General features: G+C 51.3%; 3 protein-coding genes across 4 annotated transcripts; 2 read left to right on the forward strand and 1 right to left on the reverse strand.

Annotated features, from left to right (window-relative positions):
- Positions 1-27,271: 27,271 nt before the first annotated feature.
- On the reverse strand, positions 27,272-67,861 carry FAM114A1 (family with sequence similarity 114 member A1). The gene is made up of 10 exons (XM_048508715.1): positions 67,667-67,861; positions 62,199-62,534; positions 59,017-59,104; positions 51,456-51,566; positions 51,220-51,329; positions 47,994-48,128; positions 46,493-46,673; positions 30,179-30,239; positions 28,950-29,091; positions 27,272-27,656 (listed from the first exon to the last, which is right to left on the reverse strand). Exons 1-10 carry the CDS (start codon positions 67,829-67,831, stop codon positions 27,555-27,557), a joined length of 1,431 nt encoding a protein of 476 aa, XP_048364672.1. The 5' UTR covers positions 67,832-67,861; the 3' UTR covers positions 27,272-27,554.
- Positions 67,642-72,528, forward strand: LOC125439788 (toll-like receptor 6). 2 transcript variants are annotated; one of them, XM_048509006.1, is made up of 2 exons: positions 67,642-67,911; positions 70,050-72,528. In XM_048509006.1, the coding sequence occupies exon 2, from the start codon at positions 70,114-70,116 to the stop codon at positions 72,481-72,483; it is 2,370 nt and encodes a 789-aa protein (XP_048364963.1). In that variant the 5' UTR covers positions 67,642-67,911; positions 70,050-70,113; the 3' UTR covers positions 72,484-72,528. The 2 variants fall into 2 exon arrangements, with proteins under 2 accessions (XP_048364963.1, XP_048364964.1); XM_048509007.1 differs by having other exon boundaries at positions 70,055-72,528.
- A 670-nt stretch (positions 72,529-73,198) lies between these two features.
- On the forward strand, positions 73,199-90,124 carry LOC125439787 (toll-like receptor 6). Its single transcript, XM_048509005.1, is given in 4 exon segments — positions 73,199-74,615; positions 84,914-85,070; positions 87,588-89,732; positions 89,735-90,124. Coding segments are annotated over 2 exon segments (2,385 nt in total). The 5' UTR covers positions 73,199-74,615; positions 84,914-85,070; positions 87,588-87,638; the 3' UTR covers positions 90,026-90,124.
- Positions 90,125-104,971: the final 14,847 nt, after the last annotated feature.

Here is a 104,971-nt window from a genome sequence, read left to right on the forward strand (position 1 = left end):
CAGGTACTGTTACTGTTACTGCTGGAGAGCACCAGCAGTGCATGATAGCATCGACAGGGTGAGATGACTCGGGTAGAGCAGTGGCAGAGGTGGGACTTGAAGGCCAAGGGCGGGCAGGGCATTCCAGCGGGGGGGCTTCAAGTGCTCTCTCGGCCTCCACCTACCTCTGAGCACCAGTTATGATTTCAGGCCAACCAGTCAGGTAAAATGAGTGATTATGATTCTTGTAGAGATTTAGAATATTCTTGGATTGTTGCCTTTGGTAATACTGTCTGGTAGTCATTTTTTACTTAAAGAGGACAAATATAGTATAAACTATATCATACTGTTCTTTCAAAAAGCAATGACAACATTTTTAAAGTCAGTTTTTCAGTATCCCCCAGGCTTTTATTTTTGTGCCAGCGTTTTTTTGTTCGTGCATGATTGCAAAATGAGGTGTGGGGATGGGGGTGGACTTTCAGGAACAACTAGAGCCATCTTAGCCCTGAGAACATTGGTATTCCCTAAATCCTTTCAGTGTAAGAAACTCTTATATCTCCAGATGTTAAGGACTACACTTTTGATTGCCAATTATAAATTCAAGGGCAGATGGGAACTTACACACAATTATGTTTTGCTTGGCTAATATTGAGACTAGAGTTTTTAGTGTTTATTAAGCACAGTTCAATAAATGTTCATGTTACTAATATTTTAGTATCACAGCCTTTTCTGAGATGTTGAAGGAGCTATAAGATAACTTGTAATTGAGTAAACTCCAGTCCCTCAACATATAGCTTGAAGGAATAGACTGAGGGATCAATCACAAGCTGCTTGTACTATGGCAGAAGCTGAACTCTGCAGATGCTGGAGACCAGTGCCTAATTAAAGCACTCCAGGCCTCACCTTAGAGGCTAGCAGTCCTACATGCCACACAGTGTTGGCTATTAGCTGACTCAATTCATTGCTGTTCCCTGTTTACTCACCAGCCACGCCCCCGTCGTGCCCCACCCAACCCTCATGACTAGAGGAAGATGGAATAGTGTTTTAAACAAAATTGAGTAAAGTCAAGGATAATGGCACTATGCCACAGTTTGAATCCCACCACCATGGGAACCTGTTACTAAAATTTTTGGATTCCACCACTGTACCATGGCCAGAAGCCCCCTAGATTTTGAAGCCCTAGACTTCAGCCTGCCAAGTCGAAAGGTAAATCCAACCCTGATGCCGCATACACTTTTCACTTGAAACTCAGGGAAGTTTCATAAGCAGTTTGTGATATGGAATGGGGATTACCTTTCCAAAGAAAGAACTACGAAATTCCCCAGGGCTAATGCAAGCCTCTTGTGTGATTCTAAATCGTTTTTTGAATCCTAGCTGCAATTTCTCAATCTGTCATCTACACAAAACACATTTTACACCCCAAACCCAATACACGACAGTTCTTTTCAGTATTCATGAAATGATTTTTTTAAAATGGATTCCCTGCTGTTTTTGTGGATGAATGGAAGTGTAAGTAGTAAATTATAGTCTTTCTTGCTGAAGAAAGATAAGGTTGTATTTAATGCTTCCTATTCACTCTTAGTTTTAAATGTTTATTAGAACAAAGGCAGGGCTTTATTTCATTCCATCAACATTTTGATATCGCTGTAACTAATCAAAATGAAAATAATAAGGGGTATAGGGGGAAAGTACTCAGTGGATATCCACACTGGAAATTCTGCAACCAGCAGAGAGAACTTAAAGAAGAAGAAAACATGAATCACAGGTTTATAAGAAAGTAATGATGGAAGACCAAAATAACCGTATCAGTATTCCACAGCAGTTAGAGGCTCGTGCTGCAAGCAAGTTATGAAAGGGAAAATCAGATGGGAAATCAAACTTGGAAATAATATCAAACTTGCACTAAGGAATTTGCTGCCTTAAGCAACCATTTCAAAGTATTCCCCAAGGAGCTGGTAAAATTTCAATCACGTTGCAGAGAAATACGGCTGCTGCCAGGCAATTGATGCTTGCTGGTTCCTGGGATAATCAGTTAAAGGCAGTTTCCTTGTGTGTTTTGTAGAGGCAAATGAAAAGAGGAGAAAAAGAGACAGGCCGCCACAACGCTCTGTTCATTTTTGGTGCTTGCCTCTAATGGATAGTTTCTAGCTGCCGGTTCCTGTTCAGTGATTCATTGTCTTGTTTTTCATTCAGTTGGTGCCATTTTCTTGCTCGCTCGCTTGCTTTGATGCTTTCTTTCTTTCTTGGACCATTGGCAGGCAAAAGTTTTATTTCAGTGGACTGCAGGCTTCAGAGAACTATTTCCACTTTGATCTGACAGCTGAAAAATCGCTGCCCTTTCCTGCCTTCCCCCAACAGTCCAATTTTGCCTCGCTGATAGAAATCCGTTCCTTCTTATGTAAAGACATCTTCAGGGTGAAGTTACTGGCTTAGGTTTTTGGTTTAATTTACAGTGACCAACATCTCCGAGTTTGGCAAGGAAAAACAATATTTCTGTTAAAAACATCATGTGCCTCTGCTTTGAAACAGCTTCTTTGTTATTTCAGAAGGGGGCAAAACGGTGGCTATCTATGAGCAGGAACAAGTTCCCTTCCTACTTTGGAGAATACTTTCCCAGTCTTCTTTAGATGTCAGTTAGAGCACATCAAGGAGCTTTGGCTGGGAGCTGCAGCTAACCACAAGGACTGTTTTTGTCTTCTTTGCTACTAAGCCAGCACAGTTTATCATGTGGAGCTTTCGGATCACAGTGAAGTTCAACTGTTAGCAAGCTTTGCTTTCGCCTGAAAGGGTGAGCTTGCAATGGGGGCAGGGATATCAGCAAAATGTCTGGGCCATTTACAGGCTTGATCCTCACAATGTGTAAGGCAGGGGTGGGCAATTATTTTTTCCATAAATGCATAAGAAACAGAAAATATTGTGGAGGGCCGGGCCAAAAGGCTGAACTCAATTCTGCATAATAGGGGCTGATAAGTGACAGACAGGTGCACAGATCAACTTGGAATCAGTGGCAACAGTTCTGCATACAACACTATTTGGCACAAAGAATCACAGGGTTAACCTACCTGCATAGTTGTCCACTGTGACAATCAAGCAAGTGGGGAGACTTAAGCCCTTTGACCTACTTTTTTTCATCGACTGGAGTGAGCCCCGCAGAAGCAGGCAGCCAAGGCAACCGGGCTTCGCGGGCTTTCAGTAGAGGGGAATGCTATTATAGCCACTGTGCGAGGGGAGGGCTCTTTCAGAAGCCCTTCCTCAAGCAGTGGCAAGGTGAGGGGAAGGGGAGGGTTAGTGGAAGAATGAGCAGCGTGGTTCTAAACAGGTCCTCTTAGGCCAGGGCCAGGTCTGTCATACGGGCCAGTCAGGGTCATCCGGCAGGCCGGATGTGGCCCACAGTCAGAGGCACGCTCCAGGTCTGGTGTAAGGCATTCAGATATCACAGGAGATGGCATTGCCCGACAGATAGATGAAACTGGGAAATTAATTTCCTGCTTTGTCACATCTGCATTTTTACAATATAATCCACTGTCCATATTGAAGGTTGTGTGGCTTCTTTGTGTGTGAGTGAGCTAACAGTAAGATCTGTTCTTATGTTTTACGTGAAAACAAAAACCTACTATTGGCAGTAATATAAGGCTTCAGAGCAGATTTTAAAACAGGTTTAAATGTTCACTAAAGGAAGAGATTTTAATTCAACTATTCGGGTTGGATCCTACCAACCACATCGCTTCATTTCACCCAATTCTCCACTTCATTAGAGTTCCTGCCCTATGCGACTCTTGTCATGCACGTTCCATGATCCACAGCACAGCCTTTTTTTGATGGTCAAGGCCTTGTTTCACAAAAATAGATTGGCACAGAGTACTGTTATTCAGAGGCGTACCAAGGCAAACTGGAGCCCTGGGCAAAACCTGAGTTTGATGCCCCCCCACGGGGCATCAAGTTTAAACAAGTGATGCTGGAATCCACCCCCAAACAGCATCATTTTCAATGGTGTTTAAACTAGGGAGCCCAGATTCTCCTTTTAAATTCACCTTAAAGGGAGAGTCTGGGGTTTCCAGTTTAAACAACATTGAAAGTGATGCTATTTTGGGGTGGATTCTCCCCCAACCTGAAACAGCATCCCTTTCAATGTTAAAACTGGGGACCTCAGATTCTCCCTTTAAATCCATGCCGAAGGGGATGGATTTAACAACAACAACAACAACAACAACAACCTTTATTAGGCATTGAGAGAATAAAAGAAAGAAAGCAAACAAACATTGGCAGGAAGGGAGAGAATCTGGGGAAATGTAGGGTGTGCCCGTTGTCAGGGGTGCAATTATTAAAATAGCAGCACCAAAATTTCAGAGTATCTTCATGAGACCCTACTGATGATATCAACCAGGTTTGGTGAAGTTTGGTTCCGGAGGTCCAAAGTTATGGACCCTCAAAGGTGTAGCCTCCATCTCCTATTAACTCCCATTGGAAACAATGGGGGATGGGGCACTCCCTTTGGGAGCCCATAACTTTGGACTCCCTGAACCAAACCTCACCAAACCCAGGTCATATAATCAGGGGAGTCTCCCAAAAAATACCTGAAATTTTGGTGCTGCTAGCCTAAAATCTGCGCCCCCTGAAGGCTAAAAACAGAAAAAACACTGAAAATACAAAATCCCCCACAAATGAACCTGCAATTTTGTCGCCCACCACAAGGTGGCGCCCTGGGCAGCTGCCCACTTTGCCCAATGGGAGGAACGCCTCTGCTGTTATCAACCACAATTTCCAGTGTTCTCCATCTTGGCTTCTGAGTCAGATCCTCTGCAATGAACCTGAAGTGTAATGACCTTATCCTAACAAGGTTTAACATCGGAAGTGTTATGGGATCATTATTTATGGGATCATTATTTTAAACACCCAAGGAAGGAATCCATTTCTCAACCCGTTATTGTTAGTAGCCCCAGCTAATACTGGAGGTTGGCCGTATTATCACTGAGCTCATAATAACATTTTTTTGTTATTATGTGTGAAAAGACTCCATTGATATTAGGAGATTTGAGAATCATAGCAAAGTCACCAGGAAAAGAAGCAGAAAGAAATGGCTACGCCCATTATACATTTATGGGACTCCCACTGCAGTTTATTAATTTTACTAATGTGTTTCTTATTTTCTAAAGGTCCTTTAGAGTGGCTTGGGATTGTGGCGGAATGGGTTTGCTTTGCCTGGAAGGCCCTATTCCGCTCCCCAAGCCACTCCTGGGGTTGCCAACTTCTCCTGGGGAGGGCTAGCTTTCTCTCTGGGTATACCGCTGCCACCACCTGACCATTTGAGGACTGCCCGCTGGGGAAGATGAGGGTTCTTCAGATTCCTTTTCAACCATGAGGCCGTGCCTCAGTTTCCCTTGGTTCTCTTCTCCTGGGTTCCACAGGGCAGATTAGAGGTCCTGGAGGAAAAGCTGGTTGCCAGCTTCCAGCCTTCCTCCCCCCTCCTAGCTTAATAGCACATCCAAAACAGTGGGGCATTCATGGTACAGAAAACTGTTCTCCACATCTAAGGTTTAAACAGTATTTATTAAACAAAATGATCCACAAGTCTATTTTAGCACAGACTGAGCAAGGGTTTCCAAAGCCAAGGAGATATAAACGCAAGTCCCCTGCCCCCATCTCTTAACATACCCTAGCTAGCAGTTGTTGAAAATAGAGTAGGCATGTAAAGCTTAGAAGGTTGCAATTCTCAAAGGGTTCTCATTACCTGGCAGGCTGGGTATGCTCCCTGGATGAGCACATGGTTCAAAAATGGCGGCTCCCTTTCCAGCCCTGGCCAGAGGTCTTCTCCCTTCTGTGTCCCAGTGAGAAATAGACCTCGCCCTTCTCCTCTCAGCAATTTATCAGATCCCAGACCCCACCCTCCTTTGACCTGGTCAGGCTGGGTCAAGTTATCTTTACCCCCTAAGTCAGGAAGCTCTTCCTGATGTCTCTCTGTCATTGTTTAAGTCCTCCAAATCTATGATACTTGATTGGAGAGGAAGAGAAGGAAAAAAAGAAAAGGGAGGGGGGAAGGAGCCATTTCTCCACAGGGACCATAGTGGGATTGATCCATGCCTAACAAATGCAGATTCCACCTAGATTCCATCTACTGAAGTCCTGCACCAAAAAAACAAACAAATAACCCTGCCTTTAATGTATTGTGGTTTGCCATGTGCTTGATGGCTTCCATTGCAATCCCAGGTAGGCAACCAATACAGGAGACACATAGGGACAATACTGTACACAACTGGTGGGCTTGTTCCAGTTAGAAGGCCATGTGGTAGACATAAGCAGACCAGATGGTCACCCCTTTGTGATCCGATGGGGAAGGCGGCTGCATTTATGTTAAGATAAAGGCTAAGAACTACAGGAGTGCATTCACCTCTGGGCTTACGCTTGCCTCTGTCACAGGGCGGAAATGGCAAGCCCCAGGAAGGCCGCGGCGCCCTGCGGCTGGGAGGCTGCCGCACTGCCCATGCCTCCCCCAGAAGGCGCGCAGCCTCCCAAAAATCGGGACAATTTGAAGAACCCATGGGATGTGGGACAAATTGTTTAAATGCGGGACTGTCCCGCCGAAAGCAGGACGTCTGGTCAGCCTAGTATTGGCTCATGAAGTGCCCATTGGTCCTTATTTAAGGAAGACTCATTATAGTGACCTATAGTTATTTTTCTTTAAGCTATGGGATCAGGATATGACCTTCTCAAAACACCTCAGATAGGTTGACCTTGCTTCTTGGCTGAACCGGCTGCCCTGTCAAAAGGGATCAAGCCGAGCTTTTCCAAGATAATCACTGCCTTTTCTGCATTTAATGAAAAGCATGCCTCCTTGTCTCCCTGAGCAGTATTGATATCACCGCGAGAGGCAAACTCTTTAATAAATCCCAGGTAATGTGATTTCACTGAAGAATCCTTATCTGTTTTTATAGATTACCATGAACTTGAACATCTAAGCAATAGCTTAAAATGGAAAAAAAAACCCACAAAAAAACAAAAACCCAATTACCAAGTCAGCAAACAGGAAAGTAGTTTTTAACCTGCCCAGGCTTGGCTGGCTCTCGGACAGCCTTTGCCGTGTCAATTTCTATGGGAGCTGCGAGCTTCCCAATAACTCCTCTCTACAACTCAGTAACTTGTGGCATTTCAATCTTAGCTGCGAGAGGAGTCAATAGCTTCCTGTCTGGCTGAGCACTCCTGGGAACACAATTTATGCTCGCAAGTCTGAGAGTGCTGGCTAACAGCGGAAGATGTATTTATGAGATCATTATTTTCATCCCCGAGGTAGGAATCCGTCTCTCCCTGCAATCCTTTGTCTTTTTAATCGCCCCTGCTAATAATGACGTTGGTTTATCACTGGACTCATAACAGTTTTGCTGGTGTGCATTCAAAGTCCCTTTTGATGCCCCAGATTTATGAAAATCACGGTGAAGCACTGGAAAGAAAAAAAGCGGGAAAAATAGCCACTCTTTTCATTATGCATTTATGGGCTGCTTGCTTTGGTTTATTCATTTGACTGCTCAGTTCCTTATTTATCAAAATGGCTCCTTTGGACAATATGGGCATGTTTAGCCTCATCTGACACCGTCACGACGCTATCGATTTTAGCAGAGCTATTTCTGTTTAACAAATGAGGCAGGGGCTGGGCAGGCAGGGAGCGAAAATCACGGCTCCCTTTCCGTTTGTTCATCCTCCTGACACATGTGAAATAAATCCAGTTTACATTCCGCTTGCACCCAGATAGATGCTTCTTCCTAGTTGAGACTGGAAGCATCTTCTTCAAAATCTGGTCCGGATGTGTGAAAAAGAAAACAGAACTCCCAAACCTCAGTTCTACGCTGCTTTCAGCTTGGTTTGCTCTGGAGAGCTATTATGTCAGTCTAATAAGTTTTATTCCCGTCTTACTCCAGTGAGGTCATATACAGTTCTCCCTCCTCCGTTTTATTCTCACAGCAATTCTGGCAGATAGATTAGTCTGACATAGGATCCCCTGGACTGTTCAGGAAAAGCACTTCTGTTTGGACAATAGTCTTTCTTCAGAAACAGTGGCTCAGGTAAAATAGGCCGCCAAACATTTATTGGCAGAACTGGAAAATCTCTGCCAAAACTAGTCTACAAATACAGGAGGCAAATGACTAACCCCTCACTCCAAACCATATACCCCCTTACCAGAGAAACCCGATTCTTACACTCTCAGCTAGAAAGGAATGTGGTGTGGGCCCCTTCCGCACATGCAGAATAATGCACTTTCAATCCATTTTCAGTGCACTTTGCAGCTGGGTGGAATAGCAAAATCTACTTGCAAGAAAGGGCATTATTCTGCATGTGTGGAAGGGGCTGTGGACTTCTGATCTTCACCTCAGGTGGCTAACAGCAACAACAGAATGTGGATTCCCAGGACTGCCTGGGAAGCGGAGGGTGGGGGGAAGAGCAGGGGCATGGGGTATCCTATGTCCCCGAGCGCCACCCATTTGATCACATGGGGGGCACAAAATCACACCCCCACATGATCAAGCTGCTGGGACCCCCCACCTCTATTGGGGTTGCGAGCAGGCATGGCCTCCAATAGAAGTGGGGGTCCAGCAGCAGCTGGAGCCAGGCTGGACACCTGCTGCGAGCAAGGCCTTGTTTTTTGCGCTTCCCCACCTCTATTGGGTGGGGCGTTGGGGTGGGGGGTGAGTGCAAAAACAAGGCCTTGCCCTGAGCGCCATTTCATGCCCTTACACCTCTGGGGAAGAGACACTTGACCGTACCCACCTCCTGTCAGGAGAACTATGGTCAGGCCCAGTAAAAAAAAACCTGGGCATTACACCTAAGAAGATATGTTCACTTTAGGTCAGTGATAAACAGTGGTGGGATCCAAAAATTTTAGTAACAGGTTCCCATGGTGGTGGGATTCAAACAGTGGCGTAGCGCCAATGGGGCTGGGTGGGGCACCATGTGGGCGTGGCCGGGCATTCTGGGGGAGGGACATTAATAATTTCCCTGTTACTGTAAAAAACTCTTACTGTAAAGAAAAGTTCCTAATTTCCAGCTGGTATCTTTCTGTCCATAATTTAAACTCATTATAGCAAGTCCTATCGTCTACTGCCAACAGAAACAACTACTTCTCCTCTAATTGACTGCCTGTCAAATACTTAATACTTTCAAATACTTAATTTTGTTTCTAGAAATCAAAAGAAGGATACTTTCCTTAAACAAGGAACTTTACCATATTTCTAAAACATGTTTTTAAAACTGCCCAGCAGGGAGAATTATCCTGTTTTCTACCTTCGCTAACCAGCCACATAGGAAACAACAGGACTTTATGATTTTTGGACCTAATGGAATTTCTAACGGAAAAGCAGACCCAATTAGTAACCCTCTCTCGGCACACACAAATAATTAGTAACCCACTCTCGGGAACTGGTGAGAACCTGCTGGATCCTCTGGTGATAAAGAACGAACTGTGTTTGGGAAAGCTGGTCTTTCACTACTGATTCTCAAACTGAGGAGCCCTGGAAAAACTGAGAAAACTGTACACAATTTGAAGGTCTCTGATACCCTCAGAAGACACTCAAAAGACTTCTTCCACCCTACAAAAATCTGCAAGAAAACACACTTGATTGATTCTAAACAGTCATTAAGGGATGCGTTCAATGGGGCCTCGTATCTATGAAATGAAGTGCAGAGGTTCATTCGAGCTAGGATGAGAAAATGGAGCTGTCTTATACTTTGGGGTATAATTTATAGCACATATGCTCCTGGACTTGTACTGTACATAAAGATAAAGGAGTTAGATGATTTAGTATGTCTTTAAGCCTATAAATGTCTGATCTTGTTTTCATCTGAAATGGTAAATTACTCTGATAAATTTCTCTGGCTACTTAAAAAAACACACTCTTCTTTCTCTTATCCAGTGGAGCAGCTGTAGAATAAAGATTTGGACTTGGAGGTCTCAGATCTGGTACAAGGAATCCATTCATCCATCTTCTTTGGATTGAAGCCGTTTCAGTAACATCACCTTTCTCTCACCTCCAGGCTAGATCACCCTTCATGCTACTACAATGCTTCTGTATACCACAGAAACGCCCTGCTCACAGACTTGTTTAGAAGTCAATTCTCTGATCTCATGCTTACTGATATCTGGGTCTAATCTAGGTTTGCCTGTAGAAGAAGAAGAAGAAGAAGAAGAAGAAGAAGAAGAAGAAGAAGAAGAAGAAGAAGAAGAAGAAGAAGAAGAAGAAGAAGAAGAAGAAGAAGAAGAAGAAGAAGAAGAAGAAGAAGAAGAAGAAGAGTAGTTTTGGATTTATATCCCCCCTTTCTCTCCTGTAGGAGACTTAAAGGGGCTTACAATCTCCTTGCCCTTCCCCCCTCACAACAAACACCCTGTGAGGTGTGGGGGGCTGAGAGAGCTCCGAGAAGCTGTGACTAGCCCAAGGTCACCCAACTGGCGTGTGTGGGAGTGTACAGGCTAATCTGAATTCCCCAGATTAGCCTCCACAACTCAAGCGGCAGAGCTGGACAGAATTAAGACCCTTATTGGACAGAATTAAGACCCTTATTCTGAAGAAGCAGCCTTAACATTGCTAGGAATCTTGGGATGGCATCTGTGTGATGAAAGACTGATCCACAGGTACATACTGAGCAACTTTTGATCCCTTCATGTAAGTCCCCAGTGACAAGAGACCAGTGGCAGCTAAGGTGTGGGGGGTGGGGGTGGGGGGCGGGAATGTAGACCTGCTACCAGCAAATTGCTTTACCTCATTTCCAGGGAAAACTTGGAAGAGAAATCACTGTGGTCTAGGAATCACCAGACATTCTTAGATTCCTAGAGAAGAATGACTTTACTTCTGGGTTTCCCCTGGAAGTGATGTCATATTGTCACACTGACTGTAATTATAAAAATTCTCTCACTGGCAACAGGAGAAGCAGAAGTGATAAGAGCTGGGGTTAGGGGATCCCCCCCCCCCCCGTGGGTATATGGCACCCCTACTCTAAGCTTTCTGATGAAAGGAGGAAATGCAACATTGGACCAATAAATTAAATTCTTCTTTGTTGGGTAATCTGGTCTGAGAATATCTGCAGTTCAGCTCAGGTTGAGATACTCTGCTATCGAGACAATTTGCAACAATGAAATATAGTGATTTTTTTTAAAAAAAACCAAGATTTAAAATACAGATTTAAAGTATTTATTTTAAACTGAGAAACTCCAACCTCAGAGCTGCCAAGAGCCACTACAAATACAAAGATTTTGTCTGCACCCATGCTTACTCTAGATACTATATGAAAATAAATCCTATAACGACTGCCCTTCCCCCATATTCCTCTGGGTCTTCCAGTCCTTCCCATTAAGCCATCCTAATTTTTCAGACCAGTAACGAAAGCACTTTCCCCCTTCCACGGGTAGCCTTTTCACCATAATGAATCATCCCAAACACATAAAAAAAACCTTTAACCTGAGCAATGACAGTCATTTAATCATTTGTCATTAAAATGGACGACTTAAGCCTGTACGTTTTGTATCCAAAGCATCTAGTACCTGCCTTCTAGCCAAGGGAATGGGGGTAATTAACTTGAAAATATGTCTCAGGAGCAGTTAAATGGGAAGAAAATACAATCAATATTGTTCCAGGGCAGTAAGACTGATCAATAAACTCATCTTTGAGTCTGTTAAACCTGAAATACTTGCCCCCCCACCAAATACTGCAGCCTGACCTGAATGTCAGTATCTTGCTGACAACTATTTTTTTGACAAGAGATGAGCTCCCAGGAGGAAAAGAATGGGTAGGATCAGGTAATGATTTGAAATGCAAATAATTTGTTGATGGGACGTCCTCTGGAAGAAAATCCAGCATGTATTTGTGGCAGGGCAGTGATGGCCGTATCGAATGAGTGACACGAATAGAAATATTTTTAATGGAGCTAATATAATTTCAGATGTTCTGGCCCAAAGGCACATGTGACTTGGGTCCTAGAACCTAGTAGTGTTTGTTTACCAGGCTGGAGAGGAAAAAATATCTTTAACAGAGACTTAATAGGTAAAAATGTGCAGTTGAACCTTTTCATGATATGCAGGTAACACCCTCCCTTTTTGCCATCAAGGTATAGTCGAGTTATGCGACCCTGTAGGGATGGAGATGTTTGGAGATGTTTGGAGGTGGTTTGCCATTGCCTGCCTCCATGCCACACCCCTGGTATTCCCTGGGGATTCCCCATCCAAATACTTGCCAGAGTCAGGGCTGAGAGTAAGGCTGAGAGTGTGTGACAGGGCCAACGTCACTCAGCAACCTTCCATGGTGTGAATGGGAACTTGAACCCAGGTTTCCCAGGCCCCAGTGCAACACCTTAACCACTACACCATACTGGCTCCCATCCAGTGGTGGGATCCAAAAATTTTAGTAACAGGTTCCCATGGTGGTGGGATTCAAACAGTGGCGTGGCGCCAATGGGACTGGGCGGGGCATGACGGGGACGTGGCCGGGCATTCCGGGGGCGGGGCATGAATAATTTCTCTGTTACTGTTAAAAACTCTTACTGTAAAAAAAAGTTCCTAATTTCCAGCTGGTATCTTTCTGTCCATAATTTAAACTCATTGTAGCAAGTCCTATCGTCTACTGCCAACAGAAACAATTACTTCTCCTCTAATTGACTGCCTGTCAAATACTTACTACTTTCAAATACTTACTTTTGTTTCTAGAAATCAAAAGAAGGATACTTTCCTTAAACAAGGAACTTTACCATATTTCTAAAACATGTTTTTAAAACAGCCCAACAGGGAGAATTATCCCGTTTTTCCACGCCTCTCGCTAACCAGCCACATAGGAAACAACAGGACTTTATGATTTTTGGACCTAATGGAATTTCTAACGGAAAAGCAGACCCAATTAGTAACCCCCTCTCGGCACACACAAATAATTAGTAACCCACTCCGGGAACTGGTGAGAACCTGCTAGATCCCACCTCTGCTCCCATCCCATGATGCCTCTGTTAAAGTCAGGGGGCGAAGCCCGGTTCTAAAGTTAGGGGGAACAAGCACCTAAAAAAGGCGTCCTGACACACATCAAGTAGTGCCATGGCCCAGAGCCTGGGGAGAAGAGGCTGGCCCCAGGGGCGGGGCTTGGGTTGGAAGTGGGGAGGAATTTTGAAAAGGCGCCATGACACATATCAAGTAGCAACGAGGGCCAGAGCTCGGGAAGGAAGAGGCCAGGCCCGGGGGTGGGGCTTGGGCTGGAAGCAGAGCGCGGGGGGGGGGGGATGTCTTCAACCCAAGGTGGGGAAAAAACGATCTCTAGTTTAGGTAAATTTCACCCAACAGAAATAAAATATCTGGATGTTTTAAAAATCTTTTGGGGGAAGAAGTTCGCACAGCTCTCCCCCCCCCAAATGTCTCCAGAACGTTCTCTTTCTCTCAACTTGGGTTTGTTGCAAGTTGCTAACCTAATAATCTTTTCCCCCCAACCCAGGTTGAAGACGTTTCCTGCCTGCTGAGCAAACAAGTGCAGGTAGGAAACACTTTATTTCTCCCGCCCAAACCTTTAATTTTTGCCATTTTGTGTGCTGCAGCAGAGATTCTCTGAAGATTCCCCATGGAGGTTTCCTCTGCTTGCAGTTCATCCGCACACAATTTCTGTGTAAAGAGTAGATGAATAAAGTTTGTTTTGCCTAGTGATCCCGCACTCGTGTCATTTTTCCTCTCTCTTTTTGTTTTGTTTTGAGAGGTATGTCTGCAAAACTGGATAAAGTAACATGGAAACTAGAGTATAGATATGCATTGTACACTGGTCTTCCTCAAAACCAATTTGGAAATTCCAACTGTTACAGAATTCCATGGCATAGCTATTATCGGCAGCTAAACAGAGCATGCATAATACTCCCATTCTGCCACCACTACACTGGCTACCCATTTGCTACCGGGCTCAATTTAAGGTGTTGATTATCCCACACAAAGAGCTTCATGGCTTTGGTCCTTCTTGTCTACCGGGCCACCTCTCCACCTACGATCCATCACAGCAGCTTTACTCATATAAGCAGCGGTTTCTTTGGGTGCCAACTGGGTTAAATCAACAACTGTCCATACGCATGCTTTCCTTATTGTGGCTTCCACCTTATGGATTGTCCTGCCTGAGGAGGTCAGAGGATGGCTTCTCTCTCCTGACTTTCCACAAACTATGCAAAATTGAATTATTCAAGACAGCTTCTCTGCACTGATAATAGCATTGCACTAGGGGCGTACTGCCCATGGGGACATGGGGTCACGTGGGGGCATCATGTGGGGGGCACGCTAGGTGCCGGCTGGATCTCCGTGCTTGGTCCCTTCCACGGCGTGGCAACCCAGCCGGCACACAGCAGTTCCCCCCCATGCTGAGGTGCAGCACGCAGGCCGAGCTGCTCCCTGTGGCCACAGGCTAGCTCCTGCCCCCCACAGGGAGGCCAGAGTGTGCAGGAGCTGTGCTGCTGCTGCAGTGCCTGTGTGGGCCAACAAGCCCTGCTCCCCGCCTTCCCTGGGGAGGGCAGGAGGCCTGCAGGGATGTCGGGGGTGGGGCCCTGGCAGGCTCCATCGAGCCCCACCCCTCTGTCCTCTTTGCAGGTTGGCTTCTGCCCTCCCCAGGGCCTGGGGAGGGCAGGAGCTGGTCTACAGGGAGGCCTGGGGAGATGGGGTTCAGTGGTGGGTGCTGCCGCAGTAGGTTGGCCCAGGAGCCAGCCTGCTGCTGCTGCACCTGTCTGAGCCACCACTGAGCCCCGCCTTCCCTGCTGGCTCCTATAAGTGGAGTGCGGGGAGCCAGTCATGCCCCCAGGCGCCATTTAGGCCCGGGACGCCACTTGATTGCAATGCACCAAATATTTTACAGCCTTACTTGGATAAATCATTAGTGACTGTAGTGTATACTGTGCATAGCTTACTGAAGGTAGGATTCTATTTTATAACTTTTGTAGTGATTTCTTTGGCAGGGGAATTCCGGGGCATTCCGGGGGTGTTCTGGGGTGGGGGCAGACAAGGGCATGGCAAGGGTTCAGGGCGTGCGCATGCCCCAGGCGCAGTTCCCCCTCGCTCCGCCCCTGCGCCGACCACAAATTCTTTGTTCGTGATCCAAACAAGTCACTATCGAACCAACCTGGCTCCGAGGGTTACTTTCTGCAAATCGGTGCCATGTTTCAGTTCAGAGAGAGTGGAATAGAGAAAGATTTTCCTATAACTTGTATTACAGTGAAATCAAGTTTCATTGGTAAAAAATTATCAGGAGGAATAAGCACAGGGAAATGTGCCATTAAAACAGGAGTCATTTTTGGTGTGGAAATATAAAATGTCAGACGCTGCAGAGATTGGGTAATGGTACTGTATGTAGTCATTGCCGTCCGCGGCGAAGCGTTACTTTTACAAATTGGATGTGTCAGTCAGTTGGCTTTGCAGCCACTCAGCCTTTCCCAGTTTTCTAGGTTGCCCTTAAACCCGCATCTGCAACATCATTTGGCATGGATTAGTTTTGCGTATGACCCTGTAGACTATAATTAAGACATTACAGGGAAACCAGTAGCATGGCTATTTTTCCTAATGTCAGCATACCGAAGTCTCTGGTCCTGATGTTAGATATAACTATAAATGTAGGCCAGTTTACAACAGAAGATACTAAATTTCAATTGAAGGTACTGAGACCAGATTGGAGTTACAGGCCAGAGTCTCTATCCTGGAGAGCCAGTTTTTATATGGCAGAGCAAAAACGAACCTTAAGGGTTTTTTGTAGCCTTTCTGGCAAAGGATTTTTTGGAAAATTACAAGATAACGGGCCACTGTGAAGGTTTCACTAAGTCATTCAACTACCAGGGAATGACAGCCCATCGTCAATGTTAATTTGTTGTTGTGAGCCCTTTGTAGAGGGATTATTTGGTTTAAGTTTCTTTGTGTAAATTATCACACAGTAATAAGCCTGTGTAGATATTGTTTATGTTGTTCAGTTTAATATAGTATACAAGCTCATTTATAATTGTTTAAGTGTTTATTGAATATTAGAGACACTGGTACGATAATACCATTAGCCATACAGGTGCTTGCTTGGATTGTGAACCCTTGAGCAACCCACCCCAACATCAATATGGTTGAATCACCTTGAGTTTGGCAACCCTAGTTGGAACAATTCATCCCTGAATCCCTGATGATGAAGTCTGGGGGAAGTAGAGCGGGACATACTAGAAATTGACAAGAGATTCAAGAAACATTGGGGAACAACGGCAGAAAGTTTACTGCTCTGGCTCCTGGGGGGAGGGAGGAGAACCAATGAGACATGGGGAGGGGGTTGAGGGGCAGACAGAGGCAAGAGCTAGATAGCGCTGACAATGGCAGAGACTGGCACCCTCCCAATCTTCAATGAGGAATGCAGCAACATACAACAAACACAATATGACATATATGGACTATAACCAACCCTATTGTTGTATGTAGAAAGGCAAAGCATATATTGTGATGTAACTTTCAAAAAAATTCTGTAATATATATTCTTAGAAACAACTATAAATGTCAACCTCGCCGGGTTGTTGTATTGGGAAAATGAGAATACATAATAGTAAATATGGTATCTATTCCAGTATTTATCACAATATAATAAATCACACTTATCATCATCATATAAGAAACAATGCTTATCAAATATGGAATGTCAAAGTGCTACATCCAACTAGGGAAGAAAAAACAGATTCATAAATGTAATTACTCATGAGAAGCGCTGTAAATAGTGATTTCCACCAGTCAATGAAACAATCCTAACCCTAACCCTAACCCTCCCAATCTGCCACCCGAGACCATCACCTCACCTTTATGGCGGCAGCCCTACAAAGAGGCTTGGTTTCCTCTTACTTTTGGTTTTCTAAACGTTCTGCTGTGATCTTTCGTAGTAGCAGCGGCTGTTGTGGTTGGGTTTTTGTATCGAACATTCTTTTTAATCATAAAAAGGGCAGTTTATCTACATTGTAAACTCAAGATTTAGAACCTGGCCTACATCCCCCCCGCCCACCCCCACCTTCGGGGTGGCTCCACAGTATAGAAAATTAAATTGAGAACATTTTTCATTGAGACAGTTAAAAATCAATAATCAGGAATGAGTGAAGTAAAGAGTCATGACCCTGCGCTTAAGAAAACATGCCTGTTCTGTAATTCCAAACTGCTTCCTCTTAAAATTATCAATATTTTTCCGGCATCCAAAAGAAATTGTTTGCTACTCTGTTCACTTATGCTTAATGAGGTCTCGGCGGCACTCCTTGATTTATCACAATAGACAATGCAGATTCTGGAAAAGAATTCATAGATTTCTTCTGCAGTGGTCTTTGCTTCAAACAATACAAACGAGAGTAATGATGATCCAAACTTAGATATAATAAATGAGGCAAGAGTTTACAACCTTCCTCTTAACTACTACTCAGTGTTCCGGGGTTATGTGAACTGTTACACATGAGTAGTAAGTAGCCCCCTCTAGCTCAACGTCCAAGTTGCTTTCTGGTTGAAATTAATCAAAGCTCCTGGTTCACGGCAGGATATGTGACCCCATAAAAAGGGGCATGTTGATCTTGCAGAGGTGGGTGTAGTTCAGAATTCACTGTCACCATGCAGTGTCTTGAGAATGTGAGCAACGTTATGATCAAGACCTCCAGGCTAAACTAGCCTGGGATCTCTTGCCTGGCCATTGAAGCCATGTTTGTGGGTTCAGCATGTATGTGTGTATGAAGTGCTGTTAAGTTGCAGCAAGTTACGGTGACCCCAGCCAGCAGTTTTCATGGGGTGTGAGAAGCAGAGGTGGTTTGTCATTACCAGGGGTCGGGAACCTTTCCCCCTCAAAGAGCCATTTGGCTCACCCTCCCCCGCTCACCCTCCCACCCACTCGCATGCCCCCCCTCCGCTCCCCTGCCCACTTGCTCGCTCACGCCCCATGCCCGCTCCTTGGCCTGCAGGGCAGGCAAAGATGGGCCCGGCGGCTCGGCCTGGCCAGCCACCAGAAGAGCACCCACCTCGCAACCAGCGGGGCGGGCAGGAGGCAAAGCCTGCGGCGCCGACCTGGCCGACCACAGGCGGCGAAGGATGCGCGCCCGCCTCTGCCGCTATGCGAGAGGCCGCGGGCAAAGATGGGTCTGGCGGCTCGGCCTGGCCGGCCTCCGGGAAAGCACCTGCCTTGCAAACAGCAAGGCGGGCAGGAGGCTGGGCCCACGGCGCAGCCTGGCTGGCTGCGGGTGAGGGATGCGCCCGCCCTGCTGCTTGCTGGGCGGGTGAAGATGGGCCCGGTGGCTCGGCTCATGGAGCCGCAGAACAGCGGTGGAAGAGCCGCATGCGGCTTGCGAGCCGCGGGTTCCCAACCCCTGGTCATTACCTTCCTCTGCTTGATCTTCCTTGGTTGACTCCCTTCCAAGTACTGACCCTGCTTAGTTTCTGAGATCTGATGAGATCAAACTATTCCAGCGATGGCGAACCTTTGGCACAGGTGCCAGAGGTGGCACTTAGATCCCTTTCTGTGGGCATGCGTGCACAGAGTTCATCACTCTACCCCCCCACACACACACATCTAGGCTGGCCTGGGCACGATCCTTTACCTGGGAGTAAGCTTGGTTGCTGTCAATGGGGCTTGCTTCTGAGGAAACCTCCTAGGGTTGTGATTCACCCTTTGAAGCGTTGCACAGTTGCTTCACCAAGCTTACTCCTGAGTAATGCGCACCTCGGAGCCAACCGTTTTTTCTAAACAAAAACCTCAGTATTCAGGTTAAATTGCCGTGTTGGCACTTTGCGATAAATAAGTGGGTTTTGGGTTGCAATTTGGGCACTCTGTCTCGAAAAGGTTCACCATCACTGAACTACACCATGTGTCTTTCACTTCCTGGCTCAGGATAACCTCCCTAAATCAATAACTCTTCCACTAACCTCTGATCAATGGCGTACCACTAATGGGAACATGGGGTATCCCATGACTCCGGGCGCACCCACTCTGAGCGGTGGGGTAGGAGGTGGGGGGCGCCCAGAGCAGGTGTTGCCCTGCTCCCTGATATGCCATTTTCCCCTGGTACGCCTCTGCCTCTGATGTTGATGATCTTATAGATCATTTCACAAATAAATGTTTAGTAACAGCAAATGTCACAGCCAAGATGACAGCCAAGGGCATAGGGAAGGAAATGGTCCTTCAAAAACACAGGTCCCATATTGTGTAGGGCTTTAAACCAGCATCCAGAATTGAACTCCGAAACAGATTGGCAACCAGTATACAGTGTTTCTGCACTGTATTCAGGGACCATTAAGGTGACTTGATCAGGTGCTAACCTTGCATGCTATTGAGGGAGCCGAAGCAAGGTAAATAAAGCTGGTGGTCATATACATGATGAAGTTCACAGTATGCTGTTGTTGAAACTATACACTGATGGTGCACTTAGGAGCAGCAGTGGCGTAGGAGGTTAAGAGCTCGTGTATCTAATCTGGAGGAACCGGGTTTGATTCCCAGCTCTGCCCCCTGAGCTGTGGAGGCTTATCTGGGGAATTCAGATTAGCCTGTACACTCCCACACACGCCAGCTGGGTGATCTTGGGCTAGTGCTAGTCACAGCTTCTCAGAGCTCTCTCAGCCCCACCTACCTCACAGGGTGTTTGTTGTGAGGGGGGAAGGGCAAGGAGATTGTAAGCCCCTTTGAGTCTCCTGCAGGAGAGAAAGGGTGGTTAGAAATCCAAACTCTTCTTCTTCTTCTTCTTCTTCATCTGTAACCCACCTTTCTCCCCAATGGAGACTCAACGTCTTTTATATGGTTCTCCTCTCCTCTCTTCCACCGTTTCCTTACAAAAAACCCTATGAGATAAGCTAGGCTGTAAGTGTGTGACTGACTCAAGGACACCCATCAAGCTTCAAAGGCAGAGCGGGGTTTTGAATCTGGGTCTCTCCCAGGTTGTAGTGTGGCATTTTAACCACTACCAAGCTGGTTCTCATGTATGTTATCCTAATCCTATCGGGTTTTGACAATGGCCAAACCAACGTTCTATTATATCCTTCAACAGTGATAAATTATATATGCATCTCAATTTAATTAATTCAGCATTTGCATATCTTAAATCTTATGAGGAATTATCCTTGCTGAAAGTTCTTTATGTGTTCAAAAGACATGCTGTGTTTTGATTAATTTAAATGGCGTGGCTTAATTTAAACGTGACAGTTGTGATGGGGAAAAAACTATGTATCTGGATATGCAAATCAGATATGTTTAATTGGGCCACATTAATAGGATTGTTGACATTAATATTAGTTTATCTATTATCTAGTACCTCCATGAACAGCTTATGTCCTTTTACTTGGAAGTTTCACAAAGTTGATTTCAGATGTGCTGTTCCTCTCTAGATGACCGCGCCACGAAACTGTGCCTTGCAATTGTTACGAGCCCTCGTCCAAACAATATACTTACCATATTCTTAGCTTGTGATGTGATATCTAGCAAGAGACCTCAGCATGTATATTGATTGTTGCAAATGTTAATCAGCATTCCATGTTACAAATTGAAAAAAAAAATTCACAGGAGCTTTGGAAATTTCTTAAACCATAAGCCATTGCAAGGCCCTTAAAGGAAGTTGCAGATGTCAGTACTTTGAAAGAATCATGGAGACAGATGGTTAAAATAGCCCATTTCCTTTCAAATAGTTTGGAATCAAAACTCTATGGCCAGCCAATAGTGAATACCTTCTTCCCTGGTCATATAATACTAACATTCAGAATCTGGCTATCAGCCAAAGGATCATGGGAAACCATCATGGAATTATTGAGGTGGATTCCTGAGATAGCAAACAACTAAATCAACATGCTAAAGTCTTGTAAGCAGACAAATATATAATAATGAAAACAGAGTTTGCTCCGATGGTTGAATTATCTAGAGTAGGAGTCTTCAATGTGGTGCCTGACACTTGGCATCCACCAAGTATGTTTAGAAAGTGGGCAAGTCCAGGTGTGGTTTTTACCTGTTGGGGGATGCTACCTAGGTGATTGAGATACATTCCCAGAATCGTGCAACTGCTTAAAATAATAAATTGCTGCTGCTAGAAAGATATATGTAACCAGTCTGGTGTATGTATCCGCTGCCATCTGTGCATTCTTTCCTTGATCTTTATGGCTTCACATGCTTGTAGACAACTAGGCTTCCCCTGGTACTCCTGTCCCATGGGAACTGTGTTACATCCATTATCTCGTAGGGCAGGAAGCCAGGTGGCTTTGGGCGAGGCCCCACGGTCAATATATCGCGTGATACGTTAAAAAATCATGGTTTAAGCAAGGACTCCCCACTGCTTAAGTGCCAAACACGGATTCATCCCGGTTCTGGCATGGGCTCTCCCCCCTATCACGCGTATTACAATGTAGTCCCGAAAGAATATGAGCATTATCATTCATTTTTACGTGCTGCCTTTGTCAAAATCATTATTTTGTGCATTATTGAACATGGTACTTTGATACAAGAGCCTTTATCGTTCATTGCATTTTTCCTTTCAAACAGATGGGACAGAAGGACTAGGTAGGCATTAGGACCCATATGGAGCATTCTACAACAAAGATGGTCTGGCATGTTGAGTTTTGTGGCGGAGGAACATACAACCCCACTATCATCATTTTCTGAGATGGACTACAACGCCTGCAGTTTGCTGCACTGCGTGAGGATCTCTGGATGGGACTCAAGGTGAGGCATGGCCAACTCATCTGGAGAGGGAGTGTAGCTCAGTGGAAGGTCCCAATTCCAGTTCCTGAAATCTGCAGTAATAGGGTGTCGATTGAGAAAGACCATTCTCATCTGAGAACTGTGACCAGTTGCTAGATAATGCTGTTCTAGACAGAACAATGGCCCGGCTCAATATAAGGAAACTTCATATGGCTATTCGCCTTTCCACATTTGAACTGTTGCATGCAGATCTTAGAACGTTGCGGTAAAATGCAGCACTACACCAATTTAGCTCTAAAACTACAAAAATCTTAATTTTGCTTTTTTAAAAGAAAGCTCCTTAGAGACACCAAATGGATTTGGTAATGCCTGATAAATTGCAATCCTATTTTTACACTCGCTGAAGCCATTAGTATTCAAACTCATTATCTCAACTGCAACTTTCCCTCGCTTTCGATTCATTACTGCTCCTGAGTACATAATGGAGCTGTTTGGGCAGAGCCGGGTCCCAAATTCATTCTGTGCTGACACATTATTTGTGGATACATTTTCACCATAAATTACCAGCAGCAGACAGCAATTGCCGAGCCCGGGTTTCAGACTCCCCTGTGCTAAATCCATCAGGACGAACAGATTGTAAACTGCCCATTCCAAATTTGATATGTAGCAATTTAGCATCCTGTTAATACTTCATAACATCAGTCCCTTCCATTTATACGGCTTTTCCTTCCAGCTTTGGCAATCGCTTCGCTCGTTCCTGTAGATTCCATCTCCATCCATTTAACATTTCATAAGGAACATGGTGAACATTCAGTTTTTAGAAAGGTTTTAACATATTCATTAAATCTAGGGGAAAGTTTCGATGGCAGTTTCTGCATTTTAATTTTCTTACGAGAACAGTGGGAAAGCTTTTGGATAGCGCTGTTATGTTTGGTTACTGGCCACAGGTGAAAAAGCCTAAGGGTGCACTTGTAAATTTTCCATGCGTACCTCAGGAATTAGATCCATACAACTTCTTTGTTCTATGTTGGATAGCTTACTTCTTTACTACAGTTGTGGCGCCTCCCCTGACCGCTCGTCCCCCTGAGACGAGTGTGCCGTCCCACCTCCCTTTTCCTGGGGGCTGTCCTCCCCAGACGATGTTTTAAATAGGGGGGAAGGGCAAGGAGATTGTAAGCCCCTTTGAGTCTCCTGCAGGAGAGAAAGGGGGGATATAAATCCAAACTCCTCCTCCTCTTCTTCTTCCTCTTCCTACAAGGGTCAGTGCTATCAGTCACAGGGTCAGTGCTATCAGTCACAGACTAGGAAAGGGATTTAGGCGTCTTAGTTGATAGTTCCATGGGAATGTCAACTCAATGCATGGCAGCTGTGAAAAAGGCAAACTCTATGCTGGGGATCATTAGGAAAGGAATTGATAATAAAACTGCAAAGATTGTCATGCCCTTATATAAAGCAGTGGTGCGACCACACTTGGAGTACTGTGTGCAGTTCTGAAATTAAGCGCAGCATCTCAAAAAAAAGGATATTGAGGAGATAGAAAAAGTGCAGAGAAGGGCAACAAGGATGATTGAGGGACTGGAGCACCTTCCCTATGAGGAGAGGCTGCAGCGTTTGGGACTCTTTAGTTTGGAGAGGAGACGTCTGAGGGGGGATATGATTGAAGTCTATAAAATTATGCATGGGGTAGAAAATGTTGACAGAGAGCTTTTTCTCTCTTTCTCTAATACTAGAAACAGGGGGCATTCATTGAAAGTGCTGTGAAAAAGAATTAGGACTAATAAAAGTAAACACTTCTTCACGCAACGTGTGATTGGTGTTTGGAATATGCTGCCACAGGAGGTGGTGATGGCCACTAACCTGGATAGCTTTAAAAAGGGCTTGGACAGATTTATGGAGGAGAAGTCGATTTATGGCTACCAATCTTGATCCTCTTTGATCTGAGATTGCAAATGCCTTAACAGACCAGGTGATCGGGAGCAACAGCAGCAGAAGGCCATTGCTTTCACATCCTGCATGTGAGCTCCCAAAGGCACCTCCTCCTTCTGCTTCTTCTTCTTCTTCAATGACAGCCAGGTGGCATTATTTAACATTAAGGCCAGCCCCACAATTCCTGTACATTTGCAAGTATCCGTTAATATTTTTTTTCTTTATGTGGAGAGCAATGTGTCAAATGAGCAAAGTGAACCAAGGACATTGATATGTTTTCTTTATGTGGAGAGCAGTGCGTTAAAAGAGCAAAGCGAACAAAACAAACATCTATATAAGTGAAAAAGAGATTCTGAACCTTGCAAGTAGGAAAAGCAAGATCCGAAACAAAAAGTTAATAAGCAAAAACTTGGTTTCCTCATGAAACAAGTTCAAAATGTCTTTCATGAAGGAAGATTTTTTAAATAAAATAGTTGAGGCAAGGTGAGAAAATGAGTAGAGATTGTCTTCCAAAAAACTGCATTGGGGATAGTAAGGAAAAACAGAATTATTCTTCCACTAAACAATTCTTCATGCAAATTTTAGTAATCACCTTAAAGCTGAATGCCTGGTACCTATCAGCCAAGTGATACCTTTGACTCAGTCCAGCCATAAGAGTCAGGGGACTCTGGGGATCTACAGTGGGTGGTGGGTTTGAGGCTTCCTTTTTCCAAGCACAGTTTCTTGTAACTTGTCAAACCAGGCCTTCGTCCACATATCATTGGACATGGCTCCTCTGTTGTGTGTTGGCTGGTCAGCACAATAGACCAATTGTGAATGGCCGCTATAGTGCCCCAAAAGCACTAATGAGTGGCTGATTTCAATATATATCCATTATCTAGACCAGTGATGGCGAACCTTTTTGAGACCGAGTGCCCAAATTGTAACCCAAAACCCACTTATATATTGCAAAGTGCCAACACGGCAATTTAACTTGAATACTGAGGTTTTAGTTTAGAAAAACCAGTTGGCTCCAAGGCGTGCGTTACTCAGGAGTAAGCTTGGTGGCTTTGCTTTGAAGCAACCGTGCAACTCTTCCAACGGGTGAATCATGACCCTAGGAGGGTTTACTCAGAAGCAAGCCCCATTGCCAGCAACCGAGCTTACTCCCAGGTAAAGGATCGCGCTTTAGTTCTTCACATGAAAATCAGTGGGATTTAACAGCGCTTAGCAGGGTTACCTACACTGCTTCCCCAAAATTAGGTCTTAAGTTTAATGCTAATAATTGAGCCCAGCGGCCCAGGCCAGCCTAGATGGGGGGGGTGGGATCTGTTTCTGCGTGCCCACAGAGAGGGCTCTGAGTGCCACCTCTGGCACCCGTGCCATAGGTTCGCCACCACTGATCTAGACTGGTCACTAAATAACAGAAATTACGTTTTAGGTGTCAAATGGTGAGAGAATTTGCTCTGCATTTTGTTTAGTCGCAGCTTACTTACACATTTCCCTCAAGGATAAAGCAGGAGACTATTACATGCATAATTTAAACCATTTTGGCAAAATTTGCAGTAAGGACTGCGCGAGGTAAGCAATCCACTGTTTTAAACGATTCTCTTACCACCGCTTTAAAATACGCCCCAAGGCTTACAACATATTCCCGCAAAACTTTTAGTTAAAAGATTGCCTCTATTAATCCGTTTTCTTCCCCTCTTCTGGTAAGTTCTATGCACAAGGAGCTCAAGATCATATGGGATTATTTCCCAGGCCACGGGCAATCTGAGTAATTTCGTAGCAAAAGCCTGCTTGTGATACCTTCACGTACAATTCTATTTGATACTTTAAATTGTAGTTCTTATTGAATCCAATTAATGGAAGGCTCAATATGATATGCCTTGCAAGCATTTCATTTTCTGGATGATCTCTTCCTGAAAATATAGCTATGGCTTTTGGGGATAACTAAATGATTTGGCAAAATACTACTTTTAAAGAGAGCGGAGGGTAGCATTACACTAAAGGCAACATACACCCTTAAGAACATAAGAACTAGCCTGCTGGATCAGGCCGGAGTCCATCTAGTCCAGCATTCTGCTACTCGCAATGGCCCACCAGGTGCCTTTGGGAGCTCACATGCAGGATGTGAAAGCAATGGCCTTCTGCTGCTGCTCCTCCTGAGCACCTGGTCTGCTAAGGCATTTGCAATCTGAGATCAAGGAGGATCAAGATTGGTAGCCATAGAATTGACTTCTCCTCCATAAATCTGTCCAAGCCCTTTTTAAAGCTATCCAGGTTAGTGGCCATCGCCACCTCCTGTGGCAGCATATTCCAAACACCAATCACACGTTGCGTGAAGAAGTGTTTCCTTTTATTAGTCCTCATTCTTCCCCCCAGCATTTTCAATGAATGCCCCCTGGTTCTAGTATTGTGAGAAAGAGAGAAAAATTTCTCTCTGTCAACATTTTCTACCCCATGCATAATTTGCTGTGTCTACGCCAGTGTTTCCCACATCAAATTCCTGAAATGGACTATAGCCGTGGAAGTATGTGTGGGGATTAGTGGGGTGTGTCTCTTCGTAGTTACTTACATATTGTTGATTGCCATTAGCGCAAGTTTGAACCAAACCAGGAAGTGCTGATGCCACTGTGGTACACTTGCATTGGCCCTCAGAGATTAGTGGGGGTGGCATGACCCAATGACACCACAGATTTATGCTAGTCTCTGGATAGCATAAATAATTCATGGCTTTTCCTTGCAGACAGGTATCTACTAAAGAAGCACTGCAATTATTCATGACATTGTTAAGACAAAGATACTGTTCGGTTATATCAACCTTACATTTTGTGTAGGGCCATAGTTTAGGGCTGTGGTGGTGAACCTATGGCACTCCAGATGTTCATGGACTACAAGTCCCAATTGGCCATGCTGGCAGCGGCTGATGGGAATTGTAGTCCAAGAACATCTGGAGTGCCATAGGTTCACCACCACTGGTTTAGGGGGTGGCAAAACATCTGCTTAGTATGCCTAAGGTCCCCAGTACAATCTCTGGCATCTTCAGGTAACAGGATCAGGCAGCAGGTGATGGGAAAGATTGTACCTAAGAGAACACAATAGTGACCTTGGTTTTTAGTGATCAGTGGTTTTTATAGTGATCCCTACGGGAGTTTCCTTTGTTCAAGCTGATGTGAAAATATATTTAGGTCTAAAAAGAAGGAATAGTGCTTTTTTCTCAGGGGAAAAAAAATCCAGTTCCCTGCAATATTCTCACCTGTGGACATACATTTCTGCATGCAGAAGACAGATAAAACTGCCCCACTTGGTTTTTAAAGTTGTCTTGCTCTGCCACTTCCTCAGTCTCTGCCAGCAAGAAGACAATGGGGTGTTATGTATGTGTGGCTGGCATCTTCAAGGCGAAACGTCAGGAGAAAATGATATTGGAACACGGTCATACAATCCGGAAAATCCACAACATCCTAGTGCCGTGGTGGCGAACCTTTGGCACTCCAGATGTTATGGACTACAATTCCCATCAGCCCCTGCCAGAATGGCCAATTGGCCATGCTGGCAGGGGCTGATAGGAATTGTAGTCCATAACATCTGGAGTGCCAAAGGTTTGCCACCACTGTAGTGATTCCAGCTGTTAAAGCCTTCAACGATATGTAAGAGGACAATGCTTCACGTGAACTGTAATCAACTACGGGCCAGGGTGTATTGCTGATTCTGCCCCAGGAGATATCTTTCTGGCGCTGCAGGCTAACAGGCCAGGGCAAATGTTCAGATCAAAATGTAAGTTATTTATTACAGCAACAAGTAAATACACAACTGAAATAAAAACGATTTTACATTAAATTAATGCAAGGAATAGGAGGAAAAAAATGTAGTAATAATACATTTTAAAAGTTCCAGCTAAATACAAAAGTGTTATCTGGTATTCCAGGTGCAAAACGGCATTTGGTGTTCCTAAATAGCTCCTTGATGGCCTATCGGCTTTATTGTTGTACTACAAACGCAATCAAGAGATCAAGCCGATGGTTCTTTTAAACGGGAAATGGTCAGTCACTGTTGTAATTTTAAACAGTTAGTCTGGATATGGGACATTTGGAGAACTGGAAGCAATAACTGGAAAGCATCTTGAATGTAAGTGGTACTGTTGCAGCCCTAAGGGGAAAAGAAAATACATGTCAGCAACATGTTATTAGCGTCATCCTCATCTCATTAATGGTCTTAGGTTACTACTCTTGACATATATGGAGCCTGCTTTCAAATTAAGGTAGCACCACTCAATTAAAATTATTGCGATAAACACACAGAAACCCAGATCCCATTTTATATTAGCTTGCAATTAAAAAATATAGGAGAACAAAAGGAAATATAGTTAATCAATAAAATGTGAAGGTAAAACTAAATCCAAAAACATTTCTTAAAAGGTAACAATATTTAGTTTTAAAGTGCAATGCAACCAAGCTAGCCATCAGTTTTAAGCAGTGGTGGGATCCAAAAATTTTAGTAACAGGTTCCCATGGTGGTGGGATTCAAACTGTGGCGTAGCGCCAATGGGGCTGGGCGGGGCACGACGGGGGCAGGGGCGGGGCATTCCTGGGCGGGGCTGTAAGTAAGGACGAAAGCCGCTGCTTCGGGTTCCTTGGATCGGAACACCCAGAAAGTGGCATGCAGGCGCAGGCTGCCATGCACGCCGGTGCACCTCCTGCTACACTGCTTCAAGTTCTGCGCGCTATTGCTGAGAGAAGGGGCGTAACTAAGCCAAAAATCATGTGGCAAAATCACCAATTAGTAACCCCCTCTCGGCACATACAAATAATTAGTAACCTACTCTCGGGAACCTGTGAGAACCTGCTGGATCCCACCTCTGGTTTTAAGTACACAAAAATTAAGCCACAAAAATTTGCCACCTGCTTTGTGATGTTTGGATTTTCATTGGCTAACAATTTTTCTAAAGGAACGTTGTTGTCTGAACAAGCTGGAAACTTGTTAAGGAGGGGGAATTGTTAACTGTCAATTGTTAATTCACCCCACTCATGTATTGTAAATAGCTGAGCAGATGCATTTACATTTTAAATCGTAAACAATGTAAATTTACATAGTAATCTCTACATGAAATCGTTGTGAATCAGAAAGTTTACGCTGCGGTGGTATATGCATATGTCATACTTTTCGGGTAATTGAAATAATTTTTTTTTAAAAAAAGACACATTTCACTTCTATTTCAGAAACATTCTTTAAAAGACTCAGAAAGTGTAACAAGAGCATTATGACTAAACTTTTGCAGATGGCTGACAGAAGTACGAAGCAACACTATTTATGAAAAAGCACAGAATTACTCTGACATAACCATTTGGTTTTATGGCACTTTATAGACACATAAATGCATGTATAGCCTCATTTGAAAATGACTGCAAAGTGATTCCTCATATAAAGTAGCTACGTGCTTACCTCTAATAGTACACTGTTGACCACTGGGTTGAGGACCTCAGCTTTTTCGTTGCTCTGTTCAAAATGAAAACACAGACAAGGTTTAATCCTGTGCTGAGAAAATAATAATGTGCTGGCTTGGACTACTGATGATCTGAAGGCACTGCAGCAATAAAACACTCATGTTCAAGGTGAAACATAAAATACACTTTTTATTAGTACAATAAACAAAAGTACAATAAACTTGACAGGCTCTTTCAAAAAGAACTGTTGTCTAAGAATGGTGTGGGTGGGTAAAGTGATTTCTAACTCACTGGGCTCAGTCTGGATTGAAATGTGGATGGGACATATTTCGCTTGCAATCTATAAGAAGCATAGCAATAGCTAGTAAGAAGAAGAGTCAGGATTTATAATTCTCTCCTGCAGGGAGACTCCAGCAAGGGAAGCTTACAATCTCCTTGCCCTTCCCCCCTCACAACAAATATCCTGTGAGGTGGGTGGGGCCAGGAGAGAGTCTTCGGTGAAGCTGTGATTCAGCATTCCAAGGTCATCTAGCTGGCGTGTAGAGTAGTATATGCTTTTCAATCTGAATTCCCCAGATAAGCCTCCACAGCTCAGGTGGCAGAGCTGGGAATCAAACCCGGTTCCTCCAGATTAGATACACGAGGTCTTAACCTCCTATGTCACTGCTGCTCCTAAAGTTCCATCGATGTCAGCAGATACAATAGTTTTCAACAGAACCAACAATCTTTCCCCACTTTTGAGCTGCTGGGTACAACCAAAGGCTAAAGTTAGATTTAAATTCCGTGAATACTTCTGGATTGTGAACGTTATTGTATGATTCCTCTCCCATTACTGCAGGCACTCAGCTATCTGCATATGCAGAATAATGCACTTTCAATCCACTTTCAATGCGCTTTGCAGCTGGATTTTACTGTGCGAAAAAGCAAAATCCACTTCTAAAATAACTGTGTAGAAAAGTGGATCGAAAGTGCAGCATTCTTCTGCATGCGTAGGAGTGGTTTATGGCCTCCTCTTCCTTATTCTTCCGCGCCTATGACCTGCAGTCCATTGTTGTGGTGGCTGTCCTAGAAATGCTGTCGCTTCTTTTGTTGTTTCCGCCTGCCTGGCTTCAGTTAATCCTGACCTCAGGTCTTGGCTCATTTTCTCTGCTTTCCCCGTGCATTGGAGCTTGGTCCTGGGAAAAGAATCAATTTCAAACTATATCTTCACTTCATCTTATCCTGTACCATACGGATCTAAATCTCTCCTGCAGTTGTGGGCTATTCAGGGAGTCATAAAAATGGAATGCTTCATGCGAGAAATTGGCATATAGGAAGAGGATTGAAGGCTCTTTTCCAGATGGTCCTCAGTTAAAGTGGAATCCTAAATCTGAAACCCCACACCTGAGAACTGAGGAGAATCTATAGGAAGCTCTTCCGCATTACCTACAAAATAAATGCAAGTTTTCTGTCCAATTTCAAGCAACTGTTTGCAAGTGGATTTATATATTCCAAGCATATGTCATAAAGAGCAATTGAAAGCAGTTTTAAAGGGCATTTGCCCTGGGTATGTGCGGAATGAGCCCTGTAAATCGAAGTGTCTGATCGTTAGCTATATGGATGTAAAGCTACGCAGAACCATACTACAGGGAACTCTTACAAATATTCTCCAGGCAGAAGTGCTTGCCAATATGTGGGGATGTCTTTCAAATGTGCACAACCAATCAGATCTCTGGGGGTCAATCGGAAACCCTGTTGGGCAAAAGTCCCACCCCCCAGTCCCGCCTACTACTTCTAAAAATAATTTTAGCAGGTTACAGGAATAGGTACCCGTGGAGCGCCGCGAGGAGAATCTGGGACTCACAACTGAGGACATCTGCTGTAATGTGTAAAGAAGCCACATACACACTGTACCTTGTAATTGAACTGATGCACATTCCTCCTCTGTTTATGCTCTCCTCGTCCCTCTAATTCAGTGGTTCCCAAACTTATCTGGCCTACCGCCCCCTTTCCAGAAAAAATATTACTTAGCGCCCCCTGGAATTTTTTTTTTAATTTTAATAGCAATTAAACAGAAAGATATATGTATTAATGTTTCTACCTGTGGCCATCACCGCCCCCCTGGATCGCTGCAGCACCCACCAGGGGGCGGTGGCGCCCACTTTGGGAAACACTGCTCTAATTCTTCTTGTTTCTTATAACTCCCCCCCCCCTCTCCTGTCTGATAAGGATCTGGTCCTCACCAGCTCAGTTGCTACATTTCTGTCACAGATACTAAACACGAAGTCTTGTCAAAATAAGAAAATGGTGGAGCTGTTTAAACACAAATTTTATTTCCCTTTACAACCTTTTAATTTTAATGCTTAATAATCTTAACTTATATATACATGCGCGTGTTTTTTTTTATGTCAATAAAGGTATCGTATCTACATCTATTTCAGTGGTGGCGAACCTATGGCACTGGGGGGGGGGGTGGGGGGGGGGGGGGGTGGGGGGGGGGGGGGGTGGGGGGGGGGGGGGGTGGGGGGGGGGGGGGGTGGGGGGGGGGGGGGGTGGGGGGGGGGGGGGGTGGGGGGGGGGGGGGGTGGGGGGGGGGGGGGGTGGGGGGGGGGGGGGGTGGGGGGGGGGGGGGGTGGGGGGGGGGGGGGGTGGGGGGGGGGGGGGGTGGGGGGGGGGGGGGGTGGGGGGGGGGGGGGGTGGGGGGGGGGGGGGGTGGGGGGGGGGGGGGGTGGGGGGGGGGGGGGGTGGGGGGGGGGGGGGGTGGGGGGGGGGGGGGGTGGGGGGGGGGGGGGGTGGGGGGGGGGGGGGGTGGGGGGGGGGGGGGGTGGGGGGGGGGGGGGGTGGGGGGGGGGGGGGGTGGGGGGGGGGGGGGGTGGGGGGGGGGGGGGGTGGGGGGGGGGGGGGGTGGGGGGGGGGGGGGGTGGGGGGGGGGGGGGGTGGGGGGGGGGGGGGGTGGGGGGGGGGGGGGGTGGGGGGGGGGGGGGGTGGGGGGGGGGGGGGGTGGGGGGGGGGGGGGGTGGGGGGGGGGGGGGGTGGGGGGGGGGGGGGGTGGGGGGGGGGGGGGGTGGGGGGGGGGGGGGGTGGGGGGGGGGGGGGGTGGGGGGGGGGGGGGGTGGGGGGGGGGGGGGGTGGGGGGGGGGGGGGGTGGGGGGGGGGGGGGGTGGGGGGGGGGGGGGGTGGGGGGGGGGGGGGGTGGGGGGGGGGGGGGGTGGGGGGGGGGGGGGGTGGGGGGGGGGGGGGGTGGGGGGGGGGGGGGGTGGGGGGGGGGGGGGGTGGGGGGGGGGGGGGGTGGGGGGGGGGGGGGGTGGGGGGGGGGGGGGGTGGGGGGGGGGGGGGGTGGGGGGGGGGGGGGGTGGGGGGGGGGGGGGGTGGGGGGGGGGGGGGGTGGGGGGGGGGGGGGGTGGGGGGGGGGGGGGGTGGGGGGGGGGGGGGGTGGGGGGGGGGGGGGGTGGGGGGGGGGGGGGGTGGGGGGGGGGGGGGGTGGGGGGGGGGGGGGGTGGGGGGGGGGGGGGGTGGGGGGGGGGGGGGGTGGGGGGGGGGGGGGGTGGGGGGGGGGGGGGGTGGGGGGGGGGGGGGGTGGGGGGGGGGGGGGGTGGGGGGGGGGGGGGGTGGGGGGGGGGGGGGGTGGGGGGGGGGGGGGGTGGGGGGGGGGGGGGGTGGGGGGGGGGGGGGGTGGGGGGGGGGGGGGGTGGGGGGGGGGGGGGGTGGGGGGGGGGGGGGGTGGGGGGGGGGGGGGGTGGGGGGGGGGGGGGGTGGGGGGGGGGGGGGGTGGGGGGGGGGGGGGGTGGGGGGGGGGGGGGGTGGGGGGGGGGGGGGGTGGGGGGGGGGGGGGGTGGGGGGGGGGGGGGGTGGGGGGGGGGGGGGGTGGGGGGGGGGGGGGGTGGGGGGGGGGGGGGGTGGGGGGGGGGGGGGGTGGGGGGGGGGGGGGGTGGGGGGGGGGGGGGGTGGGGGGGGGGGGGGGTGGGGGGGGGGGGGGGTGGGGGGGGGGGGGGGTGGGGGGGGGGGGGGGTGGGGGGGGGGGGGGGTGGGGGGGGGGGGGGGTGGGGGGGGGGGGGGGTGGGGGGGGGGGGGGGTGGGGGGGGGGGGGGGTGGGGGGGGGGGGGGGTGGGGGGGGGGGGGGGTGGGGGGGGGGGGGGGTGGGGGGGGGGGGGGGTGGGGGGGGGGGGGGGTGGGGGGGGGGGGGGGTGGGGGGGGGGGGGGGTGGGGGGGGGGGGGGGTGGGGGGGGGGGGGGGTGGGGGGGGGGGGGGGTGGGGGGGGGGGGGGGTGGGGGGGGGGGGGGGTGGGGGGGGGGGGGGGTGGGGGGGGGGGGGGGTGGGGGGGGGGGGGGGTGGGGGGGGGGGGGGGTGGGGGGGGGGGGGGGTGGGGGGGGGGGGGGGTGGGGGGGGGGGGGGGTGGGGGGGGGGGGGGGTGGGGGGGGGGGGGGGTGGGGGGGGGGGGGGGTGGGGGGGGGGGGGGGTGGGGGGGGGGGGGGGTGGGGGGGGGGGGGGGTGGGGGGGGGGGGGGGTGGGGGGGGGGGGGGGTGGGGGGGGGGGGGGGTGGGGGGGGGGGGGGGTGGGGGGGGGGGGGGGTGGGGGGGGGGGGGGGTGGGGGGGGGGGGGGGTGGGGGGGGGGGGGGGTGGGGGGGGGGGGGGGTGGGGGGGGGGGGGGGTGGGGGGGGGGGGGGGTGGGGGGGGGGGGGGGTGGGGGGGGGGGGGGGTGGGGGGGGGGGGGGGTGGGGGGGGGGGGGGGTGGGGGGGGGGGGGGGTGGGGGGGGGGGGGGGTGGGGGGGGGGGGGGGTGGGGGGGGGGGGGGGTGGGGGGGGGGGGGGGTGGGGGGGGGGGGGGGTGGGGGGGGGGGGGGGTGGGGGGGGGGGGGGGTGGGGGGGGGGGGGGGTGGGGGGGGGGGGGGGTGGGGGGGGGGGGGGGTGGGGGGGGGGGGGGGTGGGGGGGGGGGGGGGTGGGGGGGGGGGGGGGTGGGGGGGGGGGGGGGTGGGGGGGGGGGGGGGTGGGGGGGGGGGGGGGTGGGGGGGGGGGGGGGTGGGGGGGGGGGGGGGTGGGGGGGGGGGGGGGTGGGGGGGGGGGGGGGTGGGGGGGGGGGGGGGTGGGGGGGGGGGGGGGTGGGGGGGGGGGGGGGTGGGGGGGGGGGGGGGTGGGGGGGGGGGGGGGTGGGGGGGGGGGGGGGTGGGGGGGGGGGGGGGTGGGGGGGGGGGGGGGTGGGGGGGGGGGGGGGTGGGGGGGGGGGGGGGTGGGGGGGGGGGGGGGTGGGGGGGGGGGGGGGTGGGGGGGGGGGGGGGTGGGGGGGGGGGGGGGTGGGGGGGGGGGGGGGTGGGGGGGGGGGGGGGTGGGGGGGGGGGGGGGTGGGGGGGGGGGGGGGTGGGGGGGGGGGGGGGTGGGGGGGGGGGGGGGTGGGGGGGGGGGGGGGTGGGGGGGGGGGGGGGTGGGGGGGGGGGGGGGTGGGGGGGGGGGGGGGTGGGGGGGGGGGGGGGTGGGGGGGGGGGGGGGTGGGGGGGGGGGGGGGTGGGGGGGGGGGGGGGTGGGGGGGGGGGGGGGTGGGGGGGGGGGGGGGTGGGGGGGGGGGGGGGTGGGGGGGGGGGGGGGTGGGGGGGGGGGGGGGTGGGGGGGGGGGGGGGTGGGGGGGGGGGGGGGTGGGGGGGGGGGGGGGTGGGGGGGGGGGGGGGTGGGGGGGGGGGGGGGTGGGGGGGGGGGGGGGTGGGGGGGGGGGGGGGTGGGGGGGGGGGGGGGTGGGGGGGGGGGGGGGTGGGGGGGGGGGGGGGTGGGGGGGGGGGGGGGTGGGGGGGGGGGGGGGTGGGGGGGGGGGGGGGTGGGGGGGGGGGGGGGTGGGGGGGGGGGGGGGTGGGGGGGGGGGGGGGTGGGGGGGGGGGGGGGTGGGGGGGGGGGGGGGTGGGGGGGGGGGGGGGTGGGGGGGGGGGGGGGTGGGGGGGGGGGGGGGTGGGGGGGGGGGGGGGTGGGGGGGGGGGGGGGTGGGGGGGGGGGGGGGTGGGGGGGGGGGGGGGTGGGGGGGGGGGGGGGTGGGGGGGGGGGGGGGTGGGGGGGGGGGGGGGTGGGGGGGGGGGGGGGTGGGGGGGGGGGGGGGTGGGGGGGGGGGGGGGTGGGGGGGGGGGGGGGTGGGGGGGGGGGGGGGTGGGGGGGGGGGGGGGTGGGGGGGGGGGGGGGTGGGGGGGGGGGGGGGTGGGGGGGGGGGGGGGTGGGGGGGGGGGGGGGTGGGGGGGGGGGGGGGTGGGGGGGGGGGGGGGTGGGGGGGGGGGGGGGTGGGGGGGGGGGGGGGTGGGGGGGGGGGGGGGTGGGGGGGGGGGGGGGTGGGGGGGGGGGGGGGTGGGGGGGGGGGGGGGTGGGGGGGGGGGGGGGTGGGGGGGGGGGGGGGTGGGGGGGGGGGGGGGTGGGGGGGGGGGGGGGTGGGGGGGGGGGGGGGTGGGGGGGGGGGGGGGTGGGGGGGGGGGGGGGTGGGGGGGGGGGGGGGTGGGGGGGGGGGGGGGTGGGGGGGGGGGGGGGTGGGGGGGGGGGGGGGTGGGGGGGGGGGGGGGTGGGGGGGGGGGGGGGTGGGGGGGGGGGGGGGTGGGGGGGGGGGGGGGTGGGGGGGGGGGGGGGTGGGGGGGGGGGGGGGTGGGGGGGGGGGGGGGTGGGGGGGGGGGGGGGTGGGGGGGGGGGGGGGTGGGGGGGGGGGGGGGTGGGGGGGGGGGGGGGTGGGGGGGGGGGGGGGTGGGGGGGGGGGGGGGTGGGGGGGGGGGGGGGTGGGGGGGGGGGGGGGTGGGGGGGGGGGGGGGTGGGGGGGGGGGGGGGTGGGGGGGGGGGGGGGTGGGGGGGGGGGGGGGTGGGGGGGGGGGGGGGTGGGGGGGGGGGGGGGTGGGGGGGGGGGGGGGTGGGGGGGGGGGGGGGTGGGGGGGGGGGGGGGTGGGGGGGGGGGGGGGTGGGGGGGGGGGGGGGTGGGGGGGGGGGGGGGTGGGGGGGGGGGGGGGTGGGGGGGGGGGGGGGTGGGGGGGGGGGGGGGTGGGGGGGGGGGGGGGTGGGGGGGGGGGGGGGTGGGGGGGGGGGGGGGTGGGGGGGGGGGGGGGTGGGGGGGGGGGGGGGTGGGGGGGGGGGGGGGTGGGGGGGGGGGGGGGTGGGGGGGGGGGGGGGTGGGGGGGGGGGGGGGTGGGGGGGGGGGGGGGTGGGGGGGGGGGGGGGTGGGGGGGGGGGGGGGTGGGGGGGGGGGGGGGTGGGGGGGGGGGGGGGTGGGGGGGGGGGGGGGTGGGGGGGGGGGGGGGTGGGGGGGGGGGGGGGTGGGGGGGGGGGGGGGTGGGGGGGGGGGGGGGTGGGGGGGGGGGGGGGTGGGGGGGGGGGGGGGTGGGGGGGGGGGGGGGTGGGGGGGGGGGGGGGTGGGGGGGGGGGGGGGTGGGGGGGGGGGGGGGTGGGGGGGGGGGGGGGTGGGGGGGGGGGGGGGTGGGGGGGGGGGGGGGTGGGGGGGGGGGGGGGTGGGGGGGGGGGGGGGTGGGGGGGGGGGGGGGTGGGGGGGGGGGGGGGTGGGGGGGGGGGGGGGTGGGGGGGGGGGGGGGTGGGGGGGGGGGGGGGTGGGGGGGGGGGGGGGTGGGGGGGGGGGGGGGTGGGGGGGGGGGGGGGTGGGGGGGGGGGGGGGTGGGGGGGGGGGGGGGTGGGGGGGGGGGGGGGTGGGGGGGGGGGGGGGTGGGGGGGGGGGGGGGTGGGGGGGGGGGGGGGTGGGGGGGGGGGGGGGTGGGGGGGGGGGGGGGTGGGGGGGGGGGGGGGTGGGGGGGGGGGGGGGTGGGGGGGGGGGGGGGTGGGGGGGGGGGGGGGTGGGGGGGGGGGGGGGTGGGGGGGGGGGGGGGTGGGGGGGGGGGGGGGTGGGGGGGGGGGGGGGTGGGGGGGGGGGGGGGTGGGGGGGGGGGGGGGTGGGGGGGGGGGGGGGTGGGGGGGGGGGGGGGTGGGGGGGGGGGGGGGTGGGGGGGGGGGGGGGTGGGGGGGGGGGGGGGTGGGGGGGGGGGGGGGTGGGGGGGGGGGGGGGTGGGGGGGGGGGGGGGTGGGGGGGGGGGGGGGTGGGGGGGGGGGGGGGTGGGGGGGGGGGGGGGTGGGGGGGGGGGGGGGTGGGGGGGGGGGGGGGTGGGGGGGGGGGGGGGTGGGGGGGGGGGGGGGTGGGGGGGGGGGGGGGTGGGGGGGGGGGGGGGTGGGGGGGGGGGGGGGTGGGGGGGGGGGGGGGTGGGGGGGGGGGGGGGTGGGGGGGGGGGGGGGTGGGGGGGGGGGGGGGTGGGGGGGGGGGGGGGTGGGGGGGGGGGGGGGTGGGGGGGGGGGGGGGTGGGGGGGGGGGGGGGTGGGGGGGGGGGGGGGTGGGGGGGGGGGGGGGTGGGGGGGGGGGGGGGTGGGGGGGGGGGGGGGTGGGGGGGGGGGGGGGTGGGGGGGGGGGGGGGTGGGGGGGGGGGGGGGTGGGGGGGGGGGGGGGTGGGGGGGGGGGGGGGTGGGGGGGGGGGGGGGTGGGGGGGGGGGGGGGTGGGGGGGGGGGGGGGTGGGGGGGGGGGGGGGTGGGGGGGGGGGGGGGTGGGGGGGGGGGGGGGTGGGGGGGGGGGGGGGTGGGGGGGGGGGGGGGTGGGGGGGGGGGGGGGTGGGGGGGGGGGGGGGTGGGGGGGGGGGGGGGTGGGGGGGGGGGGGGGTGGGGGGGGGGGGGGGTGGGGGGGGGGGGGGGTGGGGGGGGGGGGGGGTGGGGGGGGGGGGGGGTGGGGGGGGGGGGGGGTGGGGGGGGGGGGGGGTGGGGGGGGGGGGGGGTGGGGGGGGGGGGGGGTGGGGGGGGGGGGGGGTGGGGGGGGGGGGGGGTGGGGGGGGGGGGGGGTGGGGGGGGGGGGGGGTGGGGGGGGGGGGGGGTGGGGGGGGGGGGGGGTGGGGGGGGGGGGGGGTGGGGGGGGGGGGGGGTGGGGGGGGGGGGGGGTGGGGGGGGGGGGGGGTGGGGGGGGGGGGGGGTGGGGGGGGGGGGGGGTGGGGGGGGGGGGGGGTGGGGGGGGGGGGGGGTGGGGGGGGGGGGGGGTGGGGGGGGGGGGGGGTGGGGGGGGGGGGGGGTGGGGGGGGGGGGGGGTGGGGGGGGGGGGGGGTGGGGGGGGGGGGGGGTGGGGGGGGGGGGGGGTGGGGGGGGGGGGGGGTGGGGGGGGGGGGGGGTGGGGGGGGGGGGGGGTGGGGGGGGGGGGGGGTGGGGGGGGGGGGGGGTGGGGGGGGGGGGGGGTGGGGGGGGGGGGGGGTGGGGGGGGGGGGGGGTGGGGGGGGGGGGGGGTGGGGGGGGGGGGGGGTGGGGGGGGGGGGGGGTGGGGGGGGGGGGGGGTGGGGGGGGGGGGGGGTGGGGGGGGGGGGGGGTGGGGGGGGGGGGGGGTGGGGGGGGGGGGGGGTGGGGGGGGGGGGGGGTGGGGGGGGGGGGGGGTGGGGGGGGGGGGGGGTGGGGGGGGGGGGGGGTGGGGGGGGGGGGGGGTGGGGGGGGGGGGGGGTGGGGGGGGGGGGGGGTGGGGGGGGGGGGGGGTGGGGGGGGGGGGGGGTGGGGGGGGGGGGGGGTGGGGGGGGGGGGGGGTGGGGGGGGGGGGGGGTGGGGGGGGGGGGGGGTGGGGGGGGGGGGGGGTGGGGGGGGGGGGGGGTGGGGGGGGGGGGGGGTGGGGGGGGGGGGGGGTGGGGGGGGGGGGGGGTGGGGGGGGGGGGGGGTGGGGGGGGGGGGGGGTGGGGGGGGGGGGGGGTGGGGGGGGGGGGGGGTGGGGGGGGGGGGGGGTGGGGGGGGGGGGGGGTGGGGGGGGGGGGGGGTGGGGGGGGGGGGGGGTGGGGGGGGGGGGGGGTGGGGGGGGGGGGGGGTGGGGGGGGGGGGGGGTGGGGGGGGGGGGGGGTGGGGGGGGGGGGGGGTGGGGGGGGGGGGGGGTGGGGGGGGGGGGGGGTGGGGGGGGGGGGGGGTGGGGGGGGGGGGGGGTGGGGGGGGGGGGGGGTGGGGGGGGGGGGGGGTGGGGGGGGGGGGGGGTGGGGGGGGGGGGGGGTGGGGGGGGGGGGGGGTGGGGGGGGGGGGGGGTGGGGGGGGGGGGGGGTGGGGGGGGGGGGGGGTGGGGGGGGGGGGGGGTGGGGGGGGGGGGGGGTGGGGGGGGGGGGGGGTGGGGGGGGGGGGGGGTGGGGGGGGGGGGGGGTGGGGGGGGGGGGGGGTGGGGGGGGGGGGGGGTGGGGGGGGGGGGGGGTGGGGGGGGGGGGGGGTGGGGGGGGGGGGGGGTGGGGGGGGGGGGGGGTGGGGGGGGGGGGGGGTGGGGGGGGGGGGGGGTGGGGGGGGGGGGGGGTGGGGGGGGGGGGGGGTGGGGGGGGGGGGGGGTGGGGGGGGGGGGGGGTGGGGGGGGGGGGGGGTGGGGGGGGGGGGGGGTGGGGGGGGGGGGGGGTGGGGGGGGGGGGGGGTGGGGGGGGGGGGGGGTGGGGGGGGGGGGGGGTGGGGGGGGGGGGGGGTGGGGGGGGGGGGGGGTGGGGGGGGGGGGGGGTGGGGGGGGGGGGGGGTGGGGGGGGGGGGGGGTGGGGGGGGGGGGGGGTGGGGGGGGGGGGGGGTGGGGGGGGGGGGGGGTGGGGGGGGGGGGGGGTGGGGGGGGGGGGGGGTGGGGGGGGGGGGGGGTGGGGGGGGGGGGGGGTGGGGGGGGGGGGGGGTGGGGGGGGGGGGGGGTGGGGGGGGGGGGGGGTGGGGGGGGGGGGGGGTGGGGGGGGGGGGGGGTGGGGGGGGGGGGGGGTGGGGGGGGGGGGGGGTGGGGGGGGGGGGGGGTGGGGGGGGGGGGGGGTGGGGGGGGGGGGGGGTGGGGGGGGGGGGGGGTGGGGGGGGGGGGGGGTGGGGGGGGGGGGGGGTGGGGGGGGGGGGGGGTGGGGGGGGGGGGGGGTGGGGGGGGGGGGGGGTGGGGGGGGGGGGGGGTGGGGGGGGGGGGGGGTGGGGGGGGGGGGGGGTGGGGGGGGGGGGGGGTGGGGGGGGGGGGGGGTGGGGGGGGGGGGGGGTGGGGGGGGGGGGGGGTGGGGGGGGGGGGGGGTGGGGGGGGGGGGGGGTGGGGGGGGGGGGGGGTGGGGGGGGGGGGGGGTGGGGGGGGGGGGGGGTGGGGGGGGGGGGGGGTGGGGGGGGGGGGGGGTGGGGGGGGGGGGGGGTGGGGGGGGGGGGGGGTGGGGGGGGGGGGGGGTGGGGGGGGGGGGGGGTGGGGGGGGGGGGGGGTGGGGGGGGGGGGGGGTGGGGGGGGGGGGGGGTGGGGGGGGGGGGGGGTGGGGGGGGGGGGGGGTGGGGGGGGGGGGGGGTGGGGGGGGGGGGGGGTGGGGGGGGGGGGGGGTGGGGGGGGGGGGGGGTGGGGGGGGGGGGGGGTGGGGGGGGGGGGGGGTGGGGGGGGGGGGGGGTGGGGGGGGGGGGGGGTGGGGGGGGGGGGGGGTGGGGGGGGGGGGGGGTGGGGGGGGGGGGGGGTGGGGGGGGGGGGGGGTGGGGGGGGGGGGGGGTGGGGGGGGGGGGGGGTGGGGGGGGGGGGGGGTGGGGGGGGGGGGGGGTGGGGGGGGGGGGGGGTGGGGGGGGGGGGGGGTGGGGGGGGGGGGGGGTGGGGGGGGGGGGGGGTGGGGGGGGGGGGGGGTGGGGGGGGGGGGGGGTGGGGGGGGGGGGGGGTGGGGGGGGGGGGGGGTGGGGGGGGGGGGGGGTGGGGGGGGGGGGGGGTGGGGGGGGGGGGGGGTGGGGGGGGGGGGGGGTGGGGGGGGGGGGGGGTGGGGGGGGGGGGGGGTGGGGGGGGGGGGGGGTGGGGGGGGGGGGGGGTGGGGGGGGGGGGGGGTGGGGGGGGGGGGGGGTGGGGGGGGGGGGGGGTGGGGGGGGGGGGGGGTGGGGGGGGGGGGGGGTGGGGGGGGGGGGGGGTGGGGGGGGGGGGGGGTGGGGGGGGGGGGGGGTGGGGGGGGGGGGGGGTGGGGGGGGGGGGGGGTGGGGGGGGGGGGGGGTGGGGGGGGGGGGGGGTGGGGGGGGGGGGGGGTGGGGGGGGGGGGGGGTGGGGGGGGGGGGGGGTGGGGGGGGGGGGGGGTGGGGGGGGGGGGGGGTGGGGGGGGGGGGGGGTGGGGGGGGGGGGGGGTGGGGGGGGGGGGGGGTGGGGGGGGGGGGGGGTGGGGGGGGGGGGGGGTGGGGGGGGGGGGGGGTGGGGGGGGGGGGGGGTGGGGGGGGGGGGGGGTGGGGGGGGGGGGGGGTGGGGGGGGGGGGGGGTGGGGGGGGGGGGGGGTGGGGGGGGGGGGGGGTGGGGGGGGGGGGGGGTGGGGGGGGGGGGGGGTGGGGGGGGGGGGGGGTGGGGGGGGGGGGGGGTGGGGGGGGGGGGGGGTGGGGGGGGGGGGGGGTGGGGGGGGGGGGGGGTGGGGGGGGGGGGGGGTGGGGGGGGGGGGGGGTGGGGGGGGGGGGGGGTGGGGGGGGGGGGGGGTGGGGGGGGGGGGGGGTGGGGGGGGGGGGGGGTGGGGGGGGGGGGGGGTGGGGGGGGGGGGGGGTGGGGGGGGGGGGGGGTGGGGGGGGGGGGGGGTGGGGGGGGGGGGGGGTGGGGGGGGGGGGGGGTGGGGGGGGGGGGGGGTGGGGGGGGGGGGGGGTGGGGGGGGGGGGGGGTGGGGGGGGGGGGGGGTGGGGGGGGGGGGGGGTGGGGGGGGGGGGGGGTGGGGGGGGGGGGGGGTGGGGGGGGGGGGGGGTGGGGGGGGGGGGGGGTGGGGGGGGGGGGGGGTGGGGGGGGGGGGGGGTGGGGGGGGGGGGGGGTGGGGGGGGGGGGGGGTGGGGGGGGGGGGGGGTGGGGGGGGGGGGGGGTGGGGGGGGGGGGGGGTGGGGGGGGGGGGGGGTGGGGGGGGGGGGGGGTGGGGGGGGGGGGGGGTGGGGGGGGGGGGGGGTGGGGGGGGGGGGGGGTGGGGGGGGGGGGGGGTGGGGGGGGGGGGGGGTGGGGGGGGGGGGGGGTGGGGGGGGGGGGGGGTGGGGGGGGGGGGGGGTGGGGGGGGGGGGGGGTGGGGGGGGGGGGGGGTGGGGGGGGGGGGGGGTGGGGGGGGGGGGGGGTGGGGGGGGGGGGGGGTGGGGGGGGGGGGGGGTGGGGGGGGGGGGGGGTGGGGGGGGGGGGGGGTGGGGGGGGGGGGGGGTGGGGGGGGGGGGGGGTGGGGGGGGGGGGGGGTGGGGGGGGGGGGGGGTGGGGGGGGGGGGGGGTGGGGGGGGGGGGGGGTGGGGGGGGGGGGGGGTGGGGGGGGGGGGGGGTGGGGGGGGGGGGGGGTGGGGGGGGGGGGGGGTGGGGGGGGGGGGGGGTGGGGGGGGGGGGGGGTGGGGGGGGGGGGGGGTGGGGGGGGGGGGGGGTGGGGGGGGGGGGGGGTGGGGGGGGGGGGGGGTGGGGGGGGGGGGGGGTGGGGGGGGGGGGGGGTGGGGGGGGGGGGGGGTGGGGGGGGGGGGGGGTGGGGGGGGGGGGGGGTGGGGGGGGGGGGGGGTGGGGGGGGGGGGGGGTGGGGGGGGGGGGGGGTGGGGGGGGGGGGGGGTGGGGGGGGGGGGGGGTGGGGGGGGGGGGGGGTGGGGGGGGGGGGGGGTGGGGGGGGGGGGGGGTGGGGGGGGGGGGGGGTGGGGGGGGGGGGGGGTGGGGGGGGGGGGGGGTGGGGGGGGGGGGGGGTGGGGGGGGGGGGGGGTGGGGGGGGGGGGGGGTGGGGGGGGGGGGGGGTGGGGGGGGGGGGGGGTGGGGGGGGGGGGGGGTGGGGGGGGGGGGGGGTGGGGGGGGGGGGGGGTGGGGGGGGGGGGGGGTGGGGGGGGGGGGGGGTGGGGGGGGGGGGGGGTGGGGGGGGGGGGGGGTGGGGGGGGGGGGGGGTGGGGGGGGGGGGGGGTGGGGGGGGGGGGGGGTGGGGGGGGGGGGGGGTGGGGGGGGGGGGGGGTGGGGGGGGGGGGGGGTGGGGGGGGGGGGGGGTGGGGGGGGGGGGGGGTGGGGGGGGGGGGGGGTGGGGGGGGGGGGGGGTGGGGGGGGGGGGGGGTGGGGGGGGGGGGGGGTGGGGGGGGGGGGGGGTGGGGGGGGGGGGGGGTGGGGGGGGGGGGGGGTGGGGGGGGGGGGGGGTGGGGGGGGGGGGGGGTGGGGGGGGGGGGGGGTGGGGGGGGGGGGGGGTGGGGGGGGGGGGGGGTGGGGGGGGGGGGGGGTGGGGGGGGGGGGGGGTGGGGGGGGGGGGGGGTGGGGGGGGGGGGGGGTGGGGGGGGGGGGGGGTGGGGGGGGGGGGGGGTGGGGGGGGGGGGGGGTGGGGGGGGGGGGGGGTGGGGGGGGGGGGGGGTGGGGGGGGGGGGGGGTGGGGGGGGGGGGGGGTGGGGGGGGGGGGGGGTGGGGGGGGGGGGGGGTGGGGGGGGGGGGGGGTGGGGGGGGGGGGGGGTGGGGGGGGGGGGGGGTGGGGGGGGGGGGGGGTGGGGGGGGGGGGGGGTGGGGGGGGGGGGGGGTGGGGGGGGGGGGGGGTGGGGGGGGGGGGGGGTGGGGGGGGGGGGGGGTGGGGGGGGGGGGGGGTGGGGGGGGGGGGGGGTGGGGGGGGGGGGGGGTGGGGGGGGGGGGGGGTGGGGGGGGGGGGGGGTGGGGGGGGGGGGGGGTGGGGGGGGGGGGGGGTGGGGGGGGGGGGGGGTGGGGGGGGGGGGGGGTGGGGGGGGGGGGGGGTGGGGGGGGGGGGGGGTGGGGGGGGGGGGGGGTGGGGGGGGGGGGGGGTGGGGGGGGGGGGGGGTGGGGGGGGGGGGGGGTGGGGGGGGGGGGGGGTGGGGGGGGGGGGGGGTGGGGGGGGGGGGGGGTGGGGGGGGGGGGGGGTGGGGGGGGGGGGGGGTGGGGGGGGGGGGGGGTGGGGGGGGGGGGGGGTGGGGGGGGGGGGGGGTGGGGGGGGGGGGGGGTGGGGGGGGGGGGGGGTGGGGGGGGGGGGGGGTGGGGGGGGGGGGGGGTGGGGGGGGGGGGGGGTGGGGGGGGGGGGGGGTGGGGGGGGGGGGGGGTGGGGGGGGGGGGGGGTGGGGGGGGGGGGGGGTGGGGGGGGGGGGGGGTGGGGGGGGGGGGGGGTGGGGGGGGGGGGGGGTGGGGGGGGGGGGGGGTGGGGGGGGGGGGGGGTGGGGGGGGGGGGGGGTGGGGGGGGGGGGGGGTGGGGGGGGGGGGGGGTGGGGGGGGGGGGGGGTGGGGGGGGGGGGGGGTGGGGGGGGGGGGGGGTGGGGGGGGGGGGGGGTGGGGGGGGGGGGGGGTGGGGGGGGGGGGGGGTGGGGGGGGGGGGGGGTGGGGGGGGGGGGGGGTGGGGGGGGGGGGGGGTGGGGGGGGGGGGGGGTGGGGGGGGGGGGGGGTGGGGGGGGGGGGGGGTGGGGGGGGGGGGGGGTGGGGGGGGGGGGGGGTGGGGGGGGGGGGGGGTGGGGGGGGGGGGGGGTGGGGGGGGGGGGGGGTGGGGGGGGGGGGGGGTGGGGGGGGGGGGGGGTGGGGGGGGGGGGGGGTGGGGGGGGGGGGGGGTGGGGGGGGGGGGGGGTGGGGGGGGGGGGGGGTGGGGGGGGGGGGGGGTGGGGGGGGGGGGGGGTGGGGGGGGGGGGGGGTGGGGGGGGGGGGGGGTGGGGGGGGGGGGGGGTGGGGGGGGGGGGGGGTGGGGGGGGGGGGGGGTGGGGGGGGGGGGGGGTGGGGGGGGGGGGGGGTGGGGGGGGGGGGGGGTGGGGGGGGGGGGGGGTGGGGGGGGGGGGGGGTGGGGGGGGGGGGGGGTGGGGGGGGGGGGGGGTGGGGGGGGGGGGGGGTGGGGGGGGGGGGGGGTGGGGGGGGGGGGGGGTGGGGGGGGGGGGGGGTGGGGGGGGGGGGGGGTGGGGGGGGGGGGGGGTGGGGGGGGGGGGGGGTGGGGGGGGGGGGGGGTGGGGGGGGGGGGGGGTGGGGGGGGGGGGGGGTGGGGGGGGGGGGGGGTGGGGGGGGGGGGGGGTGGGGGGGGGGGGGGGTGGGGGGGGGGGGGGGTGGGGGGGGGGGGGGGTGGGGGGGGGGGGGGGTGGGGGGGGGGGGGGGTGGGGGGGGGGGGGGGTGGGGGGGGGGGGGGGTGGGGGGGGGGGGGGGTGGGGGGGGGGGGGGGTGGGGGGGGGGGGGGGTGGGGGGGGGGGGGGGTGGGGGGGGGGGGGGGTGGGGGGGGGGGGGGGTGGGGGGGGGGGGGGGTGGGGGGGGGGGGGGGTGGGGGGGGGGGGGGGTGGGGGGGGGGGGGGGTGGGGGGGGGGGGGGGTGGGGGGGGGGGGGGGTGGGGGGGGGGGGGGGTGGGGGGGGGGGGGGGTGGGGGGGGGGGGGGGTGGGGGGGGGGGGGGGTGGGGGGGGGGGGGGGTGGGGGGGGGGGGGGGTGGGGGGGGGGGGGGGTGGGGGGGGGGGGGGGTGGGGGGGGGGGGGGGTGGGGGGGGGGGGGGGTGGGGGGGGGGGGGGGTGGGGGGGGGGGGGGGTGGGGGGGGGGGGGGGTGGGGGGGGGGGGGGGTGGGGGGGGGGGGGGGTGGGGGGGGGGGGGGGTGGGGGGGGGGGGGGGTGGGGGGGGGGGGGGGTGGGGGGGGGGGGGGGTGGGGGGGGGGGGGGGTGGGGGGGGGGGGGGGTGGGGGGGGGGGGGGGTGGGGGGGGGGGGGGGTGGGGGGGGGGGGGGGTGGGGGGGGGGGGGGGTGGGGGGGGGGGGGGGTGGGGGGGGGGGGGGGTGGGGGGGGGGGGGGGTGGGGGGGGGGGGGGGTGGGGGGGGGGGGGGGTGGGGGGGGGGGGGGGTGGGGGGGGGGGGGGGTGGGGGGGGGGGGGGGTGGGGGGGGGGGGGGGTGGGGGGGGGGGGGGGTGGGGGGGGGGGGGGGTGGGGGGGGGGGGGGGTGGGGGGGGGGGGGGGTGGGGGGGGGGGGGGGTGGGGGGGGGGGGGGGTGGGGGGGGGGGGGGGTGGGGGGGGGGGGGGGTGGGGGGGGGGGGGGGTGGGGGGGGGGGGGGGTGGGGGGGGGGGGGGGTGGGGGGGGGGGGGGGTGGGGGGGGGGGGGGGTGGGGGGGGGGGGGGGTGGGGGGGGGGGGGGGTGGGGGGGGGGGGGGGTGGGGGGGGGGGGGGGTGGGGGGGGGGGGGGGTGGGGGGGGGGGGGGGTGGGGGGGGGGGGGGGTGGGGGGGGGGGGGGGTGGGGGGGGGGGGGGGTGGGGGGGGGGGGGGGTGGGGGGGGGGGGGGGTGGGGGGGGGGGGGGGTGGGGGGGGGGGGGGGTGGGGGGGGGGGGGGGTGGGGGGGGGGGGGGGTGGGGGGGGGGGGGGGTGGGGGGGGGGGGGGGTGGGGGGGGGGGGGGGTGGGGGGGGGGGGGGGTGGGGGGGGGGGGGGGTGGGGGGGGGGGGGGGTGGGGGGGGGGGGGGGTGGGGGGGGGGGGGGGTGGGGGGGGGGGGGGGGGGGGGGGGGGGGGGGCGGGGGGGGGGGGGGGTGGGGGGGGGGGGGGGCGGGGGGGGGGGGGGGTGGGGGGGGGGGGGGGTGGCGGGGGGGGGGGGGGTGGGGGGGTGGGGGGGTGGGGGGGGGGGGGTGGGGGGGGGAAGGGGGGTGGGGGGGGGGGGGGGTGGGGGGGGGGGGGGAATTGTAGTCCATAACATCTGGAGTGCCAAAGGTTCGCCACCACGGATATAGGGAGCAATCTTGGAAAAATACATTCCAGTGATCTTTCTTGTTACATAGAGTAATGCAGTCTGTATACTGTACCTTGGCTTCACTTTCATTAGACAGAATTTCCAGAGCTTCCAGGTGAGACAGACCCTGAAACTCATCAAAAAGCAGCCCGTAGTGCGCCGTCCGCTCAAATGTGACTTGCTGGGCCAGTCTCTGCTTCTCTTTCTCTTTTGCTTCCCGCAACAGCTGCAGAAACATATATCACGGTTGCTGGTTTATTGGCTGCACAGCAGATTTGACAGATTTTATAACCATCAGACTTGGCTCCTCTAGGCAATAATAATAAAATTGGGGAGGGTGGCTCATACCAGCAGAGGGGAAAATGCTTCATCATTTTTTGCTAAAACAGTTCCAGTAACGTATTTTAAGATGGATTCTCTGTATGGTTTTCCTCCACAGGGTTGACTATATAAGCTGGCTTTTTTGTAAATTCAAATTCAACATTAGGAATAGGCTGCAAATTTAAACTAGCTACAAGGAGAAAAAAGTATTGAATGCATGATTATAAGGGTATACATTTTCACTTTACCCCATACATTACAATTATGTTTGGATAGGAGATCTTTTTCCTTTTGAAACACAGATTATGAACAGTCACATCATCATACCATGGCCTCCATATTGGCTGTGAAGGTGAACCCGCCCCACTACAGAGCTCTGACTACCCCTCATGCCAGTCTCTGTCCCCCAGGAGTAGAATTCTGGGGCAGGAGAATTCTGGCGTAGTGGGAGGGAGAAGCAAAAAGAAGCTGCTCTTCACTCATGGACATCCTTCTTTCAGGAAACAATGTTTGATAGCATCCAAGACGAGGGTTCCTGTCTCTGCCTGCTCACTCCTTAATTCAGAGGAACAGCTGAACCATAGCAAATTGAGAATTACCGTGTTTCCCCGAATATAAGACAGTGTCTTATATTAATTTTTGCTCCCAAAGATGCACTATTTCTTATTTTCAGGGGATGTCTTATTTTTCCTGTGTTCTGTTCGTCAGGCATGCTTCCAAACAAAAACTTTGCTATGTCTTACTTTCGGGGGATGCCTTATATTTCGCACTTCAGCAAAACCTCTACTATGTCTTATTTTTCGGGGATGTCTTATATTAGGGGAAACAGGGTAGGTTCTTTCTGCTGTATACATTGGTCCACCTTCTCCACGGAGATTTGCTTTGCTCCTTTTTTAGAAGGTTGGTCCATTTCAAAAGATTCGTTCTGGAGAGCGGCATCTCTGCTGTTACCGCAGCTACAAGGTTGACACATTCTGCTTACTGCTGGCCCATTCCCAGAATGATTTGCACCTTTGCCATTAAAAAGGGGACTCGCTAGGAAAAAAATTCTTCTGCACATCTTATATAAGTTGCCTTATACTGATCGGACTACTGACCCATCAAGCTCAGCGCTGTCTACTCAGAATGGCAGTGGCTGTCCAGGGTGTCAAGCTGAGATCTTTTATATCACCCAGGGCCTTGTTATTTTAACTGGAGATGCTGGGAACTATGTCTGCACTGTCACCTGAGATAAGGAAACTGTTCTTTCCATCAGCGTTTTGGTCTTCTTAAACCCAGGATCGCTTTCTGCCAGGACAATCATCGTTTTCTTGCCAATGAATTCCAAAGCACCAAGTCCACCAGTTAAGACACTCTTACCCTGTACAAAACGGGAATAACATTCTTAGTAATTAGCATCACAACCTCGAATACATTCACATGACAGTACGTAAAATCCCATTTGTTTTTCAACTTGTTTCGATCTCTCTGTGCCAAGCCACAGCAAAGCATGCATCGTAAGAGAGTGTAGTGAGAAGATATTCATTTCTTTAAAAAGTGCATTCAGGATCTCTTCAAGTTGAAACTTGCAGAAAGCCATGAAAAGTTTGAGAGGGCGACACCGTTGCCACCTTTGAAACTGGCTCACTGGCGCAGCATGAAGTAAATCTTCAAGGTGTGGGTTTTGACCTTTAAGGCCTTACGCGGCCTGGGACCCTCGTACCTGAGAGACCGCATTACCCCATATGCCCCTACTCGGCCTCTGCGGTCGGCAGAGGCAAATTTGCTGGTGGTTCCTGGCCCCTCAATGATGCGGCTGGCCTCCACACGGGCCAGGACCTTAACGGCTCTGGCCCCAGCCTGGTGGAACACTCTTCCTCCAGCTGTCCGGGCCCTGTGGGACCTTGGGGAGTTCCGCAGGGCCTGTAAGACCGAGTTGTTCCGCCGGGCCTTTGGAGTGTCCAGTCGCTGAGTGCCCCCCCCCCCCCCCCGCCTCATGCTTTATGCATTCTTTTACCATCTGAATTTTGGTTATCTATGTACCCTCCTAGAGAGGAGTCTGGCCTCTCCTTCTTTTTGGGGAGATTTTAATGAATCGGGCTATAGGACTGCCTGTCATTGATGTGTCAACCGCTGTCTTAATAGTTTTTAATGGATTTTAGTTATATACTGATTGTTGTGTGGTCACTATTGTGAACCTTATTTAATTGTATATATATTAATGTTGTGCACCGCCCAGAGCCCCTTGGGGATGGGGCGGTTTATAAATCGAATGAATGAATGAATGTTGTGATAACAGTCATAGCTGGTTTGGGAGAAATCGGTGGACAGGCACTTGCCCTGTACAACAAACTGCTTGTATTGCCCTTCGGTGGCAAGGATGGTTGCTCACCTGCCTTGCATACGTATAATGTCACAAGGTGCTCTACAAGCGTCTGAATTACTGCCAGACCTGACAGCTTGTATTGCTGCTCCCAGGCTTTGGGAGTTCATGAATCTCTGGGTGAGCCTGAAGCATTTATAACACATAATCAATCACAATGAGCTCCGCCAGCGGTTGCTTGGTATAAGAGAGCCAGATCAGGCTGAATGCAGCTTTACTCCAAAACTGACCGTAAAGTAGGTTTGAGTCACTGTGCTCCAAAGCTGTCACTTCCTAACCAAAAACCCCCCACATGGTATCATAACAACAAACCGCTTCTACAAACACTGATTTTTGCTGCTGTAAATGACACTGCTTCTTTAGTTATTTATTTATATCCCACTACTCTCTCCAGCAGGGACTCAAAATAGCTTATCACATTTTTATCTTCTCCATTTTATTCTGAAAACAACCCTGTACAGAAGGTTAGGCAGAGAGTGTGGATTAGCCTAAAATAGTTCAGCAAATAGTTCAGGAGCAGCAGTGGCGTAGGAGGTTAAGAGCTCGTGTATCTAATCTGGAGGAACCAGGTTTGATTCCCAGCTCTGCCGCCTGAGCTGTGGAGGCTTATCTGGGGAATTCAGATTAGCCTGTACACTCCCACACACGCCAGCTGGGTGACCTTGGGCTAGTCACAGCTTTTCGGAGCTCTCTCAGCCCCACCCACCTCACAGGGTGTTTGTTGTGAGGGGGGAAGGGTAAGGAGATTGTAAGCCCCTTTGAGTCTCCTGCAGGACAGAAAGGGGGGATATAAATCCAAACTCTTCTTCTTCTTCTTCAAACTTTTATGGCAGAGTGGGGATCTGAACTTGGATCTCCCAGATCCTCATTTGACATTCTAGCAGGGTCTGCAATCTGCGGCTCTCCAGATGTTCAACATGGTGGCAGGGGCTGATGGGAATTGTAGTCCATGAACATCTGGAGGGCCACAGGTTGCAGACCCCCATGTAATTCATGCTGTTTCTTAATCACATCTGCAGGTATGATCTTGCAAAATATGAGGAAATCCTTGGATTAAATGGATGCTTTTTATTAAGATACCATATTGAACGTCAGTATAGTATGACAGGTTTCCATTTTGTATGAAAAAGCTCTGCCAGTTCTTCATTAGATATTGTCTGTAATCTATTACAGAACCTTACAAGAACACTATCTTAGATTACAATGATATCAACTATCATTGTAAAAGTTTTCATTTTAGGAATTTGCTTTAAAATGTGAACTTTTTCATTACTTCTTCTCAATTAAGTAGTACAGTTTATAAAGAGTAAGACTGGATGATGTAAATGGAAGATGAATAAATCAAAATATAAAACATATTAAACACTAGCTGATATTCTGAATTGTTCCCTGATAATTTTCTTGCCACATTATACATTTGTCAGCTTCCAATACCAAAACAACTTTCTTCACTTGATTAATATGATTCCCCCAAATTTCCTGAGCTCTGGAAAAGTAGAGATGTCTGACTGTACTCTGTTCGACACAAATAGTGCAGTCGGTTGAGGTACAGTGGTTGAGAAAATTGTGTGCTTCTGCATTAGAATATAATCCCAAACAAAAATGAGAATTATCATTCATTTTTACACACTGCCTTTATCAAAACCATACTTTTGTGCATTATTGAACATGGTGTTTTGATACAAAAGCATTTATACTTCATCAAACAACTATCATCAATACTTGTCTTTTGCAAACTGTGTCATACTTTTTTTTGGCAAAACGGCGGATGGGGTAGGAGTAGGCGCTTCTACTTCTGGAGAGAACCCTCCTCACTGTTACAGTTGTTCCTTCCACATTGCCAAAGCACCCCCCAGTACATGCCCCACACATCAGACTGTGGAGTAGTTCCAATACAGGCTTTATTTTTTGGCTCAGTTTACTTTTTTCTCTCTCCAGAAACCATCTGGGGCTTGGTTAGGCAGCCATGACAGACTCTCATAGACCCAGCTAATCTGTTCATATTGTTTGATTAAAACTCAGCTCCCTTTTGAACACTTCTTTGCATTTTCCTGGGTATACTGCCCTACCTTCAATTTGAACTACTTACAGTATTCTGCACTGCACTAGAAAGGGTAGAAAACACTCCACGTGATCCCGAAGGAGACGAAGACAAAGGTGCGCTGTCTAAAGAGGTTTCCTGAATAATCTCTTCAGAATCTTAAAGGCAAAACAAACAACAACTAAGTCAAATGCAAAAATGCATTAAATTAATATACCAGGACAAAGCAACAAATCTCATGTCGGCAACCGTGACTGTGAAGTCTCTAATGCACCACATGCTACCTGTGACAGAGCTTTCATCTGTGTCAAGAGGAGGATCATCTGACGGGTCAGGAGAAGGGCCATGAAGTCCGAGGGTAGCTGCTTTTTCCTTAACTGCTGTAAATCCTTGCCCTGCAATAGAATGATGTAACCAATAATTCCACATACATTTCTTAAGAGAAAACGAGACAAAGAAAACAGGTGATGTGATATCTGTTATTTAGGAGGCATTTCTTATTGCAGCTGTGATATTACTATCTTGGTTAGCTGTTTTTGTACTGTGCTGATTCTTCATTAGATGCTGTTTGTAATCTGCTTTAAAGTCCTCTTTGACGGTGGAAAGGATATTGATATTTTAAACAGAACTTTTCTGATTAAACTTTTCTGTCCAGGGATAGAACTTCCCTGTTCTCAATATGCTGCCTGAGAGTTAAGCTGAGGGGGGATATGATTGAAGTCTATAAAATTATGCATGGGGTAGAAAATGTTGACAGAGAGAAATTTTTCTCTCTTTCTCACAATACTAGAACCAGGGGGCATTCATTGAAAATGCTGGGGGGAAGAATGAGGACTAATAAAAGGAAACACTTCTTCACGCAACGTGTGATTGGTGTTTGGAATATGCTGCCACAGGAGGTGGTGATGGCCACTAACCTGGATAGCTTTAAAAGGGGCTTGGACAGATTTATGGAGAAGTCGATTTATGGCTACCAATCTTGAACTTTTTGATCTGAGATTGCAAATGCCTTAACAGACCAGGTGCTCGGGAGCAGCAGCAGCAGAAGGCCGTTCCTTTCACATCCTGCAGGTGAGCTCCCAAAGGCACCTGGTGGGCCACTGCGAGTAGCAGAGAGCTGGACTAGATGGACTCTGGTCTGATCCAGCAGGCCTGTTCTTATGTTCTTATGTGAGGCAGGCAGAGACCAGAAACACGACTTTTTTTTGTAATGGGACCTTGTCTCTGTAATTTGCTGCCCCCGCCCCGGCAAAAGTTTGCCAGCTGAAAACTTTTCTTTTTACGCAGAGTAAAGCTGAGGAGCACTATCTATTGAGGAACATTTGAGCAACAGCCTTTAAACATGCTGAACATTTCTGTTTTTCGGCCTCCGACTTGTTTTATGAAGTGGAGTTTTTAAAATGGGTTGCTGCTTGATTTTCTCCATCACACAGCATATTCATCAAATGGGGTGACCAACATTTGAAAAGACCTAGAAGTCATGATCTCTGTTCATAGATATCTTCATAAAGCACTGTGTTTATGCATTCCTTGACGGGTTGATACTTGGCATTATTGACCAGTGAGTCACATTATCAGGGGTGAAGCAGCTAAGGGGACATTACCAATACCACGCTTACCAATTGTTCATATATTGTACGTCTCAATAAGAAAATGAGAGCTAAGCCTGACTTTGGCTAGATCACACTCTTCATGGTTATCACCAAGATGTAGTGACCTGAAGGGAGCTTATAAATCAAAATAGAAATAAGTATTTTATGAATTACTGCCACTGTGGTTATTACCTGGAACAAACTATTTATATTTTTATCCTTCGGGGGGTATCAAATTAGAGCAAGAGACAAACAAAGGACTTTGGATAAGAAGGAAAATTCCATTTCAAGGTTCCGTGATTGCTAGCTAAAGTACTTGTGAGATACTCTATGAATTCAATAATAACAATTTGCCAGGGACCATAAAGCTACATAAGGTGTCCCAGTAGAGTGAAACAGCACTGCTGAGAAATTACATGGAAGAGCAGAAATGCATCTCGAGGAAAAACAAAAAGCAGCCAAGTCGAGAAGTCTCTGGACAGGCAGTCTCATAAACTGCTCAAGGCCTGAAATTAATGGGCTGCTTCACTGGCACGACGATCCTGCCCCTGAACTTGGCATGACAGGGCAGGGACAGAATCACTACTACATTCATTTGCAGCAAGAGCAGCTAAACAGGAGTAGGGTATTTATGCCAGCAGTGTGCCACCCTTGCAACTGGTAGTACGTATGGCAGGCACGATGCCAGGACTCATGGAGACAGTGTGACCACAAGGGAAAAAAATATAGGCAGGTTTGGTTGTGGGGATCTCAGGGCAGAAGAGTCTTCCCCAGCCCTGTGTAGGGGTGAGCCAGCAAACCCAGCAGAGCTTCAGACAGAGCACAGGAATGCCTGCGCCATCTATTGCCTTCTGGGCACACACGTTCACCTGTCACAAGACCCCATGACTCACGGGTCACAAGATGTCCTGGACAAATGGACAAAAGGTGCATACCCCCAGGTATGGATTAGGCCAGACAGGAACGTTTCCTCCCGCACGTACGCAGCCCCTATGATTCATGTATTGCGCAACATTCTCCCGCTCTCCCGCCTTCCCAAAAACCCTAATAAAAGGTGCCAGGGACCCCAGCTCGGCAGATTAGCCAGATCCATCGATCACGCTACATCGCCACTGGCTTCTCTCCACCGGATATTGCTGCGTCTCGCCTATTCCTTGCGTCGACCGTAACAACTTCAGCCCTGAAATTTAAGACTCTTTTAACTGGAGAAATTGAATTCAATACCTTTTAAATACAAAGTCTGTGATCTGCCACTGAAATACGCCTCTTCCCCAAAGGGCATTCCCTGCTCTCTTGTCTTATGAGATCCTTTTGAATTCCATCAGAATCTGTTTAACATTTAATTATCGTGAAATGTTTTCTATCTTCTGCAAAAGATGCCATTTCACTTCTTCTAGATCTTCGGGGTAGTCTTTGAGGGGTTTAATTGCTTCTAATTAACCTTGGAAAATTCATAACCACTTTTATTGCTTGCATTGACCTGCTTTGCGCGTCTTAATTGAGCTGGCAGATTGTTCCGAGCTCGTAATTTCATATCCGCTGCTCACATTTTGCATTTTTGGATATGCTTTGGAAAGATAATCTAATAGCAATTTCAATTACTTGTTTCCACTGAGCCGTACCCTTTCCTAAAAAATGTTTGAGATTCTGACAACGTATTATAGACCAATCAATATGTAATTAGAAAAATCACAAAGCCTTAATTAATTATAGGACTCATACACACACACTTACTCACTGCTGATACAACTTTGGATTTCCTATACAACAGACTTCAAGCTGCAAATATGGTGTACTCTCCAGGGCAAAAACAAAAGCCATCCAAAATGCTATATGAGGCAGGCCTTTTCACAAAGGGTTTCATTCCAGAAAAAAAATGGATCTTTCCAACCTCCACCTTCTGTGATCACAGGTTTTTTATTTCTAACTTTCTAAGCATGCTTATATTTTCAAGGAAAATATGTACTGTATATATGTAGGGGTGCATCAGCGGACCCAGTAGAGCCTCAGAAAGTGCACAGGAATGCCTGCGCCATTTGTCCCCTCCTGGGCTCACACGTACGCACATCACGAGATCTCCCAGACACCCAGGTCACAAGATACTTTAATGTGGATTCGACCCAGACAGGAATGTTTCTCCCTGCACCTACGCAACCCTCCGCTGAGTCATGAATTGCGCAACTCTCTCCCGCCTTCCCCAAACCCTTAATAAAGGTGCCAGGGAACCCAGCTGGCCTCTCTCCACCAGCTTCCTGATATTGCTGCGTCTTGTCTCATTCATTGCGTTGCCGTAACAACTTCATATATACTCATGTATAAGTCAACCTGAATATAAGTCGAGGCACCTAATTTTACCACAAAAAACTGGGAAAACCTATTGACTTGAGTATAAGTCTAGGGTGGGAAATGCAGCAGCTACAGGTAAATTTCAAAAATAAAAATAGATATGGTCGGGTGCTATTTGAGGGTCTATGCCACTGACCCCCCATCTCACCAATCCCAAGGTCTCTGCCACCAACCTCTCCATCCCGCAGCTTGTCCAGCTCACCCAGGTCAACTGGCTGTCACCCGCTGAGAGCCAGGGGCCGGCCGCCACCGAGAAGAAGGCAGAAGCAGAGAAAGTGGCTGAAAGGGGGAAGGCAGAGAAGAAGGCAGAGGAGAGCGAAGCAGAGAAGGAGGCTGAGAAAGCGGCTGAAATTGAGGAGGCAGAGAAGAAGGCAGAGGAGAGCGAAGCAGAGAAGGAGGCTGAGAAAGCAGCTGAAAGGGGGGAGGCAGAGAAGAAGGCAGAGGAGATTGAAGCAGAGGCAGAGAAAGCGGCTGAAAGGAGGAAGGCAAAGAAGGCAAGAGAGAGCGAAGACGGGAGAGGGGGGAATGCCACACAAGAATTAAGTGGGACCCTCACTTGCTTATAAGTCGAGGGGGGCTTTTTCAGCACAAAAAAGTGCTGAAAAAGTAGACTTACACACGAGTATATAAGGTATGTACGCGCATATTTGCTTGTAAATTGATTATCCACAGATATGTGTTAATGATACATCATGCCCTCCAGCAATTTCACAAGCATGTATCTAAATCTGTAAGACAATATTGTAGAAAAATTCCCCACTCCTCTACCTAGAAAGAGTAATTTGTTTGCTGTGCAAAATATTTCAGTAGGGAAAGATAATTACAAGAATACAAATAATTGGGATAGATCTCACTGACAGTTTTGGCTGCCATGTGGATTTCTGTCAACAGAACGCAACGGGCTTGCTTCCCGAGGTTGCGGCTAGGGCAACTAAAATGCGTGTAGGGCTGTAGTGCCTCTGGCATGTCAGCTGATCTCTGAACTACAGAAATCAGTTCTCCGGGAGAAGTTTTAGACAACGGCCTCTATGGCGTGTCCAGACAGCTTTAATATTTCATGGGGATGTTGAATGATATAGTATAGCTTGATCTCATCATATCTGAGAAGCTACGGAAGGTCAGTTCTTGGAGCAGAGGCCCCCAAGGAAGATTCTGCTGAGGCAGGCAATCACTTTGCTTGAAAATCCCTTGCTGGGGTTGCTGTATGTCGGCTGTGATGATGGCACTGTAGACACCCACCACTTTACAATGGCATACTGCCTACTGGATCAGGTTGTGTTTACAGTAGATGGCTGTGACACTATGGCGGAGTCCGCAGGGGCCAAAAAAAGTGGTGTGGAAACGGTGTAAAATGGTTTAAAACGATGTAAAAGGACTTACACCATTTTCACACCGCTGTTTTTGGCCCACCATTTTCATGCCGCTGTTTTTGGCCCACACCGCTGTTTTTGGCCTATGTCAGTTAAGAACTTTGCAACAGAACAAACATGACGTGGCCCTGTGATTCTTCGTGACTGTTAAGGCTTCATGCTGCTGGAAGAACCTACCTAAATCTCTTTCTCTTTCATGCATAGGATTGCAATGTCAAATGAATAACTACACTGCAGATTAAGAACTACAGACCTGGAATCATCATCATCATCATCATCATCATCATCATCATCATCATCATCATCATCATCATCATCATCATCATCATCATCATCATCATCATCACCATCATCATCGACAAAAACAACACATTGTATCACAACCGCCAGATCACTGGTTGGAGTTGGCTTTCTATCTGCTCCGAGTTCCACCCTGGAAATTAGGAAGATGTGATGTATCAGCGTAAAATGTTTGCAGAGCCGAGTAGAGCAGCTTTCTGCATTTGGCAGACAGTGATTTTATTGATATTAAGTTGATTATTATTATTATTGACTATCATCATCATCATCATCACCATCATCATCTATTTATTTATTTACTTGATAGACCACCCACCTCTGGAGGGCTCTGGGCAGTATTCATTAGTTAAAACACGATAAAACACAATAAAATCAAAACAGTAATAATTTAAAACAATATAATTACATGATCTCCACAACAAGAAGGTAAATAGTTATGGCTGCCCAGAAAAATCCACTTTTGGGGGACGACAGGCACAACACATTTGTGGCCAAAGATGGTATCAAGGGAGGGGGGGCGACAACGTGGGTAGGTGGAAAGAAGTGGCAATCAGCAGCTGGCTCTCCCAAAGGCCCGGTGGAACAACCCTGTTTTACAGACCCTGCAGAACTGCTGAAGGTCCCGCAGGGCCCTAGTAGATGGAGGAAGAGTGTTCCATCAGGCAGGGGCTAGGGCAGAAAAGGCCCTGGGCTGGGTAGAAGCCAGCCGCACCATAAAGGGGCAGGGGACCACCAACAGATTTGCCTCTAGAACGCATTATCTAGAACACATGCTCTTCAACAGAAGTAGTTCACACATTTTAGATAAAAGTCACCAAGTGGTACATTAATGACTCATGTACATCACACCAGTGTAGCATAGAGAAGTGGTCAGAGTAGCTGACTAGGATCTGGGTTTCAATCCTTACTCTATAATAGAAGCTTGTAACATGACCTTGGGCCAGTCACCTATTCTCACCCTAAACTACATAACAGGTTTGAGAATAAAATGGAGGTATGGAGAACAATGCAAACCATTTTTGGTACCCACTGGGGAGAAAGGTGGTGTCTGCAGTGTGTTCACTGCAAAGCATCTTTGGAAATGGGGGATTTACAGCAGAGAAGGAGTTGGGTGGGGGAGAAAGGAGAGACATTTAACCCTTTCCTAACCTCCCACTCCCTCTCCATCCAAAGCTCCCTCTATATTACCAGAACAGCATTTACTTTGCAAATATTGATTTGGAACCCTATAGGGGGAAAAGCAGGCTGGAAGGGGGAGTCTGAAAGATAAATATTACACAGGGCTACATTGTGGCATTTAAGGGAAGGGCCAAGGATTGGGGCAGAGCATCTGCATTGCATCCAAAAGATCCCAGGTTCAATTCCCAGCATCTCCATTTAAAAAGAAGGATCAGATAGTAGATAAAGTAACATTTCCAGTCAGAATGGACAGTACTAACCTTGGTAGACCAATAGCCTAATGGTTTATAAGGCAGCTTTATGTATTCAGAGACCAAACCAAACCTGAGAACTTGCTTATAGGAATTTCCCTAGTTTTTTAAAAAGTTAATTTGTAGTTCCAGATGGCTGCTTTGAAGGAGGAGAGGTGATTTAACCCTATCCTCTTATTCTTCTTCCAGGATTTAAAATACCTTTCCAAAGGTGCAGCTGCTCTCCTGGGATAGTACACGGATTCAGGCTCCCAGGTGATGCATTCTCCTAGAAGTGCCAACTGCAGCAGCTTTGGAGAAGCATTTAAATCATAGAAGAGGTTATGGTTTAGACACCCCCTCCTCTATGATTCTCCATCATCAAAGCAGCCAACTTAAATTAGACATGTAACGCAACCTCCCCCCCCCAAAAAAAGTGTCTTTCAAACAGTCTACTTTGGCCATTAGCTTGCCAGACAAGGAATGGGATTAGCGCACAGCACCACACGTGTGGCTCAGGATCCTCTGAACCCAGCGTTTGTTCATACCCGGGGTCTGTAACCTGTGGCTCTCCAGATGTTCTTGGACTACAATTCCCATCAGCTGAGAATAAAATGGAGGTATGGAGAACAATGCAAATTGTTTTTGGTATCCAAAACTACAGCCAACTTGAAACAGCAGGCCTCCATAACCTCAGCTGATGGGAACTGTAGTCCGTGAACATCTGGAGAGCCACAGGTTGCAGACCCCTGGTTCATACCATGCAGAAGTCAAAGCATTTATTTTCAACAATGTTCATATATCATCTTTACTGGTCTGGATACTTAACAACTGTGGCAGATGCTGTTGAAAGGAGGGATTTGCCCCACGATCCCCAGCCGGTCCATCTACTCCCTTTAGGCGGTGAATCCACATCCTACAGGAAAAGATATTCAGTCAAATCACATTATTCAGATAATGACTACTGACATCTGGAGAAATATGTCAGTTTTAAAGCATTATGCTTAAGAAATTATATATGATATACATATATGATAAACACAGCCACTGTATTGGGTTAAAAAATTCTGCTGCCTTTTTCAACCTTCATCTATTTTATGAATCCAGATATACATCTATGGTATTTTGTCCTAAAAAGAAGTCAGCGCACTAGAAAAGAATTAATTATTTATGTATATGACCCTCTTTATCTGCAGTCACAAGGACAGAATAAATCATTTCCCTTTCCAGTTAGTGTCCCAGATCTCCTTTGCCTGAAGTCAATCAGACATCTTGCATTCTAACATGAAGTATTACTGGAAATGTATTTCATTTTGCTGACTGGGAAAAAGCTGCCACTGATAGTATGGTTTTATTATTTATTATGGGCACAACCAATGATGATGTTATCAGATATATGCTTTCATCTGGGGCCAAATTCAAAGTCTTATGGAACTTTTAACACCAAAGCCAATCGAATCATCTTACAAAGCAAAGTCTTGCCGCTCATTTTTAGGCTGCTCTCAGTTTAAATGGTATACCAAACACCTGCTTTCTGTGGGACACATATAGTTATATACCAAGCAAAAGCACTTTGCAGAGCGGCACAAGCAATAAATGTTTGTGCACAGAGAAATGCACCAGTTCCACCAAAAATAATGGCAGGCCTCCATAACCTTTTATGCCTGACTTGCCTGCTCAGATCACAGCAACAAAGGTAAGGAGAACTGCACCCATATACCACAGAATATTGTGCTACTGTTAGCTTTAGCAATCATTCACAACTCATGAATCATTCCATTATTGGACAAGGAATTATTATGGAAATATTGGACAATATATACCCCACTAAAACATTCCCTTCTCACTGGACACAGTGTGTAACAGACTTCCCTCTGTGATACACCTCTGAAGATGCCAGCCACAGATGCTGGTGAAACGTTAGGAACAAGATCTACCAGACCATGGCCACGCAACCCAGAAAACCCACAACAACCAGATCAACAGTACATTCCTAAGCAGCATTACACCCTTCTAAACCTTTTATTAAAACCACTCAAAATAAAAGTGTGTTCTTTTGTTTGCTCTTGGCTTTTGCTTAGGATGAACCTGTCTTTCTGCAACCCAAATGATAATAGAATCTGTTCATATTATAATATCTGGTGGTAATATCTCTAGTTTTTTTTGGGAATGCATTCCTGGGTAGTTCCCAAAGGCTCCTTGAATTCTGCACTCATGTGACAATGAATACAAAAAAGGGCAGTTTTTGATGTATTACCCACTCATTCTTAACAAAGCATTACTTGAATGCTGACAGGAAAAAATAGCAGCTATTGCATACACCCAAACATTTGTTCCTACTTAGAAACCAAAAGCATACAAAACCCCACACTTAGAAGAATGCAATAGTATGTGAACACATATTGTAAGAACAAAAGCATAGTTTGTTTCCATTTGAACTTTTTAAAAAAATAATGCTGCTCTCGCTAAAAGATAGCATTACACATTCCTTTAACATGCTATATAGTTCTGTTCCCTTCTGCCCGAAAGATGTGGGCGTGCAGGCATCAAAAAAAAAGGTCAGGGGAGGAGGCTGTAACATATTCCAAATGCATAATCATAAGTGTAATCATGTTAAGATATCAGAAAATCCAAGGGGTCTGTGGTATTGTAAAGACTAACAGATTTACTGTGGCATAAGAATATATGGCCAAGAGCCCATTTAATCAGGAACTCTGATAATTGTATGCACACCTGTCAATATTCTGAGAGCATCAGGCAAAGAAGGACGTGGGCAGGCATTGATACGTTATAAGAGTGGAATTACATATGAAGATACTCCCAGGAAAAAGAAAGCCAATGACAAATTCTCTCCCTCTGTAATGTATACGGGTTAAAACTCAACACAGTGCCATCACTTTAAGGAATATGTAGACATACCCTATTTAAAATATAATTTTGACTACAATATAGAAGAGACTAAAAGTAAAGCCCATTTTACGTTAAAACAAAATGGACTTTTAGAAAGGGGTGGGGGTTAGGATGACACACATGACTAACCCAGGAAATAGAAAACACAACCTCTGAGAAGGTTTTAACAATCCCAGCAAGGAGTTTGCGGTGCTTGGGCCGCAGTGCCTGGAGACATCGCGGAGCCTGCCCGGCTCCTTGCCTTGGGGCGGGGAGAGGTCAGGGCTGGCGGGTGGGTCCAGTTCCAGGCTCGGGAACTCTGCCGCTGCAGAGGGGAAGAAAGCCGGGAGATGGGGGAAGCTGTTGTGGCCACCCAAACTTGGAGCAGCTGTGGCTGGCAGGCGGGGCAGCTTTGTGCCGGTCGCCTTGCCAGCACTTGGCTGCACAATGAGGGCAGGGTGGTGGTGGCAACATTCCTCTTCCCAGGTGCAAAGAGAAGCCTCGGAGTGGGGAAACCTTGGGGTGGGGGGAGTGTGGCCCGGGGAGGCTGGGGTGGTCCTGGAGGGATCACCTAACTGTTTGGGGGATTAGACTGGGCAGGCAGGTGAATGAGGGGGGCTTCTTCTGGGCCTGCGGGACCTGGCATGGTGAAGGCTGCACTGGATAAGAGAAGGGCCAGGTGCGGGAGGCACAGGAGCTGAAGAGAGCAGGAGGGTCTTGTGACCGTCCCGCTCCCTCCTCCAAGTCCAGATGCCTCGGGCACAGCCTGTCAGCTCGCCCAACTGCTGCCACTTGTCAGTTCTGCTCCTCTCCCTCTTCAACCTCCATTTCCAGCAATGGAGACTGTGGCTTGCCCAGGTGCTACCTCTCGCTTGCTTGTTGTTTTGGCCTTTGCTCCTCTCCTTTCTCAGCCTCCATTTCCCATGACAGCAGCGGCTTCCCTGCCGAAATGGAGCAGACTGTTTTGCACGTGAGGATGAATCCTGAACCAATGGGTGTGCGGAGGACAGTCCGGCGTTCCCATTGGCTGAGGATTCGTCGTTGTGACAAAAGACATATAGGTTAAGATATATAATTAACAGTGAAAATCTTTTTGAAAGAAAAGGAAGTGTGTTTCTTACTGGGCTACTCTGTTCATTCAGTATTTCAGATTCAGGTTCTGGTTTGAGGCTCACAGTCTCATTGCATTCACCAGGAACAATCTCAGATAGGTCTCCGCTAGAAAGTTCCTCATTCAAAGGGTGACCCGATGTGGCCAGATCCCTTTCTTGTCCGTGGACTGAGCAGTCAGAAACTTTCTTCTCATGCTGTGATGGTACAAGTTCTACCGGTTCATTGCATGTTTCACTGTGTATCTCTGTGACAGAGGCTGCAACATTACTTCTTGGTTCTAGTATTTCTCTTTTTTCTTCTTCAACGATCACGTCATGGGTGTCTCCAGACATTTTTTGTAAATTCTGCATACAAACAAGAAGATAATGTAATATGCAACTGTTAATGAATGAAAATAAGAACATAAGAACGTAAGAACTAGCCTGCTGGATCAGACCAGAGTCCATCTAGTCCAGCTCTCTGCTACTCGCAGTGGCCCACCAGGTGCCTTTGGGAGCTTACGTGAAGGATGTGAAAGCAATGGCCTTTGGCTGCTGCTCCTGAGCACCTGGTCTGCTAAGGCATTTGCAATCTGAGATCAAGGAGGATCAAGATTGGTAGCCATAGATCGGCTTCTCCTCCATAAATCTGTCCAAGCCCTTTTTAAAGCTATCCAGGTTAGTGGCCATCACCACCTCCTGTGGCAGCATATTCCAAACACCAATCACACGTCATGTGAAGAAGTGTTTCCTTTTATTAGTTCTAATTCTTCCCCCCAGCATTTTCAATGTACGCCCCCTGGTTCTAGTATTGTGAGAAAGAGAGAAAAATTTCTCTCTGTCAACATTTTCTACTCCATGCATAATTTTATAGACTTCAATCATATCCCCCCTCAGACGTCTCCTCTCCAAACTAAAGAGTCCCAAACGCTGCAGCCTCTTCTCATAAGGAAGGTGCTCCAATCCTTCAATCATCCTCGTTGCCCTTCTCTGCACTTTTTCTATCTCTTCGATATCCTTTTTGAGATGTGGCGACCAGAACTGAACACAGTACTCCAAGTGCGGTCGCACCACGGCTTTATATAAGGGCATGACAAAATGACACCCCCCCCCACACACACACATGATTGAATGTTACTGGAGCCTACTTTGAACGTGACTACCTCAGACTAAAAGAGAACATTTCCAAAATCATACAAACCCTTTTAACTTGTTATGATTTTGCTGCTTCTTCCTTGCTTACCAGGAGAGCGTGCTACATACAATCCTCAAGATGTACACTGACCATTTTGAGCGAACAGAGGCAGCTAGTATATTTCCAGCTTCAGAACATATGAATGTACACCTCAATAAGATGGATTTCTGCATGTGCTGAAGCTGAAAAATACACACATTGCCTTATTCACACAAAGTGGCAAATATGGTTAGCAACTGAATTGTTTGGTATGTGAGGCAGGAGTGGCAAAACTTTAACAGGAGTTTCCAATGTTATAATCATAGGTCAGTGATGGCGAACCTTTTTGAGACCGCGTGCCCAAATTGCAACCCAAAACCCACTTATTTATCGCAAAGTGCCAAATGCGGCAATTTAACCTGAATAACCCCCTCGAGCAGGGGCCAGCCTGCTGTAGCCTCCAGCAAGTCCCACATGCGCCGCTCTGAGCCTCCCTAGCATCTCTGCCGCCTCTGCACCCCCTCCCCCCTGGGCAGCAGCCACCTGGAGCACAGGCACCAGGCCTGCCAGCCGAGTCCTCCCTGCTCACTGAGGTGCACGAACATCAAGGCCAGTCTAGATGTGTGTGTGTGTGTGTGGGGGGGGCAATTTCGAACTCTGTGCGTGCGTGCCTGCAGAGAGGGCTCTGAGTGCCACCTCTGGCACCCGTGCCATAGGTTCGCCACCACTGTCATAGGTGCTATGATGCCCACCTTTTCTGGTGCTCACCAAGTGTTTTTAGTAAGTGGGTGGGGCTAGGTAGGATTTTTGCCCAGCAAGGCTTCTGATTGACTACTGGAGGTTTGATTGACTGCAGGTTTTTTTAAAAAATGATACTTTGGCAGCAGCGGTTACCACAGCACAAGGATCTACACTGTGCTACTGAAGTTAAGCTTTGTCAACTATTTTGTGACAGCCATTTTGTTGCTGCACCCACCCTGTCGTATCAGAACCTCGAATTAGCCCACAAGCTCAAATAGATGTGGGACCCCTGGAAAAACATCTTCTGCGCAGAATGGAATGTTGGGAACTGCCTATCTGTTTGTCACACTCTGATCTTTTGTCAAGCTCAGTACTGGAACAGCAAGTAAGCCGTGGGACTAAAGTACAGAGTTCTTACTGCATTGTTTTCAAGTTGTGATCTGCCCTCAGTGAGAAAGGGACCTATAAATGAAGTAAATAAACACATAAAATAAGAGCGAAGAGATTGGAACAGCCAATGTTCCTCACACTGGAAGTACGCTTCTCTTTTATACCCCCCCCCCCCCCCCACAAAAGTCAAGAGTATTGTAAATCACAACTGGAAATCTCAGAGAATTTGGTCATGCCTCTATCACAGTGGTGGCGAACCTATGGCACGGATGCCAGAGGTGGCACTCAGAGCCCTCTCTGTGGGCATGCGCGCACAGAGTTCGTCATGTAGGGGGAGTGGAAAATCACCCCCTCACACACTCATATATCTAGGCTGGCCTTGCTTCTGAGTAAACCCTAGGGTCGTGATTCACCCATTCGAAGCGTTGCACGGTTGCTTCACCAAGCTTACTCCCGAATAACGTAAACCTCAGAGCAAACCGTTTTTTTCTAAACTAAAACCTCAATATTCAGGTTAAATTGCCATGTTGGCACTTTGCGATAAATAAGTGGGTTTTGGGTTGCAATTTGGGCACTCGGTCTCGAAAAGGTTCGCCATCACTGCTCTATCAGTACCAATTTAATGATCCAATTATATCTCCAGCACCAAGGAAGGCGGATTAGAAGGGGGCGATGCCAGAGCATTGAATTGTGAATTGTTACTGTCAGTCTCTTTGTTGGATTAGTGTTCAGAGGAATCATTTATTATTTATTTTCAGCCTGTAAGGGAGGATCTATTCAACTAATATAACACAAAATTATGAGAGTATATCTGGATAAAGGGTAATGATGGGGAAAGTCTTCTTCACCCAAAACATTACCCCTGCTCCTTGTCTGTGAAATTTCACAGGCTTTAGGTATGAATTATATAAGGAGTTCTTATAGGTCTGGTTCACATGTGCATTTTTAACGTTTGATGATGGCATCCAGTGATACAGAATTAACACGACAGATGGAATACTCTTTTTAAAAGAATTGGTTCATAAAAATCAGAGGGATAGCTGTGTTATTATGTTGCAACAAAAATAAACAGGAATCCAGCAGAACCTTAAAAGATTAATGAAATTTATCCTAGTACAAGTTTACTTCATCAAATACATCTGATGAAGCCAGCTCTTTCTAAACTAGATTTTGTTAGTTTTTAAGGTGGGAATTAAACTGTGCTTAATTCTTCACATATTCAGTTGCCAGTTATCACAAAAACACAGTATCTAGGGATTTCTGTAATTTTCACCTCCTCTATCTTATAAAAACAAACATTTCAGATATACAGAGAACAACTAGGAACTGAAATGTGTGAGATCGTATGAATCATCAAAATGTCTTGAGGCTATGGGGAAGAAATTTGCTGGTATAGTAGATAGGCCATGGTTACACAGCCATTTGTAAATATTAATTAATTTAGATGATCTAAACATAAAACTCAGTCTACTTTTCTGCTCTGATTCTGGGGAAGTTAAAGGTTAGTTATCAAAGTAAACAGTGCTTGAAATAATCAGCGGAGTGAGCTATATACAGTTACAGAATGTGACTTGAAAATCAGCTCACTGTAAATGTTACATACAATAACTCAGGAGCTCTAGTAATGCATGTCACCAGACAAATTATCTTACTTCTCCATGTTCCTGTTAGACCACTGTGTTTTGTATTTTAGTTATCTTTAACAGCAAACAGACAAACAAACAAAACAGTATCACATAGCTTTGAGAATTATAAACAGAAATGACATGAGATAAACTGATTCTATATGATGAATCTATCCAGTGCAGACTGTCACTATTACCGTGTTTCCCCGAAAATAAGACAGTGTCTTATATTAATTTTTGCTCCCAAAGATGCGCTATGTCTTATTTTCAGGGGATGTCTTATTTTTCTGTGTTCTGTTGGTCGGGCATGCTTCCAAACAAAAACTTTGCTAGGTCTTACTGTCGGGGGATGCTTTATATTTCGCACTTCAGCAAAACCTCCACTATGTCTTATTTTCAGGGGATGTATAATAAAGAAACGGTATAATAAAGATAATAGCAACAATTCAGCAGAAAAGTTTATCGAACAGCAATCTGAAACTCTGCATGCTTCAAACCAGAAGTATTTGAAATCGACATATTCTAAAAACCGTTTTAAAAGTTATTATTGGTGTTGTTATTATTTATCATCCCACCTCAATTGACACAAAAATAAAAATGAGGCCAAGAAAAGTCACCTGTTTGATCTCACCTCTCCCAGCAACAAAACAGTGACAAACCCAAACATATTGACATGACCTCTGGGCATATACCTTTGAAGAACCGTAAATCAATAAACACAACTCCTTGGATTAGAGTGACATCTGCTGACACAGCTAGGTCCTGAAATTAATTTTTTCCCCAATTTCATCTGTTCCTCAACAGCGAGATCCGACACACATACATTAAGGAAAAGCGAGTTTACAAAAAAATGGACACCCATGGCATGAATCCCAGACCTATTCCGCCTGTGCAAACCCTCTACATCAGGACTCAAGTTCTTCCAAGGATCTTTTTCTGCCTCCTCCTAAATTAGAACTTTAACCGTCCAACAAGTCTCTTGGGAAGCGTAGCAACAACCCAGGGACAGAGTCCTTATTGCATCGGTTTGCAAGTGATCCCTCCTGATACACTGATTGCAAAGGGGGGTTAGACTGGAAGGATTCTGCCCACGATTGCAACTTTACGCAAGATCTGGCAACCCCGCAAGAAAATCCTTTCTTGGCAGAAACAGTATGTAGAGGACCCCCCACCCCACCCCTCGCGCCTTTAGAGGTGCCTGGAGAAAGCATGATTATTGCGACCAACTCCAAACTCAGGCCCCGTCTGCAGATGCAGAATAATGCACTTTCAATCCACTTTGCAGCTGGATTTTCATGCGCGGAATATCTGCAAAGTCCACTTGCAGATAATGGTGCAAATGGATTGAAAGTGCATCACTCTGCATCTGCAGAAGGGGCCTCAGTTTGCACCAACAGGGGAGGGAGGGCGAGAAAGCAACAGGAGGTTGCTCCTAAAAAGCAGGGAAACACCACGAAGCCTCTCTGTGCTGGCTGAGGCGCGGGAAGAGCCTCTCTCTCTCTCCCTCTCTCAGGCCAGAAAACAAAGGGAACAACAACAGCAAGAAGAAGAAGAAGAAGCCACTTTACCACAGAGCCCGTCCCGGCGCGGCTCCTGCCCTTTCCTCTCTCTCCGCCCGGCCACGTCGGCACAGGCTGCAGAGGGCCGGGGGTGAGGAGGCGGGAGGGCCGCGCCGAGAAGGGGACGGGCTCTCCGAGTTCACGCCCGGCCCTCCCCTCTGCTGCGAGGCTCATTCCCGCCCGGAGCAGCGGCGCCTCCAAGCCGGCCGTCCTGCCTGCCTGCCTGCCTGCGAGACTCGGCCCGCCTTCGCCTCGTGAGTGTTTATTGCAGGTGGAGGGAAAGGGCGGGATGCGCGAACAGCCCCTTTGGAACGCGGCAGGTAGAGGGAGGGAGAGCCGCGGCACGGCACGGCACGGCACGGCACTGCTTGCCGCCAAAGGATCTAGGACCCCGGGAGTGGGACCCTTTCGGTAGACCAGCACGCTATATATCCTTTCCCCACCCATGTCTTATGGGGCGTGTGGACCGCTTTGGACCAAGGGCCCCTATAGGTGAGATGTGTTAGCTCCCAATTTTTGCAGGTGCGAACTTCAGGTTATCTCCTATGTACCTTGCTGGACAAAAAGATCTCATCTCCCAGCGAGAATGCAATATTGTGTGAAGCTCGGCATACTTCAAAATAGAAGTATTTGAGATCGACCTATTCTAAAACCGTTTTAAAAAATTGTATTGTATTATTAGTTGTCCTCCCGGCAAAATGGACACAAAAATAAATAGGATACCGAGTCACCTGTTTTATCGTGATCTTATCTCTCCCAGAAAGAAAACAGTAACAAACCCAAACATATTTACAAGCATGGCCTCTGGTCATATGTTTTTTGAAGAACTGTCAATCAATAAAGTCGACTCCTTGGATGAGAGTGACATCTTCATTTGGGCTCCAGTGCAGAAAAGCTCACACAGGAATAAAAAGGATCTTGTAAGAATAGAAAGAGGCACCAAAAGTGAAAGTAAAACCAAAACATGGCCTGCATTTGAAAACATAGTCACGTTTTGCCAATAGGTAGACAGTCATGTCTCAGCTAGCACAATCTCACATCTAATACAATCAATACCAGCTAGCAGCCCTCACCTCATGAGGTGCAGTGAAAGAGGTGCAAGGTATGCCAAAGGATACCCCCAGCCTCACATGGGAAAGGATGCACCCAGCCATGCCCCTTGTAATGGGTGAGGGGCACTCTGCCTCACCCTGTGAACACCTGGACAAACCTTAACCCAGATGCGGGGATTTGGTTAGGAAGGGCTTTTTTCAACCTCACTCCCTAAGGCGAGTGGAGATTTGGCAAAACCCTCTGGCACACGTGCCAAGAGAGTGGCACCTCCAGAGCCCTCTTTCTGTGGGCACGCTTGGGCGGCACGTTAGTGAGTTACGATCATGTAGGGGCCGAAGAAAAATCCTTGCCCCCCCTCACACACACACACATCTAGGCTGGCCTTGGCTTCCTGGAAGTGATAAACCACTCACTAATTGGGCTCCAGTGGATTGGTCACCCATTCAAAGCGTTGCATGGTTGCTTCACCAAGCTTACTCTTGAGTAAAGTGCTCATTGGAGCAAACTGTTTTTTCTAAACTAAAACCTCAGTATTCAGTTTAAATTGCCATGTTGGCACTTTGCGGTAAAGAAGTGGGTTTTGGGTTGCAATTTGGGCACTCGGTCTTGAAAAGGTTCGCCATCACTGCTCTAAGGTATGGAATGCATGTAGGTGTTACCTCTCCATGGTCAGTGTCAGACAAGCTATTCAGCAAAACCAAAAATGGGAAATGCACTGGACTTCCCCTAGTTATGATGTGCTGAAGTTGGCAGAGATTGCATAGCTCCCTGATTTACATATATCTAAAAATATGTATTTTCCCCAGAGTCCATATGCAATTTACAGGTTCCCCACCACCACCCCATGCACACACCTCCTGTTATAAAGAGAGCTGCATTACTGGCACCTGCAAGTTTAAGTCATAGAAATGCTACAGGTTTTATTAATATTGATTTGTTCTATCTGCGAGCCTGTCAGATCACTGCTGTCAGCTGTCTAAAAAGACAGGAGGTCCCCTACACACACTAGAAGATAGGATAATGTTTGGAAGTACATTTCCTTCAGCCCAGGTTAGCCTGATCTCATCAGATCTCAGAAACTAACCAGGGTTGACCTTGGCAAGTATTTGGATGGGAGACCTCCAAGGAAAACCAGGGTTGTGATGTGGAGGCAGGCAGTAGCAAACCACCTCTGAATGCCTCTTGCCTTGAAAATCCCACCAGGGATCACCATAAGTCAGATATGACTGGACAACAACACCCACCCACCCCTCTTGAACAGGTGATGAATATATTTGGCATTTAGGTGCTGATTCTTCTTAAATCTTAAAAGTGCTTCTAATTCAAATGTTGTTTACAGGACAGTACCTCATATGGAGAGATGAAAGAAACCACTAAACTCGTTTAAGGACCAGTTATGCATTATGGCTAAAGCGAGAAGACCAGTTACCCGGAATGTCTGTACTGTTTTCATTTTTATAACAGCTTTCTGGAATAATATACAGTCTACTGAGGAAACTGGATTCTCTGCCGTCTATTCAGACAGATTTCTTAATCAAGTTCCTAAGAACCTCCCTGCAGAAGCAACAGTGCTGGATTTATCACATAATAATATCTCTCAGCTCCAGATTTCAGATTTCAGTTATATTTTGAGATTGCAGGTATTAAACCTGTCTCATAATGTCATCCAAGAGCTTAATTTCAGTGTCTTCCAATACAATGAAAACTTAGAGCACCTGGATTTGTCACACAATGTCTTACAGACTCTTTCTTGTCATCTTGCTCTAAGTCTCCGGCATTTGAATCTCGCTTACAATAACTACACCGACATGCTCATGTGCCCTGCGATTGACATGCCGAAACTGCAATATCTTGGTTTAGGTGCTAAGAGGATACAGGGATCAGATTTCAGTGCACTTACTAATTTACAGCTGGATACTCTCTTCCTGAGCCTAGAAGACCTCTCTGAATATAGACCTAAAAGTATTCCAGTGTTCAACATGAAGACCATTCAGATTGTATTTCACCCCCACAGAGATTTCCGTATTCTCTCAGATCTAGAACTCAATGCTACGGAAAGTTTAGAACTGTGCAACATCCATGATGAGCAAGTCAGTGAGTTAAAAATGTTCTTGCTGAAACTTAGTAGAAGAGGAAGATTACTGAACTTAACATTGAACAATATGCGGTGTTCCTGGGATGAGTTCATCAGCATTCTGCAAGCTGCATGGGAAACCACTGTTGAACATTTAGTTATCTCTAATGCCACTTGGATGGATGCAACTAATGCAAACAATTTTAATTATACCAAAACATCTCTCAAAACATTAGTAATTAAGCAGACTATAATCACTTCAATTAAATCTGATCCACAACACATGTATAGGATATTTTCGAACATGAACGTCACAGCATTGACTGTTTCTGGTGCCAAGCTGATACACATGCTTTGCCCTTCCAATCCCAGTCAGTTTACCTACCTATGTTTTTCGGATAACATTTTAACAGATGCAGTTTTCAAAAACTGCAATAATTTGGCACTCCTTGAAACGCTTATTCTATCAGTAAATCAGCTAACAAGTCTAATAAAAATGAGTTTAATGACCAGCTGCATGATGTCTCTGAAACATTTGGACATGAGCCAGAATTTGTTGCAATACGAAGCCCAGGAGAAAGGGTGCCACTGGGGTGAAAATCTGGCTGAACTGAATTTGTCATCGAACCTGTTGTCCCATTCGGTCTTTCACTGTTTGCCAGTCAACATTCAAAAGCTTGATCTACAAAACAACCTGATTGCCAGCATCCCCAAAGAGACGGTTGAGCTCAGAGCTTTGGAAGAATTGAATCTGGCTTTTAATCGGCTGTCTGATCTTCCTGGATGTGGTCAGTTTAGAAGTCTGAGACTACTGAATACAGAGATGAATTCAATCGTTGCACCATCTCCTGAATTCTACCGTACCTGTCAAAACATCAGAGAAGTCAAAGCAGAGCACAACCCCTTCAGGTGTTCCTGTGAAATAAGAGAGTTCGTGGACCTTAGCAAACAAGGGTTAATGGTCTTGGTTGGCTGGCCTGAGTCTTATTTGTGTGAATACCCAGAAGATGTAAGAGGAATCCAGTTAGAGGAATTTCATGTCTCTGAACTTGTCTGCAACACCACGCTTCTGGTTGCCGTGGTTCTAGTCATTACAGTGGTCTTTGTGGCTGTCGTTTGTGGCCTGTGCATCTATTTGGACATCCCTTGGTATCTGAAGATGATATGGCAGTGGACTCAAGTGAAACACAGGATTTGGAAAAATAAGCCTGAAGATGTTCTTGATCATCTCGAATTCCACGCCTTTATCTCGTACAGTGAGCACGATTCGGACTGGGTGAAGAATGTCTTGATTCCCAACTTGGAGAAGGAGGATGGTTCTATTCAGATCTGCCAACATGAGAGGAACTTCATTGCAGGCAAGAGCATCGTAGAGAACATCATAGACTGCATTGAGAAAAGTTACAGATCCATCTTTGTGTTGTCTCCCAATTTTGTGCAGAGCGAATGGTGTCATTATGAGCTCTACTTTGCCCATCACAAGCTATTCCAAGAAAACGCCAACAACTTAATCCTGCTCGTGCTAGAACCAATCCCACCCTACATCATTCCCACAAAGTATTACAAACTAAAAGCTCTCATGGCCAAGAGAACCTACATGGAGTGGCCTGCAGAGAAAAGCAAGCAAGGACTTTTCTGGGCGAATCTTAGGGCTGCTATTCAAATTAGGCTTCCAGAGAAATTAATACATTTTGAATGAAAATTATTTTTTTATTTCTTTGAAATGAATTAAAGATTAAAGCAAGCAAGTGTCCTAAATGCACTTAACAGTTTGGGAAATCAACCCCAAACAAGTAATTTGCAAGCTAAAATCGTGTCTCAGATAGTTGATCAATGTTACTGCAGATTTTGCATTCAGTCTCAAGAAGAAGTGAAGAGTTTGGATTTATACTCCACCTTTCTCTCCTGTAAGGAGTCTCAAAGCGGCTTACAAACTCTTTTCCTTTCCTCTCCCCACAACAGACACCCTATGACAGTGGTGGCGAACCTATGGCACGGGTGCCAGAGGTGGCACTCAGAGCCCTCTCTGTGGGCATGTGCAAACAGAGTGCCCGCCCCACATCTAGGCTGGCCTGGGCCACTGGGCTCGATTATTAGCATTAAACCTAAGACCAAGTTTGGGGGAAGCAGTGTAGGTGACCCTGTTAAACCCCACTGATTTTCATGCGAAGAACAAAAGTGCAATACTTTACCTGGGATTAAGCTCGATTGCTGGCAATGGGGCTTGCTTCTGAGTAAACCCTCCTAGGGTCGTGATTCACCAGTTGGAAGAGATGCACGGTTGCTTCAAAGCAAAGCTACCGACTACCACCAAGCTTACTCTGGAGTAACATGCGCCTTGGAGCAAACCGTTTTTTCTAAACTAAAACCTCAGTATTCAGGTTAAATTGGCACTTTGCAATAAATAAGTGGGTTTTGGGTTGCAGTTTGGGCACTCGGTTTCGAAAAGGTTCGCCATCACTGCCCTATGAGGTAGGCGGGGCTGATTGAGTTCTGAGGGAACTGTGATTAGTCCAAGGATATCTTCGGGCAGCTCCACTTTTTTGACACATTCTGGCTCCTGGCTCCATCCCATAAATGCCACCTTATAAGTCATAACAATTTCTATTTTATTTTTGAAATGACATACGAAGACCATGGTCTTCATGATGAATTTGCAGTCTGGTACAGGTATTCCTGGACTCCTCTTTTCACGTTTGGGTCCACCTGACTTCGTGCATCTGCCTATTAATGCTTAGAAAAAGGAATCTGTGATAAAAGCATTCTATCAGCATTTTCCTACACATTGTAATTCATTGTGAAAATGATGCATAAAATTGTGTCATTACGTATTTCCTTTTCTGTATGTTATTGGTGATGCAGTGGGGGAAGAGAAACTAAATCAGCAGAAGAAATTCACCCCCTTCCCTTATACCTAAGTTGGGCTCTGTTTTTCTTCACTTTACCATCAGGGAAGATTGAACAATGTTCCTTGCAGTTCTTTCTGCAGTGTTCATGAAACTGACTATTTCAGTCCATCTAAGCTGGTGGTATCTAATGGTTGATGTCATACTGTGATCATGTTAAGATATTATGCCATCCAGTCCCTTCCTTTTAGTTCTCCCATTATGAGCACCCTAGCATTTCTCGCAATAATTTGTGGAGGAATGGAGGAACCAACCGCTAATGGTGCCCCCTTTCTTCGGCCCTGACATCTGGGCCACCTGTCATCTAATGTGACTCGCCATGCCTCCCTCTTTAAGGGGGGAGGGACTTTTTACTATAGGAATGCTGGACACCATTTTAATTTGCTGAGCTTTTTATATAATTGGAACAAGAACTGGAAATTTTTATCGCTGCTTTAAATGTTTACTTGTTTTATATTGTATTTTTATATGTTGTACACCGCCCAGAGCCCTTCGGGGATGGGGCGGTATAAAAATCTAATAAAATAAATAAATAATAAAGTATCATAAATACCTCTGAAGTTTGATTCGCTGTGGCTGAGAAGTGTGGTTTATCAGCCAACACTTTACCACATAGTTTGACCCTTTTGTGAATTTTCTCTGATAAATCTTCAGTAATAATTTTTTAAAATGTTGAGCATAGCATGTGATAGAAGACCTGTGTCTGTATAGGGTTAATCAAGGGAAATCAAGGAAAAAAATTAGACAGGACATCTGCTTTCAGTTGCAGCCTGATCACCTGATTTACACGAGCAAGTCCTACTGAGTTCATTGTATGGATGTCATGCTCCAGAAAGTGTGTCTAGCTAAGCTAAAGTATTTATTGTGCTACCAGCTACATGGATTATATAACCAAAGGGGAATTCCACAGGATGAGATAAAGCGGGTAAGAAGTAGCTGCCTGTGTATTTTTCATTTATTTCCTTTTGTTCCCTAGCTCTGCCCTTGAAACAAAAACTCTCGAAGTGTCTCTTGAACAGAAATACGGAAAAGTGTGTGTCGAGGGTAGGGATGGAAGGAGAAGAAAAAGAGAGTCCGTAATTATTACTAAAACCCAGCTTTATGTGGTCATACTTAGTATTGTAAAGACAAAGGAACAGAAACTCCAGAAGGGGAGTTTTTTTTGTAAGCCAGTGACACAACTTCCTCATATTTGAAGCCAAAAAAAACTCAAAATGAATACCAAGCCAGCCTCAAATTCTTTGTGAGAAGGAAGAGGGCGAGTTGTTTCTGTCTGGCCCTCCCACCAACCCCAGGGTGACCAGGAATGGCTTCCTTGTTCCCATCAAGAAGTGGTTTAAGTGCTCACAGAGCTGCTGGTGGGCCTGTCCCCTTTTTGTGCTTGTGCATTTCGTTTTGCCTGCAGTTAAAGAGGAAAGCACCCGTTCCCTCACAGCGAAGCAGGTAAAGAGATGACAGGCAGTTTCTTCTTCAGTTCTCGTTTCCTTTAGAAGTCTTTTCTTCCTTTGCTAACTTCCTCACAATATTTCCCCCCCCTTCCCCTCATTAACCAGTTAACAACAGTAGCAGAACTTTCTGCATAGTTTAGCATCTAGAGAATTTGCAAAACGTATTTCCTCTGCTGTCTTCCAGATTCTTTTCTCAAGGATTACAAGCTTGTAAAAAAAAATATATATATATATATATATATATATATATATATATATATATATATATATATATGAAAAGTGATATATATATATATATATATATATATATATATATATATATATATATATATATACATACACATACATACATACATACACACATATAATACGATATACATTGACATATTATTGTTATATACATATACATATACATGTATGTATATGTATGTGTATATATATATATATATATATATATATATATATATATATATATATATATATATATATATATATATATATATATATATCTCATCCCTCTTTCTAAAGAAAAGTATTTTTATTCTGTCTGCGCTCTGAAATCAGCCTGTTCTATGGCTCTGAAATGTTACTGTATGTAAATGTGTTGACGACTGCCTCTAGAGATCAATCTTGGCTGAGCTGTGCTTGTAACAAACAAGGATTGATTGGTTGACGGGAAAAAGCCCTGTTGATTCGATTCTTAACTGTGCTTGTAGTTAGTACCACAGTGTGCTTTCCTGTTCGCCGCTGCTGAAAAAGCTGCCATTGCCTTTGCTGCTGCGTTCGAGAAATTCTCTAGCACACATCAACATTTACTTGCACAACTAGTTCTGTATTGGCTTTCACCTGGTTTCAGTTTCTCTTGGGAATGTTCTGAAAACTTCCCAGCATGTTTGTGGCAAGCCGATGATGCAGAGGAAGAGGAGATTCTGTTGCTTTGACGGGAATGTGGAGGACAAGGATTTGGAACTCCCACAATTTGCCTTGTTGAACTAAAAAAAATTGCATCAAATGCGGGAGCAAACTGTTTTATTAGGACAGTTCCTAGTTGGGCATTGCTCTGGAAGGTACTATTAGCCAGGTTCCCCCATCATGATGGCAAAGAGTATCAGCCAGGACTGACGTAGGGTTTCCAGGTCCTCCCTGGCCATGAAGAGGGTGGGGATTGGAGTTGTCCAGTATCCTGGCTGGGAAATGCCTTGAGATTTGGGGACAGCCTGGGAAGCAGAGGGACCTTGGGTACAGTGCCTCAAAATCCACCCTCCAGAGTCCAGAGCACCCATTTGCTCAAGGAGAACTGATCTCTGCAGCCCTCACACCGGGGATCCTCATGTTGCACCCGGAGACTGTGGCCCCTTCCAGCACCACATAAAAATGTCACGTTTTCAAACCACTTTCACCAACTATTTTACAAGTGGATTTTGCCAGAGCTAGCTACAGCTTCAAGAGTACACTGGAAACAGTTTGAAATTTTGCATTATTCTGCATCAATGTAGGACTGAGCCCTTATCATTCCTGCTGCAAGGTATTTGAGTATTCTACACCAGGGTGTCAACTGCTGGTAAGATGTTCATGGACTACAATTCTATCAGCCTGTTCAGCATGGCCAAATACTGGCAGAGGGCCTGATAAAGAATTATAATCTATGAACACCTTTGAACACCAAAGAGTGGGACTAGAACCTACTAGCTAGCCTGGATGCTCCTCTACTGGCAAAGTTCAACTCACGTACATGTCACAGATGATCCAGATCTGAGGCTGGGTGGCACCGGTGTCAAATCTTATGGCTGGTTTAATACCCCCATTGGCTCCTGGATGAGATAGGGAATTAGCTACGAACAAAAGAGTTTTCAGCAGTTGAAGCCCTTCCCTGCAAACTGATGCAATAATAGAAAAAGGTTTTGCTGGTGACCTCCTAGTTGATCGTTTGAAGAACACGAGTCCTGTCAGAAAAGAAGGCGACAAACCTTTTTTATTTGTACTCATTACTTCAGGGCTAACCCCCTTTTGTTCACCATGAGGTGAAGATGGGTGTTTTAGTAAATCAAAACCCAAGGGGTGCCATGCCAAACCTTGGCAGCGTGCCTGGCAACGCCTAGAAACAAGCACAGAAATCCCTTCCCCATGTCCTGTTGATGTGTCTAGGAATTTTTACATTAGTTATGTTCTCCTGAGGCCTGGCTCAAATGGAGCCCAAGAGGTGAGAGGTAGGGTAAAACAAAAGAAATGCTTATTGTTGCTGCAGGGCCAATTTTCAGTTAGGCAGAAGCCCAGGATACCATGGGTTTCCAGGTTTCATGTGGTTTACAGAGTCATAAAGTCAGCATTATCACAGTATCATCGGTGAGGTCAAATACACCCTCCCCTTTACATATCAGTGCATGTGAAAGTCCCTTCATCATATCGATAAGGCCTTTGCCCTAGGTGCTCTCCCCTGGTAAGTGGAATTTTACATTAAAATAAGGCAACAAGGTAATTTAGGTGTCCGTTTGACCCCATGTGAGATACCTTGTTATGGAATCCGGGAGATGTTTTGACAACAGAATATATGGTTCTCATCCTTCCAAGTGCTGATCAAAGTGGCATAATTATACCGTGGGAGGAATACCCAGGGTGACAAAATGTCTCTGTAAGTTACTCAGGAGGACTTTGGAGGTATGAGATTCCTAGCATCCGGCTCTTCCTAACAACAGCTTTGTTATATTAACCCTTTTCTTTGAATAGCTTTACAGCAGGGCCCAATGAGTCATTAGCTCTGGTGGAAACCAGAGCACCTATTTGACAAGGGAATAATTTTAAAATGTAGACATTATTGTTTAAGGACAATACTTTTACCCATGAGCAATTCAGTCAACAGAAAAAAACATTTTACCTTTTTGCATGCATTGCAGAATACAAAGGTTGTTTACAGGAGAGGGGGCTATTGTTTATTCTGGAGGAGAAGCTAAATCTGTTACATTCTTGAAAGAATAAAACCAGTGCGCTTTAATGGTTCATTACTACTTTCTTCAAAGATGACACCACACTGGTTAAAAAAAAAGTCCCACTCCATATATGAGTATCCTTGTCCTGTTGCACATATTATCTTGTACTCTTTTATCTTATTTTTATTTCTGCTTACCCTTGCCTGAACAATGGAATTAAAGATAGAAAATGCAGGTCTATAGAAGTACAAACACTATAGCAATATATTGTCGAAGGCTTTCACGGCCGGAATCACTTGGGTGCTGTGTGGTTTCCGGGCTGTTTCCTGACGTTTCGCCTGCATCTGTGGCTGGCATCTTCAGAGGATCTGATGTTGGGAAAGCAAGTGGAGTACATATATCTGTTGGAGTGTCCAAGATTGAGTGAAGAAACATTGTCTGTGAGTAACAAAGAGAGGCAACCAGGTCCAATGGTTGAGGGCATCTGAATAAGAAATTATGAGTAACAATGGAGTCTATGGCATGGGAGTGACAATGGAGATAGCAAGGATCACTGGTGGGAGCATCTGAATAGAAGGTATCCTTTAGTATACTGTTTCCTTGTCTATGGTCATCCTGTGTTTGTGTGGAGCTGGTTAGACACTGTCTTGATTCTAGTATTTTTCAATACTAGTATTTTTCAATACTAGCAATATATTAGATGAATAATACAAAATCAGCAGTGATCAAGATTAGAGACGTAACATTTCTGGAAATTTTGAATCTAGGAAGGACGCTTCTTTCTTCTAGGAAAAATGGGGGAAATTTAAATACATGCAAATCACTTCCTTATTACACCTATTTTTTTAAACTGATTGAACAACATAAAATGCATTTATTATAACTTAGCATATAAAATCGTACTAGTTGGTCTATATATGGGATTACAAAAATATAAATTAGGAGGTTTGCCTATAAGAAAATACTTTGAATGCTAGATAAAGGCAAAGGGTGAAAACTGCTGTATTCCTAGGGCTATCATGAAAACATTATTTTAAATTTTTGGCATATGATAAGTATGAAAACAGTTGAAGGTGGATAGCAAATTCTGTAGTAAACCAAAGGAAGTATTATTTGTTCAGAAAATCTTTCATAGTCCAAGTAGGTAGGCCTGTTAGCATGTTTGGACATTCAGCTGAACTTTTACTGAACTCTTTAATAATGTATGATCATTAAACACATTATTGCATCTTAACTGTTGTGAAAATTATTTACATTTAAACAATAATTCTTGAAAATGTTGCCTATGTGAGCTCCCTCTTCACCAGCTGTTTTCGAGCAACACCTGGATCAGGGATGCTTTCGATTGATCCTGCATTGAGTGGAGGGTTGGCCCATGTGGCCCCTTCCATCTTCCTGATTTTGTGATTCCATGCCTACAGTATCAGAATCCCCCACCCATCCACCCACCCAGCACTAACCAAAACGTCCCCATTTTTCTACTGGAAAAACTAAGACTATTTTCATGCTGTACATTTGGAAGGAGTGAAATGTTTTGTAAGACAAGGTTTTTCTCAGAAAATACTTGATAGGAGGTTCTTTCCAATGATTTCCCAAACTTCTCATTGGAAAATGTGGCATTTTACTCATTCTAAAAGAGAAAACATTGGCACAGCAGTCTGCTAGCCATCAAGTTTATCTTCATTAGGCAACCAGTATGTCCTGGAAATGGGAGGAGAAAGGAGTTATAAGGTGGTGGTGAGTGTGTTAAAGATAGAAGGTTGACCCTAGAAGGCACCCTGGAAAGGAGGAGGAAGCCAGAAGAGAGGAAGGCAGGAAAAGAGAGCTAGCAAGCACCTGCAGTATTTTGGAGACGACAACTCCTGCAATCAAGCGTCTGGCATAAGATATATATTTTTTTTAAATGAGGAAGTAATGCCCCAGTTTCCTGTAAAACCTCGGTTTATTTTTAACTCAGTTAAACAAGTTCTGCTTTTGTGCTTAAATTTCATCATGATGAAATCTTGCAACCTACCAAAATGTGCCACCTTATTTTAATCTAAGCAGGCTTTGCGCCGTGGTCATTTCAAATCATCAACTGGAGAGGCAGCCTCGATTTCACCACTGGGGAAATGCTGACTTTGCTTTGATTAATACCATCCTTTCCTGGCATGTAGTTGTTATGAAATAATGTTCTATTTGCTGAGGGTTACGCATAAGGTAGAGTGGTAAGATTTGCTCTTTAGATGTATGTAAGGTGATCATCGGCTTGGGGAAACATTTGTAAAATTTCAAAGCGTGCCAGTGAAACTGACTCAGCATGCGTTTTGGTACACAAGCTTCACGAGTGAACATGACTGTTATCGTTGGTTGTGAAAACCACACATGTGCTTGTCCATCTTTATAGTAGAACTTGATATAAAGCCAGAGATCCTGATTTGGGAAACTTTGCTGTAGCCTGGCAGAGGGACAGTATGAACCAGTGTGATATACCATCGATAGAGTAGTGAAGCCTCCAACACACTCACCCCACAGGTGCTCCCGTTTTGTTACGGCTTGTTCCCCTTTTTGTACACCTGTACACCTGAGTTTTGGCTTAGAATTGATAAAAGGAGCCTGAATTAAAGTGATATCAAAGGGTAGTAAGTCCCACCAGGGAGAAAAGGAATACAGGCCAACTTCTCCATCAAATCATGCAAAACACTACTCCCGGAGGGATTCAATCAAGGGCCATTTCCCCGCAAGGATTTTAAAACTTCCTCCTGGATAATTACATTTTTTGATATTATTTTTCCTCAGACAGAAAAAGAAAGGAAAAGGAAAAAAATTAATGGACCACTACACAGTAATATCTAATTAAGCCCAGGGTCTGCAACCTCTTGACTCTCAGGATATTTCATGAACTACAATTCCATCAGCCCTGCCCGTAGAGGCCAGAATTGAACTACAATTCCCATCAGCCCCTGCCAGCATGGCCAATTGGCCATGCTGGCAGGGGCTGTCAAAGAATTGGCTCCATGCTAACGAGGACTGATGGGAATTGTGAAGTCAATCAGGCTATCTGAGACACGCGAGGTTGCAAACCCCTGATCTAATTGAACTAAAAAAAATACCAGTCACAATTCAAAATACGAAAAGGACTTGATATATAAATTTGGCAATCCCTTCAATACTAGGCTACTTGTTGAAAAGATATACATTTATTTATGCTCTTGTACATTAAAACATAGGGGGAAGGTGGGGGGGGGGGCTCCTCCTGGATCTAGTGAATGCCCCGCCAGGGCTGGCTTGATCTTTAGGGGTGGGAGAAGCCTTGCAGGGAATTAGGGAGGCATGTGCTGGGTCTGGCGGAGAGGGTGGCTTGGTGTCCATGATGCCCTGCTGGTCCCGGCTTGGTTTGGGGGGGGTGATGAGAGGGGGTGCAGGGGAGTGGGGGGGGGTGTTGGGCTGGGTTGGCAGGGCAGCTTGCTGTTTGGGAGGGAGGCTGGAAAGAGAAGGCTTGGGCCAGGCTGGGAGTGGGTGGGTGAAGAAGTGGGATGGTTGTGGTTGGGCCAGTGCCAGTGAAGCAGAGCATGGCAACCTGCCACTGCCTCGCCATCCTGGGTAGCTGTTGAGGGCCTGGGAGAGGGCGAATGAGGGAGTGGGGAGGGTTGGGCCGGGCCAGTGAGGCAGCACACGGCAACCTGCCCCCCACTGGCTTGCTCCTGGGTTCGGGGAAGGTGGCCGGGGGAGTGGGTGGAATGTTGGGAGGAAGACCTTTCCATTGAATTCATACAAATACATATGAGTATTTCCTAGTTTTAAATGGTAGTGCAGCAATTAGAAATCCTAAGCTGAAATTGGTGAAGGTTTTTATACTGCTATTTTATAGCTTCTGAAAAGGAAAGCACTGAGTTCCTGATCATATAATGGTCTCTAGAGGACAAGGAATAACATGTCAATGTATATTTCAGCATGGCACCGATTTTGCCACAGCTGATGGTTCATGGTCTTTCAGCTTGTCCTCCTCCCACCTTTATTCAGACTTTTGCGGGGGGCGGGGAGGCACATAACACAGTACTAATATATGTGCAGAGATTTTTGCACCGAACATGTAAAGGAAACGAGCATGTCCTAGCTACACAAAAGTCCTAGCTAGAGATTTTTCTCCATGACATGCAGTTATCTATGTGCAGAAGGATTTTATTTATTTTATATATACCAGTGATGGCGAACCTTTTCGAGGCCGAGTGCCCAAATTGCAACCCAAAACCCACTTGGCCCCATTGCAAAGGGAAACCCAACGAATTTAACCTAATTACTAAGGAGTTTCAGATTTAGAAAAAATAGTGGGCTCTGGTGCGCCTTCGATGCTCAGGAGTAAGCTTAATTGAAACAACCATGCAGCGGCTTTGAATGGGTGAATCCTCACTTGACCCTAGGAGGGTTCTACCTTCAGAAGCGAGCCCCATTGCCAGCAACCAATAAGCACCTCCTTGGGTAAGGATCGGCTGAGCCCGGCCACAGATGTGTGTGGTGGGATCCAAAAATTTTAATAACAGGTTCCGATGGTGGTGGGATTCAAACAGTGGCGCCGCCGCACACACGCACCTCCAGTCCCTATTGGGCAGGGAGGTTGCTTTAGTAACCCCTTCTTGGCACTCAAAAAAAATTAGTAACCACTTTTAGAGAAGTGGTGAGAACTGGTTGGATCCCACCTCTGGTGTGGGGGGTGATTTCCTCCCCACCCCACATTATGAATGGAGGCGTGCCCACTGAAAGGTTTCCTGAGTGCCACCTCCTGGCACCCGCAGGCCATGGGTTACAGCTACCGCTGATATATGCCCTGCATGCTTTCCTCAGTGGGGACTGGCGAAGAGTGGGGGTGCTTTTACCCTCTACTCCTCCATTTTATCCTCACATCTTACCATCTGAGGTAAGTTAGGTTAGGTATAGTGTGTGACTGGCCCAAGGTAATCATTTTCATTTCATTTTAACCTTTAATGGCATATAAATTATTAGCATATTTCCATTTAAAAGAGAAAGCGAGAAAAACTTTTTTAAAACATTTTAAATCACGAGGTAGTTTAAAATGTAATGCTTTCCAAGAATTTAGCCACTGCCAAGGTGATCGCATGGATTACAGTCTCGCTTAGCAGAAAGCGAAAGTGGTCTGGAACTTGGAGTTGCTCAAGTCTTGGAAGCAGCAAGAGGGTGAATTCAAAATCATGCATGAGTTACTGTGAACTATGGGATTCAAGAAGCGAATATGAGTTATGGTTTCCTATAGATCCACATCACATAGCTGACTATAGTCTCTGATGTTTAGGATTCGGAAATTATCTCCCTGAAGTTTCAGGCTTCGATGGGAGAGATATTGAGGCGTGCTAGCATGAATGCACGACGTTGGTTAATGGATAACAGAGATGAGAGATATTTAGCTCTTGCTCTGTAACTTGGTTGTATTCAGCCCGAGGAGCGAGAGCAGACATGACAGCCTCTTGTTGGATAGAACTTGATGATGTTCCAGATCCCTCAGTCTTTCGCGGATCTGATTGAAAATATGCAGTTCACTATCAGTCCCAACATTGTCCAAATCAAATCCTATGGTTCTGACTTTGTTCTCAATGACTTTGAACCAGTAGAATTGAAAGTTGTCTTTAAAAAGGTTTGAGTTTATATCACCTGCAAGTGATCTAAAATGTATTTTGGCCCAAGGTAATCATGGCAGAATGGGATTTGAATCAGTCCTGCCACCATCTACTCACCATGGTTGGCTAAAGCCAGTTGGTCAGCCATAAAAGTTTCTCCCTTTCCACCTTTCTTCAGTTGATCCTGGCTGCTGGATGGCGACTTGGTTCTTTTCAAACCTTACTGCCTCCTACGCCGATGTGGGGTGTTGCAGCTCACAGAGGAACAGAAGAGCACATGCGTGGAGCTTGGCTGCAGTGGTTGAATGCTTACTTAACTTTATTTAATCCAACTGTATTTTATCAAATTTATCAACTTTATTTAATTCAAAAAAATTAAATCTATCAGTTTATTTATTGGACAGAAAGGGACAATACTGTCCAGCCCAAAACTAGAAACCCAGCAACCCAGCCCAGTAATCTCCCTTTAAATTGCAACAAATAATGTTTTTTGTAAAGCTTCCAACTAAAGCACCTTCGTTGTGTGGAAACTCCTACAGATACTGAGGGCACAATGTGTACCGTTCAGGGAAACATTCCTGTGTGGAACCGGCCTCACCTGTCAATGAGATCTGGAAAAAGTGTTATTATGGAGTTCAGCCCTCTGGCTTCTGTCTCTTTTGCTTCTTTCATTTCCGTTCAATCGTTTCATAGAATCACAGCACCATAGAGTTGGAAGAGGCTATCTAGTCCAATTCAGGCCATCTAGTCCAATTCAGAGTCAGCCTAAAGCATAGGTGTCAGACTGTGACCATGTTCTGCCAGATGTTATGGACTCATAGTTCCCCATCATCCCCTATGCTGAAAGCGGAGGGATGATGGGGAACTTATAGTCCATAAATATCTGAAGGTCACTTAGCCTACACCCCTGTTTGACACCTGTGGCCTAAAGCATCCCTGACAAGTGATAATCCAATTACTACTTGAAGACTGCCAGTGAGGGGAAGCTCACCACCTCCGATTCCCTTGCTGAACTACTCTCACTGTGATCCCTGCCCCCCCATGTCTAGTTGGCACCTTTCCACCCATGATTTAAACCCTTTATTGAGAATCCTATGCTCTGGTGCTATCGTCTGTTTCTTTCTCGCTACACCTACACATGGCCACAACCTTGTGCCAAGTCTATGTACCATATCTTAATCCCACCTTTCCTCCCTGGCTATTTATGTTTATATCAACTGTTTCTTCTTTTTTCTGAATCAGACTTGCCAGGCAGCTTGGCGTGAAGGCCAAGAAAAGAAGATAATTAAAATATTCTGAGAGATGCACCCTGCTCCCATGAGGCCTGAAATGGAACAACTGAGGGAAATCTTCCAATGAACAATTTTCTATTTCAGAGTGAAATACTCTTCTATAAGAGGTAATGATGAATAGGTTATTAGTGATGATAGTACAATATTGAAACAGTATCTGACTGGATTACTAATCAGATAACTGTTTCAGAGCTTGATGTTGGAAAATCAAGAACATATGCATGCCATACTAGAATCCTAACTTATTTTATCCCACCTTCTTCCCAGGAACTATATTCAGGTCTACACACTGGTTTGGATCCAAGAACTCCTTTTCATTAAGTCATAAATTGGCGTGAAAGCCAATCTGCTGTTGATCCCTGGCCCCTCAATGATGCGGCTGGCCTCCACCCGGGCCAGAACCTTTACAGCTCTGGCCCCTGCCTGGTGGAACGCTCTCCCTCCAGCTATCAGGGCCCTGCGGGATCTTAATGAGTTCCGCAGAGGGCCTGCAAGACTGAGCTGTTCCACCGGGCCTTTGGGGAGGTCGGCCACTGATGGCGGCCTCCTTTTATAACATCGGTGGATCCTGCCATCCCCTCCGCTTAGGGGATTTAGTAGTGGGTTGCCATCTGTTGTGTTTGGTACTAGAACGCTGTGTTTTAATGGGGTTTGGTTTTAATATGTATAGAGCCATAACTATTTATTTAATTAATTCTGGTTATCCATTGATTTAATCTTGTGCTCTATCTGCGTATTTTCTTGTTAACCGCCCTGAGCCCTGTGAGGGAGGGCGGTACACAAGCATAATAAATAAATAAATAAATAAATAAATAAATAAATAAATAAATAAATAAATAAATAAAATGCCTAGATGAATTGTAATAGGCTGTGGCCCTCTCATCTCCTAGCCAATGGAGAAGTGAGGGAGGGGTTGGGTGGTCCTGAAAAAGAAATATAAACTGTTGTAAAACAAAGGAAGGGTGTGTCTACCACTGGGTGGACACCCGAGCTTGCAAGACCTTAAACCAATAAAAGCTTTGTTACCTGCTTCACCAAATTGGTCCAGAGTGTTTTTAGGGTTCTTGGACCCACGTTTCTAACACTGGGTACAGGTCACAGTTTCATCCCTGGGTATATCTGAAATGACTGTTTTTAAAAAGAATTACATTTATGCCCCATTGTTAAAAGTTTTTCTGCTAAGTTATGCATAGTATACCTAATTTTCTTAATTAAGTCAAATTCATCTTGAATTAAACAAATATCAGTTCTTTGAATAGTTAAGTGGTAAACCCCAATTATTATCACAAAAGCTGTGAAAAAGAATTCCAACAAACAATGCTGGGGTTTCTACATACTGTGGGGCCCCCTCGGCTGTGTAGAAAAATAGGGCTTTGTAAATTAATCAAAAGAAAACAACAACAATATGGACTCGCAAAAGGGGTGCCCCATCCCCCATTGTTTCCAAAGGGAGCTAATAGGAGATGGGGGCTACACATTTGAGGATCCATAACTTTGGACCCCCTGAACCGAACTTCACCAAACATGGGAGGTATCATCAGGAGAGTCTCTTACTGATACCACCCAGGTTTGGTGAATTTTGGTCTAGGGGTCCAAAGCTATGGACTCCAAAAGGGGGTGCCCCATCACCCATTGTTTCCAATGGGAGCTAATAGGAGATGGGGGCTACACCTTTGAGGGTCCATAACTTTGGACCCCCTGAACCAAACTTCACCAAGCATGGGTGGTATCATCAGGAGAGTCTCCTAAAGATACCCTGAAAGTTTGGTGCTGCTAGCTTAACAATTGCACCCCTGACAGCAGGCACCCCCCCAAATTTCCCAGATTTTCCTTTTAAATCCCCTTTGGCATACGGATTTTAAGTATGGGGAGAATCCTGAGGTCCCGGCATTTAAACATTGAAAGTGATGCTGTTTCAGGGTGGGGGAGAATCAGCCCCCAAATAGCATCACTTTCAATGTTGTTTGCAGATTCTCCCTTTAAGGTGGATTTAAAAGGAGAAACTGGGCTCCCAAGTTTAAACACCATTGAAAATGATGCTGTTTGGAGGTGGATTCCAGCATCACTTGTTTAAATTAGGGAGCCCAGATTCTCCTTTTAAATCCCCCTTAAAGGGAGAATCTGGGGTCCCCAGTTTAAATAACATTTGAAAGTGATGCTGTTTCTCTCAATGGGCGGGGGGGGGGGGGACTGGATACAACACCATAAAATGGTTTCATAGCAGTAATAAAACATTTTGAAAGCATTTTGAAAATGTTTTCAAAAAATATCTCTGCTGTGAGGCATGGCCTATTGCTGTGTTCAGATTTGTGAGCTGGGGGGCATGTTCTATAATATGATGGTGACTTTGAAATGACCTGGTGTAAAAAATCATTGCTTGGTCACAGTGAGGGAGGGCGGCTGCCCATGGGGAGTGGGGCGCCAAACTCCAGTTTGCCTAGATATGTCACTGGGCATAGCTACAAGGGGACCGGGGTGTGTGTGTTGCACTGGGCACACACCTGGGGGGCATCAAACTCAGGTTTTGCCCAGGGCTCCAGTTTGCCTAGTTACGCCACTGATAGGTACTATTTCTATTAGTGTGCTTAATATTTAGATGTGAATTCTTTTAATTCTTTTTACAGGACTGAGTGGCTGGCAAAGACAACACAGAACACCCATAAGCACTTTACAGTATGGCAGAAAAAAGTTCGGAAACCAAGAATTTCTTCTGTGTTTTCATTATCGCAATAACTCTTTACCATGCCATTCTTCTTTCTGCAGAGAATAGATACATGGTAGACTACTCAAAGAGGTTCCTAGATGCTGTTCCTAAGAATCTCCCAGAACAGACAGAGGTGTTGGATTTGTCACAAAATAATATTTCTGAACTCGGGACTCCTGATTTTAATTATCTTTCCAAATTGCGCATACTAAAGCTGACTCATAATTTTGTCCGAGACCTCAGCTTCAGTATTTTCCAATATAACAAGAATTTAGAATACGTAGATTTATCCCACAACCAACTAAGGACCGTTTCATGTTATCCTATTACAAATCTCAGGCACTTAAATCTCTCTTACAACAATTTTCAATCCATTCCCATGTGCTCTGAATTTGGCAAAATGGTGAAGCTAGAATATCTTGCCTTTAGTGCTAGAAGAATACAGAAGTCAGATTTCCGTGTTCTTGCTCTTTTACAACTGGATTTTCTATTCTTGGAACTGGAAGACCTCTCTGAATATAAAGCTGAAAATCTACCAGCGTTCAACGCAAAGAACCTTCAGATCATCCTCCCAAAAAATAAAGCAATCCAAATTATCTTGAATCTAGACCTCACTACTACAGAGGGTTTGGAACTATCAAATATGCAAGATAACCATGTCAGTGATTTGAACACTCTTCTGCATAAATTCAGCCAAAATGGAAGGCTGCGAAACTTAACACTGAGTCATATGAAAACAACCTTGAAGAATCTCGTTGATGTTTTTCAGAACATTTGGAAAACCAACGTGGAGCATTTCAACATATATTACATATCAGTTTCACAGTTAAGTTACTCTATTAGAACTCCTGATTATTCTGGAAGTTTACTAAGATCTTTGACAATTAAAGATGCAATCGTTAAAGAAACAATATTTAGCCAAGTTGATATATACAAACTATTTTCAGACATGAACGTTTTAGCCCTCACACTTTCCAGTGCAAATATTATACATATGGTTTGCCCATCAAAACCCAGTCGCTTTACCTATTTAAGTTTTTCTTATAATAGTCTCACAGACAAACTTTTTGACGAGTGCAATAACCTAGCTCTTCTTGAAATGCTTGTTTTACATGCAAATCAATTTAAAAAACTTACCAAAGTGAGTTTCATGACCAGCCGCATGAAGTCTCTGAAAAATTTGGACATGAGCCAGAATTTATTGCAATACGAAGCCCAGGAGAAAGGGTGCCGCTGGGGTGAAAATCTGGTTGAACTGAATTTGTCATCGAACCTGTTGTCCGATTCGGTCTTTCACTGTTTGCCAGTCAACCTTCAAAAGCTTGATCTACAAAACAACCTAATTGCCAGCATCCCCAAAGAGACGGTTGAGCTCAGAGCTTTGGAAGAATTGAATCTGGCTTTTAATCGGCTGTCTGATCTTCCTGGATGTGGTCAGTTTAGAAGTCTGAGACTACTGAATACAGAGATGAATTCAATCGTTGCACCATCTCCTGAATTCTACCGTACCTGTCAAAACATCAGAGAAGTCAAAGCAGAGCACAACCCCTTCAGGTGTTCCTGTGAAATAAGAGAGTTCGTGGACCTTAGCAAACAAGGGTTAATGGTCTTGGTTGGCTGGCCTGAGTCTTATTTGTGTGAATACCCAGAAGATGTAAGAGGAATCCAGTTAGAGGAATTTCATGTCCCTGAACTTGTCTGCAACACCACGCTTTTGGTTGCCGTGGTTCTAGTCATTACAGTGGTCTTTGTGGCTGTCGTTTGTGGCCTGTGCATCTATTTGGACATCCCTTGGTATCTGAAGATGATATGGCAGTGGACTCAAGTGAAACACAGGATTTGGAAAAATAAGCCTGGAAAGAGATGTTCTTGGATCATCTCGAGATTCCACGCCTTTATCCTCGCATAGTGAGCACCGATCTCGGACTGGGTGAAGAATGTCTTGATTCCCAACTTGGAGAAGGAGGATGGTTCTATTCAGATCTGCCAACATGAGAGGAACTTCATTGCAGGCAAGAGCATCGTAGAGAACATCATAGACTGCATTGAGAAAAGTTACAGATCCATCTCTTTGTGTTGTCTCCCAATTTTGTGCAGAGCGAATGGTGTCATTATGAGCTCTACTTTGCCCATCACAAGCTATTCCAAGAAAACGCCAACAACTTAATCCTGCTCGTGCTAGAACCAATCCCACCCTACATCATTCCCGCAAAGTATTACAAACTAAAAGCTCTCATGGCCAAGAGAACCTACTTGGAGTGGCCTGCAGAGAAAAGCAAGCAAGGACTTTTCTGGGCGAATCTTAGGGCTGCTATTCAAATTAAACTTTCACGTAACAAAGGAATAAATGAACTGTAGATGTAAAGTCAATTTTCAATTGCAAAAGGCTATTAAGTGATGTGATAAAGTTTTTTTATTCCAAAGGAACAGATGTATTAAATAAATTGGAAAACTGTAGCATCCATTACAAACATTTTCTATGCAAACTGGACACCATGATTAGAACAATTAGCAATACTCAAAGAAGCACAGAAGCCTCCAAGTTGGTAGAAAATAAGTTATTCATGATGTCATATGATAAGACCTATGTTTATAAGACATTGGCCTGTTTTTATATAGCTTGTTTTCTTTTTCTCTACCTTCTAAGTTGCCTAGTCATATCGTATGAAGTCAAGGGACTATGTAACATAAAGGCTCAGGCACATGAATCAAAATTATCTCTTCATACATTCATGAATGCATCATATTCATTAATACATCATATTCATTAATGAAGTAAAGGTAAAGTTTCCCCTTCAGTCGTGTCCGACCCTATAGAGGGTACCACTGCGAGCAGTGATTTCATTGGCAAGCCTCTTTTGTGGGGTAGTTTGCCATTGCTTTCTCCCCGGCTATTCTTTACCCCCTAGCTATGAGCTAGGTACTCATTTACTGACCAAGAAATGGATGGATGGCTGAGTTGACCATGAGCCAGCAGCCAGGATATCTGACCCACAGGGGGCTCGAACACCTGACCCCTGTGGAGTGGCCAGTGCAAGCATCTCTAACCCAAAGCCGATTCTCAACCAGGGTACTGCGGGTGGAGCATGTCCCCAGGGGTACTCACGGGCAAGCACTACCCCCCCCTTTCCTCATTTTTTGTGGTGTGTCTCCCCACCGAGCGCCAGCAAGGACATGGGAGCTGGCCCATGGGCAGGGCCCGCAAGCCACACAAGGTCAGCAGCCACCCCCCCCCCCGTGCTTCCCTTCACCCTGGGAGGTGAAGGTGGGGTGTGTGGCAAGCAGGGGCAATGGGAGGGGAAGATGGAGGGTGGTGGCAAAGGTACCGTGAGATATGAAGAGTGAGGTCAAGGGTACCCTGACCTCGAAAAGGTTGGGAAACACTGACTTAACCACTATGCCACGTGGCTCCTTATATTCATTAATATAATTAAAACAAAACGAGTTTTTAACCCTCTAGTCATTTATATTCAGAGTCCATAGAATCTTTTCTGTACTGCTATGTGCTTGTAGCAAAAAAATCATAGAATCATAATGTTGGAAGAAATCACAAAGGCCATCGAGTTCGACTCCTTGAAATGCAGGAATGCACAATCAAAGCATGTTTGACAGATGGCCATCCAACCTCTAGTTGAAAATCTCCAAAGAAGGAGTCTCCACGATCCTGTGAGGCAGAGTATTCCACTGTTGAGCAGCCCTTACTGTCAGGAAGTTCTTCCTAATGTTTAGGTGGAATCTCTTTTCCTCTACCTTGAATCCATTACTCCTTGTCCTAGTCTCTGGAGTAGCAGAAAACAAGCTTGCTCCCTCTTCAACATGACATCCCTTCAAATATTTAAACATGGCAATCATGTCACCCCTTAACCTTCTCTTCTCCAGACTAAACAAGCTCTCCTCATAAGGCAGGAATCCAGAACTTTGGTTGCCCTGCTTAGGACAAGTTCCAGCTTGTCAATATCCTTTTTGAATTGCAGTGACCAGAACAGGACACAGTATTCCAGGTGAGGTCAGACCAATGCAGAATAGAGTAGTAGTATGTCCCTCACTCTATACTGTTGATGCAACCCAGAATTACACTGTTGACTCATGTTGAGCTCAGCTGGGTGAATGGAGGAGAGACTTTGGAGTCTTTGGAGCAACGAAACTGGCTTTTGTGATAAACCCTTCGCGGTTAGAAAACCACAACCCAAAGCGGTTTGGCTAAGCGTTTTCGAAGCACTGTCCGCAATCCTCAAACAGAGACATGCTTGCCCGGTGCCAGTGGCTAGCTGTCGCCTTTTGCAGGACCTGCCTCCGCCGAGCAACTTTCGCTGGCTTCTCTCTCCACTGAATTTACCCAAAAGCAAGGCCCGCTAGTTTCAATGGCACGTCTTTCTGGGTAAGTGTGCCAGCTAGACAGCTTGTGCCTTGTGGACCACCATACAGAGTGGGCGGGGCTTACTAATCAGGCACCCCATGTGACTAAAAATGTCTGCGCCTTGGGCAACAGCTCACTTTGCCCAATGGGTGGTGCACCTCTGGGAGAGACACAAGCAAAATGTAACAGTTCAAAAACAAGGTTTATTGCTTAGAAGAATTGAGACCCTAACTCCGCCCAGGGTCTGACTAAGATAAGGTACTTGCTTGACTGGAACAGTTTGAAGCTTGAGACTTTTGTTCTTTCTTTGACTGTTTCCAAGAAAGTCCACTTTGTCTGTGCTTCTTCTAGGTTCCTTGAGTGACCTTTATCTGGATTCTACTTTTTGTGCACCTTTGTGCTCTCTCTATACACCATAGACGTAACAGATATTGCAGCCTTCCAACTACCCTAGGCACCTTAGACTGACTGAGCTAAACTGAGCTGAGCTAAGCAGGGGGATTACTGGGTAATAACAGGAAGACTGCCTCTAGGGAAATTTCTTAAAGGGACAGGGGCTAACTAAATTCCCTCCCTTTGAACACTGTACAAGGAACTGAGCCCATTGTAGCTATTGTGAAACTTATGCTTAATAGGAAAATAACAAAAGCTTCTCTGGGGCCATGACAGGAAGGTACATATATATGTAACTAAAATTGATGGATTTTTATGCACAGGTTTAATATTTTCAACGTATTTAAATATTCTTTAATTTTATATAATTTTAGATTTTGAGGGGAATTGACTTTGCTATTTCAGTATACAAAGTTTTTCTTTTTTCAACTTCCTTGATTACCTGCTGCATGGGATCTTTTAATAGAGATTTGGCACCCTCTGCTGGTGATTAGTATAACAAGACTTTCTACGTTGGTAAATTGGAAAGCAATGGCTTGCTCAGGAAGCATGAGTAAAAATGAGCACTGAGTAGATTTAATACGGACCATGATGAATACATAATTACTATGAGCGGTGGTTCATGGATCCTAGGTGCAGAAACAGGAAGTATGCCCTGGGAAAGGCCACATAAGCTGAAGACACAGCACCACATCCCGCTTCCAAAATGTCCTAGTGTAAGCAGTATGGTACAACAGCTTGTTGGATGTGGAATGGTATAGTATAGCCCAGTGATGGCGAACCTTTTTGAGACCGAGTGCCCAAAGAGCAACCCAAAACCTACTTATTTATCGCAAAGTGCCAAAGCAAGAATTTAACTTGAATAACCCCCTCGAGCAGGGGCCAGCCTGCTGTAGCCTCCAGGAAGTCCCACATGCGCCACTCTGCACCTCTCTAGCATCTCTGCTGCCTCCCCTACCCCCCGGCTGGCAGCAGCCACCTGGAGCACAGGCACCAGGCCCGCCAGCCGAGTCCTCCCTGCTCGCTGAGGTGCATGCACATCAAGTCCAGCAGCCCAGGCCAGCCTAGATGTGTGTGTGTGTGTGGGGGGGCGCGATTCCCCCCCACATGACAAACTCTGCACGCGTGCCCACAGAGAGGGCTCTGAGTGCCACCTCTGGCACCCGTGCCATAGGTTCGCCACCACTGGTATAGCCTGATTTCACCAGATCTCAGAAGCTAAGCTGGGTCAGTAGCTGGAAGGGAGACCTCCAAAGAAGACTCTGCAGAGGAAAGCAATGACAAATGACCTCTTTAATCACCTGCTTTGAAAACACTGCCAGAGTTGGCTGTGATTTGAAAGTGCCCCCCCCTCTCTCACACACACAGCATCTTGAGGCTCTAGCAGGAGTTAAAGTAACTTGGAATTCCTTACTGGTAGGGTCTCCTTTGTGTATTTGTGAGGTGGTTGTCTTGAAGTAGAAGATAGGAAGGTCTGACTTCAGTCCCTTTCTTACTGGATCTCTATACTGGCTTAGCGTAGCAATCCCTTCTCCATCCCCCCTTCTCTTCCTGCTCATGCTTCGAAGAAGATGGATGTTGGGAGAAAGAAATGGTGAAAAGCTCTACTGACCCCACAGCATCCAAACAAATTCCCTGAACTGTACTAGGTAAAGTTCAAGTTCAACCTTTATTAGGCATAAATATCAAAACAATTGGCAGAACAATGGCACAAAATTTTAAAATTCTCTGGATGAGAGCACCTGCAAGGGTTATTCCCTAAAATCTCAACATCATTACTATTTAGTAAGTGAACTGTACTCTATGTGATCCAAAAGTAATGCTTATATCACCCCTTGCACTTTGCAACCCACTTTTATTGCACTGTTTACTTTGTTACATTTTTTTTTTATGGTATTGTGATTTTAAAACAAATGTAAAAGTCTTCCAGGATGTGCATTTAGCAACCCCTTGTACTGTTTCATCCTTCAAGAGAGTAAGATCCACAACCACCTATTCCTGGGCTGTTTCAGTGGCGGATATTTAGAAGAGCCTTCAGCTACGAGAATGAGTGATTTTTAAACTTTTGGGCTCAGAGGGCAACCTCTTGGATGCTATCCTAAATCTGCTCTTGCAGGCTGTTTTAATGGAGAGTCTTTGATGTTTTTATGATGTGTTGGTTTTACTGTCATTGCCAGCCTTGGTCTCAGTTTTTTAAAAGAAAGGTAGATCTATACATGTTTTACAGAAAAAAAAATGAATTGAGCCTGAAAAGATTTAGATGACAAGCAGTGCACTCGTATGCAGAGTTACTCCATCTTAAGCCCATAAAAATAAATGGGCTGAGACTAGAGTAAGTCTCTTCAGGATTGCACTAAAAGGGTGTGGTAAACATATGAAAAAGCTTGCTAGCAAGAATGGAAACTTCTGCCAGGACACGGCTCTTTCAGAACATGCTGCCCTCCCTTCAGCTGGCGGAGCCTCCGCAGGGTGCCCTTCATCCTGGCTGAAGGAGCAGCCGAGCGGGGCTGGGCCGAGGGGGGGAAGGAGGAGGGATGTGTGGGGCAATTTCCCACCCCCCATGTGACCGGATGGCAGCTGCCTGGGGTATTTGTCCCCAGGTGGCCCTGTTGAAGCTCTGCCTCACTGACACCCAAGTAATCAGTGGCATCCTTCGTGAACTCTGAGGAAGGAGGCTGAGCTTGGCCTTTCCTAGTGGGTGGGGGCAGCACCTAGAACATAAGAAGAAGAAGAAGAAGAAGAAGAAGAAGAAGAAGAAGAAGAAGAAGAAGAAGAAGAAGAAGAAGAAGAAGAAGAAGAAGAAGAGTTTGGATTTATATCCCCCCTTTCTCTCCTGCAGGAGACTCAAAGGGGCTGACAATCTCCCTTGCCACTTCCCCCCCCCTCACAACAAACACCCTGTGAGGAGTAGGTGGGGCTGAGAGGCCTCCCAAGAAGCTGTGATCCTAGCCCAAGGTCGCCCAGCTGGTGTGTGTGGAGTGCACAGGCTTGCGCGATCTGAATTCCCCAGATAAGAGCTCCGACAACTCAAGTGGCAAAGAGCTAGGAGGAATCAAAACCTCGGTCTCCTCCCAGATCACCAGAGTGCACCTGCTCTTCCAGCCACTGTTCTTAGCCACCACGCCCACTGCTGAATCAGACCACAGAGTCCCATCTAGTCCAGCACTCTGGCATACTGCCAGTGGCCCACCAGGTGCCTTTGGGAGCTCACGATGCAGGATGTGAAAGCAATGGCCTTCTGCTGCTGCTGCTCCCGAGCACCTGGTCTGCTCAGGCATTTGCAATCTGAGATCAAGGAGGATCAAGATTGGTAGCCATAGATCGGCTTCTCCTCCATAAATCTGTCCAAGCCTTTTTAAAGCTATCCAGGTTAGTGGCCATCACCACCTCCTGTGGCAGCATATTCCAAACACCAATCACACGTTGTGTGAAGAAGTGTTTCCTTTTATTAGTCCTAATTCTTCCCCTCAGCATTTTCAATGAAAACATAAGAACTAGCCTATTTCCAGGCAACCCCTCACTCTTGCACCTCTGCACCCTCCTCCGCCCTTCTCCCCCTCCAGTATGTTCAGAAGCAGGCAGAGTGAATGGCCAGAGCTTGGGAATGCGAATGCTGGCGCAAGGAGCAGGCAGCGGAGGAAGCCCACCAGCAAGAAAGCAGCTGTCAAGCCAAGCGAGAGAAGAGGCGGGACTGTCTCACCAACTGTAGACACTCCAGTGCTGAACTGCCGTTGAACCGGGTGGTAATAGCTCAGGCTGGCAAGGTTTCACAAAGGGATGGCCATCCGCTTTCCCACTGGGACTGCATGGCACGTGCTGATCACCTGATGCTGCAGATACCCCCGCAAGGCTTCCACCAGGTCCATGGAGGTGCACTTAGTCATTTGCAAGTTGGCTAGCCACTGTTCATCACCCTAAAATACCATCAAGTGGTTGTGTCACCACTGAGTACTCCTGGGGTACACCCAGTAGTGAGGCTGGTTGGCTGTGCTTGCCAGGGCAAACCAACTATGCTTGGGTCTCTGAGATGAGCGGTGGCGGCGTCTGGCAGCAACAAGAGCCCTCATTGCTCTGACAATCAGCCTGATACCTGGAGACCTTGGTGAAGTCAGCAGCTGCATCCGGTGATAGAACTCCATACACACGTGCAGACTCTCCTACATCAGAAGCAGCAAAAGCAGATCTTCCTGCCCCATTTCCCCAAAACAGTGCAAAGAACTGTTATACGCTGAGAATGGGCGAATATGGCGCCTGGAAAGGCAACAGGAAGCTGATTTGACAAATCACTTTTGCTTTGTGCATGCGCTGACCAATAGAACTGAGGGAGGTGGTCAGCAACACTCACATCCAATGAGATTGTGGGGGATGGTAACGTCCAATCAGAGGGTGGGAAAATTGCCCAGAGAGTGGGAAAATCACCGTGGTTGTGGGGATTCATATCTCCGTATCTTTGAATCAGCATATGCCTAATAATAATAATAAGCGGCACCCTGGGTGCCTTCCCAAAAACACTAGGGCAGCACTTGAAACATCTTCAAATCGACAGAATTAACATTTGTCAGATTCAGAAGGCAGCCCTGCTGGGATCCACACGAATACTATGCCGATACATTACAACTTCCTAGGCCTCTGGGTGAGGCTCGAATGGTAATGAAGGCCAACAACCAGCTAAAGAACTGGCAGCTGTGAAATCAACCAATAATAATAATAAAAAGCTGGCAAAAGGATGATTTAACAGGCACAATGAGGAAGCTAGCCAGAAGCTGCCTCTTTTTAAGACATCCCCCGAACATCTTATTTTGGGTGTGTGGAGTGAAAAGAAGGCGCCTCATTTTAAGATATTCCACAGATGTCTTTTTTGTGTGTGTGTTGTGTGAAACGGATCGAGATCAGGCTAGCCTGGAGCTATCCAGGTCAGGGCTGATCTTGAATAAAAGGAGTTCCTTAAAAAGATTCAGATGGGCAGCAACATCTTGGAAGGGTATTACACTTTCTATTGACTACGGGAGGGGTCATGGCAGCTGTGTTATTGATAGCGGAGCCGGAAGTGAAATTCCTCCACTTCTGGACTGTGTTCGAATTAAAGGTTAAATTTGTCTTACTTCTCTGTGTTAGCCAGGTAGAAATCAACTGTATTAGCTAGGAAGATAGGATTTGTAAGTTTCTTTGTATTTGTGACTGTATGGAACCTCCTTGGCCCAAGGCAGAGAGCCAAAAAATCTCCACTCACACCCGGGCCCATCCTATTCACGCAAAATTAAAGAAAGTTCCTGATGCATGCGGACAAAGGAAGACCCTTCAGTCGAAGCTACCTAAGCTTCTGCCCTAATCCTGTCAGGGCAGGCAGATAAGGGAAGCTCCCTCGTCATCACCCTCTGCTATCCTGACCCCGGACACCTGGGGAAACCTTCTGCAATGATTTTCCCGCCAGTGGACACGCCAGACGCCGCCCTGCTACTCTGGCCTTCGAAACTCCAAGAAGGGAATGCTTATCGAACTCTGATTGGTTCCTGCATGTTGCAAATGAATGATTGGTTGTTTTGAATTCTGTTAATGAATGGTGGTGGGCTGTCTTTGATTCTCCCGGGCTCCCGACGGGAGAAAGTGTACTTAAGGGATTGTAAGGCTGCTAGGCAGCGCAGTGTTTGTGCGGAAGGGAGGTGCTGACACTTAGGTCAGCATCTCAATAAATCACTTTTATTTATCCAAGCCTTGTCGGGTCTTGCTTGGGTTCCTGGGCGCTGCCGAGAGCGGGATACCTCTGGAACGGAAAGTGTTATCCTGAGCAGCGCGGTAACATTATCTGAAAGCAACAAAAACACTTTTTTTCATATGCAAACACGATCATTAATTGAATTGCACACAGTTAGCCAATTACAGTTACAGCCCCATAATACATTTGCTTGTTTGTTCAACTCATGACCTGCCCTTTAAGTTTCTTGGAGTGCTACAGGGGCTGTGAAGTACTTTGTTTTCACTGACCACTATGCTGTAAAATACACTGCTGTGCAACAAAAAACATCTTTTTCATTATCGTTTTCACAGCCATAGGGGAAGATGCAGAGGTGGGATCCAGCAGGTTCTCACAGGTTCCCGAGAGTAGGTTACTAATTATTTGTGTGTGCCGAGAGGGGGTTACTAATTGGTGATTTTGCCATGTGATTTTTGCCTTAGTTACGCCCCTCCTCTCAGCAGTAGCGCGCAGAACTTGAAGCAGTCTAGCAGGAGATGCACCGGCGCACATGGCAGCCTGCGCCTGTGTGCACTCGTTTCCCGCCTAAGGACCGGTGCAGCAGCTGCGTCCTTGCCACAGTCCCGCCCAGGAATGCCCCGCCCCCGGAATGCCCGGCCACGTCCCCGTCGTGCCCCGCCCAGCCCCATTGGCGCTACGCCACAGTTTGAATCCCACCACCATGGGAAACTGTTACTAAAATTTTTGGATCCCACCACTGGGAAGACGCATTTGTTAACAGTTTTCCATGTACATCTTAAAAGAACCCTGATGTCCATTCCAAAGGCTGCTTGTCTTTGAGTCCTGCTGTGACCGCTCCTTTTATAATTTTAAAAATACTCTTCATTCACTCAAAAGTCAGTCAGGTTGCTTTTTATTCACTGTGTTCCTTTTATACAGGAAGAAAAATCCAACATTTACGTAACGCGACGGCAGGGCTATTTGCTTGGCAGCAAGTCCCATTTTATTCACTGGCTTACTTATGAGTAAACGTGCACAGAAAGCTATAAGATGGCTATCTGCCATTATAAAGCACACACAAAGGCTGAAATACTACCCTGTTTCCCCCAATATAAGACATCCCCGAAAAATAAGACGTAGTAGAGGTTTTGCTGACGTGCAAAATATAAGGCATCCCCCAAAAGTAAGACGTAGCAAAGTTTTTGTTTGGAAGCATGCCCAACAAACAGAACATAGAAATATAAGACATCCCCTGAAAATAAGACACAGCGCATCTTTGGGAGCAAAAATTAATATAAGGCACTGTCTTATTTTCGGGGAAACACGGTAAGAACACGTTCCTGGGAGTGAAATGGGACTTACTTTTGAGTAGACCTACTAAGGATTGCTCTCAGTAAGGTCTCCTTAATTTCTCTCTCCTTGTCATTTCTGGGTTCTACAAAGCAGGAAGTATCGACGTTCACCATTTCAACACTGGTGCCATGTTACAAACTCCGTGTTTGGCTTGAAAATGTACAATTAAATAAACATACAGAAGACATCCAATATCTTCATGCCTTAACTTAGAACAAGAGCTACACCCAAAATATTCTTTTTCGGGAAAATTTTGTATTTAGCATTATCAAAACATAGTCAATTTCTCTTGTGGCCTTATATAACCCTACCCTGTACTTAGTACAACTGCATTCTCCAGTGAAAGCATTAAGGAGATTTTAAGGGAACAGCTCCAATAAGAGTTGATTACCGAGGTGAAGTTGCTTAACATTTTTCAACACTTATTAATTATACTGTTAAAGAAAACAGGCCATAAATCTCCAGCAAACACTGCTCTATGTTGATTATGCCACAAATATTTCCAGGTAGATTCAGAATATTTATGAGTAGTTACAGTAGTTACTTTAGTTGGAAAGAAGGGGGAAAGACCCCAAGACCTGTGAACTGGGTCAAGGCGGCAAAAGCGGCATAAGATCAGAAAACCCTGCTGTTATTCTCCTAAACAAGGAAGCCCGCTAATTGTGAACACTGTACAAACTATTGAACTGGAGAAAAGTCCAGAAACCTATATTACCAAGGCCCCTTCCGCACATGGAGAATAATGCACTTTCAATCCACTTTCACAATTGTTTGCAAGTGGATTTTGTTATTCTGCACAGTAAAATCTAGCTGCAAAGTGCATTGAAAGTGGATTGAAAGTGCATTATTCCGCATGTGCGGAAGAGTCTTGCATTTCCACCAGCCTCATTTTTAGGCAGCATTCTCAAGTGGCAGACTAGGCTTGGACTGCTATGTCTTCAGACTGCAACAGAAAGGAGGTGTTTTCTGCCACTACTCAGTTGGATGGTGGCAGTGTGGAAATGATGGAGAGGATGTCAGCAGCGTTGGTCACACAAAGTGCTAACTTCATTGTGCACTGGGAAGGGATGCCATGTCACCACATTGTGGTGAGATGCCGGGCATGCTCCAGGCAAAATATACCATTGATGGTGCCAATGTCACTTCCAGTGCACACAGGAAATGATGCTAGCATGTTGTCCTTGATGGCTCCCACCACCTGGTAAGTGCCTGTCACCCCTGCTGGTTGCCAAGGGGGCTAGCAAATTCCAGGAGAACTGCAGACACCAGCTGGAGGTTGGTAATTCCAGGTAAAGTTGGCTTTCAGTCCTGACAGAAGTCAGTTTTAGGTAGCTGGCTCAAGGTTGACTCAGCCTTCCATGCATCTGATGTCAGAAAAATGAGTACTAGATTGCTGGGGGTAAATTTTAGATGCCTGGGGAAGGCAGTGGCAAACCGCCTCATGAATACCTGTAAACGTTGTGATGTGGTGTTACTCCACGGATCAGTAATGACCTGGTGCTTTACCTTTATGAAATAAACACCAGTTCACATGTGACACTCTTTCCTTACATATTGATAGGGCTGTATTAATCACCATTCATGTATACACAGTTTAGGATTAATAACTAACATTAGCCATTATCATCTATACAAGCTCAGGAGATCCAGTCACTGAATTTAAGTATCCTCAGACCTATATATCTAATAGCGATGTGTGACTATCCCCTGCCCCATATGCATATACCTAAATGTGTGAATCAGGGTCACACTGACATTAAACACATTTTTCTTCACATTTAGGAGACCTACCATGTTTGTGGAAAAATCTGAAATCAACAACAACATATAACTTCACAGACAACCAGAACAAAATGGAACAAATAGAACCATTCAGGGTCCAACTGAGCAGACGCCAGGAGCCACTCAGCACGCAACCATGGTGATGGAGGATGGAGGCAACCATACTGGGATGGCAGCTCCCCTGGGCTTAGAAGCTGTGGTCAACATTGGCAGCTATGCTAGGCTTGACAATGGGGGGGGGGAATATATGGGATTCCCCTCTGTGAGTTTCCTACCCCCCCCCCCCACTGATTTTGGACCAGTCAGATAGTTTCATTCTAACCCATTTCACAGGGTTGTTGTGAGGTTAAAAAGCAGGAGAGGGGGAATAATGTCAGCTGAACTGTGGAAAAATTTGTATATAAATTAAATAATAAATGTATCTGAAGATGGGAGGCAGATAAAAGGTAAGTTGGGGGGGATGGCTGAGAAGGAGAGAATGAGACGGGGAAAGGGGTGAGGGTATTGGGGTTGTCAAAAGAAAAAGGAAATAATATGGGAAAGGGGATAGAAGGGAAAGTGAGGTGCCCCCAAATTTTTGAGGATTCCCTATTATGCACGTGAGTTTTGCCAAGTTGCCAGCACCGCAGAATTGTGTCAGGTAGATGGTGTGTGTGTGTGTGTGTTTGTGTGTAAGGGGGGGGGGACTTAAGACAGAGGGACAAATAGATGTAGGTTGGCTATCAAAAAGAGAGCAGGAAGCAAGAAAAGGGAAGGGGTCTATGGAGGCTTTCGGGAAAGGGAAAATAGTGTGCGAGTGGAAATGAGATGCCTCCCGCATCCTAATTGTATATTTCAATAGCAAAGGCAGTCAGATCTGAGGATAGTTAAATCCAGAGATTGGACCAAGATGGCCAAGATAGGTGCTCTACAAACCTGAACAATGTCTGCAGAAAAGTCTGAAGTTTAAAATAAAACAAAAAACCTAACAGGTAAGACCAAGATAGATCATTCATAGCACCTGGATGCTTCTTGGTAGACTGATGGCCTCCCACCTACACCTGGATTGGTCAGTCCTCGTACAGTAGAACGTGGCCCACTCAAGGCCAGGCAGACACTGGCACTTGGAACCAACTAAGCCCCATGCAAGATGAAACAGATGGCAGCACCCAGCCGGGCCATGCCCTGCCTGAGGCGAGGCAGATGGGCGGTGCCAAGCTGGGCCTGTGCAAGTCGAGGCAGATGAGTGGAATGCAGCCGGGCCCAGCATGAGGCAAAGCAGATGGTGGCACCTTACCGGGCCCCACATAAGGCAAGGCAAATGGTGGCACTCAAACTAGCCAAGATGGTGACATCAGGCTGAGCCGCACGAGAGGGAAGGCAGACTCGGTGCAGTCGAGTCCAGCACAAGACAAAAGTGAGGCAGACCTTGATCCCTGCTGATCCCTGCACAAGGCAAAGAGAGGCAGATGGTGACCCCAGGCCAAGTCCCATACAAAGTGAGACAAGGCAGATGTTGGCACTCCACTTGGTTGAGCTCCACCAACACAAGATGAGGCATCTTAGTGATTTCCGCAGGGCCTGTAAGACCGAATTGTTCCACCGGGCTTTTGGGGAGGCCAGCCACAGATTGGATGTCCCTGTGTTGCGTGCTGTACCATCATTGGCACTACCGGTGTGACATCTTTCGGTATTGTCTGTCCCCTCCCGGCCTTGGGACTGGGAGCCATCATTAGTATTATTAATATTGTTTTACTGGGTTTTAGAATGCTGCTTATTCTGAGTTATGTATTTTAACTATTTATCACTTATTTATTGGGCACATTGTTTTAGTTGTGGTTTTGCTGTACACTGCCCAGAGCCCTTCGGGGGTGAGCGGTTTATCAAATTTAATAAATAATAATAATAGTAGTAGTAATAATAATAATAATAATAATAATAGTAATAATAATAATAATAATATAGCAATGCCTGGCCTGGCCAAACGGACATGAAGTGAGGCAGAGGGTGGTGCTTGGCTGAAGACTTTGCAAATCGAGGCAGTGGTGGTGTCCCTCCCAGCTAAGCCCCACATGAAGCAAGGCAGGGGATACCATCCAGCCAAACCCCACAAAAGACGAGGCAAGGCAGAAGGAAGCATCTGGCTAAACCCCGTGCAAGGTAGAGGGCGGGGCCTGGCTCAGCCTGGTCACACGTGAGGGAGGTGATCTGTCAAAATGAGGGAGACAGGGCCCAGCCCATGTGAAGGAAGGGAAGCAGTGTCTGTCCTGCCTGAGGTAAGGAAAACAGCACCTGGCCGGTTAGGTAAGCTGCATCCTTCCGTCCTCCTCTTGGGGAAGGAGAACCAAGGGCAGGCAGACTGCCACTCCACCCTCCTTTCTTTGGGGGTGGAGCTGGGGCAAAATGGGGGAGGCGCCTTTTCCCAGTTCTTTTCACTCTCAGTTAAGCAGGGGTTCAAATCTCCATTTATGCCCTGGAAGTTCACTGGGTGACCTTGAGTCAGTCACACTCTCTTCCTAACCTACTTCACAGGGTGGTTGTGACGATAACATGGAGAAGAGAATGATGTAAAGTGTCTTGGACCTGCACTGGGAAAAAAGGCAGGGTACAACCGAAATAAATAAATTTTCAACAGCTTTCTGCCTCTCCCACAAGTAAAAGTCCCTCTTGAAAATCCGTTGGGGCTTGCAATGGCTGGTACTACAAATGGAAATCTGATTGTTCATTTTGGTACAGGCAGAAAAAATGATACATTGCTACAAAGACCCATCTGTAGCTGCAGGCTGAATCAATTATTGTTAGTGTACCATGCTAACATTTGTTTGAAAATATGGTTTTAATAATTAAGCTGACATCCACTCTGATTTCCACTCAGCAAGAAAACAGTTTACCTATTCCAGATTGTGAGCGTGCATTTGAATTCTTTGCTAAATATGTATCTCAATACACATTATGAAATCCACGGATAACGTATGCATTTGATTATGCATCTGATTCCCATGCACAGCAAATGAAATATTTGCAGAAGCCAGCTTCTACGCATGGGCCGCACGGGATCAGACTAGAATTCAGTGGTGGCGAACCTTTGGCACTCCAGATGTTATGGACTACAATTCCCATCAGCCCCAGCCAGCATGGCCAATTGGCTGGCTGGGGCTGATGGGAAATGTAGTCCATAACATCTGGAGTGCCAAAGGTTTGCCACCATGGGACTAGATGTTCCCAAGGGTAATTGCTCTGGTGCTGAAGATTACAGCACTACAATCAAGTGGCAGCTGACTTATGGGGCCCCCACATGGGTCTCAAGGAAAGAGATGAAGAGATGGTTTTCCATCCAAATACTACCCAGGGCCCACCCTGCTTAGCTTGTTGTGGGGAGAGGAAGGGAAAGGAGCTTGTCAGCCACCTTGAGTCTCCTTACAGGAGAGAAAGATGGAACATAAATGGGATATAAATCCAAACTCTTCTTCTTTTTCTAAGATCTGGCCACCTAACGTGGAGCATCAAAGGCCCTTTCCACATGGGCGGTTTATGGCGGCCTGGGGACGGCAAAAACGCTGTCCCCAGGGAGCCATTCGCACAGGGGGTGCAGCTGCTTTGCAGCCGCGCCGCCCGACCGGCGCAAAGCCGCCGTTTCCCAACCTCGCTTGGCAAGCGAGGTTGTTGGGAAACGGTGGCTTCCAGGCGCCTTCCCTCCCCCCCGACCGGGCGACTCACCTGTCCTGTGGCCCTCCGGCGCGTCGCCGAG

This window comes from Sphaerodactylus townsendi, linkage group LG10 (assembly GCF_021028975.2).
Source record: "Sphaerodactylus townsendi isolate TG3544 linkage group LG10, MPM_Stown_v2.3, whole genome shotgun sequence".
Taxonomy (NCBI): Eukaryota; Metazoa; Chordata; class Lepidosauria; order Squamata; family Sphaerodactylidae; genus Sphaerodactylus; species Sphaerodactylus townsendi.

Coding starts and splice junctions, on each gene's coding strand:
- FAM114A1 (XM_048508715.1), bottom strand. CDS start 67,831: ATGAGCCTCGCAGCAGAGGGGAGGGCCGGGCGTGAACTCGGAGAGCCC. Junction 30,240..46,492: donor TACAGACTGCATTACTCTAT/GTAACAAGAAAG, acceptor TCTCGCATGAAG/CATTCCATTTTTATGACTCC. Junction 29,092..30,178: donor GAGAGATTTAGATCCGTATG/GTACAGGATAAG, acceptor TTATTGCTGCAG/TGCCTTCAGATCATCAGTAG.
- LOC125439788 (XM_048509006.1), top strand. CDS start 70,114: ATGGCTAAAGCGAGAAGACCAGTTACCCGGAATGTCTGTACTGTTTTC.